At 42.3% G+C, this 144,179-nt stretch overlaps 1 protein-coding gene across 1 annotated transcript; it reads left to right on the top strand.

The window, feature by feature from the left end:
• Positions 1-50,770: 50,770 nt before the first annotated feature.
• LOC126195035 (U-scoloptoxin(16)-Er8a-like) lies at positions 50,771-110,579 on the top strand. Its single transcript, XM_049933478.1, has 3 exons — positions 50,771-50,929; positions 99,068-99,200; positions 110,331-110,579. The coding sequence occupies exons 1-3, from the start codon at positions 50,827-50,829 to the stop codon at positions 110,422-110,424; spliced, it is 330 nt and encodes a 109-aa protein (XP_049789435.1). The 5' UTR covers positions 50,771-50,826; the 3' UTR covers positions 110,425-110,579.
• Positions 110,580-144,179: the final 33,600 nt, after the last annotated feature.

Genomic DNA, 144,179 nt, shown 5'->3' with positions numbered 1-144,179 from the left:
ACCACTCCTGTGTCTGTAAAGAGAATAATATGTCCCGTGCGAATGCACAATTGCACAGATGTGTAAATACTAGTTATAGTAAAAATGTTATCATAAGTAACTTCATGAATTTATATGTACTAGTCTGCAAGCTTACGTCAGTAGTTGCCTTGTAGTATTCACGCCGGCCGGGGTGGCTGAGCGGTTCTAGGCGCTACAGTCTGGAACTGCGCGACCGCTACGGTCGCAGGATCGAATCCTGCCTCGGGCATGGATGTGTCTGATGTCCTTAGGTTAGTTAGGTTTAAGTAGTTCTGAGTTCTAGGGGACTTACGACCTCATAAGTTAAGTCCCGTAGTGCTCAGAGCCATTTAAACCATTTGTAGTATTCCCATAAGGGAAAAATAATGTTTTTACGACAAAAATTTTAATTATTCTGAAAAAGTCATTTACGCAATAAACGTTAGTGTAAAATGCTATCTTAGTATACACAATTTTGTTATATTTTCTTTGTAGATTAGAGAAATTGTTAATGTGTGTATATATACAGATACTGTGTTTATTCAGGTACGAGGGTCAATAAGTCATGAATGTTTCTATGAACCTTACCTATGTAAACGCACATACGTCATGGATGTTTGTTGCGTGTTAGTTAGTGTGTGTGTCTGTATACGCATTCGGTCTGTTTGGAGCATTTTCTTTTTTGTGTATCGTTTTGGGTACGTTTTCCTTATGCTGTTATCTTTGCCGTTTGCTCTCGTGAGCTTTTCTCTTTTGAGGTGAACCGAACATGGGCATCTCTCCCATCATCTGGTAATAATTGTAACAATAATATGAATGAATGAGTATAAATGAACATAAATAACAGTACGCTATCAAATATGGAAATATACTGGTATGTATAGAGTTCGATAATGATCCTATGGTCAGAACAATGTAGAGGATTCCATCTTAACATTTTTTCTGACAGTATATGATCTTTGTTATCATGTTATTACAATATGGAACAATGTGAACATGACCAAGGATCATTTCCTTGTAAAGTGTCAGTTGCGTAGAAGATTGTCTGTTGTGTGGCTTATGAAACACTATCAGTAATCAAGACAACGAAGCATGTCTCACAAGGACTGTGAAAGTCTAGTGGACGCGTGAAAAACTGTGAGTTCTTTTAAGGAAAGTGATGAACAATTATTATAACTGTGATCAGTGAACATATGAATGCTCATAGAGTGTTAATGTTAGTAGCAACGACATGTATGTTAAAAAACTGTTAACAGTAAGAAATTGGTATAAAATTCCAGATCTCAAATAAAGCTGTTACGAGTCATCTTCACATTTAAAATATTATGAGACAGACTATACTGCCAGCCTCGCAACGTCAATCCAATGCAACGCTGGTTCCGTAGCGTCACGCGCAAATGTTTGCATACCGCAGAAAATAAACAAAGCACACGATGGACACTAAACTGAAAAACGGTCCAGCGTCGTATATGTGCACAGCTAATTACAGTAGACAATGAATCACGACATTCTATAACATTAACTGGCCACAAGTGTGCTATCATTTACCAAATTGGTTTACTACGTAATATGCCCCAACAGAATAAATAGTCCTGTTACGGGAAAAGTCACGTATAACACTATTATGCACCGTTTAGTATATAGATATAATATTTGTAACCAATTGTGGTATTTAGATGCAGCTAAAGTTACCCTCTGGGAGGATTTTTACAGATTTAACCGTGAAATTCTTAAAGGATTTTGCTTGTCGGAATTGAAATTAAATTTACGAAAACATACAGAAAGTAACAGATCTAATTTAGAAACTGTTTTAACTACTCAAACTTACTCAAATGAAATAGAAAACGGTCGCCAGCCAAATTAGGCATAGAAGTGTGTAACATCTCCTTTAAAAGAGAAGTAAACAGTTTTAGTGGAAAAACACAATCTATACTTCTTTCATACGAAAGTGCAATGAACCCAATCACAAGCAAAAACAGTGGTAAAATGGATACTAACAGTTATTGTAAAACATGCCTGTTCTCACTAATGCAAATGATTCTGTTACACTCATCAATTTTAAATACTTGGTCAAACTTGAGTAACTTCATCAACACAACAAATGCAAGCCAATACTAACTGGAAATTGGGCATGGGTCTAGAGTTCTTTTGTCAGATATTTTCTACACAGTACAAATTTAAATTAATTTCTCTTGCATAAATATTCACACTTATATTTAAAAGCAAAAAAGTAACTGTATTCATGGATAATGTTATTCATTGTAACTTTATCTTCAGTGAGAATAAAGAGTAAGTGGATGCTCATAAACTGATATTCCACTTTTTAGCACACAATGGGCTCAAAACACAACATAAACTTCAAGAGCAGTGAGGATATTCATTAATCCAGTAACTTCATGTATTTTTAGCAACTTTCAATGGTGGGTCCCCTAATCTTGACTATTATAATAAAGCAAACTACACACACTTTCATGAACAATCTAAAGAGTGCCAACTTAGGAAAACAGTTCACTGTTAATTGACTTACCTTGTGTGCATTTTTAACATGTCAATATGTTCACTAGGTATTACTTTTCAAACCAATCATTAAGAACATTTACTTCAAACTGACCTCAAAATGGTTTGTTATCTGTTTGTTATCATCTCAGTTGTTTACTTTTGAAACCATAGGTTAAGCAGTAATTTTAAGAGATCACAAACTTTAAAATGAAGAAGTTCAGTTACTGGGAGGGTTTCACAAAAGCTACATGTACTTCCTCCCCTGACTTCACCAAAATCCACAATAACTTTAGATAACTTATTTCACTCAATTTTGAACAAATTTAATCAAATATTTGTCTTTCTTTTTTGATAATCATTTCTTGCAATCTGGGCACTTGGAAATGATAGTTCAAAAGGCGAGGATCCTGATAGGTGTTATGATAGGGAAAAAATCAAGGTAGGTACATAAATTTTGGTATGAGGTACCTTGTATTTGCACATTCTAAATGTGCTGATCCATCACTTCACAAATCTATGATTCCTCTTCTCTGTTACAGTGATTGCGCAATATTGGTGGTGAGTATATGATAACAGATGGACTTGCATTTGGAATCGAAATGCTCTGTTATTTCTTCATGGCGACTATCATCCGATTTTACAATACTTTCAAGTCATAGAGCATCATGTTAAATCCATTAACCCACCCAAGGCTTTGGCGTAACAAATCCAGGCACTAAAAGCTTCACTCAGCACCTGCATAATGCGCTTTTCAATCACTAGCTGCCAACTGTACGGTAGCTAGACTCCGACTGATTGTCATGTCCACCTTTTCACTAGCACCAACAGCAATTTGCGCGCGCTAAATAACTTACGTTTTAGAGGGGAAAAACTCCATCTTTCACCATAACATGAACCAAGAGCCCTAAGTGTGGATTGTGGATCAGCGGTTACAAAGTAGCAACATTTTTAAGCAAACATTGCATTTACCCTTACTAACAAATCAATACAAAATGATCCCTTTCTGAATATAACAAAAGCAATTAGTCAGTAAAGAGAAAACATAGTACAACATATCAAAGAACACATATAAAAGAAAATACACTTTATGCAAAGCATAATTAATTAGAAGAGAAAAATTACATAACATCTTACTATGGTGTTACAATTCAAATAAACATGTTAAGATTTAAAACGACGTCCGAAAATAGCCAGTACGAATCCGTGTGAATGAAAGTGAACTTGAAACTAACACTTCTTCCACAGGATGAATTTAATAATTGCATTGTTACGGACAATCCTTTCCGACATTTCACGTACCCACTTCGTAGGAGAGGGAAGTGGAACGAGGGAACCAAGGCCTGCCGCAGTAATACTTCCAGACAGCAACAGATCCAGACTCGGGTGCGGCCGACGGAAGCTGACGCTCCATCCAAGCGGTCGGGGGCATTCCAGCAGCGGTCTCCACCTGCCTTAGATCCAGCGGCTCGACGTGGGGGTGGCTACACGACGTCGTCGGGGAACGGTCATATGAAGTTTTGTTACTTTGAACTACATTAACTTTTCATTTTCGTGTTAAACCCCGCTGAAAGAATCCTTTTACCACTGATACAACTAAACAGAAACATAAATACTTGTGTTCAAAATATTTTCTGTTATAATCATGTCAAGCCTGACACATAAGAGTAGGTAACAGTATTCTCTTGAAGACCCTTTGACGGTTTTGTTTCCGGTTTTCTGGCTCCAGTGGGCCCATAGGGGTGGGGGAATAAGTTAATCTGGGAAGTCTCACAGTTACTGACTCATGTACACAAGCATATCAACACTAATTGTGGCATGTGTTACTCAATGTTATATCTGAAAATTTTCACAATGAGAACAGTGTGTTAATGAAGTGAAAGTGAATAATAAGTAACAGGGATGTGGCGGTATGAAAAAAAATTATGTACAATACCATATACGGGGCCAAATATCTCACGAAATAAGCGTCAAACGAAAAAACTACAAACAACGAAACTTGTCAGCTTGAAGGGGGAAACCAGATGGCGCTATGGTTGGCCCGCTACATGGCGCTGCCATAGGTCAAACAGATATCAACTGCGTTTTTTTTTTTAAATAGGAAACCTCATTTTTATTACATATTCGTGTAGTAGGTAAAGAAATATGAATATTTTAGATGAACCACTTGTTTCGTTTTGTGATAGATGGCGCTGTAATAGTCACAAACATATGGCTCACAGTTTTTGACGAACACTTGGTAACAGGTAAGTTTTTTTAAACTGAAATACAGAACGTAGGTACGTTTGAACATTTTATTTCGGTTGTTCCAATGTGATACATGTACCTTTGTGAACTTATCATTTCTGAGAACGCATGCTGCTACAGCGTGATTACCTGTAAATACCACATTAATGCGATAAATGCTCAAAATGACGTCCGCCAACCTCAATGCATTTGGCAATACGTGTAACGACATTCCTCTCAACAGCGAGTAGTTCCCTTCCGGAATGTTCGCACATGCATTGAGAATGCGCTGGCGCATGTTGTCAGGCGTTGTCGGTGGATCACGATGGCAAATATCCTTCAACTTTCCCCACAGAAAGAAATCCGGGGACGTCAGATCCGGCGAACGTGCGGGCCATGGTATGGTGCTTCGACGACCAATCCACCTGTCATGAAATATGCTATTCAATACCGCTTCAACCGCACGCGAGCTATGTGATGGACATCCATCATACAGTGAAACATCTTGTAGTAACATCGGTAGAACATTACGTAGGAAATCAGCATACATTGCAACACTGAGATTGCCATCGATAAAATGGAGGCCAATTAACCTTCCTCCGCCGGTCGGAGTGGCCGAGCGGTTCTAGGCGCTGCAGTCTGGAACCGCGCGACTGCTACGGCGCAGATTCGAATCCTGCCTCGGGCATGGATGTGTGTGATGTCCTTAGGTTAGTTAGGTTTAACTACTTCTAAGTATCAGAAGTTAAGTCCCATAGTGCTCAGAGCCATCTGAACCATATCCTTCCTCCCATAATGCCGCACCATACATTAACCCGCCAAGGTCGCTGATGTTCCACTTGTCGCAGCCATCGTGGATTTTCCGTTGCCCAGTAGTGCTTATTATGCTGGTTTACGTTACCGCTGTTGGTGAATGACTCTCCGTCGCTAAATAGAACGCGTGCAAAAAATCTGTCTTCGTCCCTTAATTTCTCTTATGCCCAGTGGCAGAACTGTACATGACATTCAAAGTTGTAGCCCGTAATTCCTGGTGCATAGAAATATGGTAGGGTGCAATCGATGTTGATGTAGCATTCTCAACACCGACGTTTCCCGATTCTCACTCAGTTTGTCTGCTACTGATGTGCGGATTTGCCGCGACAGCAGCTAAAACACCTACTTGGGCATCATCATTTGTTGCAGGTCGTGGTTGACGTTTCACATGTGTCTGAACACTCCCTGTTTCCTTAAATAACGTAACTATCCGGCGAACGGTCCGGACACTTGGTTGATGTCGTCCAGGATACCGAGCAGGATACACAGCACACGCCCGTTGGGTATTTTGATCACAACAGCCATACATCAACACAATATCGACCTTTTCCGCAATTGTTAAACGGTCCATTTTAACACGGGTAATATATCACGAAGCAAATACCGTCCGCACTGGGGGAATGTTACGTGATACCACGTACTTATACGTTTGTGACTATTGCAGCGCCATCTATCACAAAGTGAAAAAAGTGGTCCAACTAAAACATTCATATTTCTTTACGTACTACACGAATATGTAATAAAAAATGGGGGTTCCTATTTTAAAAAACGCAGTTGATATCCGTTTGACCTATGGCAGCGCCATCTAGCGGGCCAGCCATAGCGCCATCTGGTTTCCCCCTTCAAGCTAGACGAGTTTCGTTCTTTGTAGTTTCTTCGTTTGATGCTTATTTCGTGAGATATTTGGCCCGGTCACTATCAATGGACCACCCTGTATATTAAATTACTCAGTCCTAAGAATAGTAAAATGCCTAAGTGGGGAGTATTCAGATTTTAATATTTTCAACATTTCGCGCCCATGTCAGCAACTGTATAAATATTAATTTTAAATTAACAACAGTCTCAGTTGCAATGTTCACCTAGATTTACCTAGGTCTCAGTTGGGTTAACACAAACTTCTTCAGAATAAAAGGAATAGGGCGTCTTCTAAAGAACCAGGGGTTCAAGACAATTTTTTCTACGGATAATAGCCTACAGAAGAACCTGATTCACACATTAAAAAAGCTTAAAGATAAATTGTCATTATCCGCAGTTTACAAGATTACATGTGACAATCGCCGAAATTTTACATCGTCCAAACAGGATAGCCTTACTAACAAGATACAGTAAACATATCCCTACTAAAGTTGGAGATGTCACGCGTGGTTCGACATTCGCTGAACACTTAGTGCAAATGGATCATGCACCTAACCCTCCGGATAATACTCAGCTCTTGCACTGCGAAGTGAAGGATACGAGGTTGGATATTTTGGAAGAATTGCGAATTTTTAAACCCTTACTATACGACAAAAATAACCTTCTTAACGACCAGCTGCAGCTGCGAAACAAAAACTTTTTTGAAGGTTTACAACCGTTACTCCATCCGCCATAATTTTAGGGAGTAATCATTATACCCTTGCCAACATGTTTTTAGCAGTCCCGTTTGTTGAACAACTGGGGTTATCTGGTATTTCAAACCCGTAGTTACTTGTCCTCATGGATTCAAGTTCGATTATTGGCCCGAATATTCAAGGTTGGCTTCAAATAGTAAACGCATTGCTCCCTTCACTTTTGACGTCAAAAAAAAAAAAAAAAAAAAAAAAAAAATTAAAATAAAAAAAATTAAATTACAAATGTTAAGACAATCGATATATCTTTGTTCCTTGCAGGATGACGTACACGTCAATTTCGTTAGTCGCACCTGGTTATTCATAAAAAATTTTAAGTTTAGGAGTACATGTTGGTACCAGTGTTAACAAGTACGCATGACACACTACGCGCATGTGCTCTCGAGGCTAGAGCCAGTTTCAGAACAACACCCGTTGCTGCCGTACTGCGGTCGCGAAGTGGGGCGTAGGCTGTTTCCCAGATAAGTTATTGCAATATGACGATGTATTACTATATTAGTCTGAAGTTTTTAGTTTTTGACGTTGTCCATTATGGACAAATCGTAGTTCCTTTTATTCCGAAGAAGGTTGGGTTATCCCAACGGAAACCTAGGTAAATCTAGGTAAACATTGCAACTGAGGCTGTTGTTAATTTAAAATTAATATTCAGATTTTGTCAGAAAGACAGCTTAGAAACTGCTTGCCCAAATTTATATATACTCTTGGCATCTTTGATTTTATATGAGTTTTCTGCGGGGAATAAACTGTCTTTCGTTTTTTAATTCAGAAAACTCGTAAATTGTGAGCCAGTCGCGTCGTGAACTTACTTCTGGTGTCCTTGGCTATATTCATCTTCTTCCGCCATAAGTATTTATCTGTTGACCGTGTCTATAATTGCTATTAGTCGGGCTTCTTCTTCCATTGAGATGATGCGCGGAAGAAAGGAAAAACTTTCGTGGTTTTGCACAAAGTTCGGTGGCAGGAGGAACAAGAATTTTGGTCAGATGAATACAGGGTTATAAATACAAAATCAAATAGGGGTAATGCAGGAGTAGGTTTAATAATGATTAAAGAAATAGGAGTGCGGGTAAGCTACTACAAACAGCATAGTGAACGCATTATTGTGGCCAAGATAGACACGAAGCCCATGCCTACTACAGTAATACAAGTTCATATGCCAACTAGCTCTGCAGATGACGAAGAAATTGATGAAATGTATGATGAGATAAAAGAAATTATTCAGATAGTGAAGGGAGACGAAAATTTAATAGTCATGGGTGACTGGAATTCGATAGTTGGAAAAGGGAGAGAAGGAAACGCAGTAGGTGAATATGGATTGGGGGAAAGAAATGAAAGAGGAAGCCGCCTGGTAGAATTTTGCACAGAGCATAACTTAATCATAGCTAACACTTGGTTCAAGACTCATGAAAGAAGGTTGTATACATGGAAGAACCCTGGAGATACTGACAGGTTTCAGATAGGTTATATAATGGTACGATAGAGATTTAGGAAGCAGATTTTAAATTGTAAGACATTTCCAGGGGCAGATGTGGACTCTCACCACACTCTATTGGTTACGAACTGTCGATTAAAACTGAAGAAACTGCAAAAACGTGGGAGTTTAAGGAGATGGGACCTGGATAAACTGAAAGAACCAGAGGTTGTACAGAGTTTCAGGGAGAGCATAAGGGAACAATTCACAGGAATGGGAGAAAGAAATGCAGTAGAATAAGGATGGGTAGCTTCGAGGGAAGAAGTAGTGAAGGCATCAGAGAATCAAGTAGGTAAAGGACGAGGGCTAATAGAAATCCTTGGGTAACGGAAGAAATATTGAATTTGAGTGATGAAAGGAGAAAATATAAAAATGCAGTAAATGAGATAGGCAAAAAGGAACACAAACGTCTCAAGAATGAGATCGACAGGAAGTGCAAAATGGCTAAGCAGGGATGGCTAGAGGACAAATGTATGGCTGTAGAGGCACATATCAATAGGGGTAAGATAGATACTGCCTACAGGAAAATTAAAGAGACCTTTGGAGAAAAGAGAACCACTTGAATGAATATCAAGAGCTCAGATGGAAACCCAGTCCGAAGCAAAGAAGGGAAAGCAGAAAGGTGGAAGGAGTATATAGAGAGTCTATACAAGGTCTATGTACTTCAGGACAATATTATGGAAAGGAAGAGGATCTAGATGAAGTTGAAATGGGAGATACGATACTGCGTGAAGAGTTTGACAGAGCACTGAAAGACCTGAGTCGAAACAAGGCCCTGGGAAGAGACAAGATTCCATTAGAACTACTGACAGCCTTGGGATAGCCAGTCCTGACAAATATCCTCAGACTTCAAGAAGAATGTAATTCCAATCCTAAAGAAAGCAGGTGTCGATAGATGAGAAGATTACCGAACTATCAGTTTAATAAGCCAGGGCTGCAAAATAAGAACGCGAATTCTATACAGATGAATGGAAAAACTGGTAGAAGCCGACCTCGAGGAAGATCAGTTTGGTTCCGTAGAAATATTGGAACACGTGAGGCAATACTGACCCTACGACGTGTCTTAGAAGATAGATTAAGGAAAGCAAACCTATGTTTCTAGCATTTGTAGACTTAAAGTAAGCTTTTTACAATGTTGACTGGAATACTCTCTTTGAAATTCTGAAGGTGGCAGGGGTAAAATACAGTGAGCGAAAGGCTATTTACAATTGGTACAGAAACCAGATGGCAGTTATAAGAGTCGAGGGGCATGAAAGGGAAGCAGTGGTTGGGAAAGTAGTGAGACAGGGTTATAGTCTCTCCCTGATATTATTCAATCTGTATATTGAACAAGCAGTACAGGTAATAAAAGAAAAATTCGGAGTAGGTATTAAAATCCATGGAGAAGAAATGAAAACTTTAAGGTTCGCCTATGACATTGTATTTGTCACAGACAGAAAAGGACCTGGAAGAGCAGTTGAATCTTGAAAGGATGATATAAGATGAACATCAACAAAAGTAAAACGAGGATGATGGAATGTAGTCGAATTAAGTCGGGTGATGCTGAGGAAATTAGATTAGGAAATGAGACACTTAAAGTAGTGGATGAGTTTTTCTATTTGGCGAGCAAAATAACTAATGATGGTAAAAGTAGAGAGAATGTAAAATGTAGACTGGCAATGACAAGGAAAGCGTTTCTGAAGAAGAGAAATTTGTTAACATCGAGTATAGATTTAAGTGTCAGGAAGTCGTTTCTGAAAGTATTTGTATGGAATGTAGCCATGTACGGAAGTGAAACATGGACGATAAATAGTTTGGACAAGAAGAGAAAAGAAGCTTTCGAAATATGGTGCTACAGAAGAATGCTGAAGATTAGATGGGTAGATCACATAACTAATGAGGAGGTATTGAACAGAATTGGAGAGAAGAGAAATTTGTGGCACAACTTGACTAGAGGAAGGGATCGGTTGGTAGGACATTTCTGAGGCATCAAGGGATCACCGATTTAGTATTGGAGGTCAGCGTGGAGGGTAAAACTCGTAGAGGGAGACCAAGAGATGAATTCACTAAGCAGATTCAGAAGGATGTAGGTTGCACTAGGTACTGGGAGATGAAGAAGCTTGCACAGGATAGAGTAACACGGAGAGGTGCATCAAACCAGTCTCAGGACTGAACACCACAACAACAATTCCTGGTTAACTTCAGAGACGGTCTCGCGATCGTTATCACATTTGTTCACAAAATACACCGTGGAATATGAATACTGTACGGTGACACGGTGTTCTGGGTTTACTTTATCCTACCTCTCCGGTGTGGTAATCAGGCTGATGGAAAATCTTTGGTCCTTCACAAAGAAATGGCAGTTACCATTACCTATGTCTATTTGAGTTTTGTAGGTTCTAAGTGTGTCCATACCTATGAAACAGTTAACTATAAGTTTGTCTACTATTAAAAGATTACACTGCACAGAAAATTGTTCAGTGTTGACGGTGATAAGAGCTTGGTATTCTACTAATTTGGTTTTGCCACCTGTAGCGGTTTGTACTTTGCAGTTGTGCACTGGCAGAACAGGATATTTATTCCGTCTTTTTCATTCAGTTAAAAATGCTTCATACATTAAATTAGTAGTGGACCCTGTCTCAAGTATTAACTGTGTGTCTATACCAAACATTTTCACTCTGATTACTGCTTGCACTTGTTCTTCCAGTGTATTTTTCGCCTATATTAGTTCATATTGGTATAGAACGTCCTTTATGTCTCCTTGTTCATCGAATCGTACGAAACATGTTTGCAAATCTGGTTTGCCCCTATCGCTTATAAGGACCATAGTATGCGGCTCAACTACGACCTATTCGTGTTTTCCTGTGGGGTAGTCTGATCTACTTCGGTGCACGGGACATCTTCTGTCAGTTGTACTGTGTGTTTGTTTCTCCAGTGTGTATCATTTCCAGTTCGCAACACGTTTTCTCGTGTGTTCATATGGCTGTTGTGAAATGTTAACGTATTGTGATTTTGCTGCACAAACGTTGGCTGCGGTACAGCGTGTTGTATGTTATTGTTGTTGTAGCGCGCCGGGCACCGATGCTGCTGACTGTTTTCATTTACACGAGGTACATAATTTTGAGAGGAAGGACTGAAATTAGCTTGTGGATTTTAATCGTTCCTGTTACAAGGGAAGTTTTGTTTAAATCTCTTGTTCCTACCATTTCCATTCCCGTATCTATTACCACGGTTAATGTATCCTTGCGGTTGAGCGTACCAGCTTTCCTATGGGTTCGTGGCTGGCTTTTTTTATTGACCATTCAAGTTATGTTGTTGTGGTGTTTGGCTGTCTGACGCCCTTTTTGTTACTACTTTCTCTTCATATATTAGTTAGATTGAATTTAAAATGGATAGAAAATATTCTGTGTCGCGCTCATGTGTAGTAATTAATTTTTCACGAATGTGTGATAGCGAACGACTTTTTAAAATTTTTAAAACATCCACATGAGAAATGGTTTTCGCCCAATAACGGGTTCTGTTAGATACTTCTCAAAATACCTTCGCAAGCTACCATATTTGCTATTAAAATGTGCGGGGTTAAAAAGCTCTCGCCAAAGTCTCTCCTGTACGACTTCTGACCGCCGGGCGTTGTGGCCGAGCGGTTCTAGGCGCTAAGTCTGGAACCGCGCTACCGCTACGGTCGCAGGTTCGAATCCTGCCTCGGGCATGGATCTGTGTGATGTCCTTAGGTTAGTTAGGTTTAAGTAGTTCTAAGTTCTAGGGGACATGATCTCAGATGTTAAGTCCCATAGTGCTCAGAGCCATTTGAGCTTCTAACCATTATTTGTCAACAAATGCCCGTTCAAATTGTAAATATCTGGTGCAACGCTCAGCTACCTCGGTCACCTACGAAAGTACATCGCCTTGCATGTACCCTACAACAAACCTGATCTTTTGTGCTTCCGTCCAATTTCTAGGAAACACATGTCGAAAATCACTAAAAAAACACAACAGTATTCAACTTCTTACCTTCACTCGCAAATGTTGGAAATTGACGGTGTCTTAATAGACCTTCCTCAGAAAATATAGTGGACAAGCTGTTTACATTTTGTGCTGTGTTTACAGAACTGTCATAATTATTTACACTTCTCGTAGGTACTGGTTCTGGTGTTATGCCACGTAAACTTACACTCTGCGTTCTGTCATTACTACTGGCATTGATTGTAGGGTTCGCAATGATCTGTCTGCATACATTACTTTGGTTTGATGTGGCTGGCACTTTGTTTATGTGTACAACTTGTGTCTCTGAATCACTTCCACCTAAGTAGCTGCGTATCCTGTGCTCTGTAGCTTGCAAATTGGTGTTCACTTTGTCGACAATGTCATTTTCCTTTTCTTGAATAACCCTTTCAACTACATCATTGATTAATTTCCATTCCTTCACTACCTTTACCGCTGCGGTACTGGTTTTGTCTAAAGTACCTGCTCCAACTTGTGAAATTACGTCAGATAAATTTTCATTAATTTTGTCTCTTTCCTTTTTATCACACACTGATTCGATTTCAAGTGATGCTATTTTTAAAGTGAGTTCATCTATTGCTGCTGGTATATTTTCGTAATCCTTGTTCAGTTTGTTTACTACGGTAGAGATGTTCTTTACTGTGGAAGTTAACTGTGTTTGTGTAGCTTCCAGGTTCATGTGTATGTGTGTCTTTCAGCGCTTATATTTGCTGCCCTACTGTATCATTCTGCTCGTTAAGAGTGTCTAATTTCTGTCTTATACCTGAAATGTCATTGGTTACTTTGGAAAGCACATCTTGTTTTAGCTATTTTTCCGTGTCTTTAAATTTTACATTCATCTCCTCGCCAAAATTCTGTGTCAAATCACTGATCTGCTGTGTAACTGTATCCTCAAAATATCTTAAAACTTGTTTCTGCTCTTGCTTTATTTTGTTTATGTCTGTGTTACTAAGGTAAGGTTTGGCGACAAACTGTCAAATTGGTGTTTATATTTTTTATTTCTGCACGCAAACTGCTGTTTGTATTTTGTATGTCTGCACGCAAATTGCTGTATTTGGTGTTCATACTTTCCAGTTTTTGAAGTATTACGGCAAGTGCGTCATTTTGGTTGCTATTTAACGTACTTTGGTCGTCTGTACTGTACTGTACTCTGCAAATCAATATTTGACCTTCGTGTGATGGGTGATGGTGTCGTCAAAAATCATGTTATCTGCGCTTTCTATGTTTTCCTGTGCGAACAGATTGTTGCTCGCGGAGATACGTGATGTAATTTCATCTATTGTCATCAACGTATCATCAAAGTTAGAGCTCTGTGTAAGCTCACTAGCATTTGCCATTTCGGTTATGTTCATCTCTGAACTACGTAATACGACCAATTGTGGAAGACATGGCGCTGGTACTTCTGATGTTCTATCCTGAAATTGTAAGCCATCTTGGCTCACTGCGTTTTTGCCATTGTCAACAATAATGGAAACTGACTTTTGTGCCATTTTGTTTGAATATTACAATTAAAATTTTTGGAAAACAGAAGATTGAAATATATTTTTTTTGTGAATTTAAACATACGATTTACGTGTAGTCAAGCGTTATTTACCTCCTTTGTAACACAAAAAAACTTCAAACTCTTCTCTCGTTACTCATTACGTAAAATTTCTGAAAAATTGGCCACAATGGATTTAGGAAGAGAAATTAAGGAAAGCGATATCTAATTACTAAGCAGGAGGCGCTACCAGCAGTCCTATCTTTGTTGCCATGAAACAGAGTATTTCCTAACTTTTCCGCAAATTCCGGTTTCTTTTTCCTTCCTTTTTGAATTGGTTTTCTTCACAAGAATTTTTGGTTCTGGTTATTTTGCTCTCAGTCGTGATGTTGCACATGAAAATTTAAAAATAATTAATACATGCAAAAAAATCTCATACAATGTCATAAATAATTTTGAATAATTTACACAACTGGTTTCATGGCTTTCTCAATGTCACGTCACCAGGTCGCCAGTATATATATATATATATATATAATTAAACAAATTGCTTGTGTATTCTTGGCATATTCGATTTTTTAAGAGTTTTTTTGCAGGGAATAAATCGTCTTTCGTTTTTAATTCATAAATCTCGTAAATTGTGAGCCAGTCGTGTCGTGAACTTACTTCTGGTGTCCTTGGTTATTTTCATCTTCTTCTGCCGTGAGTATTTATCTCTTGACCGTGTCTATAACAGTTCTTAATCGGGCTTCTTCTTTCGATGCAGGACGCTGACATTGAGATGATGCGCGAAAGAAAGGAAAACTTTCGTGGTTTTGCACAAATAATGATTATTATTCCAACAAGACAAATGGCTGCCACACACATCTTACAAACATACGTCATCTCCACTCGAGAACTAAAGACAGAGTCTCTCTATTAATTGACAAAAAAATTGAATGAGGTTTCCCTCATTTGTTACCGCCTTCCGTCATAGTAAAATACATCTTTTGCTGACGCTTACAGCAGTCACGCTAATTTTTTTTTCAACTGCTTTTCTTACGTACCAACACAAGCTGCTGAAAGAGAGGCCTGTGAAATACACTACTGCCCATTAAAATTGCTACACCACGAAGATGACGTGCTACAGATGCGAAATTTAACCGACAGGAAAAAGATGCTGTGATATTCAAATGATTAGCTTTTCAGAGCATTCACATAACGTTGGCGCCGGTGGCGACACCTACAACGTGCTGATAGGAGGAAAGTTTCCAACCGATTTCTCATACACAACAGTAGTCGACCGGCGTTGCCTAGTGAAACATTCTTGTGATGCCTCGTGTAAGGAGGAGAAATGCGTACCATCCCGTTTCCGACTTTGATAAAGGTCGGATTGTAGCCTATCGCGATTGCAGTTTATCGTATCGCGACATTATTGCTCGCGTTGATCGAGATCCAATGACTGTTAGCACAACATGGAATCGGTAGGTTCAGGCCTCGTATCACTGGCAGTCGAGATGACAGGCATCTTATCCGCATGGCTGTAACCGATCGTGCAGCCACATCTCGATCCCTGAGTCAACAGATGGGGACGTTTGCAAGACAACAACCTTCTGCACGAACAGTTCGACGTCGTTTGCAACAGCATGGACTATCAGCTCGGAGACCATGGCTACGGTTACCCTTGACACTGCACGACAGACAGGAGCGCCTGCGATGGTGTACTCAACGACGAACCTGGGTGCACGAATGGCAAAACGTCGTTTTTTTCCGGTGAATCTAGTTTCTGTTTATAGCATCATGATGGTCGCATCCGTGTTTGGCGACATCGCGGTGAACGCACGTTGGAAGCGTGTATTCGTCATCACCATAATGGCCTACCACCCGGCTTGATGGTATGGGGTGCCATTGGTTACACGTCTCGGTCACCTCTTGTTCGCATTGAAGGCACTTTGAACAGTGGACGTTACATTTCAGATGTGTTACGACTCGTGGCTCTACTCTTCATTCGAGCCCTGCGGAACCCTACATTTCAGCAGGATAATGCACGACCTGTTCGTGCAGATGGTTGTTGTCTTGCAAACGTCCCCATCTGTTGACTCAGGGATCGAGACGTGGCTGCACGATCCGTTACAGCCATGCGGATAAGATGCCTGCTAGTGATACGAGGCCGTTGGGATCGAGCACGGCGTTCCGTATTACCCTCCTGAACCCACCGTTTCCATATTCTGCTAACAGTCATTGGATGTCGACCAACGCAAGCAGCAACGTCGTGATACGATAAACCACAATCGCGATAGGCTACAATCCGACCTTTATCAAAGTTGTAAACGTGATGGTACGCATTTCTCCTCCTTACACGAGGCATCACTACAACGTTTAACCAGGCAACGCTGGTCAACTGCTGCTTGTGTATGAGAAATCGGTTGGAAACTTTCCTCATGTCAGCACGTTGTAGGTGTCGCCACCGGCGCCAACATTGTGTGAATGCTCTGAAAAGCTAATCATTTGCATATCACAGCATCTTCTTCCTGTCGGTTAAATTTCGCGTCTGTAGCACGTCATCTTCGTGGTGTAGCAATTTTAATGGCCAGTAGTGTATCATTGGACAGATAATGGGCTCTGCCCGCAGTAAACTCTTAGTAAGAGATCACACAGAAACTTTGTCCAAAGAGAGGGCTGTGTTATTAGAGAATTATGAGAATAAATGTACTATCGATTTGTTTGCATGTCAAATGTTTAATAGTCAGCAACGGAAAGAGGAAAGCATGGTTCAATGGGGTTCTCAACTGGACACAGCGCAATTCCATTTCAGGGAGACACCAAAACGAGTAATGAAGGACGAGGAAATGGTAGGCAGTAAAATAATACTTGGGAAATTAGGCAGGGGAGTCATTGTTCAAGGATTATACACTCCTGGAAATGGAAAAAAGAACACATTGACACCGGTGTGTCAGACCCACCATACTTGCTCCGGACACTGCGAGAGGGCTGTACAAGCAATGATCACACGCACGGCACAGCGGACACACCAGGAACCGCGGTGTTGGCCGTCGAATGGCGCTAGCTGCGCAGCATTTGTGCACCGCCGCCGTCAGTGTCAGCCAGTTTGCCGTGGCATACGGAGCTCCATCGCAGTCTTTAACACTGGTAGCATGCCGCGACAGCGTGGACGTGAACCGTATGTGCAGTTGACGGACTTTGAGCGAGGGCGTATAGTGGGCATGCGGGAGGCCGGGTGGACGTACCGCCGAATTGCTCAACACGTGGGGCGTGAGGTCTCCACAGTACATCGATGTTGTCGCCAGTGGTCGGCGGAAGGTGCACGTGCCCGTCGACCTGGGACCGGACCGCAGCGACGCACGGATGCACGCCAAGACCGTAGGATCCTACGCAGTGCCGTAGGGGACCGCACCGCCACTTCCCAGCAAATTAGGGACACTGTTGCTCCTGGGGTATCGGCGAGGACCATTCGCAACCGTCTCCATGAAGCTGGGCTACGGTCCCGCACACCGTTAGGCCGTCTTCCGCTCACGCCCCAACATCGTGCAGCCCGCCTCCAGTGGTGTCGCGACAGGCGTGAATGGAGGGACGAATGGAGACGTGTCGTCTTCAGCGATGAGAGTCGCTTCTGCCTTGGTGCCAATGATGGTCGTATGCGTGTTTGGCGCCGTGCAGGTGAGCGCCACAATCAGGACTGCATACGACCGAGGCACACAGGGCCAACACCCGGCATCATGGTGTGGGGAGCGATCTCCTACACTGGCCGTACACCACTGGTGATCGTCGAGGGGACACTGAATAGTGCACGGTACATCCAAACCGTCATCGAACCCATCGTTCTACCATTCCTAGACCGGCAAGGGAACTTGCTGTTCCAACAGGACAATGCACGTCCGCATGTAACCCGTGCCACCCAACGTGCTCTAGAAGGTGTAAGTCAACTACCCTGGCCAGCAAGATCTCCGGATCTGTCCCCCATTGAGCATGTTTGGGACTGGATGAAGCGTCGTCTCACGCGGTCTGCACGTCCAGCACGAACGCTGGTCCAACTGAGGCGCCAGGTGGAAATGGCATGGCAAGCCGTTCCACAGGACTACATCCAGCATCTCTACGATCGTCTCCATGGGAGAATAGCAGCCTGCATTGCTGCGAAAGGTGGATATACACTGTACTAGTGCCGACATTGTGCATGCTCTGTTGCCTGTGTCTATGTGCCTGTGGTTCTGTCAGTGTGATCATGTGATGTATCTGACCCCAGGAATGTGTCAATAACGTTTCCCCTTCCTGGGACAATGAATTCACGGTGTTCTTATTTCAATTTCCAGGAGTGTATGATCAGATAAAGATTGGAATAGTGGCTCAAGGGGGAAAGTTGACTGTGTCAGAGGCCATTGATTTAGCGGCGTCAGAAGAATGTGCAATTCTGTCTGACAAGGAGAAGCACTGGATGGTAGTCATACCCTGGCTAGAACGGAAGGTATCTGCTAAATGTTTCAACTGCAGAAGGACTGGGCATATAGCACGAGACGCTCCCTGTGACACTGTGTCACTGTTTGAAACATTGTTTATTATCTGCTGTAACACGCCCTACACTGACATATATTTTGTTTTTTCTGCCACGACTTCGAGGTCTGTGTCAGGTTCTAAACTGACATTAACACGCTCTGATCCATTGCCTCTCACAGAAAACTAGACATTGCACTGTGTAAATGATGTTGTTGCTGCTGCTACCACAACACACCACAGACACCGGATGATTTCAAATGAAAGGCAGCTACAACATAAGGAAACGGGAAGGGCAAGGCGGCGTTGTGGAGCCTTTCCAAACTGCTGTCTGAAGGTGATTGACAACCTCTATATTTAAACTCATCTGTCACAGTGACGGGATAGCTAATGACTCTGTGTTCCATTTCCATTGATTCCTCATACTGCAGTCATGTACGCAATCACTGTTTCGGTGCTAGCCATTCCCACAAGGTGTCACTCCTCCACCAATTGATGTAACAGTGATACACGCGAGTTGGCTACTGTATTTGACGCTTTCAGGAAAACAGAGAACCATCTGCCTCTAAACTTACACGCATCTGCGTTAAAGGTTGAGGAAGAATGCATGTGGTGATCGGTTTAGATGGAACTGTAACGAGGTACGATTTAATGGCAGATTGATGATGCATTCTAGAGAGGGAGGGAGATGCTGCCGCAGGTCATTTGACCATTTTGTTCTGTTGTTCTGTCAGGATGCATCAGTCGGGTGACATAGTCTGCGTTCGACTCGTATACAACTATATGTTCTTTGTGTTACTCAGAGCACTGTCTACTTGGAATCGTTAACAGCAAACCTCTCGGTTATCAGAGGACTTCCATCTCACGTGTAATGAAACGTGACCATCCAGTTTCTACACATTCCTATACACGAACGACGATTTATGTAACGTACTCCATTCCCCTGTCGCATCTTGGGTATAAAATCGACACTTCAGTTTCATAACTAAGTTGATTCTAAGTTAGCGACAGGTGTTCGTAAGGCACTGCAATCCCCGTGTATACATCCGCTTGACAGATGTCCCGTTTACAGAGTTAGTGGCGGCATGATGTGTAATTTCACATGTCAAACTCCCCTGCTATGCGTTTATCTGTTTCCTTGTAAGAAGTATTCTCTGTTGCTAACAATCATTTTATAAAGGACTCTTGCGAGCATAGTATAATTTCCGAACCGCGATCGGATGTGAACAGTGGAGGCTATACATCTCTGGAAAGCTACATTGTGCATATATCACACAGAATCGATATATTAAGAAAGCATTTTTGTCATTTTAAAGTTTGTTACCATAGTTTATCGTAGAGAAACCTGCAAGAAGTCGGAAACTGAAGCGATCTAACATTATAGCCTGTTCTGAGTGCAGAACGGTGTAGCCTAAGGAGTGCATGTGTTTATGTTCTCTCTTACCAGTACCCTCCTGGTACTGATACCAGTCACTAGAACAATGCTTTAAAATTGATAGCGTAGTTGATTTGCGTAAAACTCTTCGAACTTCATCTGTCTGGAGCTCCATCATGCATAAAAACCACCCGTTTCTTGTTCTTCTTAACCATCTGCTATTACATCACAACACTTTCAAATCTACTACTATAAGGGGTGCTAACTTCCTCGACATGGACGCGTCTGGAGAAATCTTGTGCACTTGGATGGGCGCGGACTCGCCTAGATCCATTCATTCACGTGACATGGAATGTAGCGGTCTACTTCTGGTCAGCCTCAGATTAAATCGGTTATGGTACTGCCGGTTGGGTTGGTCAAAGACAGTGTGAGATGATTTTTCTATCCTGCGAGGATGCCCTGTGACTCCCTTCCACATAGAGACAGATCGTAAATTACGCACTGTGCTCAAGGTGCCAGAAATATGTACGAGGGTTGGAACTTTAATACTTTAATATTTATTTACAACTTACACAAAGCAGACACATGTTTTAAAGTTTTCCTGTCCTTGAGAGTAGTCGCCAGCGTTTTGTATAACCCCTTGCCAGCAATGTGGAAGTCGTAGGACACATTTAGCAGCGCCAGATGTGTTGATACATTGAGTGGAGTGGTCTACTGCCTGACGAATCCCTGTAACAGTTCTGAAACGAATGCCATAAAGTGATTCCTTCAACTCAGGCATCAATCCCCATAAGTCGACCAAATCAGTCGCAAGTTGGTGCCACACGAGACCGGGCATTGTCCTACAAAATGATGGGCGGATCCTGCAGAAAGTATCACCGCTTCTTTCTCTAAGCTGTTTATTTTTGGAACACAGCCTGAAATCCACCACAGTCCCAGGATTTAAGCCCTTGTGATATCAACTTGATTCCTAAGATGAAGGAAGCACTTCTTGGCATTCGTTTCAGAACTGCTACAGAGATTCGGGAAATAGACACGCTCCTCCCGAACTATCAACAGGACTGGCGCTGCTAAAGCTATCCTACGAGTTCCACGTCACTGACAACGGATTATACACAATTCTGGCGACTACTCTGAAGGACAGTAAAACATGGCCACATTTATTTATTTTGTGTAAGTTTTAAATAAACTTTTGCCACTGTTAAAGTTCCAACCCTCGTAGAAGGCTGTCTGCAGTTTAGCGATGATACTGAAATTGGAAAGCATGCTGTCACATCATTGGTTGGTGCTGCAAATGCTGTAAAATAGCTAAAATTGTTCGCACTGTCAACTGTGATGCTTATTATTACAGTACATCGAAGGTGAGTTTTCCATCTCAACCGTCCACTGGTACGCTGTTGGTTATAACATAATGATTAACTGAGTTTGAGATGGAGAAAGAGTTTTGGTAGAGGGGCAGCACCTTCTGGGGATGGCTAGCACCGAAACAGTGATCGCGTACATGACTGCAATATGAGGAATCAATGGAAGTGGAATACAGAGTCATTAGCTATCCCGTCACTGTGACAGATGAGTTGAAATGTAGACGTTGTCAATCACCTCCGGACTGCAGTTTGGAAACGCTCCACAACGCCACTAAACTCTTCCAGTTTCCTTATGTTGTAACTGCCTTTTAATTAAAATCATCCAGTGTGTGTGGTTTGTTATGGCAGCAGCAGCAGCAGCAACAACATGATTTACACCGTGTAGAACCTGACACAGACCTCAAAGTCATGGCAGAAAAAACAAAATATATGGCAGTGTACAAAGTGTTACAGCAAAAAAAAAAAGTTTCAAACAGCGACACAGGGTCACAGGGAGCATCTCTTGGGACTTATAGTTTGTGGGATACGGTCATCCTCCTACAGTACAGGCGATGCAACTTTACACTGGTCTGTGCAATGGATGAATACCTGTATATTTAATCTGATCGTCACATGTGCTTGATGCTGGCACGCAGATAGTGTTTGTTTTTGATATGTGGGAGGAGAGAGATGCGGTAAAAATCTTATTGTGTTCTCTATTGGATGAAGTTAGTGGAGCTTTTATAGTTCGTAATATTTTTCTGTTGGATTATACGATCATAAAATGTTGGGGTGACGCACATGAATGGGCCAAGAGGGACATGGATCTGCTTCGGACTGCAGTACCTGTATGTAGTTTTTGGACGCACCACAATGCAGTAGCAAAATCCATGTCCTTCCCCCAGTTCCCATACTGTATTTTATACTACCTCGTGCTGCAGGAGCAGGCTTCCTTTGGTGCTGACCTTACACATCATACACTGTTGGCGGAGCTACAACAACATGTCCCCATTTTCATCGAATGGTCAAAACACAGTCCTGTCGCACTAATTCAGGTCACAGGTTGCAGAAGGTTGTAGATACAGCTCTCTCCGACTTCTTCTCAGTTCCTACTTAAATTGGAATGATCACATGCACTAAGCTCCAGAAATAGCAGCAGGTGCAACTGCATAGGGACTATCTAAAATTTTTCTGTAGCTGATAGGTTCGAAAAGGGTGACTCGTTTTGAGATATGAGAGTGCCAGAAATATGATTCACTAGTGTCTGTAATCATTAAAAGACTTCTCCATAGAATATGACGCCGGTATATGGTTGAATGGAAAGATTTGATTCCAAATCACAGACATCCTTCCTACCAAAAAGAGTAGCACTAGAGATCTGAAAAGCTAGTGTACATTTCTTACGACCTCAATTAGCACACCATCTATTGTTTGTGATCCTTCTCAATCAACCACCAAACTTCTGACATGGCATCGAGACGGAATTCATTAAAAACGATGGTGAAATATCTAGCAGTGGCATGAAGAAGTTACATATACTGGCTTCATACCACATTCCTTAGCAGAATCGCTTTCTAAGTTCAGTAATGTTATTACGTGGTTGCACCATCGGCGACATATAACTGCAGTGTTGGTCTGATAATATACACTCCAGCAATCACCGTCTATATTCAGTGTTTGTCTGCAAAAACCATTTCATTTAGAGGTAATGCAGTACCTCTATTTATAAAGCCAGTATAGCTTATAACATGGATGCTTGTGAGCAGCTGTAGAACCAAAACCGCTTGTGACAGTAACGTACAATAGTTGGTTGCGATCGTGTTTTTTAATATCTGGCGGTTTGTAAAACGATTACGTTTCTCTTTCTATGACACAATAGTACCACTCGCAAAAAAAACTTATTAGACATGTCCACCCACCGCTGATTTACGGTCAGTATTGTTTCATATCGTTAGCAATCAGTTATTGGCGAAGTATTATACTTAGTAGTAGGGAATGAGTGATAGGTTCGTCTTGAGCATCAGGCTTATAAGGCGTGTTTTTGTGTTCTGGCATGTGCAAAGGAAATGACTAAGTCCAGTCGTAAGGGATTGGACATGGAATAGTGTGATGGCAAAAGGAAAAGTATGTCAAGTCATAAGAATGGTGCAGAAATTCCTATTTCCTGAGCCACAGCGGTCAGTAGGGTGTATTAACGATATTTCACTAATTGTCGAAAGTCCTCCAATTGCGACTGCGATGGTAATATTCAATTGTAAGTAGAGTGATAAAATATATATGTAGCCAGTTTCTGTCTAATGGTGGGTGGCTCTTGGGGGTGGAGGCTTGTGGAGGGAATGATTCTTGTTTCCTGCTAATGGCAGGAGCTGTCTGAATGGAAAGGCCTCTTGGGATGCAGATGCAGGAATGTGTCTGACCTAACCGTCTCGTCCTCTAGAAGGCTGAATAGCGAACTAGTAGTGTGTGTTGGGCAGCCTTTGTGATCGCATGTGTTCTCGGTGGAAATTTGAGAAGATTCGATGTGGACGAGTGTTTGCGCTGTACCATTATTCCCTCCCATGCAAATTGTCCGATTGACTGCTTCTGCACATTTCCCGCCTTTATTTGATTGAGAGTACATCGATTGTGCTGTGCACATCTAGCAGGTGAAAGACGGGTGGAAGAAACGATTACTGGTTTTCTAGTCATGAGAAACACCTTAGTTGAGTTTGTAAATTGTAAGGATGATTTGGAATCTGTTATATCGCTGACATCGGTATTCACGAGTGGAAATATCAGTTTACTCTATTTTTTTCGAGGTTTCACGTAAAGGTCTTTGCAGATGAGATAAGTTTCTAGTTACTCCGTGGTTTACAGCATGCTCCACCTCTCTAAAACTTTCTAATTTCTAGAGAAATAATTTCCAGTCTATATCTTCGGAATTATACTGTGCAAGCGATACTGCTATGCAGGTGATATTACTATGTGCCTGATATCGAGAAGTATCGCGAAAATGGTATGATATTCTGGCAAGCTATGTGAAATTAGCATGTTCTCCTAATCCCAGAGTCTGGAGGTGGTTGTAGAAAGCAAGCAAGCAGGTTAGGACCGAGGGGAACTGATCCTGACTTGTACAACAGTTTGGAGAGTGACTTTGATCCTGAGAGGGCGCTCTGGTTACATATTGGGGGCGATGGCTTGTGAACATTGGCTGCAGTAAATGACTACCTGACCTCATGGTAAATATTTAGTGCTGCAAGGACTATAAACGGTGCATGTGCTTATGCTGTCTGTCTTCAGGGTATATGTACGAGTGTCTGGCGGTCGATAGCTACACTCCTGGAAATGGAAAAAAGAACACATTGACACTGGTGTGTCAGACCCACCATACTTGCTCCGGACACTGCGAGAGGGCTGTACAAGCAATGATCACACGCACGGCACAGCGGACACACCAGGAACCGCGATGTTGGCCGTCGAATGGCGCTAGCTGCGCAGCATTTGTGCACCGCCGCCGTCACTGTCAGCCAGTTTGCCGTGGCATACGGAGCTCCATCGCAGTCTTTAACACTGGTAGCATGCCGCGACAGCGTGGACGTGAACCGTATGTGCAGTTGACGGACTTTGAGCGAGGGCGTATAGTGGGCATGCGGGAGGCCGGGTGGACGTACCGCCGAATTGCTCAACACGTGGGGCGTGAGGTCTCTACAGTACATCGATGTTGTCGCCAGTGGTCGGCGGAAGGTGCACGTGCCCGTCGACCTGGGACCGGACCGCAGCGACGCACGGATGCACGCCAAGACCGTAGGATCCTACGCAGTGCCGTAGGGGACCGCACCGCCACTTCCCAGCAAATTAGGGACACTGTTGCTCCTGGGGTATCGGCGAGGACCATTCGCAACCGTCTCCATGAAGCTGGGCTACGGTCCCGCACACCGTTAGGCCGTCTTCCGCTCACGCCCCAACATCGTGCAGCCCGCCTCCAGTGGTGTCGCGACAGGCGTGAATGGAGGGACGAATGGAGACGTGTCGTCTTCAGCGATGAGAGTCGCTTCTGCCTTGGTGCCAATGATGGTCGTATGCGTGTTTGGCGCCGTGCAGGTGAGTGCCACAATCAGGACTGCATACGACCGAGGCACACAGGGCCAACAACCGGCATCACGGTGTGGGGAGCGATCTCCTACACTGGCCGTACACCACTGGTGATCGTCGAGGGGACACTGAATAGTGCACGGTACATCCAAACCGTCATCGAACCCATCGTTCTACCATTTCTAGACCGGCAAGGGAACTTGCTGTTCCAACAGGACAATGCACGTCCGCATGTATCCCGTGCCACCCAACGTGCTCTAGAAGGTGTAAGTCAACTACCCTGGCCAGCAAGATCACCGGATCTGTCCCCCATTGAGCATGTTTGGGACTGGATGAAGCGTCGTCTCACGCGGTCTGCACGTCCAGCACGAACGCTGGTCCAACTGAGGCGCCAGGTGGAAATGGCATGGCAAGCCGTTCCACAGGACTACATCCAGCATCTCTACGATCGTCTCCATGGGAGAATAGCAGCCTGCATTGCTGCGAAAGGTGGATATACACTGTACTAGTGCCGACATTGTGCATGCTCTGTTGCCTGTGTCTATGTGCCTGTGGTTCTGTCAGTGTGATCATGTGATGTATCTGACCCCAGGAATGTGTCAATAAAGTTTCCCCTTCCTGGGACAATGAATTCACGGTGTTCTTATTTCAATTTCCAGGAGTGTATATGTTGATAGCTATATGCATCATACAAAAGGGGCGATTTTGTATGGCGAAGGATACGAATTGTATGTTTACTACATCAACACGACACCTGGTGATATACTGCCAGGTTGGAGACCGGTTCCACACTGTAATATTCAAGCTTCTGTCCTCAGTGGCAGACCAGTGTAATTAGGCAAGTGTCTTTCCATATTTAACGATCTGTAGATCACTTTTGCAGGGTTTGACTGTCACAATATGGCGATCTGCACAAAATGGTTTTGCTGTTGAAATCTCGTCAGCAGAGAAAGATGGCGGCCACTTCTCCCGCACTGGCAGCAGCTGCAGTTTGGCAGGTAAATTCAGTAAAAGCCGATTAGAATGCGCCGTTCATTCACAAGACATCCTTTTGTGCTGGGACGTAGGAGACACTACATAGTGGTGAGAACGTTTACCATTTCTCAGATGTATGTTGAAAGCGGGACATGATTTCCAGGAAGAGTAGCACAGGATATCACGTTAGCAGCATCATGAAGAATGCATTCGGTTTTATTATGAGGTATTTTCGTAAACAGCCAGAATTTCCAGGCAGTCATGCTGAGACATCACGGAAGCTCCTACAAAAGCGGCCGTTAACTATTTGTGTGGCACTTTACTATCTCTGAGAGGTAGACTTGGCTCTTATTTACATGGCCATGTGACGTCAGTATAACATTGAGAACCTTTCAGATGCACCTGCGATGGTGAGTAGCTAGTCAGACATCACTCGCTTGACACTGGACCACAGGTACAAAAGCTATGTGTCAGCCACAATAAACACGTGTGTGGCTAGGCACATCTCTCATGTCCTGTTAGGAGCACTAATAACAATGCATCCTGTGCTATTGCACCTGCATCCTATTCTATAGGACATCCAGAGGCAGACTTGGCTCTTATTTACGTAGACATGTGACGTCAGTATAACATTGAGAACCTTTTAGCTGTGCTTGCAACGGTGAATTGCTCGGCAGTTGGGTCTTTGCTGGACTGCAGGTACTAATCGCGCCAGCAACAGTAAACATGTCCACGCGGCCGAAGGTATGTCACTGGCTGGGCCGCCATGCTTGCGCCACCCTTGCTTGTGCACGTTGGGGCCTCTGTAAGGAACAATTCGCTGATATGGTTCAAATGGCTCTGAGCACTATGGGACTTAACTTCTAAGGTCATCAGTCCCCTAGAACTTAGAACTACTTAAACCTAACTTACCTAAGGACATCACACACATCCATGCCCGGGCAGGATTCGAACCTGCGACTGTAGCGGCCGCGCGGTTCCAGACTGTAGCGCCTTTAACCGCTTGGCTACCACGGCCGGCACTATTCGCTGATATGTCGCGATTGGCGATAGTTCTAAAGCCGTTTCACGTGCAATCACTGTTTGTGCAATGCACTATTTTCGGCTGTTTAAGCGTTATGAGCGTGTTTGCACAGCCTTTTACATGCATTATTTTGCCAATTAAACGTGCAGTGAACGTGTCTGTTGCATTATTTTTTTAACAGGTCTGTGGACTGTGCAAAGCATTAATTTGACAGTTTATAATCTACTATAGAATTAAACATGTCTGTTGACATTGGAAGAGCTGCGACAACTTTTGGCAAACTCTCTACATGTGTTTGGAAAAACAACAAATTCTCTTTCACCACCAAAATTCTTGTATATCAAACTTGCGTCCTCAGCATCCTTTTGTATGCATCGGAAACATGGACTACCTATGCCAAAAAAGAACGTCGCCTTAATGCTTTCCACATGTGGTGCCTGAGATCCATCCTCAGAGTAACGTGGAAGGACCGAGAGACCAACGAAGCAGTGCTATCTAAAACTAATTGCAACAGCATTTCAGCTATCTTGAAGCTGAGACGACTCCGCTGGCTGGGACACGTCCACCGTATGGATCCTGACAGATTACCACGTGAGGTGATGCTTGGAGAGATCGCTGTAGCCAAGAGACCTGTAGGACGTCCTGTATTGAGGTTCAAGGGCTCCTGTAAACGAGATATGAAGAGCTTTGGAATCGACACAAACAGATGGGGGGCACAGGCTAGCATGAGACCAGAGTGGCATGATGATATATCATCTGGAATATCGAAGCATGATGAAGGCTTGTTAGACAGATTAAGGCAGAAAAAACTACGCAATGCTACCACTGTTACTGCCTCAGCAGCCAGATACACTTGACAATTGTGGAAAGAGATGCCATGCTGCCATTGGCTTGACAAGTCACATGAAAAAATGCAACCCATGAACACACAGACACTGCAATAATCATCTACCAAGATGTCATGGCCAATATATATATATATATATATATATATATATATATATATATATATATATATATAATTAGTGAGCATGTCTGCAGAGCGTTTCACACTCATTATTTTGACAATTTACAACTTTTTTTGTCTGTACATCAGTGTACTGAATTATTTCGGTGATTTACGAGTAGTTTGCAGGTATGCAGGTTATTTATTGTGACCCCAAGCACACCAGGGCAAATGTTTTGTATCAGTGTAAAAATAAACCACATAAAATCTGTCCCTAAATAAATTATTCCAAAATAAATAAAATACACTCCTTCCTCTCTCCAGCAGCTGGACACAGACTTAGTCCTTCCCCCACCATTTTTCTCTCAACCGCCTTGGGTTGACAGTGCCCTCTGGTGGCAGTACTGTGTACTAGGGTCAGCTGGACTCTGGACCTCATGATGAACACACTTGATGGAGATAAAGACTGCCTGAAAATTAAGACTTAAGTCCATCCTATCCAGCAGCCCAGCACAGGCTGAATCCTTTTCCTGCCAATTCCAAGGAAGAGGTGGCAGTCGGATAACTTACATTAGCGGAAGTAGCCCAAGTGAACTATTTTCCCATCATTTTCTTAGGTTAGTGGAGGTAGCCCAAGTGACCATTTTTCTTCCAAAATTTGAACATCTCGCCATTTTCTTGGGGAGGGTAGGAGGGGAGGGATGAGGAGGGTAGGGGTTAGGTTAGTGGAGATAGCCCAATTGAATTATTTTCTCGCCAGAATTTGAACTTCACACCATGATGTTATTGCGACGTTACCACATCTATCGTCGCCATCTTTGGTCTGCCATCTTGAATAAATTTGGCAAAAATCCAGAGTGCGGTGACACCGACCTTGCCCTACTACTTGTAATTACTTCTGGTGAGTTTTGTTGACAGTATCCCTTGCATGATTAGAAAAAAAAAGCTGCAGTTGTTTAAATATTCCATACTGCCTTGTCACCCTCAAAATGTTTAAATAAACAGTATTCCATACAGTGTAGTCTGTTTCCCAATGAATTCTTTGCGCAATTAAATGAACTATATTCCTAACAATGCCTTTCCCATAAACTGTTTAAATAAAGAATATTTCATATATACCTTGTCTAGTGGAAATTTTTAAATAAATATTCCACACACTGCAATTGATATGCCACCTAATTCTTTAAATAAATAAATAAACTATATTCCATACACAGCCTTGTAACCAATAAACTGTTAAAATAAACGATATTCCACATGTTTCCTTGCCTACCAGAAATAGTTGAAACAATGTTCCATGCACTGCAGTCGATTTCCCGCCACATAATTTTCCCTCCAATTTCCAGATGATGGAGGGGCAGAGGGAGTGGTGATGAGTGGGAATGTAGGGCTTAATTAATTGATCAATTTAATTTATTAGTCAATTAGGCTGAGAGAGTGGGAGGAGGCTATTGGAGTAACTCAAGCCTGGAAGTGTTCTTATATTGGCGAGGGGGGGGGGATGTTGGAGGTTTCCAGTGGGTTGGGGAGGAGGAGGGAGGGGGTGAGGGGAGGAGAGGATCCTTGGAAGGTTGGATTAAGAACCGGGGTCACAAAGCTCCTAGCAGAACAACCGGTTAAGGGGAGGGAGGGGACATAAATCAATCAGATGTTAAAATTTAACTAACTTCCATATTAATCTGATGTCAAAAGTGGTGTAGAATCTGCCTTACCATACTACTATCAGCAATGAGCCTAATGAGCAGTAGCACTACATCAGTAGCGTGTGGTATAAGTTGAAAATTTGGGTCTGATGGGAGGCGTGCTAGAGTAGTCTGTGTGGATGTGGTCATCACTGTGTCCAGATGGCATAGAGGTCACGACAACTGCCTAGTAAGCAGGAGACGCAGGCGTGAATCCTGGTCTGGAACAAATTTTTATCTTGCTCCATTGACATAAATCAGTGCATACTGGCAGGTAATGTCTTTAACTTTTTGTGTTTTAATTAAACTTAAGTTGTGATATAATCCTAGTGCCAGCTTGCAAACACCTGCAATAAATCAAGAGAGCAGCAGTGTCTCGAAAATGCATCACGTGAGATGTAATTCGCATCTGGTGTGATGCGAGACTTACAATTTGAAATAATCAAATATTTTTAACCAGTTGTTTCCCTGCATTGGAGAATAGTTGCACAGCGTAAAAGCATGCAAATTCAAAATATGTGGAGTTTTATTTTTTTATGTTACAAATATAATGTTTTCTGAATAACTACATCTGCAACTATTAGAGCTTTGCTTTGTTTACATACAGTACGCTCTTTCAGCAGCGTAGTCGATGACTCAACTTTCAGTTTTCTGCCTTCCTTGAATCAACCCTAGATGTGGACTCGATTCTTTGCTTGGCATGGTAATGCAGCCTCACATAAAGTGTCCACAAGAAAGAATTGCGTCAATGAATCTCACTAATGCATCACAGTGCATGCATGCTAAGCTTCACAAATGAGTGCTATAACACGAGCTCAACGTGTACGCGGGCTATTCAGAAAACAAGTTCCGATCGATCGTGAAATGGAAACCATAGTGAAAAATCAAAAGTGTTTTATTTGTAACAGTTAGCTAGACCTTGCAGCTTCTTCTCTACACAGACGCCACTCTGACTGAGACATTTGTCATATATTACATTTGCTTACCAATACTCCCTTCATAGAAGGTAGCCCTCTGTGCTCTCTGACAATTCTCTGTGGTAATCTGCTGTTTGTGGTCTGTGCCAAAATGTTGCATTAATAGCCAGTGGTTCGTGTGAGCAAAGATGAAAATCAGAGGGCGTCGAGCCTGGGCTTCATGGTGGAGCGTTCTCATAGCTTTTAGAGTCAGTGGCTGAAACTGTCATGAAGAAGAAAATGGATGACAGTTATGTTGTGTGGGCTGCATGAAATCAGGCGAAACTTCTCATAGGCACCCATACTTGGCGGGAGACCCTTTTTCTAAGCATCTTTATGTACTCACTGTGCGCTCAGAACAGAAAAGAGTGACGTGACGCTACTCTTCAACACATTTACAGAAAGCTTAATTGGATTCTCACAGTGATTTCCATCGGACTTTACTTGCCCAAAGGCTCTCATGCATTGCGTTTTTTTTATTTTATTTCTACCATCTGTGACAACCTCTGACACATACTGAATCAGTCACACACGCAAACACCAAACACCCATGATTTGTGTACAGTATTGACAATGGTTGTAAACGTGTTACTTGCATCATTATGTGCACTCATCATTGCCACTCCAAACACCAATTCAAAGTTTGTTGTTTTGAGTCATCAGTCATATGACTGGTTTGATGCAGCTCGCCACAAAGTCCCCTCCTGTGCCAACTGTTCCACCTCAGAGTAGCAATTGCAACCTACACCTCCAACTATTTGTTGAATGTATTCCAATTTCTTTCCTCCACTTCAGTTTTTACCTTCTACAGCTCCCTCATGGAATTATTCACTGATGTCTTACATGTCCTATCATCCTGTCCCTTCTTCTTATCAATATTTACCATGTATACCTTTCCTCGTTTTCAGTATTCGCCTTAAGCACCCCTTCTCAAATGCTTCGATTCTTTTCTGTTCTGGGTTTCCCACAGTCCATGTTTCATCATGCAATGTTATATTGCAGTAAAACAAGGATTATCCGAAACCCACAACAGAAGAAGATTGAAGCATTTGAAATGTGCTGCTACAGAAGAACGTTGAAAATTAGGTGGACTGATATAAGGAATGAGGAGGTTCTCCGTAGGATCGGTGAGATAGGAATACGTGGAAAACACTAACAAGAAGGGATGGGATGGTAGGACACCCCTTCAGACATCAGGGAAGAACTTCCATGGTGCAAGAGGTAGCTGTAGAGGGTAAAATGTATACAGGACAAGAGTGTTTGGAATACATCCAGCAAATAATTGAGGATGAAAGTTGCAAGTGTTACTCTGAGATGAATAGGTTGGCACATGAGAGGAGTCAGAAGACTGAGGACTCAAAAAAAAACGTTCTGTAGTGTGCTTCTAATATCCTCTGTGCTAAGTCCAACATGGGATATTTTTCTGCCTAAGTAGCTGAATTCCATAACTTTGTCCACTTTGTGATCCCCTATTCTCGTATGAAGTTTCTCACTGTTCTCATTTTTACTGCTTCACATTACCTGTATCTGTCTTCGGTTTACTCTCAATCCGTATTCTGTACTCATTAGGCTGTTCATTCTAATCAACAGATTCTGTATTTCTTTTTCGCTATCGTTGAGGATAGCAACGTCATCAGTGAATCTCATCTCGATATCATTTTTCCTTGAAATTTAATCCCACTATTGAACCTTTCTTTTATTTATTGCACAAATTTAGATTGTCAAACGCTTTCTCAGATCGACAGATCTATGGACGTGTTTTGATTTTTCTTCAGGCTTGCTTCCATTATCTTTGTATCATGGGAATTTTGTGGATGATGTATTTCCGCAAATCAAAGGGTATATCGCCAGTCTCGTGCATTATACACACCAAGGTAAATAGTGGTATCTTTGCCACTTCCCCCACTGATTTTACTAGTACCTATGGAATGTTCTCTATGCTTTCTGTCTTGTTTGATCTTAAGTCGTCCAAAGCTCTTTCAAAATCTGTTTCTAATACTTGTTCCCCTATCTCTTCCCTGCTGACTTCTGTTTCTTCTTCCATCACGTCATCAGCAATATCCTCCACCTCATAGAGGCATTCGATGAACTCTTTCTACTTATCCCCTCTCCTCTCTGCATTTAATAGGTGGAATTCCCTTTATGCTCTCAATGCTGACACCCTTCTTTTTAATTTCGCCAGAGGTTTTTTGTCTTTTCTGTATGCTGAGTCAGTCCTTCAGACAATCTTTTTTTTTATTTCTTCACATTTTTCATGCAGTCGTTTCATCTTAGCTACTCTGTGCTTCTTTGTTATTTCATTCCTAACTAACTTTTATTTTCATACTGCTGAATTTCTCTGAACATTTTTAACTTTCTTCTTTCGTCGATCGATTGGAATATTTCTTCTGCTATCCGTGATTTCTTCGCAGTTGTCTTCCTTTTACCTGTGTTTTTTCTTTCCAACTTCTGTGACTGTCATTTTCGGAGATGTCCCTTCCTCTTCAACTGAACTGCTTACTGAGCTATTCATTATTGCTATATCTATAGTCTCAGAGAGCTTCAACGGTATCTGTTCATTCCTTGTTGGTGTGATCTTCAGTCCTAATACTTATTTTTGATGCAGCTCTCCATGCTACTCTATACTGTGCAAAGCTCTACATCTCCAAATAACTGCAACCTACATCCTTTTGAATCTGCTTATGTATTCATCTGTTGGTCTCCGTCTACGATTTCTACCTCCACACTTCCCTCTGATGCTAAATGGGTGATCCCTTGGTGTGTCAGAATGTGTCCAATCGACTGATCGCTTCTTTTAGTCAGGTTCTGCTATAAATTTCTTTTATCTACAATTCTGTTTAGTACTGCCTCCTTAGTTACATGATCTACCCATCTAATCTTCACTATTCTTGTAACACCTCATTTCAAATGCCTCTGTTCTCTTCATGTCTTAACTCTTTATGGTCCATGTATCACTTCCACTCATAGCTACACCCCATGCAGAGACTTCCTAACTATTAAATCTATGTTCGATGTTAACAAGTTTGTCCTGCTCACAAATGTTTTCCTTGTCATTACCAATCTACATTTACCCTCTCTACTTCCGCCATCATCAATTATATTGCTGCCCAAATAGTAAAACACAATTACTACTTTTAGTGTCTCGTTCCTAATCTAATTTCCTCGGCATCACCTGATTTAATTCAGATATATTCCACTATCTTTCTTTTGCTTAGGTTGATCTTCATCTTATAGCCTCCTGTCAGGACACTGCCCATTCCGTTTAACTGCTCTTCCAAGTCCTCTGCCGTCTCTGACGAAATTATAAAGTCATTGAGAAACCTCCAAGTTTTTATTTCGCCTTCCTGAACTTTACTTCCTACTCCAAATGTTCCGTTTCCTAAACTGCTTGCTCAGTGTACATACTGAATAACATCGAGGATAGATTACAACCCTGTCTCACTCTCTTCTCAATCACTGTTTCCCTTTCATACCCCTTGACTCTTCTAACTGCTGTTTGGATTCGGTTCAAGTTGTAAATAACCTTTCGTCCTTGAACTTTACCCCTGTTATCCTCAGTATTTCAAAGAGGGTATTCCAGTCAACATTGTCAAAACCTTTATCTAAGTCTACGAATGAAGTAAACATTGGTTTTCCTTTCTGTAACCTATCTGTGCCTACATTTTTCCGGAAGCCAAATTCATCGTCCCGAGGTCGACTTCTACCACTTTTTCCGTTCTGCAACCGAGACTTAACAAACTGATAGATCGGTAGTATACACAGCTATCAGCTCCTGCTTTCTTTGGAATTGGAATTGTTGTATTCTTCTTGAAGTCCGAGGATTTACCGCCTGTCTCATACATCCTGCACACCAGGTGGAAGAGTTTTGTCATGGCTGGCTCTCCCTAGGCTACTAGTAGTTATGACGGATTCTAGGCTACTCTCGAGTCCTTTTTTCAAATAAAACATCATTATGTGCTCCTATCATTGCCATGAGTTGCCACTCCAAACACCAATTCAACGTTTGTTGTTTTGAGCTATCAGTCATATGTCTGGTTCAATGCAGGTCGTCTCAAATTCCCCTCATGTGCCAACTGTTCCACCTCAGGGTAGCAATTGCAACCTACATCCTCAATTATTTGTTGGGTATATTTTAATCTCCGTTCTCCACTTCAGTTTTACTTAGGACAGGTTTTTCATCTGAGCTCTTGATATTCACGCAGTTGCTCCTCTTTTCTCCAAATATCTCTTTAATTTTCCTGTAAGCAGTAGGTATCCATCTTTCCACTAGTGATATACGCTTCTGAATTCTTATATTTGTCCTCTATCCATTCTTTTTTAGCCATTTAGCTCTGGCTGTCACTCTCGTTTTTTAGACGTTTATATTCCCTTTCGTCTGCCTCATTTAGTATAGATTTATTTTTCCTCCTTTCATCAGTTAAATTCAACACAGCCTATATTTTCTGACGGTTTCTACTAGGCCTTGTCTTTTTGCCTATTTTATCCTCTGCTGCCTTCACTATTTCATTTCTCAAAACTACCCATTCGTCTTCGGCTGTATTCCTTTCTATTGTTCTTGTCAAGCGTTGCCTAATTTTCCCTCAGAAACTCTCAACAACCTATGGTTCTTTCAACTTAACCAAGGCCCATCTCCTTAATTTCCTGTATGTTTGCAATTTCTTCAGTTTTAACCTGTACTTTGTAACCTATATGTTGTATTCAGAGTCCACATTTGCACCTGGAAATGTCTTACAATTTAAATTCTGGTTACAAGATCTCTGTCTTGCCATTATATAATCAGACTGAAACATTCCTGTGTCTCCAGGTCTCTTCCACGTATACAACCTCCTTTCATGATTCTTAAACCAACTGTTACGGAAGATTAAACTATGTTCTGTATAAAATTCTGCCATACAGCTTCCTCTAGCATCCCCTTCCCCAAGTCCATTTTCGCCTATTATCTTTCCTTCTCTTCCCTATTCCTACTGTCGAATTCAAGTTCCCCATCACTATTAAATTTTCGTCTACCTTACTGTCTGAATAAATTCTTTTATCTCTTCACACATTTCTTCACTCTCGCCATTGTCTGCAGAGACAGTCCCCATATAAACTTGTACATCTGTGGTGGGTGTGGATATATTGTCTGTCTTTATCATCATAAAGCGTTCACAATGATGTTCACAGAATTTTCTTATTATTAAATCTGTCTCTGCATTGCCCCTTATCGATTTTCACTTTATAACCCTGTATTCGCCTCACCAGAAGTCCTGTTCCTCTTCTACCGAAATTCATTACTTCGCACTGCATCTGACTTTAACCTATTCATTTCTCTTTTTAAATTTTCTAACCTACCTGCCCAATGAAGAGTTCTAATTTTCCACACACCGATACGTAGAATGCCAATTTTGTTTCTCCTAATGACAACATCCTCCTGAGTAGTTCTTGCCTGGAATAGGAATGGAGGACTCTTTTACCTACAGAGTATTTCACCTAAGAGAATGCCATCATCGTTTAACCGTACAGTAGAGCTGCATACCCTTGGGAAAAATGGCGACTGTAGCTTCCCCTTGCTTATAGGCCGTTCGCAGCACCACCAAAGCAAGCCATTTTGGTTGATATTACAACGTCAGATCAGCCAATCACCCAGCGTCTTTAGCTATGGCTCCTCCTTAAGAACCACACGTTTGTCTGGCCTCTCAACTGACACCTCTCCGTTGTGGCTGTAGCCACGGCACTGCTACCTGTATCACTGAGGCCCACAAGGCTCCCCACCAACTGCTAGGTCTATGTTCATAGAGGGGCTTCATGCCTCAATACTCCCTTATCGCACTTCTTAGTGCATTGATTTTTCGTGAGTAGTCCCTTAAATTTCAGCTTACTCGTCATCATTACTAAATAGCGATCTGAGTCTATATCTGCTCCTCAGTATGCCGGCCGAAGCGGCCGTGCGGTTAAAGGCGCTGCAGTCTGGAACCGCAAGACCGCTACGGTCGCAGGTTCGAATCCTGCCTCGGGCATGGATGTTTGTGATGTCCTTAGGTTAGTTAGGTTTAACTAGTTCTAAGTTCTAGGGTACTAATGACCTCAGCAGTTGAGTCCCATAGTGCTCAGAGCCATTTGAACCATTTTTGCTCCTCAGTACGCTGTACAGTATCGTATCTGATTTTGGAGTCCCTGCCTGATCATGATGTAATCAGCTGGAATCTTCCTCTGTCTCTTGGCCTTTTCGTGGTATACCTCTTTCTCTTGTTATTCTTGAAGAGAGTATTCGCAATTACTAGCTGAAATTTATTGCGTAACTTGCTCATTCCTTTTATCAAACCCATATTCCCTCCCCAACCTTTCTTGTACTCTTTTCCCTACAACCGCACTCCAATCTCCCATGACTGCGGTATTCGGTTTTCATCTCCCTTCACGTACTTCATTACCTGTTAAGTGTCTTCAGGTACCTTCTCTCTCCCTCTTCATCTGCTGCTTGCAATGTCAGCATGTATACCTGCACTGTTGTCGTCAATGTTGGTTTTGCTGTCGACTCTGATGAGAGCAACAATAAGTGAATGTCCACAGTAACTCACTCTCTACCCTTTCTTCCTATTCATATCGAATCCGACTCCCATTATACCATTTTCTACTGCTGTTTATATTACCTTACATTCGTCTCACCTTAAATCCTTGTCGACTTTCATTTTATTTCACTGACCCCTACCACATGTAGAATGAACTTGAGTATTTTTCTTTTCAGATTTTCTCCTTTCCCTACCACGTTCAAAATTCTGACATTCATGTCCCGGTTCTTAGACTGTCACCATTTCCTTGGTCACCTCTCCATTGGCAGTCCCCTCTCAGAGATCAGAATTTCTTGCCAAAGGACAGATCATCATGATACTTGTTCAAATACAGGCCACATATCGTGTGGATGCACATTGTGTATTCGATGCATCTGTTGCATTGCAGCTAAAATGTTCTTGGGGCAGAAACACATAGGCGGAGAGGATCATATTGTGCACACTGTGTCTATAACAAATTATGTCAGTTCTGTTACGTCATTCGAGGTACCTCGTAGATGTGTAAGTACTCCCAATAATTTTATGTATTTTTTTCCACAACAAAAATCCTATAAGCAACTCTGTGAATGGTTGTGCTGGTCTGTACGACAATGCTGTGCCAACAGTAGCCACGAATTACTAACAGTAACAACTGTTCTAAAAAGGGACACTCCGAAGCGGGACGGCATAGGGGAGAAAGGATCAGTCTGTGACTACAACAAATTATATCATTCGAGGCACCAGACAAGTATATAAGTATTACCGCGATAAGTTTTTCGTATTTATCGATGGAAAATTTCTATAAGCATTACGGATTTCTAACCAAAGATAATGTATAGGAACTACCAATCCATGATTTTTCTTTCAAAGCCATCTTTAGGGAGTTACCGATTGTCAAACAAAGATGCTGTGTAGCACTGCACTACAGAGAAATACACACCTTTTTATTCTCTGACAAGTTACGTTAAATAACACCACTTGAGTTCTGTTACATCATTCGAGACACCAAGCAGGTGTTTCACAACATTTATCCACGTTTCCATATTATTTAACATTATTATGATTGTAACAAAAAATGCAGCGATAAACAAGAAGAAACACTGCAAGCCGTCGTTTGCTTTAATCGTAAATATATATCCGAGTGATGTTAAATGTGACTATCTTAAAATAAAGAAAAGTCTTATCTTCTCAATAACCTTCAAATCGTGAGATACACCCTTAATCTTTTGTATGAAATTAGTGAATTTACTCATGGCACTTTTACTGTCTATATCTGCAGTCACTTTCAGAACTCAATAATCAAATTAACCTGTTGAATAAAATTGAACCTTGAACTGATGGTGTACCAATGTATCACCACAATAAAATAAAATCAGTGAATAGCTAAGGGGATATGAATTAGAACAGTGCTGTATTTAAGTTCATTAAAATAATGACAAGTTTCTATTAATCCTTTTATAACTACAACGAGGCGATAAACCCTATAGAAAAAAGGACAAAGACACATCAGAAAATGGATGGTTGGCAAAGCATTTATTAGGTTGGGAGCTATACCGAGAATTAATCCCTTTTACAACGCAATCTGACTTTGTTTAAGCGAATCCACTGTGAGGCCCAATTCCATTCAAATGGAATCAACTACGACCAAGTACACCACAAACTACGGTTCACTGGAGAACACGGAGTGGTGAATCTCATTTAACAACCATACGCCGCTGCAGCAGTAATTTACTCTTCCACTTTGATTCAGGCGACAGCAGAAAAAGGCGTGCCGTGAGCGAGTGGCGACGCGCTACGGCAGCTGTAACTTTCTGACGTGTCCTCGAAAACTCGCAAACTACGCGGACTGGCGATCTGATTACTAGAACGCGGCAAACTTCAGTATCAGAGCCCTGATATCCCTGCAGATTTCAGTGTGAGGTGCACCCGTTCGCTGGTGTGGTTAAACCAATTTGACTCACAGGCACAACGGTGCGTGCTGGAATTGTCAAATGTCAGACGGTCGACTCAAGACGATTACATTCACTCTCGTGACGTCTAACATGTCCGAATGACGTGCAGCTCCACTGTCGGTACAGCTGGAAACTGCCACTGGCTCTTAGCCCACCACAAGTTGCAGACCGCAATTCTCACCCACCAGCAAAAGACCTGAGGTTCTCCACCAGGGGAGGACCGGAAGAAGAAGAAAGGCAAAGAATCACAACCACTTTTCACAAAGCCTCGATACGGGAGCCGAATTAGCAAACACGAAACTGCTTCCACATTATAAAAACCAATCGAACTATCGTCTACACATTGAATCTCCGTTCTTGACTGTTCTGTTGGCCTGGTAGCCAATCCAGACACAGCAAAGTGGTTCTTACGCTGGGGGAGCAAGCTTACACTTTTCATGGCATAAGAGGAGCCCACCAGAGACTCAGAATCTCTCTTGTTTGAAAAAGGAACATTTTAAAATATGGAGGCGTCATTCTCACGGTAAGCATGGCCATCTTTCGGCAAAAAACGTCTACCTAGACGGGACCACAGTCCCTTATTTAAGGAGAGATTTAATCTTTCCAGGCCGACCATTTCGAGTTACTGAAAGAAGACTGTTAAGCTTCCCAGACAGTCGTGTCTGCGAACTATATGTTTTCGCCACTCGCTAAAAGGACCTGGCGACCTCGTCCGTATTGTCCCACGTTCTTACGTGAAAATGCACAGAGTTCTATGACCTGCCCACAGCAGTCCCTCTTAAGTGGCTTCCTCCACCCACTTTTCACCAACTGGCCATCTTCGCAGCAGATTGTCGCCTGGTGCAGGTAAAATGTTTTGCCAACTGGCGCTCCTTCTCTGACCGTAAGTGGGAAGCAAAGAACCCCAAGGCCCAAGGTCCGCCTGCAGGTACAATCGACAGAGCGCCGCTTCCCAGAATCACTCGCACAGCCAGGTCCCTGGCTTCAGCATATATGGCCCGCAATCCATCAGTCTTCCTCTTCTCTGTCGCCTCCCCCATAATTTGTTATAGACAGAACCTGATGCTCTCTCGCCTATGCTGTCCCGCTCCAGAGTGCCCTTTTTTAGAATAGCTATTACCGTTAGTAACTTGTGGCTATTGCTGCCACAATAATGGCGAGGAGCAGACTGGTGCACACACAGTTGCTGCCATAGTGATTATAGAATTTTTAGCATGGAAAATATTACGTAAAATAGTTGTGAATACTTACACATGTACCTGCTACCTCTAATGGCGTAATAGAGCTCAAGTTACGTATTTTGTTATAGACACAGTCTGATCCTCTCCCACATACGCTATTCTGCTCCAGAGTATCCTTTTAGTTGGAATGTAACAGCTATTTCTGCTAGTAAATAGTGGCTTTTGATAAAGTATTGACGAACATATAGACTCTCAACTGCAGTGTTAGCGCATATAGGATGATGCTATGGATAAATATGTAAACTTGTGGGAGTAACTGTCGCAGGTTCGAATCCTGCCTCGGGCACGGATGTGTGTGATGTCCTTAGGTTAGTTAGGTTTAAGTAGTTCTAAGTTCTAGGGGACTGATGACCTCATAAGTTAAGTCCCATAGTGCTCAGAGGCATTTGAACCATTTTTTGTGGGAGTACTTACTTATCTGCCTGGTGGCTCGAATGATGTAGTAAAACTGAAGTGATGTGTAATCTGTATTAACAACAAACAGACACTTCCCGATCCTCTCCCTACTCTCCCTTACTCCACAGTGTCCTTTTTATAACAGTTATTGCTGGTATTAATTCGTTTCTACTGGTTCCACAGCACTGTCGAACAGCGGGACCACTGTCTGATACAAAGACACAATTACAGTAGAGAACGCCTAATAGTGCTGCCTTTGCAGCATTATTTTTTTCTGCCTACACCACTGTGCGTCAGCATTACTGCTCATGACAGGTGTACTGTCATACGAAAGACTATTAATTTTTCAGCCACCTGCCGGCACCACAGTCGCATTACGACAGGTAGTGAAATACTACTTACTGTTTTCAACCACCTGGCTACGACACTGCATGTTTCCGCGAAAGTAAATTGCTGGCAATGCATCTCGTTGCTAGCCCGGCTATATTGCCGATGCTTCACGCTCTGACATCGCGCTGCTGCTGTTCGAAGCAAAACAGCTGAAGTAAACAATTATAATAGCAAACATTACTAATGAGAAACAATGATAATAGCAACAATATGACTAATATATTTGACAAATACTTACTGACTACTGCTGGTGCTCAAAACGTCTTTTTTTTTAGTTTTGCGAATTTATGTGGCTACTGAAGCTGCTGATAATGCTGACGTACGACTGGCGCTATCAGCACTCATCCGGCCACCAGTGTGAAATGCTACTCTCCACGCGAAGTCCCTGGGGTCAGGAAGCCATTGGCCAATACTCAAACACTATTGGACACCGCTCCCCCGCCCCCCGCCCCCCGCCCCCCGCCCCCCCCCAAAAACAAAAACATTATGAATTGATTGAGAGAAGAAAAGACAAAGTGTGCTGTTACGTAAGAGACCAATTAGTAACCAATTATTGAAGTTGTTATCCTATCACAGGTCAAGGGTCAAATCACAAGTCGGATAAAAATTGTCCTGGAACATACACTGTCACTCTAGTGAGGTAGACATTGCTGCAAGAAACTTCGTGGCAGATTAAAACTGTGTGCCGGACCGAGACTCGAACTCGGGACCTTTGCCTTTCGCGGGCAAGTGTTCTACCAACTGAGCTACCCAAGCATGACTCACGGCCGGTCCTCACAGCCTTACTTCTGCCAGTATCTCGTCTCCTACCTTCCAAACTTTACAGAAGCTCTCCTGCTGGTAGAGCACTTGCCCGCGAAAGGCAAAGGTCCCGAGTTCGAGTTCCGGTCCGGCACACAGTTTTAATCTGCCAGGAAGTTTCATATCAGCGCACACTCCGCTGCAGAGTGAAAATCTCATTCATTGCTGCAAGGATGCATGCGTAATTGTGTTGATCCGTTGTGCCTTCCAGAATGACGAGATCACCCAGGGAACGCAATTTTAACATTTCCCAAACCACAACGCTCCCTCCTGCAGCAAGGCCCCTTCCGATCGCTGTTGCAGGGTGTCTGCTTTCTGTCCGACGGAACACAAACCTCATTCATCTGAAAACGCGACCTGCCACCACGCGGTTGGCGTCCAGTTGCGGGTACTGGAAAATTCCAGCCTTTGTCACCGATGAACAGCAGTCAGCATGGGTGTGTGTACCAGACGCTGTAGAAGCCCGTATGTAGCAACTTTCGCTGTACGGTCATTGAGGAGGCACTGTTGGTAGATTCTTGGTTCGTCTGGCATCCTCAACACTTGCACCTCCATTCGTCCGTACGCACTGTAAGGTGGGCGCGTCATTTTCATTTTTGTAAGTTATTGATTTCCACGTCAGAGAGAGAGAGTAAGTCATTGTAAACAGTGATTAGTCTTGTTGCGGCACAGTCTTTGTCTTTGCGCAGTCTGACACATTCGTGGTTGACGTGTGGTAGGAGAAGGACGTATTCAGGAGTGCTCTTTTGATTTGTGATGGTATCCGTTAGATGAAGAAAGTCAGCTAGTTAACTTTGTTCACTTACTCTGAGCTGAAAGAAAGACCACCCCACTTCCCTGAGTCATCCATTCATGTAACAACTGATTAAGCTGTTCTCTGTTAACATTATATTCTTTTTAAATCATTGTTCACTTTGTTAAGCGTAGTATTGTTCAAACCAATGTTATGTCACGAGATCACTTGAAGGTTTACTCTGTGTTTTTGAATACATATCGCATTCTGAAATCGTTGTTTTGGAATATCATTTCATAAATGGTTCAAATGGCTCTGAGCACTATGGGACTTAACTTCTGAGGTCACCAGTAGCCTAGAACTTGGAACTAATTAAACCTAACTAACCTAAGGACGCCACACACATCCATGCCCGAGGCAGGATTCGAACCTGCGACCGTAGCGATCGCTCGGCTCCAGACTGTAGCGCCTAGAACCGCACGGCCACTCCAGCCGGCTATCATTTCATTGGAATAGTTGCTCTCCCCATACCACTGTTTATGATTACGCATTACCACATTGCACCATGTGGTAAGCAACATTTTAAATACTGATTGTAAATTTCATTTAGAAATAGAAATCTAACTTACCCGCTGCCTGTTTGCTGTTTATTTTTGAGATACCTGCAACAGTGTTGTCAAGACCTGAGGAAATGGAAAATTTAGTTTGAGCAACGTAATTGTTTTACTTCAGCTGCACATAATATAAAGGCTAATCAAGTATTCATATCAGGTACATTTCAATTCAGATTACATTCTGTTTAGTCTAAGGTTAGCACACGAGTTGAAGTTGGATAACATTTTGTGGGTACATAGGTTTGGTGATATGTAGACCTTTTATATAGTGGGAGGTAAATTTGGGATAACTTTCGTACAGAAACATATAGTGGGGAACGTAAAAGTAGACTTCCGCGGCCGTTGTCACAGGCAATAAAATTCTTCTGGGTTTAGGCCGCATTGTCAAGTTCAAAATTCCGACGTTTCGGTGTCTACTGCAAGACGCTCTTCTCAGAGTGTATTGCTAAGTGCTATGGAGGAGTGCTGTAATTGGATTTGAGGGTGAGGAGGAAGGGTATTAGGTGTTCTTTTATTGGTCTTTGCATTGCGTGTTGTCATTGGCGGAAACAGCCGTTTTCCATCGGAGTTTCCTTTATTGCTTGCCATTGGTGGAAATCGGCGAGTAGGAAACTGAGCGGCGACTGGAGCGTAGCGTCGATTACTAACTGCCTAGTATCGACTAGGGCGCGTCAGCGGTGGAGGGTACACAGAGTGCTGACGAGCCCTAGTCGATTCTAGGCAGTTAGTAAAGCTGGGTTTACACTAGCAAGTCGCTTGCAGGAGTTATTGCTGCAAGTTATTGCTAGCCGCTTGCAGCTGTGTTTACACAACAGCGCAAGAACTAAGCAAGATTCTTCCGCAAGTTCTTTGGCAAGAAACTTTGCGTCAACAACTTGCTGGACTGTTTACACATGCTTTCAGTACCACTACGAGTGTCAGCCGAAGTGTAAAATGACAAGTAGGCGGGTGAGATATGCTGCAGCTCTTGTAATTGTAATGCAAAACGTGAAAAAGAAAAAGAGAAGTATTTGGGTTAGAGAGTAGATAATGAGACGATCGCAAAATGGTGCCTGTAATAACCTTTTGCAAGAAATTAATATCGAGAGCATGGATACTTTTGAAAACTTTTGCGGAATGCCCTCAAATGATCTGGAGTATTTGTTGATGTTAATAGCGCCCGTCATATCAAAAAGAGACACAAACTTCGGTACTGCTATTTCAGCAAAGGAACGTTTGCTACTCACTCTATGATTTATAGCTACCGGTGAGCTGCGAATAAAATAGGCATTTCATTTATTTATGTGAAACCTACAACCAAAAAAAGTGAATTTTGAAATCTTTTCTTTGTAGGAGACTCATACAAGTCCCTAATGTACCTGTTTCATATTCCCGTCAGCACGATGTCTCTGATCGTACCCGATGTATGTAGAGCCATTTTTAACGTCTTGAAAAGGGAAAATTATTTGAAGGTATGTGAAAACACAACAATGAAATTAAATTTTTATTGAAATAAACTGTATTTTACAGAATGATATGCTTATAAAAATGTTTTTTTTTTCTAATGCTCATAAAATGGAAAGTGACAAGCTAAGTAAATAGAACATGTAATAATTACACATCGTCTTTTTATATACTCCTAAAACAACAAGCGAGTGGATGCAGGTGGCAAAGGGGTTGTGTCTTCAAGTTATGCTACTTTCTATGTACTTCTTTTATAGGTGTGTCGAATATCGACGAGATTTCATTCAATGCGCTCATCTTCTTCACTCTATCCTTAAAGTCTCGGTTATGCACGTTCCGTATTTCGGGGTAGCTCTCCACGGCTTCAATAAAATGTTCTGTATCCTGCTTCATTCATTCCCGTTTCTTCTCCATTTCTGAAATTTGTTTGCATATAATATGTAAGATGGTTGCATAAAATTAAGTCACCACATTAAGTAAAATGTTAAATATGAGTAATATGCAGACGACATACTCACTATAACTTGCGCTTGCTACTTGCAGGAAATAGAAATAAATCCTAAAAGCTGCAAGTTACTTGCAGATACTTCTTGCGTGGTGTTCACACTGGAAGCGGAAAACGTGCAGCAAGTCACTTCCGCAATAAATTGCTACGGTCGCAAGTCGACTTGGCGATATGTTTACACTCGCAAATCGCGCGGAAAGTTCCTCCGCACAAGTAAATTGCTGCAATAACTTGCTAGTGTAAACCGAGCATAATCGACGCTACGGTGCAGTCGCCGTTCAGTTTCCTACTCGCCGATTTCCACCAATGGCAAGCAATAAAGGAAACTCCAATGGAAAACGCCTTTTTCCGCCAATGACAACACGCAATGCAAAGTCCAATAAAAGAACACGTAATACCCTTCCTCCTCACCCTCATATCCAATTACAGCTCTCCTCCGTAGTACTGAGTGATCAAAAAGTTAGTATAAATTTGAAAACTCAATAAATCACGGAATAATTTGACACACATGCTTGGAATGACATGGGGTTTTATTAGAACCAAAAAAATTACAAAAGTTCAAAAAATGTCCGACAGATAGCGCTTCATCTGATCAGAATAGCAATAATTAGCATGCCAAAATAAGACAAAGCAAAGATGATGTTCTTTACAGGAAATGCTCAATATGTCCACCATCATTCCTCAACAACAGCTGTAGTCGAGGAATAATGTATGAACAGCACTGTAAAGCATGTCCTGACTTATGGTGAGGCACTGGCGTGGGATGTTGTCTTTCAGCATCCCTAGAGATGTCGGTCGATCTACATTTACATTTATACTCCGTAAGCCACCCAACGGTATGTGGCGGGGGGCACTTTACGTGCCACTGTCATTATCTCCCTTTCCTGTTCCAGTCGCGTATGGTTCGCGGGAAGAACGACTGCCGGAAAGCCTCCATTCGTGCTCGAATCTCTCTAATTTTACGTTCATGATCTCCTCGGGAGGTATAAATACGGGGAACCAATATATTCGATACCTCATCCAGAAACGCACCCTCTCGTAACCTGGACAGCAAGCTACACCGCGATGCAGAGTGCCTGTCTTACAGAGTCTGCCACTTGAGTTTGCTAAACAACTCCGTACCGCTATCACGATTACCAAATAACCCTGTGACGAAACGCGCCGCTCTTCTTTGGATCTTCTCTATCTCCTCCGTCAACCCGACCTGGTACGGATCCCACACTGATGAGCAATACTCAAGTATAGGTCGAACGAGTGTTTTGTAAGCCACCTCCTTCGTTGACGGACTACTTTTCCTAAGGACTCTCCCAATGAATCTCAACCTGGTACCCGCCTTACCAACAGTTAATTTTATATGATCATTCCACTTCGAATCGTTCCGCACGCACACTCCCAGATATTTTACAGAAGTAACTGTTACCAGTGTTTGTTCCGCTATCATATAATCATACAATAAAGGATCCTTCTTTCTATGTATTCGCAATACGTTACATTTGTCTATGGTAAGGGTCAGTTGCCACTCCCTGCACCAAGTGCCTATCCGCTGCAGATCTTCCTGCATTTCGCTGCAATTTTCTAATGCTGCAACTTCTCTGTATACTACAGCATCATCCGCGAAAAGCCGCACGGAACTTCCGACACTATCTACTAGGTCATTTATATATATTGTGAAAAGCAATGGTCCCATAACACTCCCCTGTGGCACGCCAGAGGTTACTTCAACGTCTGTAGACGTCTCTCCATTGAGAACAACATGCTGTGTTGTGTTTGCTAAAACTCTTCAATCCACTCCAGCTACACAGCTGGTCTGATATTCCGTAGGCTCTTACTTTCTTTATGAGGCGACAGTGCGGAACTGTATCGAAGGCCTTCCGGAAGTCAAGGAAAATGGTATCTATCTGGGAGCATGTATCTAACATTTTCTGAGTCTCGTGAACAAATAAAGCGAGTTGGGTCTCACACGATCGCTGTTTCCGGAATCCATGTTGATTCCTACAGTGTAGATTCTAGGTTTCCAGAAACGACATAATACATGAGCAAAAAAAATGTTCTAAAATTCTACAACAAATCGACGTCAGAGATATAGGTCTATAGTTTTGCGCATCTGCCCGACGACCATTCTTGAAGACTGGGACTACCTGTGCTCTTTTCCAACCATTTGGAAACTTCCGTTCCTCTAGAGACTTGCGGTACACGGCTGCTAGAAGGGGGTAAGTTCTTTCGCGTACTGTGTGTAGAATCGAACTGGTATCCCGTCATGTCCAGTGGACTTTCCCCTATTGAGTGATTTCAGCTGCTTTTCTATTCCTTGGACACTTATTTCGATGTCAGCCATTTTTTCGTTTGTGCGAGGATTTAGAGAAGGAACTGCAGAGCGGTCTTCCTCTGTGAAACAGCTTTGGACACTTGCGACGTAAAGTAACCCCAAAGCCAATAATTGCACGGACTGAGGTCTGGGGACCTGGGAGGCCAAGCATGACGAAAGTGGCGGCTGAGCACACTATCATCACCAAACGATGCGCGCAAGAGACCTTTCACGCGTCTAGCAATATGGGGTGGAGCGTCATCCTGCATAAACATCGTACATTCCAGCAGGTGTTTATCAGCTAGGCTGGGGATGCTGCGATTCTGTAACATATCGGCGTACCTCTCACCCGTCACGGTAGCAGTTCCAAAACCAGAATCACGCATTTCCTCGAAGAAAAAAGGCCCGATAATGGTAGATGTGGTAAATCCAACCCATGCCGTGACTTTCTCGCCGTGCAATGGAGTTTCCACGACAGTTCTAGGATTTTCAGTAGCCCAAATTCTGCAGTTGTGGGCGTTGACAGACCCTCGGAGCGTGAAATGAGCTTCGTCGGTCCACAATACGTTACTCAACCAATCGTCATCTTCCGCCATCTTTTGAAACGCCCACACCGCAAATGCCCTCTACTTCACTAAATCGCCAGGTAAATAGCTCATGATGCCGATGGATTTTGTACGGATAGCATAGGAGGGTACGCCTAAGTGCCAACCAAACAGTAGTGTATGGAATGCCAGTGCGACGTGCGACTGCACGAGCGCTGACTTCCCCGTGCATAGACGAACCCGCTACAGTCTCCATTTCTTCCTGAACTGCCTCAGCAGCATTACGCCTTGTGCTCGGTCGACTACTATGGGGTGTATCGCCTAAACAACCCGTGGCTTCGAACTTCGAAATCATTCTCGCCACAGCTGCATTTGTCAATGGATTTTTACCCGTTCGAATCCACTTCCTATGGCGATAGGATCGTAACGCTGAACTAGCACATTCCCCATACTGATAATACAGCTTCACTAAAAGCGCCTTTTCAGGTAACGTCAACATTCTGCGACTGCTGGCGCATCTGATTCTCTCTCTCATTGCAGCTCCTTGTATACACGATTGTCATGCGCAGTCACAGACGTTTTGGTGTCCAGCGCCATCCGTCGGACATTTTGTGAACTTTGTTCTTTTTTTTTTTCTCATAAAACCCCATGTCATTCCAAGCATGTGTGTCAATTTATACCTCTCTGTCTACATTATTCCGTGGTTTATTAAGTTTTCAAATTTATAGTGACTTTTTGATCACCCGGTATACAGGGTGTTACAAAAAGGTACGGCCAAACTTTCAGGAAACATTCCTCACACACAAAGAAAGAAAATATGTTATGTGAACATGTGTCCGGAAACGCTTCTTTCCATGTTAGAGCTCATTTTATTACTTCTCTTCAAATCACATTGGAAACACACAGCAACAGAACGTACCAGTGTGACTTCAAACACTTTGTTACAGGAAATGTTCAAAATGTCCTCCGTTAGCGAGGATGCATGCATCCACCCTCCGTCGCAAGGAATCCCTGATGCACTGATGCAGGCCTGGAGAATGACGTATTGTATCACAGCCGTCCACAATACGAGCACGGAGAGTCTCTACATTTGGTACCGGGGTTGCGTAGACAAGAGCTTTCAAATGCCCCCATAAATGAAAGTCAAGAGGGTTGAGGTCAGGGGAGCGTGGAGGCCATGGAATTGGTCCGCCTCTACCAATCCATCACTCACCGAATCTGTTGTTGAGAAGGGTACGAACACTTCGATTGAAATGTGCAGGAGCTCCATCGTGCATGAACCACACGTTGTGTCGTACTTGTAAAGGCACATGTTCTAGCAGCACAGGTAGAGTGTCCCGCATGAAATCATGATAACGTGCTCCATTGAGCGTAGGTGGACGAAACTAAAATGAGCTCTAACATGGAAATTAAGCGTTTCCGCACGCATGTCCACATAACATCTTTTCTTTATTTGTGTGTGAGGAATGTTTCCTGAAAGTTTGGCCGTACCTTTTTGTAACACCCTGTATAAGTAACCAAACTAGTGCTCATTCAGCAGTTAGCAGTACACACTGAGGGAGGTGTCTTGCAATAGTCGCCGAAGCGTCGGAATTTTATAGTTCACAATGCGGCCTCAAACCCAGAAGAATTTTACTGACGTAGTGGGGAACTTACAACATCTCCACAGACGCCTTTCTCCCCTGCCATCAGTTACCTCAGCCCTGCCTTTGGGTAACGACATTTCGCTTCGCACAGTCGACTTTAACCACGGCGGCACGCGAACGGTTTACAAACTTATCCGTTTCGGAAGTGCTTCCAGCTTTGGCCAGAAAGCCAATGATGATGCTTTTTTTTTTTTTTTGACGTCAGATAAAGCGCTCCGTTTCCGCATTCTGACAACGACTGCACTACTTTCGGCGTCCCCCCGACACGCTTTATGTACCCTGTACTGCTAGTGCTGCCACCTGATGTCTGTGAGTGGTTACTGCACGCTGAGATCGAACATAGACGGTGATCACATTAATGTGACTATATCGTGTAGTTCGAAGTGATGATATCCAGTTACCTGACCTGTGAAATTTATTCGTAACTCTACGCGATGTCCTGAAAATGTAATACGCTACGGCACACAAGTCGTCTGGTCGTAGATACTGAATACTGCCAGTGTGAAACCGGGCCGGAGTCGCTAGTTCTCGTATATTTTTAACCGCATCAGTTTCCGCTAACTCTCCACTCTGTTCCGAGAAAAATATAAAAAGGAAAAACAACAACAAATGTCGAAGGTGATGGAGTTAACTTGCGGTGTCATCGCATTCCCAGGTACGAGAACTCCTCAAGGCCAGCCACCTTGCGTGAAAAATAAGAAGACGGGAAAGCATCGCCGCCGCTGCTGCTGGTGCGGTGTTAAAAGCGCGCGCCGCTCTGCCCGTTGATCATTATTATCCTGTGAAGCACCGGCTGAGCGATGCGCGCATCCCGGGTCTTGGTTTCAGCGCTGGCGCTGTTGGCGGCGGCTATCGCCGTGTCGGAGGCGGCGCAGTCCATCAAGCTGCTGTCGCCCAGTGCAGGTGAGGCGCCGGCGCTCGTACCGACCACAAACGGATTAACGCTACGAGTAAAACCACAACCTACCCTGCCACTTAATTATGATGTACAGTGCGCTCCATCTACCGGGAGATCAAAAAGTCAGTATAAATTTCAAAACTGAAAAAAATCACGGAATAATGTAGATAGAGAGGTATTGCAACGTAACCTTCCAGTACTGGTGGTGATATACGAGGTGTGGCTAGAAAAAACCCGGACTAGTACTGGTGAAACAATAAAACGAATGCAATAGGGCTGAAAGTCGCGTGGCCTGTCACGTGACTCTCGCTCCGCCCAGTGCTCGAGTTTCATCTGCCTCCTGCACTCAGTCTGCCCGTGGCGTCTGTTTTAAGTAGTTGACGTTTTGTCTGTGCGTCAGAAAATGTTGAGTGTACAGAAAGAACAGCGTGTTAACATCAAATTTTGTTTCAAACTAGAAAAATCTGCAAGTGAAACGTTTGTAATGTTTCAACAAGTGTACGGCGATGATTGTTTATCGCGAACACAAGTGTTTGAGTGGTTTAAACGATTTAAAGATGGCCGCGAAGACACCAGTGATGACTCTCGCACTTGCAGACCATTGTCAGCAAAAACTGATGCAAACATTGAAAAAATCGGTAAACTTGTTCGACAAGATCGCCGTTTAACAATCAGAGCAGTGTCTGAGTTAACAGGAGATGACAAGGAAAGTGTTAGGCAGATTCTTCATGAAAGTTTCAACATGAACAAAGTGTGTTCAAAAATGGTTCCAAAGTGTCTCACAATTGAACAGAACGAACGCCGAAGAATGATTTGTTCTGACATCCTGGAAAACATTGAAAGTGATCCCACCTTCTTACAAAATGTTATTACTTGCGATGAATCATGGTTTTTTACTTACGATCCCGAAACTAAACGCCAATCGATGCATTGGGAAACTCCTGATTCTCCACGACAAAAAAAGCACGAATGTCAAAATCGAAATTCAAGGCAATGATGATTGTTTTTTTTGACATGAAAGGGATTGTGCACATTTATTGGGTACCAGAGGGACAAACAGTGAATCAGCATTACTACATTAGCGTCCTGGCTACCCCACGTGAACGAGTACGGAGATAACGGAACGATTTTTGGAGAAAAAAGTCATGGATCCTTCACCAAGACAATGCCCCAGCTCACAGTGCGTTGTCAGTGAAGACGTTTTTGGCAAAACACAACATTCCCATCTTAGATCATCCACCCTGCTCACCTGATTTGGCCCCATGTGACTTTTTTCTTTTCCCTAAAGTCAAGTCAGCTTTGAAAGGAACTAGATTTGAGACTGTTGAAGCAGTAAAAGAAAAAGCGACGGAAGTAATGTATGGACTTACCGAAAATGATCTGCAGCATTGCTATGAACAGTGGAAAATTCGTATGGAGCGGTGTAGAGACCGAGGAGGAGAGTACATTGAAGGAGATAACATGAAATGGTAAATAATTGTAAATAAATGTTTTTTCCAGCATCAGTCGGGTTTTTTTCTAGCCGCACCTCGTACGTCCACCTAAGTAGGTAGATTACCGTCACTTTGACATGTCCTATCGCTCCTGCAAGCTACCGTCTGTAGTAAACGGTTTCTTAAATTCGTGTGGTCCACGAAATTACTGGCCCGTCCGAGTTATTGCTGGGTATTAATAATTTCCAACGGAAGGTTTTAACGAACCGGTAGAAATTTGAACGCAACGGATAACGCATTTTTTTGAACCACTACAGAAGGCACCTACACAGGGCTTAATAGGCATTATATAGCTTTTATTTGCTTTCATGACCCAGAATTCGACTGTGGTACTGACTGCCGCCTATTCTTTATGATGGAAGGAGTAAATAATCAGTCGAGGGTAGAGATTAATTGATATTTATTCAGTACCGATGGTATTTCAACAACTGGTCGTGTTTCTCTTGCAATGTACATAATCAAAACTGGTCTCTAGTTAACATGGTTCAGTTTCGCCACGTAATTATGGAATGGGACAGAGGAGCGCAGACCTGGCTTCAATGTAATTCTATACAACCGCACAATTATACCTAAACCCTCGGTCATTACATTCAGTTACTATAGATTACTCAGAACAAGTTCCGCAAAGATAATACAAGCAAAACTAGATCAGGGTGGAAGAGTATTTTGCAAATCTTTATCAAATCACTGGGCATTAAAATCCGATACTTTTCCTAGTGGCACGAGTATTTTAGTTAACGCACAACATCGCCAACAAATCAACTCGTTATGGGGGTGCGCAAGAAACATCACTTCAATGCTGTTCAACCCACATGGCCAAGTTTCAGTAGCCAACAGAAACCCAGAAAAATATGGACACACACGATTATTCCTTCCCTATTTTACACTCGCTCACTATCGTATGATTATTCATCGTGTAGCCGGCCGGTGTGGCCGTGCGGTTAAAGGCGCTTCAGTCTGGAACCGCGTGACCGCTACGGTCGCAGGTTCGAATCCTGCCTCGGGCATGGATGTGTGTGATGTCCTTAGGTTAGTTAGGTTTAATTAGTTCTAAGTTCTAGGCGACTGATGACCTCAGAAGTTAAGTCGCATAGTGCTCAGAGCCATTTGAACCATTTTGAACCATTCATCGTGTACAATATATTTTCAGACCGAAACTACAATTTATCAATGCGGCGGTTGCTCCAACCGACCACGTGGCGCGAAAGCAAGTTCACAAAGAAAACATATGGAAAATAAATAAAAACCCCCAAAATATTACTCTAAATGAAAGACCAGATTAAAATACATTGAATGAGTGAATTTCCTTTAAGCACAGAGCAATAACGTGACCGCGAGCTTAAGGCAGATGGTGCGTTGCCTGAACAAGGCACTAACGAAAGGTCTACTGAAATTCGAGTAAATTAAGAAAATCAATTCCCTTATGGGGTTTCAGTGGTAATTTCGCACCTGATTTCAACATCTGGACTTCATTACAGAGCAGATTTCAGACAATCTAATACCTATGTTAACATTACCAAAACGAGAGCTGCGTCTCCATGTCTGTCCAGCACCACGACCCAGGAACAAGTGCTCTTCCAACCGAATTCGCCTAACCGTTCCGCTTACAAACGTGGTGGGGGTCGCGCGCCAACCTGACAGAGCCAATACGCGCGCCTACGTGTCATCTTCGCCCTGACCCGCAAACTTGGACTCTGCTAAAGTTGTTCACGCTTGGGGGGTTGGTACTACCCTACCCCAGAACGACCATTCATGCAGTGTTACAATCTGTGCCTAAAGCTTTCTGCTAGTTCACACACTCACTCATTTATACCGTCCAAGCCACACAAAGGAAAGGAAAATGGGAAACGTGGTACACAACAGAAAAAAATCAATAAATAACAATGTTTAGTCCATTCTCTCCTTTTGGACACCAGCTGAGGTATTACCATCAAGAGAAAAAACTCTTGCTAATAATTTCTGCGTGCTAGAAATTTAATAAAACATTGGAACGGTACAACAAGTTCCGTTTCAGTACAAATTGACACACATGCTTGAAATGACATGGGGTTTTATTAGAACCAAAAAAATGGAAACGTTCAAAAAATGTCCGACAGATGGCGCTTCATCTGATCAGAATAGCAATAATTAGAATAACAAAGTAAGACAAATCGAAAATGGTGTTCTTTACAGGAAATGCTCAATATGTCCATCATCATTACTCAACGATAGCTGTAGTCGAGGAATAAAGTTGTGAAAAGCACTGTAAATCATGTCCGGAGTTAGGGTGAGGAATTGGCGTCGGATGTTGTCTTTCAGCATCCCTAGAGATGTCGGTCGATCACGATACACTTGCGACTTCAGGTAACACCAAAGCCAATAATCGCACAGACTGAGGTCTGGGGACCTGGGAGGCCAAGCATGACGAAAGTGGCGGCTGAGCACAAGACCATCACCAAACGACGCGCGCAAGAGATCTTTCACGCGTCTAGCAATACTTCGTTGTTTTTTTTTTTTTGTTCTAATAAAACCCCATGTCATTCCAAGCATGTGTGTCAATTTTTACCTCTCTATCTACAACATTCTGTGGTTTATTAAGTTTTCAAATTTATACTGACTTTTTGATCACCCGGTAGATCCACACGTACTCTGCAAACATGGCAGAGCATACCATGCATCATTACTAGTCATTTCTTTTAATGTTTCACTTGCAAATGGACGACTGTACAAATTTTTTTCAGTAACACAGTAGTGGAAATCAATGTAACGGCCAGGTTCCTACGCATGTACGAGGGTCACTCCAAAAGAAACCCACACTATTTTTGTAAAAATACAGTTTTCATTCTGCATGTGTGAGAGTTATACAGTGTGTAGATACATGCCTCCCGCTTGTTTCCAAACTTAGTTCAACCTGTTCCCGTGAATGGCATCGTCACAGCATGTCTTCAAGATGGCTGCTACACTTCGTCAGAAGCAACGTGCTGTCATAGAATTTCTGTGCTGTGAAAACGAGACAGTGGAAAACATCCACAAGAGGTTGAAAAACGTGTATGCTGCTGTCGATCGCAGTACAGTTAGTCGGTGAGCAAGCAGGTTACATGATGAAAGTGGGCGCGGCAATATTGAGGATTGTCTTCGCAGCGGCAGGCCCCGTACTGCACACACGCCAGACAATGTGCAGAGAGTTAACGAATTGGTCACTGCTGACAGAGTATCACAGTGAACGAATTGTCATGCTATGTTGGGATAGGGGAAGGAAGTGTTTGCAGAATACTGAAAGTGTTGACGTTAAAAAAAGTTTGTGCCAGGTGGGTTCCCAGGATGTTGACAGTGGCTCACAAAGAAACAAGAAAAACGGTATGCAGCGAACTTTTGGAACAGTACTAGAATGGTGGAGATGAATTTCTTGGAAGAACTGTGACAGGTGATGAAACATGGCTCCATCATTTTTCACCAGCGACGAAGAGGCAATCAGTGGAGTGGCATCATGCAAATTCACCCAAGGAAAAAAAATTCAGAACCACAACTTCTGCTGGAAATGTTATGGCTACGGTGTTTTTCGATTCCGAAGGACTTTTGCTTGTGGACATAATGCCAAGTGGAACCACCATAAATTCTGATGCATATGTGACGACACTGGAGAAACTTCAAGGTCGACTGAGTCGTGTTCGACGACATCGGCAAAAGCAGGACAATGCACGGCCACGTGTCAGTCAAAAATCCATGGAAGCGATCACAAAACTCGGATGGACAACACAGTCCTGACCTGGCTCCATGTGACTATCATCTCTTTGGCAAGCTGAAAGACTCTTCGTGGAACAAGCTTTGAAGATGATGGCTCCCTTGTGGACGCTGCAAAACAGTGGCTCCAACAGGTTGGTCCAGAATTTTTGCGTGCGGGTATACAGGCGCTGGTTCCTAGATGGCGTAAAGCAGTTGAGAGGGATGGAAATTATGTGGAGAAATGAAAGTATTGTTCCTAAAGGATGTATCTACACACTGTAAAACTTTCAAACGAGTAGAATAAAAGATGCATTTAAAAAAAATAGTGAGAATTTCTTTTGGAGTGACCCTCGAAATACACAATGTCTGAAGCATACATGTATCGAATTTATTGTGAAAGTGGTCGCCTGCTTCGCTAGGTGGTAACGTGCTTGCCTACCATGCAGCGGGCCCGGGTTCGATTCCCGGTCGCATTGGAGATTTTCACCACTCGTGGGCTGGGTGTGTTGTGTTGTCATCATCTGCTGCAAGGCGCCCAATATGCCGCCAACTGAAAGACTTGTACTTGGCGGCCAAACCCGAATTGGACCTCCCGGCCAACAATGGTGTACGATCATTTCATTTTTTTTCTTTCATTGTCAAGGTAGTAAATACACGTAAGACATAATCATGACGGAATTACGTAGTTCCTTTCATAAAACGAGTTACAAAATAAGTTGTTTGCATTTCCTGGATGGAAATTGATATAAAGGCACTCACTGTCCTGTTGCGTTATTGCACGGTTCGTAGCAGGAGAGTTCCTGTGAAGTTTGGAAGGTAGGAGACGAGATACTGGCAGAAGTAAAGCTGTGAGGACGAGGTCTCGTGCTTGCGTAGCACAAAGTGTTGAGTGCTGTTGACAAGGGATTTCAAATTAATTCCGTATTTCTGGATTTCCGGAAGGCCTTTGACACTGTACCACACAAGCGGCTTGCGGTGAAATTGCTTATTTTATGGAATATCGTCTCAGTTATTTGACTGGATTCGCGATTTCCTGTCAGAGAGGTCACCTTTCGTAGTAACTGACGGGAAATCATCGAGCAAAACAGATGTGATTTGTGGCGTTACCCAAGGTAGTGGTATAGGCCCTTTGCTGTTCCTTATCTGCATAAACGATTTGGGAAACAATCCGAGTATCCGTCTTAGGTTGTATGCATCTGACGCTGTCGTTTATCGACTAGTAAAGTCATTAGAAGATCGAAACAAATAGCAAAAAGATTTAGAAAAGATATATGTATGGCGCGAAAATTGGCAACTGATCCAAAATAACGAAAAGTGTGAGGTCATCCACATGAATGCTAAGAGGAATCCGCTAAACTTCGGTTACACGATAAATCAGTCTAATCTAAATGCCGTAAATTCAACTAAATACTTAGGAATTACAATTACGAACAACTTAAATTGAAAGGAACACACAGAAAATGTTGTGGGGAAGGCTAACCAAAGACTGCGTGTTATTGGCAGGACACTTAGAAAGTGTAGCAAATCTACACTACGCTTGTCCGTCCTGTTTTAGAATACTGCTGCGCGGTGTGGGATCCTTACCAGATAGGACTGACGGAGTACATCGAAAAAGTTCAAAGAAGGGCAGCACGTTTTGTATTATCGCGAAATAGGGGAGTGAGTGTAACTGAAATTATACAGGATTTGGAATGGACATCAATAAAACAAAGACGTTTTTCTTTGCGGAGTAATATTCTCACGAAATTCCAATCAACAACTTTCTCCTCCAAATGCAAAAATATTTTGTTGACACCGACCTACATAGGGAGAAACGATCATGATAAAATAGGGGAAATCAGAGCTTGTACTGAAAGATATAGGTGTTCGTTCTTTCCGCGCGCTATACGATATTGGAATAACAGAATCGTGAAGGTAGTTCGATGAACCCTCTGCCAGGCACTTAAATGTGATTTGCAGAGAATCCATATGGATGTAGATGTACGAGGGCCGTTCAGAAAGTAACCTCCGGTTGATTTAAAAAAATACACCAAGTTAAATAAAAATATTTTAATATATACATCTTACAACTACATCTTTGCACTATTTTTCTACATAGTCTCCATAGCGATTGAGGCACTTATCGTATCTCTTCACAAGCTTTGAAATTCCTTCTGCATAAAAATCACCCGCTTGTGCCTGGAGCCAGCCTGTGACCGCATCTTTGAGCTCTTCGTCGTCATCAAACCGCTGTGACCCGAGCCATTTCTTCAAATGCATGAAGAGGTGATAATCACTTGGCGCCAGGTCTGGGCTGTAAGGTGGATGGTTGATAACGTCCCACTTGAAGGACTCAAGAAGGGCCGTTGTTCTGCGAGCAGAGTGAGGACGGGCGTTATCGTGCAAAAAAACGATACCGGAAGTCAGCATACCTTACAGCCCAGACCTGGCGCCAAGTGATTATCACCTCTTCATGCATTTGAAGAAATGGCTCGGGTCACAGCGGTTTGATGACGACGAAGAGCTCAAAGATGCGGTCACAGGCTGGCTCCAGGCACAAGCGAGTGATTTTTATGCAGAAGGAATTTCAAAGCTTGTGAAGAGATACGATAAGTGCCTCAATCGCTATGGAGACTATGTAGAAAAATAGTGCAAAGATGTAGTTGTAAGATGTATATATTAAAATACTTTTATTTAACTTGGTGTATTTTTTTAAATCAACCGGAGGTTACTTTCTGAACGGCCCTCGTACTTTGTCCACCCTCTGTTCTTCCTAATTACGTCAAAAATTCTCTTCGATATTGATTTTTGTTAAGGTAGTGAAACTGTCACTTTTCTCATGTCGTTCACTTCAGCTCACATACGGCTTCAGATTGTCTTTTATTGCGACAAACGCGCCTTGCAAGTATTTCACAAAGGTTTGCTACGGGTTTCGTATCCAGGCTACGTGCAAGCTAGTACAAGACATCGATATCTTTACCTTCAAACCACGTTTTTGTTGTACAGAAATCTGCAGAGATCCATTATCTTGTTGAAAAATTAGACTTTCGTCCCTTAGGTGCTTGTACATTCTAATCCATTCTGTCTCGAGAATATCAGTACATATTACAGTTCATTTTAGTGGTAACCCAAGCAATGGGTGATTTACATTTAGTGCAGAATGCTGTCGAAATAATAACACTTCCACTGTTCATTTCTACCTGCTACTCTGCCCACAAATCACGTCAATCATATTTAAATTCATCCTACCTATCTAAATTAAACTTCTTGTCATCACTGAAGATCAGTTTGTCTCATTTTGAAGTCCAGGGCAGACGATTTTCAGCAAACTCCAATCGAACCTGTTTAGTTTTGGTGTTATACTAGATTTCTGCAACGTCTCTTGAATGCAAGTTGTTTTCATCTGACAAAATTTGTCGTACACTTAAGGCAGTTACTGGCAATTGTAAATCAGCAGCAAGTTGAGAAGAATAACGGTTTGTTGCCCTTACTTTGCGCAAAAATAACCGTTTCGATGCTTCAGATAATTTACTACTTTGCACATATTTTCCGTTTTGTCCGTATCGTGGGCCGAATCTAACCAAATTATAAATCACTGTACTTGAACGGTTCAACTTCTCCGCGGTCTGGTGATCAAAGAGTCCCATTGTCTTCCACGCACCGATTTTTGATTTTCCATTACATGATAATTGTTTTGCTTGTGGCTACGTCACAATCGTTGTTTGTGTACACAATTCGCAATGTCACTAAAGGTGTCTATTTCCTATCTGCAGGAAATGCATGTATGCACACACTAACATCGCACGGAGCCGACTGCCTTTATACTAAGTTCCACGTTCTGCCATCTAAATCGTTGAATTCTTCTTGTGTACTGTACTACTGACATCAGTTGCGATACTATCTGACTGCATTAGTCAGTATACTGTATCTCATACTATTGCAAATACACTGCGCGCAACTATTCCAACCGACAATGTTAATTTTTCTGGAAAAATCCATACATTTATACTATTTCCCACTATTGAAACTGTTGCCAATCGCCTTTTTGACGCTACAGTTTTTATTTTCCCATTACGGATTTCGAGTCGCCCACCGACCGATCATCAGATAGTACGCAGTTCTTAGTGATTGTAGCATTGTCAGCGTCGTTGTGTAGCTGCGGCAAGACGGGAAAAAATTGAAACAAATAAGAATTCATTGTGGTGATCTGAAAATATTTTCATTGTTAGGTGGAGCTGTGGCAGTAATTGTAACTCTTTTAATTCATGGGATTAAACCTGCCACACAAAAATATTTGGAAAACATAGTTTATATTTGCTAGTTATGTTAATTACGCGGCGCTGCATAAACTTTGCCATAGGTAACTGATTTATTTAATTCCGGTAATTTCAGGTGAGGGCTGTTTATCTGCCACTTTTTTCAAAAAACTAACAACTGACTAAAACACCTGCCGTTATTTCATGCAGTACAACGCAAGAGTACACACTGCAGATTCGTGTATAACAGTACATTATCTGATCAAATGGATGCTGACACCTGTTAGTGGACATTAATGTAGGGCCTCTGCACCCCTTGGCTTTATGACGGCTTCAACTGTTCTAGAGGCACTTTCAAAGAGATGTCTGAATGTCCATGGAGAAATGAACGGCCATTCTTTCTCAAAAGCAAAATTAGAGAAGGTAAGATGTAGCAAACCGGTTTCGGGAACGAAGTCGACGTTCTAACTTATCCAAAAAGTGTCCTGGGCAGGAATATGTGTAGTTGTGCAGGGCCAGTACATTTCAGGAACGTTACTGTCGAAAAACCATACCCTCACAGGTGCTGCTTTACGGCATGATGCGCTATCACGCCGATTCGAGTACAGTCATTGTCTCCTCTACCATGCGCGTAACACTATCCTGTAAAATGTCTTCATATCCTTCAGCATTTAGCGTTTTGTTAAGCGCAGTTTGGAGACCGCGAAAACTCGCCGTACAGTAAACTACCCCTTCCGTACTTCACTGTTGGCAGTACACATGATGGCAAGTAACGTTTTCCAGGCATTCACTAGACCCAAAAACTTCGATTGGACTGCTACAGGGCCTAGCGTGATTCGCCATTCCAAACCACTTGCTTCCACTCATCCATCGTTCAGTGGCGTTTACTTCAATCGTCGCTCAGTATTGAGTACAAAGATGTGCGGCTTATGAGAAGCTGTTCGAGAACTGTACCCCACTTTTCTTAACTCCCTATGTAGTGTTCCTTTCCATATATTTGACATGAACAATATAAATAACGACAAAAGAACTATACATGCATAATGTTGTGTGAACTTAAATGCCTAATTATAATACGGACAAAGTGACGAAATAACTTTAAAGACAATTTATCGATTCTGATAATAGAAAAAAGACATTGTTCTCCGTGATATAAGATGAAATGTGTAAACTAAAGAACACTATAATCTTTGTCATATTATTAAAGGACGGAAAGACAATGAACGAACTTTGTCGTCTTCTGATGTTTTCTTGTGTCTTAGCTATTGTTTGAGTGCAGAAAGTACGATTGTATTGCGATAGCTTTTGTCTTGCTCTCATTTAATTATTAGAACAGAATTGATGTGTAAAAGAGTTACGAAAATATAATATCCTAATGTGGAGTGCAGAGTAATCATTTAAGGAACCCACGCAACATTTGTTATAACGTAAGAGTTTGTGTAGCATTTTTTGCAGCTACTGCGGAGCTAGCTGCGATCATCTTTGACTTAGAAAGTTGGCCGCCATTACGCGGCGCATTTAAACTTTTTATTTCCACGGGAAATACGACGAAGCCGGAGCAGAAGAACTTAATTAAAAATACTATCAGAATTAATTAGCATCAAATCACAAGATTTATTTTATCATAAAGTGACTATTTTCAGTGATACAATTTATTAAGCGTCGGGTGCCTCTTTGCATAAATTTTATTACGCTAACGCATGTGATATTATTTGTAGGGAACCTGGTGCTCGTTTTCAATCAGAATTTAAAGTTTAATTTGGCAAACTGCAAATATAATATTGCTTATTTGTAATTGTTTCTTACGAGGTTTTATGAAAGACAGCTTTACGAAATTTCAACTTCACGAACTTAATAGAATCCTCATATAACTTATAGCAGAAAGAGACATTACACCTACATACTGTCGTTGTTTTAACTGGACTGCCGTTGACGCTTTGGAACTCACGAGCGATTATTTCCATTGATTGTATCCCGTTTTTACATTCACCTTCAGCCGCGCTCGACAGTCTGTGTCCTTTAATAGGTGAGGTCTGTCTGATCTCGATTTAGCTGCAGTTGTTCCTTCGCATTTCCACTTTACAGTCACATAACCAACCGGGCAGCCTTTACAGTGGTTGAAATGTCCCTAATAGATGTGTTAGCCCGGTGACACACAATGTCTACTCCACGTTCAAAGTCACCGAACTCTCATAAGCGACTTATTCTGCTCTTTCTGATTTTCTACCCTCAACACAATACTCTCCGCCATCTTCTGCACTGACAGGTCCGCCTCTGGTGAACTCTGGTGGCCAGTATGCACTACGTAGGGGTGTCTGGATACATTTGTACAAATAGTGTGTTACGATCTTGTTACCACATGCTATCTCCGAAGAAACCATGAATAATAGAAAAAATAGTCCATCTGATCAATGTATGAAGGAAGTAAAATATTCAGTGAAATTTAGCAATACAGAAATACTGTACAAGTCAATTGGGAATGAAATAAATAAGGAGTACAGGGTAGCTAAGGCAAGCATGAAAAAGGTGAAGAAATCGGAACAGAAATTACTGTCGGAAGGACTGACACAGCATGCGGAACAGTCATAACAACCTTCGGCGAAATTAAAAGCATTGGTGGTAACGTTAACAGTGCAGTGAAAATACCACTATTAAATGCAGAGGAGAGAGCGGACAGATGCACGGGTTACAATGGAAGCCTCCGTGAGGGGAGACCTGTCTGATGACTTGATAGAAAAAGAAACAGAAGTAGATAACGAAGAAAAAATGGTTCAAATGGCTCTGAGCACTATGGGACTCAACATCTGAGGTCATCAGTCACCTAGAACTTAGAACTACTTAAATCTAACTAACCTAAGGACATCACACACAACCATGCCCGAGGTAGCAATCGAACCTGCGACCGTAGCGGTCGCGCGGTTCAGGACTGAAGTGCCTAGAACAGCTCGACCACAGCGGCCGGCGATAGCGAAGAGATAAGGGATATAGTATCACAATCAGAACTTCAAAGGACTTTGAATGACTTAGCGCCAACGGCCCTGCCACAGTGGTAACACCGGTCACCGCCAGATCACCCAAGTTAAGCGCTGTCTGGCTGCGCTAGCACTTGGATAGGTGACCATCGGTCTGCCGAGCGCTGTTGGCAAGCGGGGTGCACTCAGCCCTTGTGAGGCAAACTGAGGAGCTACTTGATTCAGAAGTAGTGGTTCTGGTCTCGTAAGCTGACACGGCCGGGAGAGCGGTGTGCTGACCACATGCGCGTCCGTGTCCGCATCCAGTGACGCCTGTGGTCTGAGGATGACACAGCGGCCGGTCGGTACTGTTCGGCTTTCCAAGGCCTGTTAGGACGGAGTTTAGTTTTAGTTTGGTTTTGAATGACTTAACAATCTATCAGAATTTCTAAAATAATTGAGGTAAGTGGCAACAAAACGATTATTCACGTTCGTGTGTAAAGTCTATGAGTCTCGCTATATACCAACTGACTTTTAGAAGAGTATCATCAACACAATTCCGAAGATGACAAGAGCCGACACGTGCGAAAATTATGGCACAGTCAGTGTAACAGCGCGTGCATGCTAGTTGCAAACAAGAAAAATATACAGAAAAGGAAAAGAAAACTGATCTGTTCGATGACAGCCAGTTTGGCTTTAGGAAAGGTAAAGGCACCAGAGAGTCAGTTCTGATGTTGCAGCTGATAATGGTAGAGGTACATAAGGTAAATTAAGAAACGTACATAGGATTTGTCGACCTGGAAGAAAGCGTTCGACAACATAAAATGGTGTCAGATGTTCTAAGTCTAAGGAAAATAAGGGTAGTCTATAGGGAAGGACTGGTAATATACAACATATACAAGAACTAAGACGAAACAACGAGACTGCAGTATCAACGACGAAGTACTCGGATTAAAACGAGTATAAGACAGGGATGTTGTCTTTCACCACTACTGTTTTCAACTCGTACATCGAAGAAACAGTGACAAAAGTAAAAGAAAGGTTCAAAAGTGGGATTAAAATTCAAGGCGAGAGGGTATCAATGATGAGAGATTCGCTAATGACGTTGCTATCCTTAGTTAAAGGGAAGAAGAATAACAGGATATGCTGGATGGAGTGAACAGTCTGATGAGTACAGAATATGGATTGACAGTAAACTGAAGAAAGACGAAAGTAATAAGAAGTATCGGAAATGAGAACTAAGAGAAACTTAACATCATAATTATGTATGATGCAGTAGACGAAATCGAGGAATTCGTCTACCTAGGCAGCAGAAATGGTTAACCGACCAAGGGGGGATATAAAAAGGAGACTCGCACTGGCAAGAAGGACGTACCTGGCCAAGAGAAGTCTACTAGTATCAAACACAGGCCCTAATTTGAAGAAGGAATTTCTGAGAACGTGCGTTTGGAGCACAGAAATATGGACAATGGGAAAACCGGAACAGAAGAGACGTGAAGCATTTGGGATGTAGTGCTAGACATGAATGCTGAAAATTATGCGGATCTGCAGAGGAAAGAAATGAGGAGATTCTCCGCAGAGTCGACAAGGGAAGGAACTTCTAGGAAACTCTGACAAGAAGAAGGGACAAGATGATAGGACATCCGTTAAAACACTAGGTAGCGACTTCCATGGTATTAGAGGGAGCTGTAGAGAGTAAAAATTGAAGAGGGAGGCAGAGATTGGAATACATGCAACAAACACCGAAGTACCAGGCAAAGGGAGGCAAGTGGGAACCACCCTTCAATGCTCCTCACCATGTCACCGTCTGTCTAGGGGACATGCTTGGCTCTTTTGCTCCCAGCAAGTCCCTCCAGCTATTGTCATACAAATACCCCCCCCCCTCCCCCGTCTGGGTATTTTTTCCCGCCTAATGCCACACATAGCACTAGCATCATACCCGATGCAGCCTGTAATTCTAGTGTTAACTATAATTTGGCGACTACGAAAGAGGATTTCTGAGGGAAGCAGAAGAAGCAAATCTGGCCCCTAGATACACAGCAACCCCCCTGTGAGCAGGTATCGAAACCGCTGTTTCATGCTTCCATGGAAGCAGAAGTCACAAACTGAAGTACAGATCGTTTATGTATTGTTCGTAATCGAAACTGAAATTATCTCATTAACGACATGATCAGCGAATTTATTAATTGCATCAATTACATGCACTTACTAAATGGAAAGGAAACAGTACCATATAGAAGTAATACTATCATTTTTTCCTGGGTGATCCCGACAGCCCGAAACAAGTAGTGCATATAAATATAGGGAGTCCTGGGTATAAATGTACATATTTCTAATGATGACTGAGGTCGGTGTCTTGGACAACATTACATCATTATTTACGCCGTCTGCAGACTAATAATTACAGCTATTACAAGTTTTGTTTTTAGGTTGGATAGTACCTACACGTACGCGTGGCACAGGCAAGCCACTAATGCTTGTTTTCCCATGGACAGAAGGTCATGTATTGAAATGTGGACGTGTGTACGCAGTGCACGTGTAGTTTCGGCAGTGCAGAAAACGTCAGGTCCTGAAGTTTCTGAAGTGTTTGTGTAACGACTTTTCGAGAAAGACCAACCAACACACTGATGTGCGTACATATTAAGGCTTCAAAGTGGTTCAAATGCCTCTGAGCACTATGGGACTTAACTTCTCAGGTTATCAGTCCCCTAGAACTTAGAAATACTTAAACCTAACTAACCTAAGGATATCACACACATCAATGCCCGAGGCAGGATTCGAACCTGCGCCCGTAGCAGTCCCGCGGTTCCAGACTGCAGCGCCTAGAACCGCTCGGCCACCACGGCCGACATATGAAGGCACCACGTATAAAAATATCTGTACTTACACCTGTTACACCTTGTATTTCAACTACAGCCTGATGAGTTATGTCTTTCTTCAGAGGTAAAACTTGCAACACAGTGCATGGAAGACGTTTTCCCTTTTATTGAAGCTGTCATACTTTACATACTGGTAGCTTTGCACAACCATTTCACTTTCAGTCGTGCTTAGGTAGCTCAGACGGTAGAGCACTTGCCCGCGAAAGAAAATGGTCCTAAGTTCGAGTCTCGGTCCGGCACAAAGTTTTAATATGCCAGGAAGTTTCATTTCACTTTTCCCATCATCCACTTGTGTGTGTGTGTGTGTGTGTGTGTGTGTGTGTGTGTGTGTGTGTGTGTGTGTGTGTCTGTGTCTGACTCATCATCACTTACTTCAGATGTGATTGTTTTCAAGATAAATTCATCGACAGCAATATAGTCAACACCAGCCCAGCGTTATTCCTCTGTCTCCTGCACGCTTTTTGCAGTATCCGTCACAATCTTCAGCAGCAACTGATGGAAAAGAAGTGTCTATGAGACTCCGTACATTTGCGGCAGACACGTACCCTGATATGTTGCGCACCCTAACAAGCCCTTTCTTTTTCTCCCATGCTAATTCTGTTACGTTTAGATCGCAATTATAAGGCGACGAGTGTCTTCTTTCAACCAACTACTCCTCAGCATATGATTTGTCAGTTGTCCTATTCTCATAAACTAATACACGAAGTGAAATGATAATTGAATGAACACCCTAGCTGCAAACAGGCGTTGATGTTCTTCATTGGGGACATATTGAAAATGTGTGCCCCGACCGGGACTCGAACCCGGTATCTCCTGCTTACATGGCAGACGCTCTATCCATCTGAGCCACCGAGGGCACTGTGCAACAAAATTAAAGGATCACTCACTTGAATGAACCCTTCGACGTATAGATTTTAAATGTGGCTCAAAGATTCCGAAAATCTTTCTCTGTACGCGTGGTGCCCTACGGCGTCACCCTCGGCCTCGTCGATTCTTCTAATAGTGAGGTGTCGACACATGCAAAGAAAAACCACAGCTCGTAAATTCATGTGAGCTGTAAAGTGGGTTAATGATGTCACATTGGCACCAAATTTTACTACAATTCTGCCCAACGCCACAGTGCATGTGTCACACGATGAGAAAGTTGCCAGAGCTCCTGTTACACACATTTCACCTCTTCTTCTGACGTCTCTGCGATGGAGGTCCGAACAACGACACCCAGCCTTGAATCACGGAGCTTGCTAACGAGTAGAAGAGGAAAAAATTTCAGAGACACCGCCGCTTAGAATCGACATGGATAGGCCTCAGGAGGTGGCATAGATGTCCTCAATGAAACCACCCTTGGCCCTGGGGCGTTGGTTCCCACACATTTCACAGTTTAAAACAACAGTTCGCAGAGTTTTGAGTGACAGGAAGATGTTCTTGACAACTTTTGGCACCGATGAAACCCTAGGGCGTTTCAACCCTTCTCGAAAGACATTGTGAGGCTGCATTCCAATTGCACGTGTTCACAATTTCTGCTCTCGTGTACAGGCTGGAACCACTATAGAGCGTTCAAAACCATTCAACGAAATATTAACGTGATCCGAAGCGGCAAAGGGTACTTAAGCTTTTTCAGCCTTCATATTGTCCGGTTTGCTGTGGTGCAACTACGCGGGAGTCCAAGATGAAGACGTGTGTGAATGAAACGACAGAGGGCCCCTCTAAGACCCCCCCACCCCCACCCAACCCCAGTACAAATGTACCTGTCAGAAACTTTGACACCAGTTTAGCTTCGCGGCTGCTCTAGCGCCTGAAGTTAGGCAAATCCCACCAGGCGGTATCGGTTGCCAAATCCTCAGGCACCAGTCCTGAAACCAGGCCATTTGTTGTCGAAATTCCTGAAGATACATTTCTAACGTGCTCAACAAAGGTGCGTGGGTGTTATCGAACAGGGGGGCGGTGTTAGAGGGAACCTTTGACGTTTTATTCACACACAAACTAATGTTTCACACCCGTGCGATCACGCCACAGGAAGATTGAAAAAGTGCCCTTTGCTGCTTCGGTTCACGATAACATTTCGTTGATTAGTTTTGAACGGTCATTAGTGGTTCCAACCTTTACACGAGAGCAAAAATAGCAATGGGGATGCAGCCTCACAATATCCTTCGACAAAGGTTGAAATGTCAGACGTTGTCAAGAACTTCTTCCTTTCGCTCAACGCACTGCGAACTGTCGTTTTCAGCTACGAAATGTGCTGGAAACAACGCCCCAGGGCAAGTGTGGTTTCATTCACGCCATTTATGCCACACTCTTAGGCCTTTTGGTGTCGATTCTTACCGGCGGTACGTCTGAGACGTAATCTTCTGCCACCCATTAGCAAACCGCATGACTTCTACGCTGGGTGTCGCTGTTCGAACTTCCATCGTACAGACGTTAAAAGAAGGGGTGAAATCTAGGTAAGAGGGGCTGTGACGAGCTGCTCATCGAGTGAGATCCACAGTGTCATTGGGCAGAATTATGGTGAAATTTGGTGCCAATGTGACATCATTAACCCACCTTACAATTCACATAAATTCCGATCTGTGGCCTTTTTTTCACAAGTGTCGACATCTTGCTGTTTGAAGCATTGTCGAACCCGAGGTTGACGTCGCAGGATTCTACGCTTTTCTACTATAACAGTAGAAATGGGAGGCAAATATTGGGTTTCGAAAAAGTGAATCTTTAATTCAGTTGGGCAGTGTACATATTCAGGTCTGCGGTGCCTATCACCGAATTTACAGTTAACACACTGTATACACTTTCAGATATCCCTGCTATTGTTTTAACTTTTCAATAAATAACAGTGTCAAGCACTCTAAAATGAATCTTTATCTCAACGATGATCCCCTCATTCGAGCAGGATTTTTGACCACTGACTCATTTCTTCATAATTTCATTTCTTCATATTTTAGAATGAGATCACTTAGTGACTTAGAACAAAGTTTACGCATAATTTCAAACAGTTAGGAAACATTTTTCTCGGCGACAACGTCCAAAAAATGATGAAAGCAAAGAAGTTTATTGCCTACTACATTTTCGTGGTCTTGCAGAAAACTGCCGTATTATGCGTGACGTTTAAATTTATTACTTTTTTTACTACTACCGCTAATCACGACAAATTTTGCAGATTGTATTCATATGCGCCCCTATATATACTTCAAATACGAAATAAAATAAGCGTGTGGCATCGTTGGCTGTGAGGCCCCATCCGGGGAAGTTCGGCCGCCAAGTGCCAGTCTTATTTCAGTCCACGCCACATAGGGAGACTTGCGCGCTGGTGATGTAATTGAAAGGATGATGAGGACAACACAACACCCAGTCCACGAGCGGAGAAAATCTCCAACCCGGCCGGGAATCGAACCTGGGCCCGGTTTCACGGGAGCGAGCACGTTAGCACCCAGCTAAGCAGGCGGACGCTTACAAACTATATCGTTGTAGGACACATAGTTCAGAAGAAATTACGTCATAAACATTGAGCTGCGTGAAAACGAAACTGCAGGGCAATATTCGCTAGCGATACAGATGAAATATGTGTGAAACCTAGACTATTGGCCATTAAAATTGCTACACCAAGAAAAAAATGCAGATGATAAACGTGTATTCATTGGACAAATATATTATACTAGAACTGACACGTGATTACATTTTCACGCAATTTGGGTGCATAGATCCTGAGAATTCAGTACACAGAACAACCACCTCTAGCCGTAATAACGACCTTGATACGCCTGGCCATTGAGTCAAACAGAGCTTGGATGGCGTGTACAGGTGCAGCTGCCCATGCAGCTTCAACACAATACCACAGTTCATCAGGAGTAGTGACTGGCGTATTGTGACGAGCCAGTTGCTCGGCCACCATTGACCAGACGTTTTCAATTGGTGCGAGATCTGGAGAATGTGCTGGCCAGGGCAGCAGTCGAACATTATCTGTATCCAGAAAGGCCCGTACAGGACCTGCAACATGCGGTCGTGCATTATCCTGCTGAAATGTGGGGTTTCGCAGGGATCGAATGAAGGGTAGAGCCACGGGTCGTAACACATCTGAAATGTAATGTCCACTGTTCAAAGTGCCGTCATTGCGAACAAGAGGTGACCGAGATGTGTAACCTATGGCACCCCATACCATCACACCGGGTGATACGCCAGTATGGCGAGGACGCTTCCAATGTGCGTTCACCGCAATGTCGCCAAACACGAATGCGACCATCATGATGTTGTAAACAGAACCTGGATTCATCCGAAAAAATGATGTTTTGCCATTCGTGCACCCAGGTTCGTCGTTGACTCCACCATCGCATGCGCTCCTGTCTGTGGTGCAGCGTCGAGGGTAACCGCAGCCATGGTCTCTGAGCTGATAGTCCATGCTGCTGCAAACGTCGTCGAACTGTTCGTGCAGATGGTTGTCGTCTTGCAAACGTCCCCATCTGTTGACTCAGGGATCGAGACGTGGCTGCACGATCCGTTACAGCCATGCGGATACGATGCCTGTCATCTCGACTGCTAGTGATACGAGGCCGTTGGGATCCAGCACGGCGTTCCGTATTGCCATCCTGAACCCACCGATTCCATATTCTGCTAACAGTCATTGGATCTCGACCAACGCGAGCAGCAATGTCGCGATACAATAAACCGCAATCGCGATAGGCTACAATCCGACCTTTATCAAAGTCGGAAACGTGATGGTACGCATTTCTCCTCCTTACACGAGGCATCACAACCACGTTTCACCAGGCAACGCCGCTCAACTGCTGTTTGTGTATGAGAAATCGGTTGGAAACTTTCCTCATGTCAGCACGTTGTAGGTGTCGCCACCGGCGCCAACCTTGTGTGAATGCTCTGAAAAGCCAGTCATTTGCATATCACAGCATCTTCTTCCTGTCAGTTAAATTTCGCGTCTGTACCACGTCATCTTCGTGGTGTAGCAATTTTAATGGCGAGTAGTGTATATGACGCGTGTGTATGCGGGGGAAGGCATGTGAAAAAAGTCGTTCTAAGCCCGTGTATCGATTTGAACCAAACTTGCTACACATATTGCCTACCATCCAGAAAGAAATACTGTAGATGTAACTACCATCTACCTCTTATTGTACTGGGGGTGTTGACATGGTGAGAGAGAAAGGTGGGGAGGGAGGAAGAGATGTGAAGAAAGAGGGGGGAGGACACTGACACAGATGTGAAGTGGGTGGAGAAATGAACAGAGAAAGGGAAGAGGAGCCGATTGGCAGATAGAGAAGGGGGAGAAATAGATTGACAGAGGAACGAAAGAGGAGGACATGGATAGAGAGAGGAGGAGGAGGAGCAAACAGAGAGAGAGAGGGAGCAGGAGATGGTTAGAGAGATGGAGAGGAGAAAATGGATACAGAAAAGGCATAGTAGATGACCAGAAAGAGAGGACTTGAGGAGACAGTTGGAGAAAGGGGAGAGGAGATGTACGGAGAGAGGAGAGAGAAGGAGTGAGGAGGGTGTGGGGCGGGACTCAGTGGGAGGAGAAGGAAATCGGCAGAGGGGAAGCAGCAGACGGACATAGCAGGTAGGAGGAATAGATGGAAATTGGAGGAGATGAACAGAAAGAGGGGGGAGGAGATGAACAGAATGATGGGGGAAGAGATAGACTGAGAGGTGGGAAGAGGAAATAGGCAGAGAAATAGATGAGGAGATGGAGAGAGAGGGAAAGGAGAAGGAGGTGACAGAAGGAGAGGAGATGGACAGAGAGAGAGGTCAGCAGGTGATGGAGGCAGGGAGGACGAGATGGGGCAGGAAGAGCTGGAGTCAGAGGAAAGCAGGAGATCTACAGAGGGATATGGACAGAGAGAGTGGATAGGAACATAAGGACAGAGACATGGTGAGTAGGAGATGGACAGAGATGGGAAAGGAGACGCGCTAATAAAAATGGAATGAATACATACCTAGTCAATGCTGGGTACTCAGCTAGTATGATTCTAGAATCAGACACTAGACTGAAATACCGTGCAGAACACGTCGCTTGTTCCTAGGTACACTATCCTCTAGGGACAACACTCTTCCATACTGAAAATTGACTCGCATAAGGATGAAATTTTAATTAATAGACATCTCAGACATGGAAATGCTGCAACATTAGTTTAGTAACGTTCGGTCGAGGTGTCCATGGTGCGATATTACTCATTACAGTCATTGTAGAACGGCTACTTGCTTTAACACCAATGAACAAAGATTACAGCACTATGAATAAATCCTGCAAACACTGTATAATTTGCACCACAAACGTTTATTGATAAATGCTTTTGTTCGAATGTCTCAGAATTCGAGTTGAGCAATTCAGGGAGAAAGTGCGAGTCTTCTAATGTAGTTACTACTGAATGTGATTCTCTTTCTAGGCGATTTATCTCTCAAATCATTCCAATCAAACGACGCAAATACACGTAATTCCTGCAGCTACCGTGAGCTGAAGGAAGCCTACGAGCCACGACACGGAATGGAATTTTCTTCTGTGATGACTTTGCCGTCGACGGGAGGTTAAACCTCAGTCTTCGTTTCTCGAAGAGCTGTTTGTCACGTGGCGAGATATTGGTTATTAGACTCACAAAGTTCGTTTTATCTTTAGAGTAAGATGGCGTGTACATATGTGTTGACAATGAGATGTTGTAATGCTTATTACCGGGAGCTACGATTTATTACTCACGGACTCACCTATGCTCTCCACAAGCCATCCGCTCACTGGCGCCAACCTTCGATACAGCTGACCTTCGCTATTATTAGAGGCTGATCGCAGCAGCATTGCACGGTTAAACCCAACCTCTGAGAAATTCCAGCTACACACTCCTCGGCTACTTGTTAAAGTCACTAAGAAAACAGCATGAAAAATACTACCATGATGCTTCAGAGACACTCTCTTCGCCTTATTGCTGAAGTCACTAACATAACAATGTGAAACACTTTAATGCCTCTTAGTTCGTAAATATTTAAAGAACGTAGTGATTTACCGCGAAGAGCTGCTCATAAAACGTATTTAATGAACAAGCAGTCTCGGTCCACAGACCATTATCAGACTCATAAAAAGTTTGCAACATCATACCAGGCGATATAAAAGTAGTGGAGAATTCATCCATTTTATTGTTTGACGCCATTTATTCCTTCTACGATGCAAATGTTTTATGAATTTGATGCCGTTTCGTGGACCTAAACCAGCTTTTCAATAAAGAAACTTTATCAGCAGCTCTTGCCGGTAAACAGTTTCGTTCTTCAAAGAACGAAACGTACTCTTGTGTCCAACATTCTTTTCCCATAGACACAGGACATCCACAATTTTCCGTAACAGTTTTGTGAATGCCAGCTCCAGTTGCACCAAAAAAATTTATACAGTCGGTTATTGCCGCTTATGCAATTTTTGCTTGTTCGCATCAGACGACAAAAGCCAGAAAAGAAATATCTCTTCTTCTTCTTCTTCTTCTTCTTCTTCTTCTTCTTGCGTTACGGCTTCTGTAGGACCACGGGCAGCCCCTTCGTGGACTGCATTTTCCTCTTCTTCATCCAGAATCTCTTCATTCTTTCTCTTCTTCTCTCCTGCTCTTTTTCCGAGATCTTCAGTGTCCGTTTCCCCTATCGGCTCCACTGGTGACACTCTAATCTTTTCCTGTATTCTTCTCTGTCACTGATCTCATGCATATTGGTCGGTGTATATTTGTTCCTACAATTTTCCTTTCCTTCGACCTTGTTCCCCAATTCCAGCCAGTCCTTCCGAAGTTCAAAAACACCCTTGGTTCCTGTCTTTCCCCTTGTCCACCCTATTGTTTCCCACACTCTCTTCGTCATTCTGTCCTTACTCATCCTAAATACATGTTCAGCAAACCTTGCCCTTTTGAATCTGATTTCCTCGGATACTGTTCTCATGTTCCGGTACAATTCTTCCCTAGGTCTTCACATCGACCTCTCTCCACCTCTTTTGGGACCTAGTATTTTTCTCAGTATTTTTCTCTCTTCTTTCTCTAGTTGTTCTGCCCCATTTCTTCCCAGTGTCATCGTCTCAGCAGCATATAATACTGCATTCCTCGCCGTTGCCTTGTAGTGGCTTATCTTTGCCTCTGTGGATATATTCTTTTTATTCTATATCTCCCTCGTCATGCAGAAGGCTGACCTCATCTTCTTTATCCTCTGTTATTTTCGAAAAGAAATATCCTAAAGAAATGTACTTTCAGTTATTTGTGGCATAATTAGCAATAATGTAGCGTGACATCTCGTCTTCGCTGATACTCCTCCCTTGAACGTGCTTTTTGATATGGGTCATGTACAATTTTAACATGTAACGTCTATGTTTAGACATCGAAGCAATTCAGAGGCGTACTGCTAGATTTGTTACCGGTAGGTTCGAACAACAGGTAAGTGTTACGGAGATGCTTCGGAAACTCAAATGGGAATCCCCGAAGGGAAGGCGACGTTCTTTTAGAGAAACACTGTTGAGAACATTTAGAGAACCGGCATTTCAAGCTGACTGCCGAATGCTTCTACTGCTTCCAACATGCATTGCAAGTAAAGACCACGAAGATAAGTCCGCCCCCGGTAGCTGAGTGATTTGCGCGGTGGACTGCCACTTGAAGGGCCCCGGGTTCGATTCTCGGCTGGGACAGGAGAGTTTCTCCGTTCAGGGACTGGGTGTTGTGTTGTCCCCATCATCATTTCATCCCCATCTCCGACGCACAAGTCGCCCAATGTGGCGTCGCATGCAATAAGTACCTGCTCTCAGCGCCCGAACTTCCCCGAATGCCGTCTTTTTCTCGCTCTATTTGCGAGTGGAATAAAAAAAGGAAATGACTAGTAGTGGTACATGGTATCCTCCGCCACGCACAATATGGTGACATTCGGAGTAGCTATGTAGATGTAGATGTAGATATGTTACTTTCAAACACTGTCCTATTTATACAGGGTGAACCGGAACTCCACTGTCAAAATTTCGAACGTTGTTCAGGGATATTTTTCGAGTATCTCAGTAAAAGGGACTGCGGTCTCCGGTGGCTGGTTACGAAGTAATGATTTATTTATAATTTTTTCGGTTTATTACCTCAGTTATCTTTATTTATGGGAAAATATCTTCACAACAGTGAAAAAGTCTGTAATACGATAGCACAAGACAAAGAGTAATGCAACAACAGTCCAACAAATGCAAAAATAGGATGGTGGAGTTATGACCGAGGGGAGAACGTTTTGACGGTACGTCACATAAATATAGACATTTTTATCGGTTGTAAACAGGGAACAATATTGTTAAGGGTGAACCAAAAATTATTTCTATTTTATGTATTTGTATTTTATGAACATAATTAGTATAAAAGATACAGTTAATGTTCTTGAGACAACTGATATGCAGCGATAATTTAAAAGTAGCATCTTTATTTAAAACATGTCTATGAAAATAAAAAAGGATCGTAAAGAGACGCGATTGTACGACCGAGGAGGAAGGACGTACTTTATGGTACTCACACTGTTTTGTTTCGCGATACGGAAGGCAGTCATTGAGCGGCTACACATATTTTATGTAAGTTATTCTGTATTCTGCTAAAATAGACTAATTATTGTTATCACAAAATGAATTTATTTGTAACAGTTGTCACCTCAAATGGTCACAGCGGCTAATTATTTTTAATAAGCATTTTTTTCAGTACTTTGCGCTATGGGAAGCTCATCTTCCGATGCAGCCTCTGGTCGGCCATTACGCCTCGAAGTACGAATTTATTTTTCAAAGTGTTAGCAGTAACTGTAATTGCGAGAGATTTCGTTGTAAGAACCTTTTTAAATTGCAACAGATAATTAATTTACATTAAAGTTCATTTTTTAAACTATACAGATTCCATGAGTTCAGTAAGTTTCATCTTGGCCGCTCCACGGCAACAATCGACATTCTCTCGAGCCTTGCTTTGCAATCAATAAATAGAAATTAACAAAATGACGTTCAGTTCAGTTACGGCAACTATATTTTAGTCATCACGTCCAAAATCTAAAGTTGGTACATGAATAACAGCGGCCCTTCAGGAACCCGTTTCATATTGAAATGTCCCCTTTGAACAATTTATACAAGACTGTGCTTAAACTGACACACAATATTTTGTTAGCGCAACGCAATCTGACTTTCAATAATCCCTACAAAAGAATGGGCCCTGACTAACAATAAACTATACCTTTCACAAATCACTTACCTCACAAAAATCTTCGCTACTCAAGCTACTGCAATACAACAAGCGCCACTGCTGACAGCTAAATAAAAGATTCAAAGTACTGAAGGCACTAACTACTGATAGGCATAGTTAGCAAATGAAAGATTTTGATAGAGAACAACCAATGTATTTACCTCAATAGTCATAATATATATAGCAGTTCATGACAAATTTCAAAACTCCGCCATCTCTCTCCCCACATCCACCACTGCTGGAAGCTCACCTCCAACTGCGCAACGCTACGTGCTGTTCACAGCCAGCTGCCTAACACTACAATGGCGAGTATTACAACAATGCAAAGCAGCCACAGACTGCACACAGCACAGCCAGTGATTTTCATACAGAGGTGGCGCTACCAATAAAAAGACCTAAACAGCCTACTTACATAGCCCCTATGCTCCCCACAAAAAATTTTACAAATTGTTTTGGGTAGTGGCCAATAATGATTTGATAAAATTTTCCATAGTTACAATAACAAAGAAATCAAATGCACACACTTATTGATACAATGTTGGTCAAAAGCTCAAATTTTCTCACAGTCCATAAAGACAGTCCTGAACGTTCATCACGGTAAAATAGTAGTGTTTTTCTCAAAGTCTGAGCAGTAGAAGAAAATGCACACAAAAGTAGTGGATTTCCATGCAGTGTTGAAGAAGTAGCGTTGTCCTTCCAACGGAAAGACAGTGCTGACTCTTGACATGCTGACAGGTAATGGGCCACAACAGAGCAAACCCACAGCGGAGTCAGTCGAAGTTTTGAAGAGTATTGGTGGGTAGGTCATCACAGAGCAGACCCACTGTAGTCCTTGTAGAGATGGCCAGCAGCCATCTGTTGTGACTGTGCAGGTGCACAATCACCATTGAAGAGTCTTGCGGCTAATATAGCAAGTCCATAACCACCACTTGTGCACTCACAAAGTTTTTGGAATTGTCCCTTGCTGAATTATTAACACACGTGCAAACACTAACAGTCCCTACTTCTCACATATTGTCCATATACTATGACCAACAGAAACGTGTGCAGTGAAATGTAACTTACAAGTTAATAATATGATGAACTGGTATCAATTACAATTTTATAACATACGAATACAATAACAAAGGTACAAAATACACCAGTAAAGAACATAACAATACAAATAACATTTGCGGTAATAGGGGCTTTACAAAAGAATAGAAATAAACATATACATCAGTGTTACAGGAATTATGACATAAGTAAATAAATAAAATAATGAGAATAGTTCTTGAAACATTAATTTCACACATGATCATTAAAACAAAACAGAATAAATAATGTCTAAACATCTTTACGAAGAAAATAACATAGTATTTGAAAAATTCTACAACATAAATCTTATTAGCTAAACACATAAAGACAGGAAAAACACAAATATACAAGAGTACCCAAACACATACCAGAATAACACAGGGGGAAAGGACAGGGTTTGTTTTACTGCAGTATTTTGCAAACAAAACTTTCTTTACTTCTTGGAGATCTCCCTTCATTCATCATTATTCCCAAAAAGTCCTATTTATACCTGCTTTCTGTATTCTATTCATATTTCTTTCAAAATAATTATTTCTCAGTGCACAATACCCATTTTGGCCCAAATCTTTTTCATATAACTTCTCAATGCATTCTTTCCTTATTCTCCATAGTCAGTTTCTTATATAGTCTACCCCTCTTAAGCTAACTTAAATCTACTGAGCTCAGATGCTAAACTAAGGGACGAGGCAATGCAGCAGCACAAAACAATTAACGCAAACAGCAATGAAAAAAATGCAGATTTGCGAAGCAAGCAGCATTATACGTAGAAATTAGCAAAGCAATTGCAATATTACAACTAATATAAGGCAATGTGCAGCAAACAAGAAAAATAAATCAGTAGTAAACTGGCTTAGAAGAGTAACACAAATTAAAATTCAGTAGCACTATGCCTGGCAAACAGCAGAAGCAAAGGTAATAAATTATATCTAAACATGACAAAGCTCAAGCAGAAAAATATTACAGTAAAGACAACAATGCAGACAAGGGAAATGTATATTCACATCTTAATGTCTATGAAATTAAAGTGGTGCACCACAAAAACTTGTTCTATGAAATAAATTACCAAGTATTGTAAAGAAAATTATGTATGCAGTTCCTGTGAAGGGAAATGTCTTTTTGTGCTCCCTCATTTTTTTGGAAATATATCACAAAACTACTATTTACTGGATCTGTAGACAGAAAATATTTATATTAGTACATCTATAAAATTTTATTTTAACCAATGCTGCAGTGCAGCTAGAAACTAGATATTAAACAAAATAGGCAAAGCAAGGCGTGAAACGTCATTCACTAGCCATATGGCATTTCATAGTGCAGTAAACAATCTTTCAACTAGAAAGACAATAGATGTGAAATGTTTCTCATCATTTCATTTCAGTAAATATCATAAATTAAGAGCTCCACACTGTAATCATATGTTTTCAAGTTCGACCCTGTCGTTTTTGCGATGCTTTCTACAAAGGAACGTCAATAGCGAGGATAATGGCATCCCTTTTTTTTTCTACTTGTGCCGCTGAAAGGCACACGCTAACGGCTTCTTTCCAGGCGACTGTCGCCCAGCTGGGTGCCCATGACGCATTACGTGCAGGTGGTCACTTAACTTTCTTACCGAAATATTTACGACACCAGTTTCCGCTACAGTGACAGTCTCATATAAAAAATTTCACAGGCCGAGAATTTGCGTTGCAAATGTGTAGATACAAAATCTTATGAATATATCAGTGTCCAAAAAAAAATTCGCTGGCATTGTGATACATTCACACATTTACACACATTTCATACCTCTTAAAGTACGATTCTTGGTTTCCAACATCCTTTTTCACAAGTCAGAGTCCCTAACCACTATTCATTACTCCTTACCTTATTACACATATACATATTCGTCGACACTTCTTCAATACTTCATCATAATAAATACATAGCATAATCAAATTCCTCATATAGCATCAGCTTATTGATCACAGACATACCTCAGCAGCATAATACACATCGTCGTCGTAAAAATAACATCATAACACCTTAGTCAACTCTCAAAATCGTCGTAGCTTTCTGCAATAATTTCAAATCCTAAAAAAGTATTCTCTGCTCATTTCAATAATGTCATCTACCTCAAACGTACTTTAAAATCATGCTCCCTTACCAAATACATCATTCAAAGCTCTCATAGTATCACAATGGTTCCGAAAAAATATGAACAGTTCACAAAGTACAGACAAAATACAATTTCATAAGTGTGAAGTTACCCAACTGTGAAATTGCGTAAACATGTGTCACTGATGTAGTAAAAAAAATGTTTATCTCTCAGTTAAATGATCAGATAGCTGTGTAATTTGTGTGTTACAGAAATATGGTACCGATGTGTAAAGTTGTATAAGCAAATACCATATTAGCTAGGGCTCCTTGTGCTTGCCAAACACATGGTACACAAAATAGGCGTGTACCCCCCTGAGGATTAATGTAATTATACCCTCAGGTGTTACAGATTACAGCAATGGAATGAAATCTATCACGGAAAACTTTCTTTGTAATTCAAAAATTTTTTTAAAAATAAATGCTTTAAGTACAAAATCAATCACTGAAATGCATGTCCTGTAGCGCTAAACTGTGCGGCTTGTTGTAAGATAATCTCTGTGGAAGTGTCGTAGTTATCGTCCTCCGAAAGCTAAGGTCCGCAAAAGTCAATGTACTTACCTCATGATAAACAAAAGTGAAATGCTTTGCGTATAGATATCTTAGTTATTACGCTTATTACCGTGGTGAAGAAAGTGATTTTCATACAGAGGTGGCGCTACCAATAAAAAAACCTAAACAGCCTACTTACAGTATTCACTTATGCACGTAAGTAAAAGTGATAAGAAAAGATAATATCCCTGAGAGAAAGAATCATGCTCTAACAAAAGAAAAATTCACCTTATATATATATATATATATATATATATATATATATATATATATATATATATATATATATACTCCTGGAAATGGAAAAAAGAACACATTGACACCGGTGTGTCAGACCCACCATACTTGCTCCGGACACTGCGAGAGGGCTGTACAAGCAATGATCACACGCACGGCACAGCGGACACACCAGGAACCGCGGTGTTGGCCGTCGAATGGCGCTAGCTGCGCAGCATTTGTGCACCGCCGCCGTCAGTGTCAGCCAGTTTGCCGTGGCATACGGAGATCCATCGCAGTCTTTAACACTGGTAGCATGCCGCGACAGCGTGGACGTGAACCGTATGTGCAGTTGACGGACTTTGAGCGAGGGCGTATAGTGGGCATGCGGGAGGCCGGGTGGACGTACCGCCGAATTGCTCAACACGTGGGGCGTGAGGTCTCCACAGTACATCGATGTTGTCGCCAGTGGTCGGCGGAAGGTGCACGTGCCCGTCGACCTGGGACCGGACCGCAGCAACGCACGGATGCACGCCAAGACCGTAAGATCCTACGCAGTGCCGTAGGGGACCGCACCGCCACTTCCCAGCAAATTAGGGACACTGTTGCTCCTGGGGTATCGGCGAGGACCATTCGCAACCGTCTCCATGAAGCTGGGCTACGGTCCCGCACACCGTTAGGTCGTCTTCCGCTCACGCCCCAACATCGTGCAGCCCGCCTCCAGTGGTGTCGCGACAGGCGTGAATGGAGGGACGAATGGAGACGTGTCATCTTCAGCGATGAGAGTCGCTTCTGCCTTGGTGCCAATGATGGTCGTATGCGTGTTTGGCGCCGTGCAGGTGAGCGCCACAATCAGGACTGCATACGACCGAGGCACACAGGGCCAACACCCGGCATCATGGTGTGGGGAGCGATCACCTACACTGGCCGTACACCACTGGTGATCGTCGAGGGGACACTGAATAGTGCACGGTACATCCAAACCGTCATCGAACCCATCGTTCTACCATTCCTAGACCGGCAAGGGAACTTGATGTTCCAACAGGACAATGCACGTCCGCATGTATCCCGTGCCACCCAACGTGCTCTAGAAGGTGTAAGTCAACTACCCTGGCCAGCAAGATCTCCGGATCTGTCCCCCATTGAGCATGTTTGGGACTGGATGAAGCGTCGTCTCACGCGGTCTGCACGTCCAGCACGAACGCTGGTCCAACTGAGGCGCCAGGTGGAAATGGCATGGCAAGCCGTTCCACAGGACTACATCCAGCATCTCTACGATCGTCTCCATGGGAGAATAGCAGCCTGCATTGCTGCGAAAGGTGGATATACACTGTACTAGTGCCGACATTGTGCATGCTCTGTTGCCTGTGTCTATGTGCCTGTGGTTCTGTTAGTGTGATCATGTGATGTATCTGACCCCAGGAATGTGTCAATAAAGTTTCCCCTTCCTGGGACAATGAATTCACGGTGTTCTTATTTCAATTTCCAGGAGAGTATATATAATTTTTTTATAGATATAACGAAACAAATGGCAACCTAACAACGTCTCGTTTTGTCGCTCTTCCATTGCATTCAATGAGCCCACTCACGAGATGCATTTTGGCAAACTCGTCATCAGTAAACCTATCCGTACTGCTAAATACCGCTCTTAACGAACAACTAACTCAGAACCTAGCAGTACTAAACGCAGTCTAGAGGCTGTAAAGCACGCTTCACTATTGTCAATAAGTGCCGTGAGTGAACGGAATATGTTTTACCAAACGGGACACACCGTATGTACCGCCGATATTTGCAGTGTTATACAGGTATTTTCAGTGCATTACAGACACAAATATAAATGAGGATAAGAAATGAACCAAGGTCCTTACGAATAAGCATTGGAGGCCCAACGGTACCGACCGACCGCCGTGTCCTCCTCAGCCCACAGGCGTCACTGGGTGCGGATAAGGAGTGGCATGTTTTCGTGACGGGAGCAGCTACTTCCCACTCAAGTAGCTACTCAACTGACCTCACAAGGGCTGAGTGCACCGCGCTTGCCAATAGCGCTTGGCAGTCCGAACGGTTACCCATCCAAGTGCTTGCCAAGCCTGACATCGCTTAACTACGGCGATTTTGCGGGAACCAGAGTTACCACTGCGGCAAGGCCGCTGGAATAATAAATGAAGTACAATTACTCTGTAACGAGCCAGCCAAGAGCACGGGTTTCGTATACCAAGATATTAGGAAAATATCCCTCAACAACCACCAAAATTTTATCAGTGTGGTTCGGGTTCACTCTCTATTGTATTGCTATAAAGTCATGTGATTTTAAATTGTAGTTCCTAAGATTTATCTGTACATAACATTTGTTTAGTCCGACTTCTCTGGCCTCTGCTGTCTCCCTCTGCAATTACCTTTAGTCGTTATTAGCATAATAGCTTCTCCTGCTACACTAAGCGCGTTTTCAGCACTTCAACTGACAAAAGCGCTCCCGTTGTCTAAGTTTTATGATTTTGTCAACACACATTTTACTTATAACTAATTGTACATATATTTTACTTGTGATCAATTGCTATGTAACATTATTCAAAATAGCTGCTGCTGTCTTGTTTTGAGATACTTTTCTGTCTTTTATAGTCAGTTTTGAAATCTTGAGGATGACCTAAGGGCCGGATCCGATCTTGTAAAATTTTATTTTTCAACTAGAGCCGCCATTTGATAAGAAGAGAATGAAACACATTTCTTGTAAGGATAATTTGCTGACGTAGTTAGAGCTAACCTGGCAGCTACACTCCTGGAAATGGAAAAAAGAACACATTGACACCGGTGTGTCAGACCCACCATACTTGCTCCGGACACTGCGAGAGGGCTGTACAAGCAATGATCACACGCACGGCTCAGCGGACACACCAGGAACCGCGGTGTTGGCCGTCGAATGGCGCTAGCTGCGCAGCATTTGTGCACCGCCGCCGTCAGTGTCAGCCAGTTTGCCGTGGCATACGGAGCTCCATCGCAGTCTTTAACACTGGTAGCATGCCGCGACAGCGTGGACGTGAACCGTATGTGCAGTTGACGGACTTTGAGCGAGGGCGTATAGTGGGCATGCGGGAGGCCGGGTGGACGTACCGCCGAATTGCTCAACACGTGGGGCGTGAGGTCTCCACAGTACATCGATGTTGTCGCCAGTGGTCGGCGGAAGGTGCACGTGCCCGTCGACCTGGGACCGGACCGCAGCGACGCACGGATGCACGCCAAGACCGTAGGATCCTACGCAGTGCCGTAGGGGACCGCACCGCCACTTCCCAGCAAATTAGGGACACTGTTGCTCCTGGGGTATCGGCGAGGACCATTCGCAACCGTCTCCATGAAGCTGGGCTACGGTCCCGCACACCGTTAGGCCGTCTTCCGCTCACGCCCCAACATCGTGCAGCCCGCCTCCAGTGGTGTCGCGACAGGCGTGAATGGAGGGACGAATGGAGACGTGTCGTCTTCAGCGATGAGAGTCGCTTCTGCCTTGGTGCCAATGATGGTCGTATGCGTGTTTGGCGCCGTGCAGGTGAGCGCCACAATCAGGACTGCATACGACCGAGGCACACAGGGCCAACACCCGGCATCATGGTGTGGGGAGCGATCTCCTACACTGGCCGTACACCACTGGTGATCGTCGAGGGGACACTGAATAGTGCACGGTACATCCAAACCGTCATCGAACCCATCGTTCTACCATTCCTAGACCGGCAAGGGAACTTGATGTTCCAACAGGACAATGCACGTCCGCATGTATCCCGTGCCACCCAACGTGCTCTAGAAGGTGTAAGTCAACTACCCTGGCCAGCAAGATCTCCGGATCTGTCCCCCATTGAGCATGTTTGGGACTGGATGAAGCGTCGTCTCACGCGGTCTGCACGTCCAGCACGAACGCTGGTCCAACTGAGGCGCCAGGTGGAAATGGCATGGCAAGCCGTTCCACAGGACTACATCCAGCATCTCTACGATCGTCTCCATGGGAGAATAGCAGCCTGCATTGCTGCGAAAGGTGGATATACACTGTACTAGTGCCGACATTGTGCATGCTCTGTTGCCTGTGTCTATGTGCCTGTGGTTCTGTCAGTGTGATCATGTGATGTATCTGACCCCAGGAATGTGTCAATAAAGTTTCCCCTTCCTGGGACAATGAATTCACGGTGTTCTTATTTCAATTTCCAGGAGTGTATATTTCACAGTACGGGAAGTATTGTTCCATTCATTCCAGCAGACAGCACTCACGATTTCTGTCTGTATATGTCCCAGTTTTCCACAGATGCGGCTAGCAGAACCTGAAGTGAGGACATTCTTTCCGTAAGAACACTTCTCACTCGTTGCCTGATATGAAGGCTTCACTCTACGCAGTGTCAGCAACCACTGTGATTTTGTGCTGACATTAAGAAGACGCTGAGGACACTGAGGCCACAGCAATGAAAGAGACAAGAGAATCGCCTTCCTGACACATGCTGGCGCAGCCTCTGAAAGAGCCTCTAAACAGTATAGGAACCGCACCCATCTTCTGACCAGTTGCAAATATACAGGGTGTTGCAAAAAGGTACGGCCAAGCTTTCAGGAAACATTCCTCACACACAAAGAAAGAAAATATGTTATGTGGACATGTGTCCGGAAACGCTTACTTTCCATGTTAGACCTCATTTTATTACTTCTCTTCAAATCACATTAATCATGGAATGGAAACACGCAGCAATAGAACGTACCAGCGTGACTTCAAACACTTTGTTACAGGAAATGTTCAAAATGTCCTCCGTTAGCGAGGATACATGCATCCACCCTCCGTCACACGGAATCCCTGAAGCGCTGATGCAGCCCTGGAGAATGGCGTATTGTATCACAGCCGTCCACAATACGAGCACGAAGAGTCTCTACATTTGGTACCGGGGTTGCGTAGACAAGAGCTTTCAAATGCACCCATAAACGAAAGTCAAGAGGGTTGAGGTCAGGAGAGCGTGGAGGCCATGGAATTGGTCTGCCTCTACCAATCCATCGGTCACCGAATCTGTTGTTGAGAAGCCTACGAACACTTCGACTGAAATGTGCAGGAGCTCCATCGTGCATGAACGACACGTTGTGTCGTACTTGTAAAGGCACATGTTCTTGCAGCACAGGTAGAGTATCCCGTATGAAATCATGATAACGTGCTCCATTGAGCGTAGGTGGAAGAAACTAAAATGAGCTCTAACATGGAAATTAAGCGTTTCCGGACACATGTCCACATAACATCTTTTCTTTATTTGTGTGTGAGGAATGTTATCTGAAAGTTTGGCCGTAGCTTTTTGTAACACCCTGTAGAAAATGATTTTGGCATTATTGTCGGCCGGGGTGACACAGCGGTTCTAGGCGCTACAGTCTGGAGCCGTGAGACTGCTACGGTTGCAGGTTCGAATCCTGCCTCGGGCGCTGATGTGTGTGGTGTCCTTAGGTTATTTAGGTTTAAGTAGTTCTGTTCTAGGGAACTGATGACCTCAGAAGTTAAGTCCCATAGTGCTCAGAGCCATTTGAACCATTTTTTGGCATTCTGAAAAATAATATAGAGCTTCGGATAACTAGCTCTATCGCATTCCTTGCTAATGCATCAAGCCTTACGTCGGCTTGATAAAGCGCAGTTTGCACTGAATGTAAAAGTAACGTAATACTCGGCCTAGTACGTAATTCGTCATCGGCTGAGGACAGCTCAATGTAGGAGCACTCATTATATGTCGATGAGACCTCTGTTACGTGTCCTAGGATTCATTTCTTGGCTAGTGTTATTAAGGAGGCAACTGAATTACGTGTGATACCAAATCTTGTGAACTGTGACAGGGGTTTCACCCTCAGTGTAGCTTGGCAACCATCGTTCGAAGAAATAAGACGGAAGCGACGACAACTTGCTGCATTTCGGCGTCCAAATTGGATGGTATCACAAACATCTAAAGGATGTGCCTTCGTAGGCTTTCGCGGCGTCATAAGTCTTGAAAGTCTCTTCGGGTTTGCTGCCGGATCCTAAAATAAACCCTATTCAATATTTCGGCGATCAACTCTTCGCCAACTTCATGAGAAGGCTGCTGCTGCTGCTGCAGCTGAGTCCTGCTGAGAACTGATGACAAGGCTTTTTCTTTTCTTTATTGCATTTCAATTCCCCATCGGGGCGGGCTGGCAGCAGCATATGCGTTGTTCTTCAGCCGAAAGACATAGAACATACATAGAAGACATTGAAAAATAACATAAAGAAAAAATATGGTGTACATAGATATAAAAAGAGAGGGGAACTTTGTGGAAGACAACAGACAAAAAGAGCGTGAGTGTAAAATGGAGATAAAAACCGTAAATAAGTAGAACACACAAAAAATACACACTGTGACAATTAAAAGAACACAACGCGAAGTATCACCGGAGCGTAGAAGTATTGACGGACGGCGTAGCACATAACAATCGTTGACAATAACACTACGTACAAGTCCAGCGCACAATTAAAATCACAGCTCTCGGCGCACAGGAGAACAGCACCAAACACAACACTGAAGTAGCACACTGATGACGGTGAGCAAAACACAGGATCTGGGAGGGGCGTGAAAATGAGGGGAGAAGGGAGGGAGGGGGGTAGAGGGTAGAGGGGGAGGGAGGCTGGCGAGGGCGCGTCGAAGAGGGCTGGGGAGGGAAGGACGTGTGACGGACACAGTATGCCAAGGCTGCAAATCGACGTCCTATATAGGCAGTTACTACCTGCCTTCCGCATGGAACACGCCTATCTCACCACTGACTACTAGTGTTAGACACATACGGTTGCTGTAAATAAGTATGGGCCTGAAGATGATGTTGTAACAACATCGAAACTAGTATCCAATAAAACCAAAACCTTAATACAGCTGGAGGAATTGTCTCATTTTTTAACATATATTACACAAGCTGACGTCCCAAGTCGTCCGTTTCAATTTTGGATATACGAAGATCCTATATAGGCCTCCGTACCGTGCACGGCGCATGCGCCCCCCAACCACAGTTGCTGTCCTCCAAGACTGGGCAAGTGGCGCCGGGTAGTACAGAGTTCCACGTCCTGTTAAAAGGAAACCCATTGTCTCAATTAATCAAGTTATCTGCCAACCTAATTTCAATTGTCTTTTTATGAACACTGTACCAAAAACCGGAAGTATTCGCAACAATCACAGTTTCGTCAAATTTCATCCCGTATCCCTCGTTTAAACAAGAGTCATCTAAAGGCATTACCGTGAAAGCCATTAGTTATTATGAACGCATAAGTACCTCCAGCATATTTCCTTCAAAAATGGATGATAGCTAAAGTTATTGTAGTCCAAAATCAGGTTAAGACTTGAAGCAGTGTTTCAGTTATCGTGCGATTAGCCTTCTAAACTCAAGAAAGATTACTTTAAAAAGAATACATGTCATGTTATCGGAAAACGCTACTATCCGTGCAAAACTGTTCGTATTTAATAGAAAACTGTCACAGAAATATAAGTTCGTCGCCTTAGAGAACAGATAACCATCAATTTCAATTAATCAAGAAATGCTGCGGCTCTTTTCCCAAACTGGGAAAGAGTATACGATAAAGTGTAGCGCACTCTGGAAACATCTGAAGACTGCAAAGACAGAGTAAGTTACCACATCATAGAACAGAAAGCCGGCCTCTGTGGCCGAGCGGTTCTAGGCGCTTCAGCCCGGAACCGCGCTGCTGCTACGGTCGCAGGTTCTAATCCTACCTCGGGCATGGATGTGTGTGATTTCCTTAGGTTAGTTATGTTTCAGTAGTTCTAAGTCTAGGGGACTAATGACCTCAGATGTTAAGTCCCATCATGCTTCGAGCCATTTGAACCATTTATGTTGTGTCTTGTTTACAGCATAGACACAATGAGGTAGCTAGGTGCACGCTAAACTAACGCAGACGGGCTTGAAGTTCTGGAACATGAGACTTATTAATGAATAAGAAGAAAAGTACGTAGCTGGAATAATATACTTATCTTTATTCTCTTGTTGGAATACATCTCTCTTGAATATTAGGAAGCTATAAGCACTGATACAAATGGCGCCTTGCTAGGTAGTAGCTATGGACAAGCTGAAGGCTATTCAATCTGTCTCTCGGCAAATGAGAGGAAAGCTTCGTACGTCTGGTCGCAAGCTATGTCGTCCGTACAACTGGGGCGAGGTCTAGTCCGTGTCTCGTGACCTGCCATGTGGTGGCGCTAGGTTGCGATTACACAGTGGCGACACGCGGGTCCGACATGTACTACAGGACCGCGGCCGATTTAAGTTACCACCTAGCAAGTGTGGTGTCTAGCGGTGACACCACAATTTAGAACAGAAAAACAGAACTAAATTAAATGCAGACATAACCACAGCGCTATATTGCTCAAAAAAGGAAAAAGAATGTCCGCAGCTAAAACAAAATCTCCGAATATTAGACACAAACACCCATGGTCATCATCTGTTAATACTTAGGTAGCATATCAGACGAACAACTGTTTCTGTGTACAAAAGGCCAGTACACGTTCCTTAGCCTAGATCTTAAAACGAGAACATAGCTTCGTCTCTACAAAATGACAAAAGTACCTATCATGTTATATGGGTGTACAGTGTATGGAATCACATTAAAAACCCCAACTGAGCCAATTACAACAGATCCAAAACATCGAACTGTGACGGATTTTGAGAGCCTATCCCTGGGAGCCTATCCCTGGGAGCCTATCCCTGGGAGCCTATAGCAGAAGTACGTCAAGTTGTAGGTATATTGCACTGGTTATACAAATCAGAACCGTCACCGCAAACTTTTATCATAAGTTTAGATTTTAATTAGAGATAATACTAGTACTGAATCATTAATGCCGCCAAGCACAAAAACGAAACAGTGGTTCAAATTGCCAGCAAAAGTGGTAAAGCAGGGTCATGAACAGGAAAACAAGAACCACATACCAAGAATCCTGCAAGACACTCTGCTTTCTCTCCACAGTTGGATTCATACCCATACGTACTACACAGTCCGGTCGCATTAATGTGACAATCTGTAAAATGCCTGAATAACAACCTCTTGCTACGCGGACGTGCTGGAAAAGAGTCAGTGAGGTTCTGGAAGGTTCCGACAGGACTATGGAGACATACAGACACTATTGCCATGGGCAGCTGCGCTAGGTTTCTCTTTCGAGGCGCAAACAGCCCGACCCATGGCGCAAACAGCCCGACCGTGGTGGTCCCATGGATTCTCAACTCGGTTTAAATTCGGGGAGTTTGTTGACTAGGGGAGTACGCGAAACTCATTCTGATCGCTGGTGCTTTTCTAATAACACACGTACACTGCGAGCAGTATGACAAACGCTGCGCTGGTAGGTGCCATCGTGCCGAGGGAAAAGGCTCTGAGCACTATGGGACTTAACATCTGTGGTCATCAGTCCCCTAGAACTTAGAACTACTTAATCCTAACTAACCTAAAGACATCACACACATCCATGCCCGAGGAAGGATTCAAACCTGCGACCGTAGCAGTCGCGCGGTTCCGGACTGCGCGCCTAGAACCGCTAGACCACCGCGGCCGGCCCCGAGGGAAAAAGACACTATATGTAGGAGTGGACATGGTCCCCAAAGATAGATGCATACACTACTGGCCATTAAAAGTGCTACACCACGAAGATGACGTGCTACAGACGAGAAATTTAACTGACAGGAAGAAGATGCTGTGATATGCAAATGATTAGCTTTTCAGAGCATTCACACAAGGTTGGCGCTGGTGGCGACACCTACAACATGCTGACACGAGGAAAGTTTCCGACCGATTTCTCATACACAAACAGCAGTTGACCGGCGTTGCCTCGTGAAACGTTTTTGTGATGCCTCGTGTAAGGAGGAGAAATGCGTACCATCACGTTTCAGACTTTGATATAGGTCGGGTTGTAACCTGTCGCGATTGCGGTTTATCGTATCGCGACATTGCTGCTCGCGTTGGTCGAGATCCAATGACTGTTAGCAGAATATGGAATCGATGGGTTCAGGAGGGTAATACGGAACGCCGTGCTGGATCCCAACGGCCTCGTATCACTAACGGTCGAGATGACAGGCATCTTATCCTCATGGCTGCAACGGATCGTGCAGCCACGTCTCGATCCCTGAGTCAACAGATGGGGACGTTTGCAAGACAAAAACCATCAGCACGAACAGTTCGACGACGTTTGCAGCAGCATGGAGTATCAGCTCGGAGACCATGGCTGCGGTTACCCTTGACGCTGCATCACAGACAGGAGCGCCTGCGATGGTGTACTCAACGACGAACCTGGGTGCACGAATGGCAAAACGTCATTTTTTCAGATGAATCCAGGTTCTGTTTACAGCATTATGATGGTCGCATCCGTGTTTGGCGACATCGCGGTGAAAGCACATTGGAAGCGTCCTCGCCATACTGGCGTATCACCCGGCGTGCCCGGGGTGCCATTGGTTACACGTCTCGGTCACCTCTTGTTCGCATTGACGGCACTTTGAACAGTGGACGTTACGTTTCAAACGTGTTACGACCCGTGGTTCTACCCTTCATTCGATCCCTGCGAAACCCTACATTTCAGCAGGAAAATGCACGACCGCATGTTGCAGGTCCTGTACGGGCCTTTCTGGATACAGAAAATGTTCGACTTTTGCCCTGGCCAACATATTCTTCAGATCTCTCACCATTTGAAAACTTCTGGTCAATGGTGGCCGAGCAACTGGCTTGTCACAATGCGCCAGTCACTACTCTTGATGAACGGTGGTATCGTGTTGAAGCTGCATGGGCAGCTATACCTGTACACGCCATCCGAGCTCCGTTTGACTCAATGCCCAGGCGTATCAAGGCCGTTATTACGGCCAGAGGTGGTTGTTCTGGGTACTGATTTCTCAGGATCTATGCACCCATTTTGCGTGAAAATGTAATCACATGTCAGTTCTAGTATAATATATTTGTCCAATGAATACTCATTTATTATCTGCATTTCTTTTTGGTGTAGAAATTTTAATGGCCATTAGTATACTTCTGTTGATCCATTCTGTCTTCCAGAACGACGAAATCACCCAGGGAATGCCACGAAAACATCCCCCATACCACGACGCTCCCTCCTCGGGCCTAGACACTTACGACGATTGTTGCAGTGTCATATACGCCAAGGGACATACGTCGGGTGCGCACAAAATGTGATTCATTTGAAAAGGCCACCTGTCGCTACTCAGTGGACATGCATTTGCGGTATTGGCGTGCAAATTCCAGTCTTTGTCGCCCATGAACAGCGGTCAGCGTAGGTGCACGAAAGCAGACGCCTGCTGTGGAGGCCTATATGCAGGAACGTTTACTGAATGGGCGTTGAAGAGTCAATACTGGTAGCCCCTTGGTTCATCGGGGCGGTCAGAGACTCAACAGTTATGCATCTTTAAACATGGTAAAGAGCAACAATCAGTCGTCATTTCCGTTCTAGCCGCGCGGGATTAGCCGAGCGGTCTTGGGCGCTGCAGTCATGGACTCTGCGGCTGGTCCCGGCGGCGGTTCGAGTCCTCCCTCGGACATGGTTGTGTGTGTTTGTCCTTAGGATAATTTACGTTAAGTGGTGTGTAAGCTTAGGGACTGATGACCTTAGCACTTAAGTCCCATAAGATTTCACACACATTTGAACATTTTTTTCCGTTCTAGCTTTATTAGAGCAGATCTAGATTTTGGCTAGTAACTAGCCATTATCAATGCATTATCTCGGAGTTGTTATACATGCCCTAATACGTCTACACCTACTCAGGCTATTGTCACAGTTCATTAAAAACTCGAGCCTTCAATAATGTGTGGTAAGAGCATAAACAACAGGTGTAGCTGTATTAAGGCATGTATAACAAATGTTGCACTGATAAACGCTAGTTACTAGCTGTAATCTGTATCTGCTCTAATAAAGCTAAAACGGACACGACGACTAATTTTTTGAAAGTTATATCACAATCGTCGAGCTCATTCCATTTCCCTAATGAAAGGCAGTTTGATGAGTTTCGCATCTATTTCACTGTACACATCTCCTCAACCATCATTCACCCCTGTCATCTATGGCTGTGGTGCGCCATAGTGGCCTCAGCACCGCTTTTGGATGGGGCCATTTTGCCACGTTTAATGTTACATATCACGTACTATCGAAATGTTCGTAGATATACAGAAAGTAAATACGCTGCGTTGAACTAACTATTCTAGTGTTTTAATAGACTCTAGGATTTTTTTTGTTTCAGTGGAAGTCGCTGGATTATTGTTCCTTTTTGACATTGTTAGTATTTACTGATAAAACGCAACACAAGGACTTGATAGTTACGTTGACCAATCTCGACAACTGACGTTATTATGCCGCGTTTGGCACCAAAATTTTCTGTACGTATTACGAACGTAGCTTCCAGATCCTTCTAGAACAGGATGTAGTTCAAATGACTTATTTTGAACGTTTTAATTGAAATTATTTTTCAGATATAAATTACATAATGTTTTCTGGGACTAATTATTAATATATAGATTTATGCTTTTAATAATTAATAATGAAAGTTCCAGATCTTAACAATATAAAAAATTTCATCTTCCTGTCTTTGTATCATTATCGATTGAATTATCAATGGTAAAATTAATGTATAAAAATTAAAAATTAAAACAGAGATATTGCTCGTATGAAAATTAAAGCGTAATAGCATTAGTTTCACTGTAAAGTTGTTTTTGACTCACGTAAGTTAACAACTGTAGTTACTAATTTTCAAGGTACAAGATCGATGTCGCTAAATGGATCGATATGAAAAATAAAATTATGTTATTAGAAAAAAAGGGTTTTGGTGATCAAATACACAGATCAAAAAGTTTTGCATCACCCCGGTTCCCAGAACTCCTGAAGATAGAAGTTGACTGTGGATATTATATCACAGACACAGTCCCCTTGGCTGTTCAGAGATGTCAGTAAACCCGCCCAGTCCGCAGCTCGTGGTCGTACGGTAGCGTTCTCGCTTCCCGCGCCCGGGTTCCCGAGTTCGATTCCCGGCGGGGTCAGGGACTTTCTCTGCCTCGTGATGACTGGGTGTTGTGTGCTGTCCTTAGGTTAGTTATGTTTAAGTAGTTCTCAGTTCTAGGGGACTGATGACCATAGATGTTAAGTCCCATAGTGCTCAGAGCCATTTTGAACCAAACCCACCCAGAGATGTAAACAACCATGTATGAGCTGTGCCTATTACACGGAGGAGGTCCGACAGCCGATCAGTTCCAGTCATTCCACCAGGAAGGAGGTACAAAGCTCGTGTTTTCTGTAGTTCAACCATGCCTAGATAGTCAATACCGCGGATCGGTCGCGTCCGCATTGTTACTTTGTGCCAGGACGGTCGTCTCGGAGTGAACCAAAGTGATGTTCGGACATGGAGGAGATACAGAGAGACAGGAACTGTCGATGATATCCCTCGCTCAGGCCGCCCAACCATACTACTGCAGTGGATGACCGCTACCTACGGATTATGGCTCGGACGAGCCCTGACAGCAACGCCACCACGTTGAATAATGCTTTTCCCGCAGCCACAGGACGTCGTGTTACGACTCAAACTGTGCGGAATACGCTGCATTATGCGCAACTTCACTCTCGACATCCATGGTGAGGTCCATCTTTGCAACCACGACACCATGCAGCGCGGTACAAATGTGTTCAAATGTGTGTGAAATCTTATGGGACTTAACTGCTAAGGCCATCAGTCCCAAAGCTTAAACGCTACTTAACCTAAATTATCCTAAGGACAAACACACACACCCATGCCCGAGGGAGGACTCGAACCTCTGCCGGGACCAGCCGCACAGACCATGACTGCAGCGCCCTAGACAGCTCGGCTAATCCCGCGCGGCTGCGCTGTACAGATGGGCCGAACGACATTCCGAATGGACCGCTCAGGTTTAGCATCACGTTCTCTTCACCGATGAGTGTTGCTTATGCCTTCAACCAGACAATCATCGGAGACGTGTTTAGGGGCAATCCTGTCAGACTGAACGCCTTAGACACACTGACCAACGAGTGTAGCAATGAGGAGGTTCTCTGCTGTTTTGGGGTGGCGTTATGTTGGGACGACGTACGCCGCTGATGGTCATGGAAGGCGCCGTAACGGCTGTGCGATACGTGAATGCCATCCTCTGACCGATAGTGTAACCATATCGGCAGCATATTAGAGAGGCATTCGTCTTCATGGACTACAATTCACACCCCCATCGTGCACATCTTGTGAATGACTTCCTTCAAGATAACGACAGCGCTCGACTAGAGTGACCAGCATGTTCTCCAGACATGAAACCTATCGAACATGCCTGGGATCGATTGACAAGGGCTGTTTATGGACGACGTGACCCATCAACCACTGTGAGGGATCTACGCCGAGTTTCCGTTGAGGAGTGGGACAATCTGGACTAACAATGCCTTGATGAACTTGTGTATAGTATGTCACGACGAATACAGGCATGCATCAACGCAAGAGGACCTGCTACTGGGTTTTAGAGGTACCATTGTGTACAGAAATCTGGACCACCACTTTTGAAGGTCTCGATGTATGGTGGTACAACATGCAGTGTGTGGTTTTCATGAGCAACAAAAAGGGTGGAAATGATGTTTATGTTGATCTCTATTCCAATTTTCTGTACTTGTTCCGGAACTATCGGAACCGAGGTGATGCAAAACTTTACTTGATGTGTATATATGAAATCTTCAGATGTAGAATGTATAATTTAAATATAAAAATTAACTCAAGTCAGGCCGAAATGTATACGGAATCTAACATTTAACTGAAGTACGAAAGTTCTGAGAAGGCAAGTTTCATTACACATACAAGGTATATTTGAACCACGGCGGCATGAAAACAGTTTACAAACTTAGCCGTTTCGAAAATATTACCACATTGACCTGAAAGTTAATGATAATGTCGTTTTTGGATGCCAGATAAATCGCTCCATTTCCGTATGACGACAACGGCTACATTATCCCCCCCTCCCCCCCCCCTTTCCATGGCTTACGTCGAATGTAAGCGGTGGTCTCATTAGCATGACTGGACCGTGTATAAAAATATATGTGTGTGTGTATGTATGTTACACAACTCCTCCTAAACTACTGGATCGGTTTCAGAAAACTTGGTACACGTATCACTTATTGTATGGAAAGAACCACTGTGGCGCTAAGAAGTACCTAACTCTCAAAAGGGTAGTTGAGAAAGGAGCGCACCTCACGACGCGAAAACAGAGTATATCCAAACAGTATTTTCGAATAAGAGCACTTAGTGACTTCTAACCAAATTTACATATAAGTTAAAACCTTTAAGAGACGTTTTCTCTCTGACGCCGTCTCAATACCTTTTTTTATGCCTAAAACAGACGCATTAGGCAAGACCTTTCATTAGTTCTTTATTATAAATTCGATTTGCAACACACTTTGCTGACAGTATTCACATAGGCCACTAAATTAACTTGCGAACTGTATCATTGTACGACACATAGTTCAGGAGCTGTGTGAAAATGGAACTGCGGGGTGAAAGACGTCTACAAATGCCGGATGATCAAAAAGTCAGTATAAATTTGAAAACTTTATAAACCACGGAATAATGTATATAGAGAGGTAAAAATTGGTACACATGCTTGGAATGACATGGGGTTTTATTAGAACAAAAAAAAGTTCACAAAATGTCCGACAGATGGCGCTGAAGAGTAAAACGTCAGTGACTGCGCATGACAATCGTGTATAAAAGGAGCTGTAATGAGAGAGAGAATCAGATGCGCAAGCAGTCGCAGCATGTTGACGCTACCTGAAAAGGCGCTTTTAGTTAAGCTGTATTATCAGAATGAAAAATGTGCTAGTTCAACGTTATGGTCCTATCGCCATAGGAAGGGGATTCGAACGGGTAAAGGTCCGTTGATAAATGCAGCTGTGGCGAGAATGATTTCGAAGTTCGAAGCCACGGGTTGTTTAGACGATAGACCCCGTAGTGGCCGACCGAGCACAAGGCGTAATGCTGCTGAGACAGTTCAGGAAAAAATGGAGACTGTAGCGGGTTTGTCTATGCAGTCGCACGTCGCACCGGCTTCCCATACACTGCTGTTTGCTTGGCACTGAGGCGTACCCTCCGATGCTATCCGTACAAAATCCATCGGCATCATGAACTGTTACCTGGCAATTAAGTGAAGCGGAGGGCATTTCCGGTGTGGGCGTTTCAAAAGATGGCGGAAGATGACGATTTGTAGAGTAACGTGTTGTCTACCGACGAAGCACATTTCACGCTCCGAGGGTCTGTCAGCGCCCACAACTGCAGAATTTGGGCTACCGTAAATCATAGAACTGTCATGGAAACTCCAATGCACGACGAAAAAGTCACGGCATGGGTTGGATTTACCACATCAACCGTTATCGGACCTTTTTTCTTGGAGGAAATGCGTGATTCTGGTTTTGTAACTGCTACCGTGACGGGTGAGAGGTACGCCGATATGTTACAGAATCACACCATCACCAGCCTGGCTGATAAACACCTGCTGGAACGTACGATGTTTATGCAGGATGGCGCTCCATCCCATATTGCTAGACGCGTCGTTTGGTGATGATCGTGTGCTCAGCAGCCACTTTCGTCTTGCTTGGCCTCCCAGGTCCACAGACCTCAGTCCGTGCGATTATTGGCTTTGGGGTTAGCTGAAGTCGCAAGTGTATCGTGATCGACCGACATCTCTAGAGATGCTGAAAGACAACATCCGACGCCAATGCCTCACCACAACTCCGGACGTGCTTTACAGTGCTGTTCACAACATTATTCTTCGATTACAGCTATTGTTGAGGAATGATGGTGGACATACTGAGCATTTCGTGTAAAGAACATCATCTTTGCTTTGTCTTACTTTGGTATGCTAATTATTGCTATTCTGATCAGATGAAGCGCCATCTGTCGGACATTTTTTGAAATTTTGTATTTTTTTGGCTCTAATAAAACCCCATGTCATTCCAAGCATGTGTATCAATTTGTACTTCTCTATCTACATTATTCCGTGATTTATTCAGTTTTCAAATTTATACTGACTTTTTGATCACGCGGTATGTGTGAAATATGTTAAATATACGTGATGTCTGAGTATGCGGGGGTAAAAAGCTCCACCTAGACCCTTAGATCGATTTCAACCAAACTTAATACACATGTTACTATCTGGCAATAAATACCGTCGGTGTAAGAACCAGGAAACTTCTGTTCAGGTGGGGGGACAATGGGGAGAGAGGAGAGGGCAGATAGAGGAGGGAGCAGCACGTGGACGAGAGTTGTGGGTGGAGGAGGTGGTTAGAGGGGGGGGGGGGGAAGAGGAGAAGATCGACTAATTGAAGCGTACAATAAATACTTATCCGAACAACGCAGGGAACTCAGCAAGTTTTTTAAGAAATAAAAACCTAGCCTAACATCAACATCATCAAAACGTGCAAACCGTTCGAACAGCAATAACTGAGAAAGCGCGATAGAGAGCGAGAGAGACAGGGAGAGAGAGAGAGTTGTTTAACATGCAGAAATTTCAACTACATACAAAAAAAGTCAGGCCACTAACGTTGGCCTCCAAACTTGGCGATCTTTTTAGGCCTTTAATTTGAAATTCAATTTTACAAGAATTGTTCTCCAGCAAAGCAAAGTACAATATTTCAATTAGGAATGCTGATAACAAATAAATTTATGTTCATGAAGATAATAATCAAAGTTATTAAATGCAACGGCACTTTCTCTACAATTAACTTTTACTCATTGATAAAAATTATAGAATACAGATAACGAAGAAAACGCCAGTAAGGGCCAACATCTTAGCGATGATGCGATGATGTGTTGAACCTGGGCCTCACGTTTGGTGACAGTGGGCGCTACTTAAGGTCCCAGAGAATTATGTAGTACAATTCTGTCGTATCTCGACGCCATTGCATACGTTCCTTGCCATATTGGACCAAAGTGTGGCGTAGGTTTTAGCAGCTGCCAGTCTGCCCACATGTGGGCAATAAAAGGCGCCAGCCAGAAGACAGAAGGAGATTATATGCTTTCCAAAACATAGCAGACGTGTTGCGAATACAAACAGAAAGAACTCCAAATGTTATAATGTTGCTTCTGTCCTCTTTATTTGAACAGAAACAGTAGTTACAAGTACGGTACTGGTTGAAAGTTCGTCGCACAACACAAACTTGTGGATGGCTGTTATGTCAGTAATCAACACTACGAAATACAGCAATTCCGCGAATAAAATCCAAGTTCGTCGTACTGCTAAGAGAAATCTAGCCAGTCGAACACCAATCATAGTCCAAACCCGCAGCGTAGGTTGTCAGCAAGAGGGAAGCCGGTGCACATGTCATATGAATAAGATGTTGGTTTTCTGTCACTGTGTGGCCAATTTTATCCCGCTCCGTAGACCACGGTCATGTCGTGACATGGCGAAGGAGACGCGTCTCCGGGTCACTGTCATGTGTTCGCTGGCTGCTGCACAACACATTTATGTGCCCATAATTATTTTGTGTCATCTGAAGACGAAACTTTAAGCTTAGAAAGCGGTCGTGGAATAAATTTAAAAAATTACTCGCTACTGAAGCGGATTTTTATTCTATAAACAGACTGATTGTCATTGTCCGCTACCTGTAACGTAGGGCGTACACTTCGCTCTGATGCACCAACAATATGAATATCTCGTAGTTACCTGACACCTTTTAAGCGGTGTAATTTACTATTTGTAAGTAGCTTCTTTCGTGCTTTGTAGACCATCCGGGGAAGTGCTACGACCCAGAGAATCAACTGGTGCTCGCCCCTGGTGAAAGCGCTCCCGCCAAAGAAGACTGCGTGCGCATCTCGTGTGGGACCACCGACACTGGCTTCCAGCTGCTCTTCAGCTCGTGAGTACTAATGTGCATGTTGTAGTGGTTAATTACTCACTCAATTTCATGTTACGTAGATTGTTTAGATTTCTAAATGCATTGCACGATTGTGACATGAAAACTCTCTTTAAAATTCTGAGGCGTTCAGGGACAAATACAGGGAGCGAAACGTCATCCACGACTTGTACAGCAACCAGACTGCATTTGTAAGAATCGAAGGATATGAAAGGGAGATAGTAACTGAGAGGAAGTTAGTCATTGTTACAGCCTATCTCCCATGCAATTCAGTCTGTACATAGAGGTCGAGTCGTTGTAGCCTGTCTCCCTTGAAATTTAGTCTGTGCATAGAGCTCTTATACCCATGTATATAAAAGAATGCGAAAGAAATTTGAGGCTCTGTTAGATGACGGTCAGTTTGAGTTTAGGAGAGGTAAAGGCACTAGAATGGGAGTTCTGACGTTGAGTTTCATTCTGGAAGCAAGACGGAAAAAAAATCAAGATACATTCTTCCGATTTGTCGGCCTGGAAAAAAAGCGTTCAACAGTGTAAAATGGTGCAAAATTTTGAAATTATGAGAGAAATTGGAGTAAGCTATAGGGAAAGACGGGCAATATAAAATATATAGAAGAACCAAGAGTGAACAATAAGACTGGGAGACATGAGTGGAGTGCTCAGCTTTAAAAAAAAATTTTTATACAGAGATATAATGTTTCGCCCCTACTGTTTAATCTATACATATGAGCAGTGAGTGAGAAAATGAAAAGTTCATGCGTGCGATTAAAGTTCAGTGTGAAAGAATATCAATCATAAGATTCGCTATGACACTGATATTGTCAGTGAAGGTAAAGAAGAGTTACAGGAGCTGTCGAATGGAATGAACAGTCTAATGAGTACAGAATATCGACTGAGAGTAAATCGAAGAAAGACGAAAGTAACAGACAGACGAAAATAATGAGGAATAGCAGAAACGAGAACACAGACAAATTTGAAATCCGAATTTGAGATCATGAAATAGACGAAGTTGAGGAATTCTGCTTCCTTGGAAGCAATAAACCCGCGGCCGGCGAAGCAACGAGGACACAAAAAAGCAGACGAATTCAGTCGTAGAGGGCACTCTTGGCCAAAAAAAGTTCACTAGTTTCAAACTTAGGTCTTCATTTGAAGACGAACTTTCCGAGGATGTACTTTAGAGAAAAAAAAATAGTTCAAACGGCTCTAAGCACTATCTGAGGTCATCAGTCTCCTAGACTTAGAACTACTTAAACCTAACTAACCTAAGGACATCACACACATCCATGCCCGAGGCAGGATTCGAACCTGCGACAGTAGTTGTCACGTAGTTCCATACTGAAGCGCCTAGAGCTGCTCCGCCACAGCAGCCGGCTTGTATTTTAGAGCAATACGTTATATAGCAGTGAACCACGGACTGTAGAAAACCGGAACAGGAGAGTTGGGAGAGTTTGGTACGTGATGCACGTAAGAATGTTGGACTGATAAGGTAAGAAGTGAGGAGGTTTCCCGCAGAATCGGCGAAGAAACAAGCATATGGAAAATACTGACATGAAGGAGGAATAGGATGATAGCATTTGTCATGACATTAGCGAATAACTTCCATGTTACTGGAGGGAGCTGCAGAAGAAAGAGGTCGGAGCACATCCAGCAAATAAATTGAAGGCGTAGGTTGCAAGTGCTACTCTGAGATGAAGAAAATGGTTCAGGAGAGAAATTCGTAGCCTACAGCATCAACCCGTCAGAGGACTGATGACTCAAAAAAGAGAAAGGAAACAACGCAATAAGTAATAAAGGAAATAAAAATGGAAAGAAAATTGGAGTTCAACATGACACTGTAAGTCCGTCGGAGACAGAAAAAGATTTATAATATCAATGAACATCACTGTTAGTAATTTGTAAAGATGTTGTGTGATAAGCATCAACAGAAATAGAACAAAAATAGCGAACTGCAGTTGACGTACGCCAGTTGATGTCGGGAGAATTTGAATCTTGGTCATTTAAACTACAACACCATGAAGGCGACAAACATCAAACCTGAATATACAGATGATTTGCATTTCATTGATAAGGTTGTAGGTGTTACCACTGGATATACAATACAGTCACTTCTGGTAAGTATAGCCAATAACTTGGATGGTAGCTACTACGTTTCTGAAATATTAAGCCCAGTAGCTATGTCTTGCCTTTGAGACCTCTGTGACATCGTGGTTCAATGAAATAATACCAGACCGCATGTTGTCCATATTGTCGTAGGCTAGGATAGTGTATGTACTTTTATATGGATATCAATGCTTACATTTGGCCTCCCGAAGGTAATTCCTAATCAACATTTCTTTTAATTTACCTTTTCTGTCCACTAAAGTTCTTTCCCACAAACACATCAAATGTTAGGTATATGAAGTAGGAACAGTGAGTGACAGATCCTTTCTGCCTTACAGATCAACATATTGTATAACTTATCTTGTTTCTTAACAAAGCTCTAACCTTCCAAACAATTTGTTGAATGCAGAGGAGCGTTCCCATATATATTATGTAGTGGATTATTTTAGAAATTTTGTCATATTTTTTATTAGAAATAGGAAGTGAATGTTCAGGGGTTGAATTTCAAGTGCAATTACAACAGATGGAGTAGAGCTGCTTGCTAAACTGTAGCAAAACATAGTAAGTGTCACTGAATTACGTGGTAAGTCCTGTTGTCACAAAACTGTTTATCCAGTTCCGCCCACATGCAGATGACCAAGGGGGTTCCTAGCAACGCCAATTTTTAATACGAAGTTCAAGTACTTTTTCTAACTTAGTGTTTCAGTAGTTGAACATAAAGTAATATTCGATGGCCAAGTAAAAAAAAAAATTAACCTGGAACAACGTACGATTTTGGGTCTCTTAAAATATTGGTGTACCACAGTTGGAAACATGTCACGTCATTGGAATAAACCCACAATCTGTTGAAGAAAATTTATAGAGATGAGGTCATCAGTGTGAGTAAGCGCACAAGGTTTATTACCCATTTAAAATGCAAAACAAGAGTTTTGACATCACAGTTACAAGAGGCTGAGTATTATGTGAACAATGTGTGAAGGTACCTGATGGTTACTGCGGAGTAGTTGCTCTTCAAAACAGCCTCCCATACGAGCAGACCAGTTGTCTCTTTACCTGTGGTTACTCCTACTTGAGGCACTTGGTCTATGTTCGGATCTGTTTCAAAAGAATAGCTCGACGTAGTCATAGAGTTGAGCTGCGCACGTCTGCTTTCATGCCCCGCAGAAAATTCGCCGCAAATAATAAACTGTAGCTGTGATTCTGCAGTCAAACAATCTATGCATTGGATAGAATTGAAAGTTTATGAAATATACAGAAATGCAAAATAAAAGTTAAATGAATAACTTAATAACAAAGGTTCTGTTATGAAGTCTGTAATTGATTATGTTGAACAATGTTTATTCTAGAAAGGACATCTCAAATAAAAGGGGTCCGCAGCTCGTGGTCGTGCGGTAGCGTTCTCGCTTCCCACGCCCGGGTTCCCGGGTTCGGTTCCCGGCGGGGTCAGGGATTTTCTCTGCCTCGTGATGACTGGTGTTGTGTGCTGTCCTTAGGTTAGTTAGGTTTAAGTAGTTCTAAGTTCTAGGGGACTGATGAGCATAGATGTTAAGTCCCATAGTGCTCAGAGCCATTTGAACCATCAAATAAAAGGGAAGTGGTCCTACGATATATAGTTGAAATGCAGAGAGGAAATACCCAGTAAAGCTGCGTTGATAGCAATAAGAGTATGGTAGCGTAATGCCCAAAGCAAATAGTAATGAAAGACTCGCTAAAACAAAGTCCATTTCGTTATCACAACATACGAAATAGTCATCAGCTCAAAACAGTTCAAAGTTCAGGATTCACAAATTGACACACGCAAAGCAAAGAATAGTTACTCATACTCTGTCTATGGTCGGTTTCGTGATACGAGCAGAAGTTAGTCGGGAGCACATTCAGATTACCCGAAATATAAGGTCTCTTCACAAATATTATAGCGGCCGCGCACCACCCAGAATCAAACACCTCCTTGATCTAATCAGGCACGTTACCGCAGGCAGGTCTGTCCTCTTCAAAACCTCGACATAAATTATCCAGAATCTCTTAACTTGACTTCTTCATTCGAGAAGACCCGGTCTCCAATCGACCCCCGTCGTGTTCCGCTACTATCTGATTTGCCACTGGCTGAAGGCCATCTCCACCAAAAATACATCGTTCTTCAGTTCTACAGACACGATTTATACATCTACAAGGATACTCCGCAAATTACATTCAATTGAATGGCAGACGGTTTATCGAACTACCGTCACAATTCTCTGTTATTCCAATCTCGTACAGCGAACTCTGATTTCCCTTAATTTATCATGGTGATCGATTCTCCCTATGCAGGTTACATTTTCTGAGTGTTCTGCCAATAAAATGCAGTCATAGGTAAGTCTTTCCCACAACATTTTCTATGTGTTCCTTTCAATTTAAGTTCGTAATTGTCATTCCTAGGTATTTAGTTGAATTTACGACCTTTATATGTGACTGATTTATCGTGTAACCGAAGTTTAACGGATTCCTTGTAGCATTCATGTGGATGACCTCACGCTTTTCGTTATTTAGGATCAAAAAATGGTTCAAATGGCTCTGAGCACTATAGGACTTAACATCTGAGGTCATCAGTCCCCTAGAACTTAGAACTACTTAAACCTAACTAACCTAAGGAAATCACACACATCCATGCCCGAGGCAGGATTCCAACCGTAGCGGTCGCGCGGATCCAGAAGGAAGCGCCTAGAACAGCTCGGCCACGCGGGCGGCTATTTGAAGTCAATTGCAAATTTTCACACCATAAAGAAATCTTTTCTAACTCGTTTTGCAATTTGCTTTGATCTTCTGATGACTTTACTAGTCCATAAACGACAGCGTCATCTGCGAACAACCTAAGACGGCTGCTCAGTTTGTCTCCCAAATCTTTTATACAGAAAAGGAACAGCAAATGGCCTATAACACAACCTTGGGGTACGCCAGAAGTCACTTTTGATTCAAGCTGACCACTTCCCGGACTAAACTGACGCATGACGGCAACATTTAAATTAAGGACTTTCATAAACATTCTGTCACACTCAGATAATTTATAGTAATTATAAATCAAGTTTTCTCCATTAATAAATAAGCCACTATTCTTGTAAAAATGTGCTCACGATAAATGACAACAGATTGTCCTTCTGTACTGTTAGGCGTGCTTGACACAAATGCCTTTTGGTTCTCTGTTCAATTGTGGTGTCGACTTGCACACGGGACAGGCCATTTTTAAATTAGCACAGTTCTTCTAATATTAACTGCAATCAAGATTTAAGTGAAGTTACTGGCAAAATAGTACACACATTTCATTAAATAAATTCGCAAGTATGACAAAATGTGAGGTATTCATGCTGTCTCATTTGCTGCGCAAATGTGGAGGGTACAATGTTCTGACAAACATTTGCGTAACAAAAAACTTATAAAAGACGTCATAAGTCAATATACAAAATAGATCCAGGTGAGTGGCTTTTAGGGATGATAGCTGTCGTCCAATGATATCATCTGAGACATCGTTTGTTGTTATTGCATGAAGCGATTAAAATTGTTAATTCGGAAGTTCATTGTGAAAATGTTTATTCGCTGTGAAACGTTAGCTTCTGTAGTTTTAGAGATATTGAAATATTGTTGTGTCATTGGATGTGCCTCATTTTTTCTGAGATCGAAGATATGTTCAGATTTTCACTAATATTTGACTGTGAGTTGTTATAGATTCTCAAAGAGCTGTAAGAGGAAATCATTCAATTTGTCTCAGCCCACCATTGCTGTGAGATTAGCCGGTCCCCCTAAGCGATCGTTGCGTTGTCGAAACGGGATTTTCCTCATTTCCGAAGAAGCCTTTGTGCCCACCACGCCTGTGCTCGCCAGCAATGGCCACTGCCTCTCGACCAGCTGCGGCACTTCGAGATCAAAAATGGTTCAAATGGCTCTGAGCACTATGGGACTTAACATCTGAGGTCATCAGTCCACTAGAACTTAGAACTACTGAAACCTAACTAGCCTAAGGACAGCACACACATCCATGCCCGAGGCAGGATTCGAACCTGCGACCGTAGCCGTGGCGTGGTTCCAGACTGAAGCGCCTAGAACCGCTCGGCCACACCGGCCGGCCACTTTGAGATCTTGGGGCTGTCCACCGGCGCTCAGGCGTACAAGCAAATTCATCTCTTACCAGTACTGGGCTGTTGTTTAGCGCGCCTAATTTACGGTTAACTTCACAAAAGGAGAAAGGAAGGAAAGGAATCAGCAGTGGTCTTGTTAAACAAATTGCTACAATATTTGCCAGAAATGTCTTAGGGAAAACGTAAATGAAATATCACTTGGAGTTATTATACCGTTTCTCATATTGTGCACTCCATGCTTGGGAGACCTAAGATCTCAATAGGATCTTGCTAACCTGGTATCACTATTACCACGCTGTTGTTCAGTTTAGTTCATAAGAATAAAAAATAACAGTGTTAAATGCAAAAAAAGTTAAGGCATTCGTGGCCGCTTTTTAAGAATCTGCCTGCTAGCTTCTGTCTCGGATTCTTCGGCCGACGTTGGTCTGATGATTTTTCCCACGTTTCGCCAGCATGAGTGGCTGGCATTTTCAAGCCCCTGTGGATTTGCTAGTCTCCCATCGGGCGCCTCCCCGGGTGGCGGATAGGGAAACGCTCACCAGATATGGTGGGTACTGGGGAAATAAAATACCCAGGGCGGACCAAAACTAGCAAGCCTCCGCCCCTATAACAAGGGAAGGGGGTTGACGGCAGGAAGGGCATACAAGAGAGCAGACTAAGGTGGTACGGACACTTACAGAGAAAAGGGGAAGAGTATATCGGAAACAGAGTTGAAGATATAAAAATTGAAGGAGCGAGAAGGAGAGGAAGACCGAAGATGAGGTGGAAAGTTAAGATATCCGGGACCTAAGGGGGAAAGGATGGAAGAAGGAAGAAGCAATCGATAGAGTACTATGGAGGAGAAGGATCCAGAAGAGCAACGTCGACCCTACGTGACGTGGGACAAGGCAACGATAAAGAAGAAGAAGAAGAAGTGGCTTGCATTTTCAAAGTTTCGCTCTCCATTGCTGGTGGTTGACAGGAGCCGAGCTCGAGGCCGCAAACCATACGTACATGGCACGCCAATGTCCAAGGGCTTCTCAGCGGTCATTTCCGGTGCGGTTATAATGCTATCTGCGACGTCGGCCGAAGAATCCGAGGCAAAAGCCAGCAGGCAGTTTGTCAACAAGTGGCCATGAAAGCCTTAACAATTTTGTATTACGCCTCTACGGGGAAGAAATTTGCAGATTGTACCGACGCCTTGACCAATGACGGAAGAAGGAAGCGCGATTGATGTCCTCTCTCGCCTTTCTGTCGCGATGCCGGGAGGAAGGTGCTACACCGAAGTTCTTGAAACGTAAGCGCTTATTCACTACCGATCAAGCACATCGTATCTACGACAGAATGGAAAGAGCTTTTCTCCGTGAGCGAATTAATACAACACGGAGAGACTGGGCAAGAACGGATGAGGACATTTTCTATCAACTATGCAGCAGAATGCATCGAGACGACTGGGACAAAGTCGACAGTATCACCCACAGGAGCATGCAGAACGAACTCGAGCGTTGCACTGAGCAGCAGAAGAAAAAGTTTGCAAGATGCCGGCAGCAGACTGACAAGGCGATTCCCAACATATCAAGCACAGTGGTCAACCTCACTGAACGACAACTGACCGAAGAGGAAGTGTCCGTCCTTCAAGAAGGAGGTAATTTCGCTATCATCCCGAGAACTGTACCTATCAAGGACATCATTGCTAAAACCGAAACGGCCATTCGGGGCCTTCCTTGTGAAAGAGCAGAGGAAATATGCACTGGAACAGCCAGAATACTGGGTTGAGCAAAACCACCAGCTTGCAACCGGCAGAAAGAAGAGGTACAAGCTATCAAGAACCTTAACGCCGACAAGAGTGCATGGTACTGCCTGCCGATAAGGGAAATTCGACCGTCGTAATGAAGACCGAAGATTATGAGCAGAAGATCCCTGACCTATTAGATCCGACGACGTACCGAAAACTAAGCTCAAATCCTACGCAGCGTGTTATACGGAATACGAATCGGTTAATCAAGGCGTCTTCTCTGCCTGGCGGACATACAGAGGAACCTGCACAACACAGAAGCCCAACCGCCTCGGCTGTATGTATTACCTATGAATCCATAAGAATAATGCTCCGCTAAGATCGATTGTTGGCGCTCCCGGCTCACCGACGTATAAACTGTCAGAACACTTGGCCTCTCTGTTCCAGCAGTAGGTGGGGAAGACTGGCGCATATATAAATGACTCAGGACATTTCATTGAGAAGCTGAAGGAATTCAAACTTGCACCAAATGACATGCTGGTCAGGTTTGGTGTTGTTTCTTTGTTTACGAAAGTGCCGCTCAGTGACTCTCTGGAGCTGATCGGTTCATTTTCTTTCGCGCAAGATACCGCAAAGCTCTTTCATGCATGTCTCACCATGAGGTATTTCACCTGGAATATCAACTTCGGCAAACACCCAGAAGACGCCGCAATGGGTAGTCATCTTAGTCAAGTGGTGGCCAACTTCCTCGTGCAACATTTCGAAACACAGGCACTGGATGTGGTACCTTGTAAATCTAAGATGTGGTACAGATACTTCGATGATACCTTCGTCGTGTGGAGCCATGGTGAAGAACAGCTCGTTGACTTCCTAAGATATTTGAATAGCCTCCATGCCAACATAAAATTTACCATGAAAGTTGAAAAGGGCAAAAAACTGCCATTTCTAGATGTGCTGGTCACAAGGGATGGTGAAAACCTGAGACACGGCGTGCGCCGAAAACCGACACACACAGACAGATACCTCCACAAACTTTCAAATCACCAACCGAGCCAGAATACGTTCGTAACGTGAGCAAGACAAATATGTGAGCCACTGCACTTCAGGCGCAACACTTGGAAAGCGTTTTGAGGAGCAATGGGTATTGCAAAAGTTATATTAGAAGTACAGCAGAGCCAAACACTCGGTGAAGTGACAAATCAGAATAAGGAGGACAGAATCGGCCGTATATTGCGCAAACACGGCGTATACCATGCACATGTGGAAAAATTTATGTCGGTATGAGTGGACGATCGATCAACACCAGGATTACAAAACATAAGTGACACTGCAGGTTGGGTCAGGCGGAGAAATCGGCTATGGCAGTACACGCGCTGTGTGAGACGGACTACGCAGTAAAATCGGCCGAAACGGAAGTTCTGACTGTAGAGAAGAGCGAATACACCCGTTGTTCAGAGAAGCTATAGAAATACATAAACACGAGAACAGCTTCAACGACAAAGAAGAAAGTCTCAAGGTACACGGACCCTGGCTTACTGTGGTGTAGCGAACGACCGTCGCAGATAGCAAGGGGAGAACCGCACCGGAAATTACTGCGGAGAAGCCCTTGGACGTTGGCGCGCCAGGTACATATAGTTTACGGCCGGGAGCTCTGTTCCAGTCCACCTCCAGCGATGGAGGGTGAAACTTTGACAATGCCATCCCCTCGTGCTGGCGAAACGTCAGAAAAATCATGTGACGAACGTCCGCCGAAGAACCCGAGGCAGAAGCCAGCAGGCAGTTTGTCAGTGGTATACGTCTTACTGCAAATATCCGTCAACTGTCTTGAAACTAAGCTAAACTAAAGAAAAAAAAATATATCCTGTTGGCATTTCAATGATGCTACCAAACCCTTCAATTGCGAACATCATAAGAGTCTAGTATGGAAACTAAAATGGTACAGCTTTGAAGACGTTTCCCTTGCATTGATGGGGTTATAGCTTCAGAACAGAAACAGGTTCCAGAAGAAAAACTTATTCGGAAAGACGATACTCTGAAATGGTTTCCTCACAGAGTATGATGCTTGGCGCACTCCTGTTCTTGACCTACATTCTAGTGAATTGTTTCCCAAAGATAGTGGATGACTTTTCGAGACCAGTGACATTGGCTGATGACACAAGTACATTGATATGGAGCGTAAAACACATCCGTAAGTCACCCCAAGGAGAATAATGGATAAAGCTTCCAGTTCTGGTATTGTGCTTGTGCATTTCATAGTTCGTGCTAAATCCACTCAGTATTTAGTATAAATACCATTAGGGGTAAATGTGTTGCCACTCAAGTATGAGAATCACTAGGTCCTTAAAGATACTTTCAAGGTGTTCAGCTATCACTAAATATGCCAGGAATTCTGTTTGCAACTCCACACAGTGAGAAATATTTGCAAGTGCAAAACCGGCAGAACTGAGCTTTTTGGGTAACACATGTATTCATGCTCTGGTGCTACCTCAGTTTATTATCTGGTTAGATTTGTAAAAACGTGACACACGTTTTGATTGACTGCAATCTAATCAGACATGGTGGGTTTCTTTTTGTATATTACCGTTTTTTATCTTTGTAGTCATTGTCAGATTAGAACAAATTTTTGTTTAGTTTCTCTTGTTACTAAAGGTTTTGAAATAGTTGGTTTTACGTTGCTGGTTATTCCGTTTTTAATTGAAAGTACCGCACATATGGACATGGCACGTTTTACACAACGTTTTTGATGTAACTTTGTTAATTTATATATAGTCAACGCTTATCTGACGGTCATTTCTAGTCTCATAAATAGATCCTACGACATATACGATGTAGGGTTTTTCAGTGCGCTGTATGCTGACATTTATTTTTTAATGAGTGGTACGTTAACTCTTATTTACTTCCTCACTTTCAAAATTGTCATAAGTTCCGTGTTTTGTCTGTAAAATTAAACTTAAGGCAGTTTTCTGTTCTTAGCTTGTTCTCAGAGCTGAAAGTGCTTGCCCAGTCAACTGATACTTGTCATCACACGTTATTGTTTTGTAATGTACGTGATCTAGACAATTAAAAATATTTTCTTTTAATTTTTTTAATTTTAAGACATCACCACTGCCATTTCTAGCTCCAGTTGCTGGTCTACAGCATTCACTGCTTTATATATTTTATGTGGTTAAATCATGGTTATTATATTCTCTTTCAAAATTTTTTATTTTGTTGCAGATGTGGTAGTATAGGTGTTCCGGCTGGATGTGTATTGGACACACCGAATCCCAACTTGCCATACCCACGGTGCTGCCCAGAGTTAAAATGTTGATGGCAGCAACTGATATCTCACATTACTCCCATTGTGGACGTTACAGCCATGTGCATTTGTAGTAAATAATACTTTTAGAATACCAAAATTTCTTATGTAACTTTTTTACTATCTGTTGTGTACTAAGAATTTAAATAAAGCTGGATTTTCATTTCCATGAGTGTATAGCAATCACTAAACTTACAGCATTCTTTGAATGAAGGAAAAAAGTGACATAAATCACTTAATTACATTCTTTACTTACTGAAATAAAAATGTAATTGCTCTCTTAAGACACAGTTTAGAGTTGGGTAGCATGTAATACTTATGCTTATTTGATTGGTCTGTTCGCTCACATCAGTAATTTACGACATATCAAATAGACAAACTTTCTAAATTATTTGTTTAATACATGTTAATGTTATTGTTATACAGTTGGGCAAGTCATTCACAGTACCAAAACAAAATGAAGATATAGTAAAGAGGTGATAGCAACATTTTAACCATTGTCATGCTCCACCAACTAAATCATTTTATTTCGTTTACAGCTGTGTTGAAGAACCAAGGCTTAGGAAGTCAAAATACAGAAGATCCCAATCTATATTATAAAACATAACAAAATATTTCCTTATGTCTTACTCCAGTGAATACTTTCTACGTACTATTTTATGCAACAAGTTAAAAATGGAAGAAATTGAAGTCATTCATTTCCCTGTATTATTGCACAACGATTGTCTTCCAAGTCATAACGCTTTCAGCTCGTTTGATGCTGTGACATTTTGGGCATACCTGTATACCAATCACCTCATCTATTCATAAACAGAATCACATGTTCCATTACCTTGGTAGAAAAAAACTCAAACAACTTAATACACTTGGATATCATAGCTTGTCCAACCTCCTGACATACAAAGCCATTTCTGTTTTGGAAGGATCCTCTTACATACGTCAAATATTTGAGTTTTTATAGCTGCAGTGTAAGGATATAGATGGAATGAAGAACATCACTTTTCTCAGAATGTGTAATATTAGAGCAGCTGTTAATGGTATACTTTCGCGACGCATCTATTGCATTTACAGTTTCAGGTCTTAGACCAGACTGGAACATTATGTCAGTGTGAACTGGCAGGAGACACAGATCTGTTTATTATGCATGCAGTGAGCTATACACGAACGTGTTTGCAGCAGGACTGAGCATGACTGCCTTCCATCTTCACAGACAGCCTCAACATCAGAGATCTATAGTAAAAATTAGATAGCGGAAACAATTATGTGGTACCTGAAGATGCTGAATCTTGTTAAAATTGATTCTCCAATATTAAGTTTAAAAGGAAAGATACTTTCTGTTCATAGTCACAGCGCAATCTCTGACTGTAATGAGATTGTAACTAACACAATCAGATTATTAAATCAGTACTCATTATTCCCAACTTTTACTGCAAAACTCTAAAGATTGATGTAACAAATGTGTTTCCTCTTCAGCACTTACTGTACCAGAGTTTACAATATATATATATATATATATATATATATATATATATATATATATATATATATATATATATATATATTATTGGATCATTTAAGAAATTTGTAGTGTATGCATGTTTTTCAGGTATACATAGAGACTAAAGGTATTTATGGTATCTCATTCTATGCTTATAAATGTAAGAGGTTTAATGCAATATTTACTGCAGTTCTATCAAGGATGGTTAACTACTGTTTTCTGGTGGTCAGCTTAAAATTACAGTTTTTTAACCCCCATGAAAATCCAAGGCTAGGCTGAAAAATTTAGAGTATCGTCAGCAGCGCTGGTTTAAGGCACAAGCGACAAAAGTTGAGAGTGGCGCCAGAGGCTTACATACAGGACATACAACATTTAGTAGTGGCTGTGAGGTGCGCCAAGTTGACACAGGCGCCAAGACAGTCCATGTGCAAGTCATGTAAAACAGTGCGTATCACAGCAGCGAAAATTTACGTGGGTGAAATTGCGTGAGGGAAAAGAGGGAGAGCGGTGGGTAGGGGGAGGGAGTGAGACGCCTAATGATAAGGTACTTGTGTGGAAAAATGGTCTCGAACAGGCCCCGATCATCACTACCAGATATTCTGCTTATAGTGTGATAGAGTTCACCAACTACTTAATGCAAATAATATTTAATGTACTTACTCTAACTAGCTTCGCTTGCTAAGAGAAGATGGCAGTAACAAAAGAGTAATAGGTCTGTGCTGTACCATGGCGTTTGGTATGAATTTTAACAAGTATTTTCTCCGCCAGTTTGATGTTTTGTATTGTCCTCACATAGTTGTTGAGCATAATGCCAACTATAAGAGATTTACTGCTATGTAACTGTCTGCTGGAGCGTAAAGTAGATGACTTGAAAAAACATGAGGAACGTGGTTCTACAGAGAAAAAGGAAACATTAATCGTATTTTTAGATGTACAAGGGTGTTAGTCCCCCCCATGAACCATGGACCTTGCCGTTGGTGGGGAGGCTTGCGTGCCTCATCGATACAGATAGCCGTACCGTAGGTACAACCACAACGGAGGGGTATCTGTTGAGAGGCCAGACAAACGTGTGGTTCCTGAAGAGGGGCAGCAGCCTTTTCAGTAGTTGCAAGGGCAACAGTCTGGATGATTGACTGATCTGGCCTTGTAACAATAACCAAAACGGCCTTGCTGTGCTGGTACTGCGAACGGCTGAAAGCAAGGGGAAACTACGGCCGTAATTTTTCCCGAGGGCATGCAGCTTTACTGTATGATTAAATGATGATGGCGTCCTCTTGGGTAAAATATTCCGGAGGTAAAATAGTCCCCCATTCGGATCTCCGGGCGGGGACTACTCAAGAGGATGTCATTATCAGGAGAAAGAAAACTGGCGTTCTACGGATCGGAGCGTGGAATGTCAGGTCCCTTAATCGGGCAGGTAGGTTAGAAAATTTGAAAAGGGAAATGGATAGGTTAAAGTTAGATATAGTGGGAATTAGTGAAGTTCGGTGGCAGGAGGAACAAGACTTCTGGTCAGGTGACTACAGGGTTATAAACACAAAGTCAAATAGGGGTAATGCAGGAGTAGGTTTAATAATGAATAGGAAAATAGGAACGCGGGTAACCTACTACAAACAGCTTAGTGAACGCATTATTGTGGCCAAGATAGATACGAAGCCCACACCTACTACAGTAGTACAAGTTTATATGCCAACTAGCTCTGCAGATGACGAAGAAATTGAAGAAATGTATGATGAAATAAAAGAAATTATTCAGATTGTGAAGGGAGACGAAAATTTAATAGTTATGGGTGACTGGAATTCGAGTGTAGGAAAAGGGAGAGAAGGAAACGTAGTAGGTGAATATGGATTGGGGCTAAGAAATGAAAGAGGAAGCCGCCTGGTAGAATTTTGCACAGAGCACAATTTAATCATAGCTAACACTTGGTTTAAGAATCATGATAGAAGGTTGTATACATGGAAGAACCCTGGAGATACTAAAAGGTATCAGATAGATTATATAATGGTAAGACAGAGATTTAGGAACCAGGTTTTAAATTGTAAGACATTTCCAGGGGCAGATGTGGACTCTGACCACAATCTATTGGTTATGACCTGTAGATTAAAACTGAAGAAACTGCAAAAAGGTGGGAATTTAAGGAGGTGGGACCTGGATAAACTGAAAGAACCAGAGGTTGTACAGAGTTTCAGGGAGAGCATAAGGGAACAATTGACAGGAATGGGGGAAAGAAATACAGTAGAAGAAGAATGGGTAGCTTTGAGGGATGAAGTAGTGAAGGCAGCAGAGGATCAAGTAGGTAAAAAGACGAGGGCTAGTAGAAATCCTTGGGTAACAGAAGAAATATTGAATTTAATTGATGAAAGGAGAAAATATAAAAATGCAGTAAATGAAGCAGGCAAAAAGGAATACAAACGTCTCAAAAATGAGATCGACAGGAAATTCAAAATGGCTAAGCAGGGATGGCTAGAGGACAAATGTAAGGATGTAGAGGCTTATCTTACTAGGGGTAAGATAGATACTGCCTACAGGAAAATTAAAGAGACCTTTGGAGATAAGAGAACCACTTGTATGAACATCAAGAGCTCAGATGGAAACCCAGTTCTAAGCAAAGAAGGGAAAGCAGAAAGGTGAAAGGAGTATATAGAGGGTCTATACAAGGGCAATGTACTTGAGGACAATATTATGGAAATGGAAGAGGATGTAGATGAAGATGAAATGGGAGATACGATTCTGCGTGAAGAGTTTGACAGAGCACTGAAAGACCTGAGTCGAAACAAGGCCCCGGGAGTAGACAACATTCCATTGGAACTACTGACGGCCTTGGGAGAGCCAGTCCTGACAAAACTCTACCATCTGGTGAGCAAGATGTATGAAACAGGCGAAATACCCTCAGACTTCAAGAAGAATATAATAATTCCAATCCCAAAGAAAGCAGGTGTTGACAGATGTGAGAATTACCGAACAATCAGTTTAATAAGCCACAGCTGCAAAATACTAACACGAATTCTTTACAGACGAATGGAAAAATTAGTAGAAGCCGACCTCGGGGAAGATCAGTTTGGATTCCGTAGAAATACTGGGACACGTGAGGCAATACTGACCTTACGACTTATCTTAGAAGAAAGATTAAGGAAAGGCAAACCTACGTTTCTAGCATTTGTAGACTTAGAGAAAGCTTTTGACAATGTTGACTGGAATACTCTCTTTCAAATTCTGAAGGTGGCAGGGGTAAAATACAGGGAGCGAAAGGCTATTTACAATTTGTACAGAAACCAGATGGCAGTTATAAGAGTCGAGGGACATGAAAGGGAAGCACTGGTTGGGAAGGGAGTAAGACAGGGTTGTAGCCTCTCCCCGATGTTATTCAATCTGTATATTGAGCAAGCAGTAAAGGAAACAAAAGAAAAATTCGGAGTAGGTATTAAAATCCATGGAGAAGAAATAAAAACTTTGAGGTTCGCCGATGACATTGTAATTCTGTCAGAGACAGCAAAGGACTTGGAAGAGCAGTTGAATGGAATGGATGGTGTCTTGAAGGGAGGATATAAGATGAACATCAACAAAAGCAAAACGAGGATAATGGAATGTAGTCGAATTAAGTCGGGTGATGTTGAGGGTATTAGATTAGGAAATGAGACACTTAAAGTAGTAAAGGAGTTTTGCTATTTGGGGAGCAAAATAACTGATGATGGTCGAAGTAGAGAGGATATAAAATGTAGACTGGAATGGCAAGGAAAGCGTTTCTGAAGAAGAGAAATTTGTTAACATCGAGTATAGATTTAAGTGTCAGGAAGTCTTTTCTGAAAGTATTTGTATGGAGTGTAGCCATGTATGGAAGTGAAACATGGACGATAAATAGTTTGGACAAGAAGAGAATAGAAGCTTTCGAAATGTGGTGCTACAGAAGAATGCTGAAGATTAGATGGGTAGATTACATAACTAATGAGGAGGTACTGAACAGGATTGGGGAGAAGAGGAGTTTGTGGCACAACTTGACCAGAAGAAGGGATCGGTTGGTAGGACATGTTCGGAGGCATCAAGGGATCACCAGTTTAGTATTGGAGGGCAGCGTGGAGGGTAAAAATCGTAGGGGGAGACCAAGAGATGAATACACTAAGCAGATTCAGAAGGATGTAGGTTGCAGTAGGTACTGGGAGATGAAGAAGCTTGCACAGGATAGAGTAGCATGGAGAGCTGCATCAAACCAGTCTCAGGACTGAAGACCACAACAACAACAACAAGGGTGTTAGTTGTTTAAGGCTGATGCATCATCATTCATCATTACGTGTATGGGTTAGTCAGGGACAACCGTAAGCTTTAAATCTATTTTTATAATTATGTCAGTGTCACCACAGCATAGAGTACATTTTATTGTCGTTACAACTAAGGACATCCAGATTGTGTTCCATCAGCTCATAAAATCAGTATGTTGGAGTGCTACTTTGAAGAAATCGAGCTACGGAAAATACACTGCCGGAAACAAATTAGCACACCGGAAAAGACGACGTCGATTTTGATCCGATGACAGCATATGCCACTTGGAGACTAGTAGATGTAGTGATAGTAGTTTTATTGCTGTCCGCCAACCGACAGCTTAGTGGCATAGCTTACAGAGCGCCATCTGCGTCTACTCTTTAAAAGGGAAAGCTCGCAGCTAGAAGGCTCGGTGTGGTGCAAACGTTTGAAGCAAGTAGACGACCATGTAATAGAGACGCACTCGTGCTTCCTACAGCTAACAGAGAGAGTGTGAAAGGGATCAAATTGTGGCCTTCCGAGTGGCGGTACTTTCCTTTCAGAGAACTGCCACCAAGTTGAACGTGCTGCGTCAGCTGTGCAGTGGTCACGTGAACATCCTCACACCCGTACACAAAGTTCTGGACATCCACACAGTACGGACGCCCGCCAGAATCTTCGCATTGTAAGGACATCCGTGGCATATCATATAGCTACCACAGCACAGATAAGAAGGCTTGTGGCGCAGACGTGTCAACACGAACTGTTTAGAACAGGTTATTAGCATTGAGACTACTATAAAATGACTTTTATCTTTGTTGTTGTTGTGGTCTTCAGTCCAGAGACTGGTTTGATGCAGCTCTCCATGCTACTCTATCCTGTGCAAGCTTCTTCATCTCCCAGTACCTACTGCAACCTACATCCTTCTGAATCTGCTTAGTGTATTGATCTCTTGGTCTCCCTCTACGATTTTTACCCTACACGCTGCCCTCCAATGCTAAATTTGTGATCCCTTGATGCCTCAAAACATGTCCTACCAACCGATCCCTTCTTCTAGTCAAGTTGTGCCACAAACTTCTCTTCTCCCCAATCCTATTCAATACCTCCTCATTAGTTACGTGATCTACCCACCTTATCTTCAGCATTCTTCTGTAGCACCACATTTCGAAAGCTTCTATTCTCTTCTTGTCCAAACTGGTTATCGTCCATGTTTCACTTCCATACATGGCTACACTCCATACAAATACTTTCAGAAACGACTTCCTGACACTTAAATCTATACTCGATGTTAACAAATTTCTCTTCTTCAGAAACGATTTCCTTGCCATTGCCAGTCTACATTTTATATCCTCTCTACTTCGACCATCATCAGTTATTTTACTCCCTAAATAGCAAAACTCCTTTACTACTTTAAGTGTCTCATTTCCTAATCTAATCCCCTCAGCATCACCCGATTTAATTTGACTACATTCCATTATCCTCGTTTTGCTTTTGTTGATGTTCATATTATATCCTCCTTTCAAGGCACTGTCCATTCCGTTCAACTGCTCTTCCAAGTCCTTCGCTGTCTCTGACAGAATTACAATGTAATCGGCGAACCTCAAAGTTTTTACTTCTTCTCCATGAATTTTAATACCCACTCCGAATTTCTCTTTTGTTTCCTTTACTGCTTGCTCAATATACAGATTGAATAACATCGGGGAGAGGCTACAACCCTGTCTTACTCCCTTCCCAACCACTGCTTCCCTTTCATGCCCCTCGACTCTTATAACTGCCATCTGGTTTCTGTACAAATTGTAAATAGCCTTTCGCTCCCTGTATTTACTTTTTACTTTATTTTACTTTACTTTACTTTACTTTTTACTGTATACTTTTATCTTAATAATATGAATATTTATATATGTGTTTGGAGAGAGAGAGAGAGAGATTGATTTTTGATTGCGATTTTTACTTTTAAGTCGTAACTGGTACCTGATTTTTGGTTGCTGCCTCCTTGAATGATCAGCTTCTGCACCAGTTGGTGACGTATTACAGTTTGGAGGAAGTTATTGTTCTTTAAGGTTTAAAATACAACTCAGTTAGCTACTTGGCCGTATTGCGGATAACTTTGAGCACAAGTTTTCGTAGCTTTTCATACCTAAGGAACCACTGTTGTAAGTAAATAAGATCAAACAGCAATCTGCTTTTCGTGAGAAAAGGAGATTGCTTGGCACACAAACTTCTTTCAAACTACACGTCCTGCTACATCAAAAATGCTCAGTGGAGTTCGACATCATACTATTGTACAAGAACATAATCCAATTACTGTAATTAAGAAATTATGAGAGGTTGTCACTTATTGAATGAAAACTATAGAGAAGGCATTCCTTTTCCTGTATTTTAGTGAACTGTGTACACTTACAATTCTGTCGATTGATAGACGGCGACGACAATGAATTTCACTTCCTTTACCAAAAACAAGATATTTCTATTCTTCACTTCCAGAAAGTTTGTATACATAAATGTTTGGCAACTCTTACACATACTTTACTCGGTTTTATTACTAAAATATCAATATTCATTAAATGTAACAATACGTTCTGAGCGACGGCCTAGCAACACGTCCTCTTTCCACAAGATACAGATTGACAGTTCACTTTTTTTAAATAAATCTATTGTCTTTTTTTTTTTTTTTAGAGTCCATGCTCAAAGGTTTTTCCCGAGGGCATGCAGCTTTACTGTATGATTAAATGATGATGGCGTCCTCTTTGGTAGAATATTCCGGAGGTAAAATAGTCCCCCATTCGGATCTCCGGGAGGGGAATACTCAAGAGGACGTCGTTATCAGGAGAAAGAAAACTAACGTTCTACGGATCGGAGCGTGCAATGTCAGATCCCTCAAGCGGGCAGGTAGGTTAGAAAATTTAAAAAGGGAAATGGATAGGTTAAAGTTAGATATAGTGGGAATTAGTGAAGTTCGGTGGCAGGAGGAATAAGACTTTTGGTCAGGTGAATAAAGGGTCATAAATACAAAATCAAATAGGGGTAATGCAGGAGTAGCTTCAATAATGAATAGGAAAATAGGAGTGCGGGTAAGCTACGACAAACAGCATAGTGAACGCATTATTGTGGCCAAGATAGACACAAAGCCCATGCCTACCACAGTAGTACACGTTTATATGCCAACTAGCTCTGCAGATGATGAAGAAATTGATGAAATGTATGATGAGATAAAAGAAATTATTTAGGTAGTGAAGGGAGACGAAAATTTAATAGTCTTGGGTGACTAGAATTTGACAGTAGGAAAAGGACGAGAAGGAAACGTTGTAGGAGAATATGGATTGGGGCTGAGAAATGAAGGAGGAAGCCGCCTGGTAGAATTTTGCACAGAGCATAACTTAATCATAGCTAACACTTGGTTCAAGATTCATGAAAGGAGGTTGTATGCATGGAAGAACGCTGGAGATACTAGAAGGTTTCAGATAGATAATATAATGGTAAGACAGAGATTTAGGAACCAGGTTTTAAATTGTAAGACATTTCCAGGGGCAGATGTGGACTCTGACCACAATCTATTGGTTAAGAACTGTAGATTAAAACTGAAGAAACTACAAAAAGGTGGGAATTTGAGGAGATGGGACCTGGATAAACTGAAAGAACCAGAGGTTGTACAGAGTTTCAGAGAGAGCATAAGGGAACAATTGACAGGAATGGGGGAAAGAAATACAGTAGAAGAAGAATGGGTAGCTTTGACGGATGAAATAGTGAAGGATCAAGTAGGTGAAAAGACGAGGGCTAGTAGAAATCCATGGGTAACAGAAGAGATACTAAATTTAATTGCTGAAAGGAGAAAATACAAAAATGCAGTAAATGAAGCAGGCAAAAAGGAATATAAACGTCTCAAAAATGAGATCGAAAGGAAGGACAAAATGGCTAAGCAGGGATAGCTAGAGAACAAATGTAAGGATGTAGAGGCTTATCTCACTAGGGGTAAGATAGATACTGCCTACAGGAAAATTAAAGAGACCTTTGGAGAGAAGAGAACCACTTGTATGAATATCAAGAGCTCAGATGGCAACCCAATTCTAAGCAAAGAAGGGAAGGCAGAAAGGTGGAAGGAGTATATAGAGGGTTTATACAAGGGCGATGTACTTGAGGACAATATTATGGAAATGGAAGAGGATGTAGATGTAGATGAAATGGGAGATAAGATACTGCGTGAAGACTTTGACAGAGCACTGAAAAGACCTGAGTCGAAACAAGGCCCCGGGAGTAGACAACATTCCATTAGAACTACTGACAGCCTTGGGAGAGCCAGCCCTAACAAAACTCTACCATCTGGTGAGCAAGATGTATGAGACAGGCGAATTCCCTCAGACTTCAAGAAGAATATAATAATTCCAATCCCAAAGAAAGCAGGTGTGACAGATGTGAAAATTACCGAACTATCGGTTTAATAAGTCATGGCTGCGAAATACTAACGCGAATTCTTTACAGACGAATGGAAATCTGGGAGAACCTGACATCGGGGAAGATCAGTTTGCATTCCGTAGAAATGCTGGATCACGTGAGGCAATACTGACCCCACGACTTATCTTAGAAGATAGATTAAGGATTCAAATGGTTCAAATGGCTCTGAGCACTATGGGACTCAACTGCTGAGGTTATTAGTCCCCTAGAACTTAGAACTAGTTAAACCTAACTAACCTAAGGACATCACAAACATCCATGCCCGAGGCAGGATTCGAACCTGCGACCGTAGCGGTCTTGCGGTTCCAGACTGCAGCGCCTTTAACCGCACGGCCACTTCGGCCGTCTAGATTAAGGAAAGGCAAACCTACGTTTCTAGCATTTGTAGACTTAGAGAAAGCTTTTGACAATGTTGACTGGAATACTCTCTTTCAAATTCTAAAGGTGGCAGGGGTAAAATACAGGGAGCGAAAGGCTATTTACAATTTGTGCAGAAAGCAGATGGCAGTTATAAGAGTCGAGGGGCATGAAAGGGAAACAGTGGTTCGGAAGGGAGTGAGACAGGATTGTAGCCTCTCCCCGATGTTATTCAATCTGTATATCGAGCAAGCAGTAAGGGAAACAAGAGAAAAGATCGGAGTAGGTATTAAAATCCATGGAGAAGAAATGAAAACTTTAAGGTTCGCCGATGATATTGTAGTTCTGTCAGAGATAGCAAATGACTTGGAAGAACAGTTGAACGGAATGGATAGTGTCTTGAAAGGAGTATATAAGATGATCATCAACAAAAGCAAAACGAGGATAATGGAATGTAGTCAAATTAAATCGGGTGATGCTGAGGGGATTAGATTAGGAAATGAGACACTTAAAGTAGTAAAGGAGTTTTGCTATTTGGGGAGCAAAATAACTGATGATGGCCGAAGTAGATAGGATATAAAATGTAGACTGGAATGGCAAGGAAAGCGTTTCTGAAGAAGAGAAATTTGTTAACATCGAGTATTGATTTAAGTGTCACGTAGTCGTTTCTGAATGTATTTGTATGGAGTGTAGCCATGTACGGAAGTGAAACATGGACGATAAATAGTTTGGACAAGAAGAGAACAGAAGCTTTCGAAATGTGGTGCTACAGAAGAATGCTGAAGATTATATAGGTAGATCACATAACTAATGAGGAGGTATTGAACAGAATTGGCGAGAAGAGGATTTTGTGGCACAACTTGACTAGAAGAAGGGATCGGTTGGTAGTACATATTCTGAGGCATCAAGGGATCACCAATTTAGTATTGGAGGGCAGCGTGGAGCGCAGAAATCGTAGAGGGAGACCAAGAGATGAATACACTAAGCAGATTCAGAAGGATGTAGGCTGCAGTAGGTACTGGGAGATGAAGAAGCTTGCACAGTATAGAGTAGCATGGAGAGGTGCATCAAACCAGTCTCAGGACTGAAGACCACAACAACAACAACTCAAAGATTCACAACTACTATCGTTGCAGGGATTGTGCGCTAAATAGTTTGTTGCTATCCAGCTGCACTTCATTTAACTTCAAGTACTTTTTGAATCAAATTTACATTTACGGTATTTACATACGTTACTGAGCTTCTCAGAATAAAATCAGACACAAATTAGTTTTAAAAAAAGCTGTGAGGCACACATAACATTACACTATGAGCACGCACACCTCGTGCCCGCCTCCCACTCACACCACAGAACTGACGTGCATAGCTCGACGGGTGCTGTCAGACGACCACTTGGAAAACGGAACGGCACGTCGTGGTCTTCAGTTATGAAAGCAGATTCTGCCTGCAAGCATGTGGGGTGTTTGCGCGTGCGAAGTATGTAAGCGTGTGGGTGCTATTCTGTCATTCTGCGCAACGGATTAATCTGAGATGAACCCTTTACTCTGTGGCTCCTGCAAGATGCAATTTCCACCCCCACACTACTACAGAAGTCAGACAGACGCTCCTAACGTTCTAAAGAGAAATGCCTGAAAAACTTTTAGCAATAAATATCTTCTGGTGTCGTCCGTTGTAAGGAAATGACACAAAAATTTACAAAATTACTTACGTAACGAGTGGGATACTTGGGTACCAGAGTAGTGCTAGTTAGTGTAAGAAAAACATGAAATTAAATAAAATTATTATTTATTTTGCAAAAATTCTGAGAAATCACGATGGCACTTTTAGTCTTGAACTGAACAAGTTATTTCCGGGTTCTTTTCGGAATGTGAAGTTACCTCTCAAGGATAGCATTCGCTAATGAAATTTCTATACGAAGTTTAAGATTGTTATTGACTTGGCAGAATGGCTGAAAGCCGTGCCTACTCAACTTGAATAATTATCCGTTAGAATGCTGCTAGGTACGGTCGAGGTTGTCGCGTGTGAAATGCAGTGAAGTGTATTGTTGTGGAGGAAATATGGGGCTCGCAAGAGCTGTAGTGCACAATACCATAAGCTGGAATGACTGCTGTCTGCGCCGCTCGCTGCTGACATATAAGATAACTCTCATTCTATCTGGATTGACCTTTGCCAACAAACTCTCCCTACACCTTGATGAAGTCAAGGACTCCTATTCGCCCCTACTCAAACTATTGGCGTGGTACACCAGTCAGATGACCAGTCAACCGCGAAGCCACTAAAAAATTCGCTCGCAGGATTTTAACTATAACTCTGTCCGTTTACACCGCACAATAAGTGTAATCGCAAGGACTCAATCAAGAGTCGCACTCCGATTTGCTCTGGACAGAGGTGCTCTCCCAGTGAAGTACTGAGGAGAGACTTGTTCCTCGCTATTTGAGTACATGTATGTGTGCACACGCTCTCATTATGTGTTCTCGCACCAAGAGCAACAATGGAACGGCCCCTCTCCACACCAGATGTGAAGGGGTAAACCTTCGGTCTCTTCCATTACTCTTTCAGCTCAAGGCGTCAGGAATACCGTCTGCCAATCATCGTTGCTCTTCTAAAATGGGAGAATGACGTTTCGTTTAAGGTGACCAATCCGGAAATCTGTAGTATCGGCGTTTGGCGTTTGCTGTCTCCCTGTGAAAACCTCTGAAACTGTGTGCCTTGTTTGCAAAGAATGCGTAGGCTGGGCGCTCCCACACAATGTAGCGGAATTTACTTTTAAGCTGAACACGGGGTCGTTCTTCCTTTCACTCTGGCAAATACTGTCTGCTCCACGGGCGGCAGAGGTTGACTCGTCCTCTGAAGGGACCGGCCTCCCGGCGTGTGGTCTGCCTTTCTCGAACTAAAAGCTCCTGTGACCGTCGTGTCTGGAATGTAAGTGTGTACGCCAGCCTCGAGTATTTCAACCACAGTGCGCTTACTTCTTATTTGCACATCGTTTACATGAATTCATACAACATTGACTTTATCTTACTGAGTTTGGGTTCGAATTAAGCGTCTTGATGTCCAGAATATGATTGTGAGGGCGGAATATGTAAGCAATGAAGGTCAGGGGACCACAACGTCTTACAAGGAGACATGATGAGCGCCGTCTTACGGACTGCATTCGTCCAAGACATACTGGCCCCACCCCAGGAGTTATGATCTGGGGTACAGTAAGCTACAATTCTCTTTCACCTTTGGTGTTTCTGGATGGGATGCTGACCTCCAGTGGGTTCAACCAGAATGTTCTTAGACCAGTTCCTTCTCCATTCTTGAAACAGGAAGGTGGTGTGTTGTTCCAACAGGATAAAGCTCGCCTACACACCGCCCGTGAAGCTCAACGTGCTCTGCAAGACGTGCAGCAATGTCCCTGGCCAGCACTATCTCCGCACTTGTCTCCAATCGAGCGCGTGTGTGGGACATGATGGGACGAGAAGTGACTCTTGCAACTCGTCAACCAACAACTCCCATAGAACTACGTGGGCAGGTCGAGCAGGCGTAATGTAATGTATCCCAGGATAATATTAGTCAACCGTACGATTGATTGGATTCCAGAGTGCGTGTCTGCATTACCGCCATGCAGGCTACACCATGTGGTATTGCAGCATGGGTCGATACTTTGAACCACAGAACCGTCTGTGGTACAAGCCGTGGCTGGCTCATACTATACATTAGATTAAACCTTTGTTGCTTTTCTGTGATTAGTCTCCCGCAGTTATCGCGATTGTTCTGTTATCCCTCTTTCCGCGGGTGGCAGTAGCGGTGTGTATCGATATTCGCACCTTGGACTACCTTTAGCCTGGCGCTTATACACTCCTGGAAATGGAAAAAAGAACACATTGACACCGGTGTGTCAGACCCACCATACTTGCTCCGGACACTGCGAGAGGGCTGTACAAGCAATGATCACACACACGGCACAGCGGACACACCAGGAACCGCGGTGTTGGCCGTCGAATGGCGCTAGCTGCACAGCATTTGTGCACCGCCGCCGTCAGTGTCAGCCAGTTTGCCGTGGCATACGGAGCTCCATCGCAGTCTTTAACACTGGTAGCATGCCGCGACAGCGTGGACGTGAACCGTATGTGCAGTTGACGGACTTTGAGCGAGGGCGTATAGTGGGCATGCGGGAGGCCGGGTGGACGTACCGCCGAATTGCTCAACACGTGGGGCGTGAGGTCTCCACAGTACATCGATGTTGTCGCCAGTGGTCGGCGGAAGGTGCACGTGCCCGTCGACCTGAGACCGGACCGCAGCGACGCACGGATGCACGCCAAGACCGTAGGATCCTACGCAGTGCCGTAGGGGACCGCACCGCCACTTCCCAGCAAATTAGGGACACTGTTGCTCCTGGGGTATCGGCGAGGACCATTCGCAACCGTCCCCATGAAGCTGGGCTACGGTCCCGCACACCGTTAGGCCGTCTTTCGCTCACGCCCCAACATCGTGCAGCCCGCCTCCAGTGGTGTCGCGACAGGCGTGAATGGAGGGACGAATGAGACGTGTCGTCTTCAGCGATGAGAGTCGCTTCTGCCTTGGTGCCAATGATGGTCGTATGCGTGTTTGGCGCCGTGCAGGTGAGCGCCACAACCAGGACTGCATACGACCGAGGCACACAGGGCCAACACCCGGCATCATGGTGTGGGGAGCGATCTCCTACACTGGCCGTACACCACTGGTGATCGTCGAGGGGACACTGAATAGTGCACGGTACATCCAAACCGTCATCGAACCCATCGTTCTACCATTCCTAGACCGGCAAGGGAACTTGCTGCTCCAACAGGACAATGGACGTCCGTATGTATCCCGTGCCACCCAACGTGCTCTAGAAGGTGTAAGTCAACTACCCTGGCCAGCAAGATCTCCGGATCTGTCCCCCATTGAGCATGTTTGGGACTGGATGAAGCGTCGTCTCACGCGGTCTGCAGGTCCAGCACGAACGCTGGTCCAACTGAGGCGCCAGGTGGAAATGGCATGGCACGCCGTTCCACAGGACTACATCCAGCATCTCTACGATCGTCTCCATGGGAGAATAGCAGCCTGCATTGCTGCGAAAGGTGGATATACACTGTACTAGTGCCGACATTGTGCATGCTCTGTTGCCTGTGTCTATGTGCCTGTGGTTCTGTCAGTGTGATCATGTGATGTATCTGACCCCAGGAATGTGTCAATAAAGTTTCCCCTTCCTGGGACAATGAATTCACGGTGTTCTTATTTCAATTTCCAGGAGTGTAGCTTCCAGCTGGGCTGTGTGCAGGCAGTTGGTCGGTTGGGGTGAAGCAGCGAGGAAATCTCCGCGGCAGGTAGTTTGGACGGGCCCGCTGGCAGCCTCTACGCAGTGTCGGAGTGTGTGTTGCTGTTGCCATTGCTACGAGGCTCGTGGCTCACCGACCCTGGACGCTGGAACAAACACGTGAAGGTTTAACAGCTGCGTTACTTAAAATCGAATCGAAATGTCTAAAAATTTGTAGAGATGTAAAAACACAAATTTGTGAGTATTTTCAGCCTATTTTTTTCGCGACATGAAAACGCAATACAGAATCGTAAAGCAACCATAAAAGAACTGCAGATCACTGTTCGCGAAAATCACGACACTTTGCAGGCTAAAACTGACTCAGTTGCATCTACCGATACGGTCGCGCAAGTTGTAAAAGCTCAGGAGAACTTAAAGGACACAGTAGATACTCTAAACTTGGTTTAGAAAAACACATGGATGAAATCAGCATATTATCGGAAAAAGTAGCCGAACTTTCGGACCAGTTAACAAATTTATCTACTAAGGTAAAGGATGATTTGAATGATACAAGACCGGTTGCCTTCACTGACACACAGGAGTACAAGGAAATTATGAAATTTAAACAAAGCAACAGAAAAGATAAATGCAGGAAGTACAAGATCAGATGCACATGTGACACAAGAATTAAATATTTCTGAGGTTACTCGCGCTCCGACACGGGAAGTAGGATTTAGAAATACGGAAAAGTCACAAAGCAATAACGCAGGATATTTCGGAGATTCTGAAAGGGGTGGGCAAGGTGCAGCGAGCCTTTAAATGGAACCGCCGACACGAAGTAAGAATGACCGATTTGCGACTCACTTACATGATGGCTTTGACTATAAGCTCTTCATCACAACGCGCAGATTTAAAACATTCAAGAATTCTAGTAATGACATTCATCCGCATGTTTGTCTTCATCAGTATTCTCATTTTTTCCTCCTAATTGGTCATTAGAGGACAGATTAGAATTCATGTGTGGTTATTTAGAGAATGAACCAGCTGTAAGAATGCGTTCGGTTATTCGTAACTGTGACAATGATGAAGATTTTTATCATGCCTTGCTTTCTGCAAATTGGTCTCAGGCTACTCAAGATCGAGTAAAACTCAGCATTATAATGATGAAGTATTTCGAACACACAGAATTTTCCAGCCCTATAAAATATTTTGAAGATATATTGCCCAAGAATCAGTATTTGTCAAACGCGTACAGCCCCTCGGAACTATTCGCATTTGCTTCATGAAGTTGCCTGAACATTTAAGGCATATTATTTTGGCAGGACGTTGTGAATATGACATCGAAGCTTCAGGGACTTTAGCAAGAATTGGAAATTGACACTGACAATCGCATGATGCGAAAACGGGAAAACAAAAATTACAGGTCACATCAGCCACAGTTCAGTGACAACGGACAAGACAAGGCTATTCTTATAACGCAAATCGCGATTAAAACAGACACCACTCGTATGACAACCATTGGCAAAATAATAGTTACAGAGAAATATCACATTTCCATGGCGTTGACTACGACAGAGATACGGGAACCAGAACAATTATTATCAACGGAGACAAAATGACTTCAGACGCAACAGCCCATCTCGTAATTACGATTCTGGGAGAGATTCTCCACCACGTGATCGACAAGAAAGAAATTTCAGAAATTACCGACACAACGACAGACGCTATAGTCATGACAACAGACCTGAATTTAATCAGAAATGGCGCGATTCAAATAGGGCAGGAGTCTCTCGACAAGCTTATATTGTAGAAATTAGACCTCCAAATCCCAGTAACGACGAGCGACAACAAAGAGATAATATACCATGACTCACACCACAAGCAGCCACAAAACGTACCTATGAAACTGACGACGTAGCAGGCATGAATATCAATTAATACAGTAATTTCACGAGTTCACTTTTATAGGGAACAGACGACAAAGTCTCATTGTGTGTACATTTTTTCTTGTTAGTTGCACGATTATGTAACGACTATAAGGTTTACATTCTTGGAAGATATACTGCTAATGTGGTTTTATTGCAACATTTTGGTTTACCTGAAAAGACATTTTTATTTAAAGTACTTTCTGAGAGGTCACAGATGATAGAGTATTTGGTTTGTTTGATAGCTACACGATTATAGTACGGCATTACTTAGTAGTGTCACAATCTTCATTGCTGATTTCGCGCTGTATCTGTTTTATGTCTGCACAGTTTTTCTACGTTCTTCTGGAAAGTAAAACATGTTTTGGTAATGACTTTTGTGGCACAGGTACAATGAGACAGGTATTTTTCATAACACAACAATACGTTACAGTATAGTACTTTCAAGGTCACGGCAATGAACGTAATACCCATGACATTTATATGCATAGTGCTTTACTTTTGTGTATGACAAAGGTACGTACAGTGATTTTTTGAGAACTTTGCTTATGAACGACGATAACTACGACACTTGGTACATTTTTACCGTCAGCCAATGACAGAAATAATCTTTCAGCAAGAACATAGTTTAGCGCTACAGGACACGCATTTGAGTGATTAATATTTGTACCTGGAACATTTTTAAAAATATTTTTGAATTACAGTGGTAGAGAGAAGGTTTATGGCAGTACATCTGATTCCACAGTCTTAATCTGTGACATCGCATTATCCCTCATGGGAGTACGCCTACTTTGTGTACCATGCATGTGGAAACCATAAGGAGCCCTAGCTAATATAGTATTTGCTTATACAGTTGTATACATCGGTACCATAATTCTCTACCACAGAATTACACAGCTATCTGGTCATTTAACTGAGAGAAATAAACTTTTTACTGCATCATTGACACATATTTACGTAATTACACAGTTCGATTACTTTGCATTTATGAAATTGTAATTTGTCTGTACTTTGTGAACAGTTCATATATTTTTGGAACCATTGTGATACTGTGAGAGCTTTGAGAGATGTATTTTGTATGGAATCATGATTGTTGAAGTACATTTAAAGTAGACGACGCTATTGAAACCAGCAGAGAATTTTTTAGGGGTTTTGAGATTATTGAAGGAAGCTACGATGATTTTGAGATTTGATTCATCTGTTATGATGATGTTGAGATATGTTTATGATCAATAAGGCGATGCCATATGAGGAATGTGATTATGCTACATGTTTATTATGATGAAGTATTGAAGCAGTATCAACGTATATGTGTATGAATAATGAGTAGGGGTTAGTGACTCTGGTTTGTGGAAAAGGATGTTGGAAACCAAGAATTGTACTTTAAGAGTAATGAAATGTGAGTATAAATGTGAACAAGAGTACCACAAAGCGGAAGGAAATTTTTGGACACTGTTATTCATGAGAATTTGTTTCTACACACTTCTCCCATAATTTTTCAACCTGTCAAATTTTTTATTTGTATGAAACTGTCATTGTAGCTGACACTGTTGTTGTAAATACGTAACCTTGACATAATGCTCTGCTGCACCCAGCTGCAAGATGGCCACCTGGAAAAACCCATTGTTGTGTTGCCTTTCAAATTTAATGGTGTTGCTTAAGCCGCTTGTAAGCTAATGTCACTCCCACAAGCGATCGCACAGCTGTAGAAAAGAGAGGCCTTTGACCTATCTATTGATATTTCTTTGCAGAACACACCACAAACATGACACATTCTTACTTGGAAACATATGATTACACTTTGGAGCTTGTACTTTGTGCTATTTACTGAAATGCTTATGAAGTGATGAGAAATATTCTTACGTCTACACACCTGATTATTGAGTCGTGGTAAAAATTGCTGTTTTGAAGAGCGCGCCGCAGCGCGTAGTGTGAAGCATTCGCCCTCCGTTTCTGGCGGTGGCGCCGCTGTGCCAATCGCAGCTTTGGTGTCTCCCTCTGGTGGCAAAGGGGAAAGGTTGCCTGTCCACGTGCATTTAAGGGGACTAAGAACTCGCCAGTCCGTCAGTCAGTTAGTCTGAGTAAGGAGTCAGTCGGGGTCAGTTTCTCGTCCCCAGCTTGCTAGTCTGTCTCTCGTCCGCATTGGTTAGGCAGTTAGTGTCTGTCTGTCTGTCTGCCGGTCTGCCATACGTTAATAGCTGCCTCTGTCATGTTTGTCGGATTCAGTGTTAACGAATTTATTGCTTGAAGTGTAACAGCAGAATTGCTGAAATACAGGGTTATTACAAATGATTGAAGCGATTTCACAGCTCTACAATAACTTTATTATTTGAGATATTTTCACAATGCTTTGCACACACATACAAAAACTCAAAAAGTTTTTTTAGGCATTCACAATTGTTCGATATGTGCCCCTTTAGTGATTCGGCAGACATCAAACCGATAATCAAGTTCCTCCCACACTCGGCGCAGCATGTCCCCATCAATGAGTTCGAAAGCATCGTTGATGCGAGCTCGCAGTTCTGGCACGTTTCTTGGTAGAGGAGGTTTAAACACTGAATCTTTCAGATAACCCCACAGAAAGAGGCCATGACGCGATTGCTGATCATGATCTCCACGACGACCGATCCATCGGTTTTCCAATCTCCTGTTTAAGAAATGCCGAACATCATGATGGAAGTGCGGTGGAGCACCATCCTGTTGAAAGATGAAGTCGGCGCTGTCAGTCTCCAGTTGTGGCATGAGCCAATTTTCCAGCATGTCCAGATACGCGTGTCCTGTAACGTTTTTTTCGCAGAAGAAAAAGGGGCCGTAAACTTTAAACCGTGAGATTGCACAAAACACGTTAACTTTTGGTGAATTGCAAATTTGCTGCACGAATGCGTGAGGATTCTCTACCGCCCAGATTCGCACATTGTGTCTGTTCACTTCACCATTAAGAAAACAATGTTGCTTCATCGCTGAAAACAAGTTTCGCACTGAACGCATCCTCTTCCATGAGCTGCTGCAACCGCGCCGAAAATTCAAAGCGTTTGACTTTGTCATCGGGTGTCAGGGCTTGTAGCAATTGTAAACGGTAAGGCTTCTGCTTTAGCCTTTTCCGTAAGATTTTCCAAACCGTCGGCTGTGGTACGTTGAAACGCGTACGTTTCATAGGCAGCGATGGCGAGCCACAGAATCTCTGACCAGAGAGCATGTAGTCAGTGCAGTTGCGAGGCAGCAGTTGCGAGCTAGTAGTTGCGAGTAGCGCGTCGGAGATGACGCAGTCGCGGTCTAGATGCGAGAGAGTTTAGTTGTGTGTGAGGAGTCGGCGGGCGTCGACATCGCACTCTGGTCATGATTCAGGACGAGGTATATTTTTATTAAATAACGTATTCAAGCAGCATTGCGCTCATCAGATAATCTAATGTATATTTATTGTAATTAACTTTCAAGAATCGCCCCAATAATAATTTTGATTTCAAAGCAATTTAAAAAAAAAAAATCATTTGATTCCTTTGCATTTCCTTAAAGAAAATTTTCAGTTAAATTAAAAAAAAATTATTATTGCGATGCATTTCCTCCAAGCCGTAGCCAACAAAAAGAGAAGAAATTTGACATGCAGTTATACTAAGGTAAGAAATTAATTCTGATTTTTGCACAGGGCCAAAGACCGACATTTCGGTTTAATTGAGTTTTGATTATCACTGTACTTTCATTGTCATGGGATTATCTTTCATTATTTTATGGGACCTTATACTTGGGTCAGATTGCTAGTTTTCATTTAATTGTCTTTGTCATTAAATTTCTCTGGGGAGCTTACACTTAGCTTTGGCTCCATTTCTAATAAATATTGTCTCTTTGAAATTTTCCGTGGGGAGGTTACACTTGGCGACACCCAGTTCAGGATCGTATTTCGTTAAGAATCTTTTGAAAAACAGTCAGATATCTGCTCTTATTTGCTTAGATATAATTAGAATTTGGCGCAACGCTTTTACTAATTTTGTAACTTTCTTTCCTCAGATCATCGGCAATTCGTTGCTCTGTTGTATTTGTGTGTTGTTTTTGCATTGTGCTCATTTGTTTTTGAATAATTGTGACTATTGTGAAAATGCCGCGAAAAACTATGAATAGTGTATCGCGAGGTATTATGAATGAATGTACTGAAAGTGCGACGGATTTATTTAATTCCGAAATAATGTCTGACAGTGTACATCCGACTGACAAACCTTTTTGTGAATCTCAGAATAACCAAATGGTTACGGAAAATGAGACAATTCCAGATCCAGCATTAATGAACACAGAGAACAGAAATGCTAATTTTCTATCGGATCCAATTATGGCATTTTTGCAACAAAATTTCAGACAACTTAGTGAACAGGTCAGACAACAGAATGAAAAACAAGACAATCTTAGTGAAGATTTCAGACAACTTAGAGAACAGAACAAACAAGATAACGAAAATCTTAAACAACAGAACAAACAGTTTAATGAAAAATTAGACAACAATTCCAGGCAGTTAAATGAAAAATTAGACAGCAATTCCAGGGAACTTAGTGAACAAATTAGAGCCGTTGCCGCGCAGTGTCATGACACTAAGGTACAGTTACGCGTGGAAATTGAGGCTTGTTCAAAGAAAAATAGCGAAGAAATTAGATCTGTTGCTCAAGAATTAAGGGAAATGCAAACAGCTGCAACAGAAACACTTAGAGACGAAATTAGCGGAGTCGCTAAACAATGCTCTGAAAAAGCTACACAATTACGCGACGAGTTTAAAGCAATGACAGCAGAACTTTCGCGCACAATGGATGAAAAGATTGACGCGAAATTCGAACAACAGAACACTCAAATTAACGAACGTCTTACTCTTCACATACAAAACGGTGATACGCGTTTCCGTAAATTTATTCAGGATCAAAATAAAGTCAAACGTCAAGTCATGGAAACAATCACTGTTCAGAGACAAGAAGACAAACGTAAAATGTTCGCGAAAGCAAAAACATACGTAGACAACAATATTTCCACAGTGTCCGACGAAATTAATACCATCAAACAGTCGAACACAGAATTACGTGACGAAATTTCTGATCTTAAATCGAAAACAGACACATACACAACAGTTTTTCAAACAGTGACCGATAGACTCGAACAATTAGAACTAACACAGGATTCCGATGTAATTCAAGCTGACGTTAAAAAGCTGAACGAAACTACACGTAAATTGCAAAAACAGATTAATGCCACTGACACTAAAACAGATGATCAGGTAAAAATACTGACTGAAAAATGTGATGAACTGGCCAGTCGTATTGACGTCATCGAAAGTACTAATGACAATAAATCAGACGATACTTCACCGGTTTCATTTAACCAAATACCTGAATTTCAAAATTTACAGCAGACAATTAATGAGATTGATTCGTCTAATAACACCTTGCATAGAAAATTGTCAAGTTTACAGCAAGAGGTAGCAGAGATAAAAATTATTTCGGTTAATAACACATCACAGCAGACGCCACTTTTCGAACATTTGTCAGACTCGCGCAGCGCGCATAATTTGAGTAATCTACAGAGAGTACGGGACTTAGATTCCGAACAACCACAGTTCAATAGATTCTCTTACAATCCTGAACCTGTTCCATCACACAGAGACGATAATTTCGACTACAAACATTTTCTGTCAGTAAGAAAATTTAAAGTGTTTAAGAATGACAGAACACAGATTCACCCACTGGATTGGATCCAACAATTTAGCTTTGCTTTTCCACCGACTTGGCCTGTAACGCACAAACTGGAATTTATTTGCAGTTTTTTGGAAGGCGAACCGGCAACTCGTATGAGGCCGATAGCGAGACAATGTTATTCAGTAGAAGAGTTTCATAATGCGTTTCTGTCAGCGTACTGGTCGAAGACGACACAGCGCGGAATTAAAGATCAATTAATTAGTTTGCCAAATTATGAGAACTCAAATTTTCCGAGTGTAACGCAGTTTTTTGAGCACATGGTCCAACAAAACCAGTACCTAAGTGAACCGTACAGTGAATCTGCACTTACACAATTATGTATCTCTAAATTACCGCGGTCATTAAGAGTGTCACTTTTAACAGGTCAACAAAAAGAAAATATTTCGGCATTCAGGGATCTGTTGCAGCTTTTAGAAGTGCAGCAATCTGATTATTCCTTTGTAAACAAAAATTTTTCGTATAACAACCAAGGCCAACAAACGTACAGCAATTATGATCAGAAACGTAATTTCAATAGGAGAGGTAACAGGCGCTTTAGGACCGACAACCACCAAAACTTTAATAACAGACAAGATTCTGATTATCAATATCGTCAAAATTTTCAGCAACAGGAACCACCTTTTAGTAACAATCGACGTTTTCCACCACAACAGCACGAAAGTCAACCGGTTAGCGTACGTAACCAACAATGTAATGCACAAGGTCAACCAAGCTTTAATGTTTCGCCACGTGCACGTATAGTCCCAGATCCAACAAACAGTAACGCACGGCAGCAAGGAAATAACTACGTACAGAGAAGACAGTATTTCAATTCCTATCGCAATGCACCGTATAGGCATGACTATTACGACAGACGTAAAAATAATGACGACAATTTTCAGCGTACATCTAACAACAGTCGGTCATACCAACAGCAAAATTATCCACAAGAACCTATTCTCATGAATGAACCCGACAGTAGGTATCATCCAGAGCGTAACACGTCTGGAAGAAGTAATAGAACTGTTCAAATTGTAGAAATGCCACAACATCCTGCTGATAATAATAACACGTCAGATAGAATCTGACTAGATACTGTACAGGACGCGTCTTCCAATAACACAAGCACTACCTTTGACACGCAGAATGTTGTTCACGAAAATGTTATTACTTTCGACGACATCCGAGACACTCTTTTACAGGAAAAACCAGTTGTTCAGAAAACAATTTCACATCCTGTCATCGAAATTAAAATTGGTTCATCGAAATTTTCAGCAGTAATCGATTCCGGATCACCTATGTCAGTTATAAATGAGGAGACTTTTAATGAGTGCAACAAAGAGAATACTTATCCCACATTACCATTAGGCAAAACGAAAGTAAAAGGAGCAGTATCGAGTAAAGGAGTAGACGTTAAATTACAGACACATTTATCATTTTGTATTGGAGGTCATACTTTTCACTCAAATTTTTGGATTGTTCCCTTATTGACAACAGACGTAATTTTAGGTACTAATTTTCTCGTACAACACGACGCAGTGGTCGATTTTCAAAATTCTTATTTAATGTTGAAGGATGGAAATGTGCAATTGGCTTTAGAATTTCAGCACTCATTATCTGCGGAAGAACAAACAATTAATTGTACACAGGTCATTTCCGTGTTACGTAACATAGACTGTAATCCCACATTGTTCACTGATACGTACGTACACAACGATAATACTCCAGACGAAACTGACTACGACGTAATGCAAATGATTTCTGACAAAGTTAAACAAAGCAGTGCAAATACAGACGACGAACGAATGCAACTACACAAAATTCTTTTACAGCAAGCTCCAGTTTTCGACAACATTCCCGGTACTATGTCCGGATTTATGTATGAATTTCAAGTCAAACAGCACGACACATTTAAAGCAAACCATTATCCCATTCCGTATATACATAGAGAACAGGTTAAAAAAGAATTACAGAACCAGCAGTCAGTCCATACATAAACCCGCTACATATTGTTAAGAAAAAGATGGCTCACTTCGCCTTATACTTGATTCACGTCATATCAATGACATAATTATTAATGAAACAGATCGACCACAGACATTAGAAGAATTACTACAGAAATTTCACGGTACAGCTATTTATTCCACATTAGATTTGAAATCGGGATTTTGGCAAATTCAACTTCATCCGAATTGCAGAAAGTACACAGCTTTTCTCTGTTTTGGTGACTGTTATCAATTTTGTAAATTACCGTTCGGCTTAACTATTTCCTCTGCAGCTTTTATTCGCGGTTTGAACACAATAATTCCGACAGAACTTAAAGACAGAATTACGACGTACGTAGATGACATTCTTATCGCAGAAGCTAACTGGTCTGAACACAATATGATTCTTGAACGACTGTTACAAACTTTTCGTACACAAGGACTCACAGTTAACCTCAGTAAATCGCACTTTGGCAAAACTTCTATAAAATTTCTTGGACACGTAATTGCAGCAGAAGGCATTGCGCCTGATCCAGAAAAACTTCAAGCTCTACGTGATATTACTGTTCCTATGACGAAGAAACAATTACGCAGTTTTTTGGGCTTAATTAACTTTTTTCGTAAATTTATTCATCACTCTGCTTTAGATACACCTAGATTATGCCAATTAACAGGTAAAAACACTATTTGGTCATGGGATAAGCAGGCACATTCTGAATTCGTGAACCTGAAACGTGCTTTGTTGAATGCTCCACTTTTATCGCACCCAGATCTTACTAAAAATTTTTCCATTGGCACCGACAGTTCCAACACAGCTTTAGGCGTACATATTTTCCAGGAGATTGAAGAAGATGGCTCTACAGTAATCAAAAACATCGCATTTGCAAGTCGCATTTTGTCACCTGCTGAAAGAAATTATTCTGTTACAGAACTGGAAACATTATGTGTTGTATGGGCTTTTACGAGATTTCGACACTTTCTTTATGGCAGACACACGACCGTTTACACAGACCACAGAGCTATACAATTTTTACTTTCGGCTAAATTTACTCATGACAGATTAAGCAGATGGAAACTTTATTTACAGGAATTTAATTTTACAATAGTTCACATTCCCGGCACACAAAATGTTATAGCAGACGCACTATCGCGTTCTCTCAGCAACAATCAGCAAGACGCAGCAACCAACTTCTGCAAAGCAAATTTCAGTGTCATGTACATTCAGCAAGTTGCATTTGAAAATTTTATTTCATCGTCATTACTGGACATAGCACAAGAGCAAAATAAAGACAACGTGTGGAAAGAAATTAAACACCTTTGGCAAGATAAAAATAATGTCACGATTAGGAACCACTACACTGTACGCAATGACATTCTGTTTCGCCGCTCTCATCCAGACAGCAACAATTGGTTATTATGCATTCCTGACGAACTAGTTAACAAATTAATCTGGTACACGCATTTAAGCTACGCACATTACGGAGCAAGAAAATGTTTTCTTATATTGAGACAGAACTGTTATTTTACAAACATGGAAAAACGTATACGACGAGTTTTAGCGTCATGTAAAATTTGCCAGAAAGCTAAGTCAGACACAGCTTCACATATTCCTCCATTATATCCCATTGTACCTGTTAAATTAAGACATATGGCCGCAGTAGACATTTTTGGTCCAATTCCGTGAACTAATAGAGGTTTTTGCTACATTTTTGTCGCTGTTGAACTCACTTCAAAATTTGTTACTTTCACTCCGTTACGCAAAGCTACTGCTAAAACCGTTTCGAAAGCATTTGTAAAACATTTTCTATTTCATGTAGGGCATGTGATGAGAGTAATTTCCGATAATGGATCACAATTTCGTTCTGCTATATGGACACGCATGTTACGAGCTAGAAACATTTCTCCGATCTATATATCCAAGTACCATGCTTCTTCGAACCCTTGTGAACGATTAATGAAAGAAATTGGTAAACTGTGTAGAATATACTGCCACAAAAGACATATTGATTGGGACACACACATATTCTCATTCCAAGATGTAATTAATTCCATTCCAAATGAATCCACTATGCTATCTCCGTCTGTTATACTGAAAAACGTTGAACCACCAAACAAAATTAAAGAATTAGTGACATTTCCTACATCTCGTCGATTACGACACCACGAAATAATTGACATTGCGCTGAACAACATCAAACGTGCCGCAGAGCGCCGGAGAAGACAGCAAAAACAGGTTTGTACGTGCCGAGACTTTCACATTGGACAGAAGATATTAGTACGAACACACTATTTATCCAATAAAATAAAAGGTAAGTGCAGTAAATTTGAGCTTCTATACGCAGGTCCATATCGGATTCGCAGCATTCCTCACCCCAATGTTGTACACGTCGAAACTCTGAGAACCAGAAAATCGAAAGGAAACCACCACTTATCCAACATAAAACCCTTTATTGAGTGAACATACTTTACGATTTATCACGCTGTAATGCTATTTGGTAATTTTTATGAACATTCCTGCAATTATATTCACATGACTAATTATTGATGATTATCGTATTTTTTCTTGGCAAGTGCCCGGCAAGATAAGGTTAGCAGGTCGCTTTTCTTGTCGTTACACATCAGACCGTGCACATTTTTCATTTTTTTTGTGTTTATGATTGTTTTCCTGTTGTTTGTGTACATTAAGAAATAGTTAAGATATAACACACACCAGTTGACTTTGACATTTTTTGCCCTGTGATATCTCAACATCGTGACTGTTTTACATTTTCTTTTTTCTGCTGCATTGTGATATTCTCTGTACATTTTTGCCTTTGAACACTGTCTATGCTTTTGACATGTTACGTTTTCTGTCATGTTATGCTGTATGCTTAATTGTGTCACCATTAACCAGTCATTATTTAGTGGGTATATGATTTAAATGCAAGAGATTAATCTTTGTTCATCAATTTCAGAAAGAAATGATGCGTAAAGGAAATAAATTAAACAGAAATGGGAATTTCAACTACGGAGTAGATGAAAGAAGATACAAAAACCTTATGAGGAAGAGTAAATGGATCAGAATTAACAAGCATTAACTAGAATATACTATACACATCGTAGAATAGCAGTCTTAACTAATTTTTTCTTTCAGAATACAAGGCGATTGATGCAAGCTGTCAGACAGAACTACACATTTTAGTTTTAAGTGATGAAATATGCTAGAGATAAGGATTAGTTGTATAATGAATAATGAAGTGATTTTTACAGATGATAATGAATGCTGATGAAGAGTAATGATGAAGAATATACTACTATGAATAATGAAGTTTTTCTTTACAGGTGATGATAATAATGAAGTTAAGATAATATGGATAATGAAGTTTTTCTTTACAGATGAGGATGATGTTGAAGTTTATGTATTTATGCTATGTAGTTATTTAAGTATTTGTTGCAGTTTGCTTTGACAGCAGGGGTTATATTGCATAGTAGGAAGACTGAAGATTTTGGAAAGGACAGCTATGGAACACAGTTTTTATACACATTTCACTACCTGTTAATTCGAAGTTCACTACTTTTCAGCATAGTCTGCGTTTCTTCTTTCAACTCAATAATCCATTTTTGTATTTTTTCCAGGAGAAGCCTTTCATGATACTTGCTAAACTTGTTACTTATTAAGCCTATACTAGTACTTGCCTTTTATTTTTTACCCATTTGTGTCTATAATTTACAAATGTGATCACATATACTGCCTTGTGTCACAACCTTGCTACAGCTGACTGATGACGAATGACGTTACACATTTTTCATTTACAGGAACAACTCAGAAGCAATTTTTTTTCTTTTTTCTTCTTGCTTTCCCTTATAATTACCCAAAGCAATGCATTGCTAGCACAAAAAAAATGTATTACCAGTGCCAAATAATGATACCAGTTTCAGAAAATTCTGAATAATACTGATCAGCTCTGAATAGTATGTCACTTCAGTAATGACTTCTTAATGATACAAAAAAAAAATTTAATAATGCTTTGTAACTGGCTAATAATTGCCACTGTTTATTGTAATGAGACTACTTATAATGCCCATGATTATTAATGCTATGATTATAATTAATTGATTTTTAATAATGACTTCTTAATGATCTGAATAATACTGAATGATGAACAATGTTTTATACTATTCGATACTTGCTGGCCACTGAGTGCCAATAATTAATGTAATTAAATGAATTATGACTTTTCATGTTTTGGTAACTGGCCACTGAGTGCCAATAATTAATATAACTAAATGAATTATGACCTTTCATGTTTTTGGTAACTGGCCACTGAGTGCCAATAATTAATGTAACTAAATTAGCTCCTGTTTTCAATGATGACTTTTCATGTTTTTGGTAACTGGCCAATGAGTGCCAACAATTAATGTAACTATATAAATTATGTTATTAATTATGCCATTAATTAGCTCCTGTTTTCAATGATGACTTTTCATGTTTTTGGTAACTGGCCAATGAGTGCCAATAATTTATATAATGCAATTTATTATGTTAATGCTAGGCCAATAATTGACTCTCCTTTTCAATGAAGACTTCTGATGAACATTATTCTGTCATACTAAATATGGTTTGTAACTGGCCAAAGGCTGCTGCTGTTTATTGTAATACGACTACCCATGATGGCAATAATTTAATTTTATGAACATTATTCTGTAATACTAAATACATGGTACAGAAATGTTCAATAACTAGGCTATGAATGCCGCAAACTACTAATGTAACTACTAATCAAGACTTGTCTGTTACTTAATGTCCTTCACCTTCTGACCTAACTACCTGGAATTACTGTAATATCCATTTGTCTTGTCCATCCTCATGATCATGGAGCACTATATTTGATTTTTGCACTAATTCTACGTTGGTGTTACCTTGTAAGAGCGTGGTGTTGACACAACATGCTGTCCACCACCGTGAGCGATGGAGACGTTATTAGCGATGGAGACGTTATTATGGTACCACTGTTTGGTGTACCTGATGTACTGCCTAAATGATAACATGGAAGATTACTACGACATTTCAGTGTCTTGGTTACGCTGATAAATACTTCTGGGAAAAGAACTTCAAATTGTGTCACTTGGTGTTGTACTTTGTGGAAAGATATGGACTTTCAGTGCAGCCACGTGCAATCTAAAGTGCTACAACCATGATGCAATCCTTCCCTTTCCTATCCTAATAGTGAAAATCATTTTTTTTTTTTGCCAACATCATTTATGTTCATGGCCTATACATTTTTTTTTCGATTTGTTGAACTCCAGTGCAAGTACACTTATGTCACTTGTCGACATGATCTTTTGCCATTATGTTTATTTGTTGTGTAAATGCTAAAGACATTTTTTCGATTTGTTCTGAAGTGCAGTATATGTGCACTCTTGTCATCTATATTGTATATACTTTTTGTGATTTGATGATTTTTTGCCATTACATTTATTTATTGTGAAAACGTGAAGAATTTTCAGTGCATGTGCACTTATGTCGAGTGTTAATATGTTTTGTGCTGAACGTCAGTAAGTGTGCACTTTTGACATTTATCAATATGATCTGTATATACTTTTTTCTGATTTACTAATATGTTTTGTACTTATATTTTGTCTTTGTCTGAAATGTTTTGTACTCGGTGCATGTGCACCACATTTAACTCATGTACTACATCTGAATATTTTGTAAATTGTAAAAGTTAATTAATTAAAGAAAAAATTTTGCCACGCTTGGCAAGTCCAAATGACTCACCATCGCTGCCAAATTTTTGCCCCCCCCCCCCCAGTGGAGGGTTATGAAACGCGTACGTTTCATAGGCAGCGATGGCGAGCCACAGAATCTCTGACCAGAGAGCATGTAGTCAGTGCAGTTGCGAGGCAGCAGTTGCGAGCTAGTAGTTGCGAGTAGCGCGTCGGAGATGACGCAGTCGCGGTCTAGATGCGAGAGAGTTTAGTTGTGTGTGAGGAGTCGGCGGGCGTCGACATCGCACTCTGGTCATGATTCAGGACGAGGTATATTTTTATTAAATAACGTATTCAAGCAGCATTGCGCTCATCAGATAATCTAATGTATATTTATTGTAATTAACTTTCAAGAATCGCCCCAATAATAATTTTGATTTCAAAGCAATTTTTAAAAAAAATCATTTGATTCCCTTGCATTTCCTTAAAGAAAATTTTCAGTTAAATTCAAAAAAAAATTATTATTACAATCCATTTCCTCCAAGCCGTGGCCAACAAAAAGAGCAGAAATTTGACATGCAGTTATACTAAGATAAGAAATTAATTCTGATTTTTGCACAGGGCCAAAGACCGACATTTCGGTTTAATTGAGTTTTGATTATCACTGTACTTTCATTGTCATGGGATTATCTTTCATTATTTTATGGGACCTTATACTTGGGTCAGATTGCTAGTTTTCATTTAATTGTCTTTGTCATTAAATTTCTCTGGGGAGCTTACACTTAGCTTTGGCTCCATTTCTAATAAATATTGTCTCTTTGAAATTTTCCGTGGGGAGGTTACAACGTTTAGCTGCCTGCTTGCTTTATTCGTCGACTTTCGCGGGCTATGCGTGAAACTTGCCCGCACGCGTTCAACCGTTTCTTCGCTCACTGCAGGCCGACCCGTTGATTTCCCCTTACAGAGGCATCCAGACGCTTTAAACTGCGCATACCATCGCCGAATGGAGTTAGCAGTTGGTGGATCTTCGTTGCACTTCGTCCTGAAGTGTCGTTGCACTGTTATGACTGACTGATGTGAGTGCATTTCAAGCACAACATACGCTTTCTCGGCTCCTGTCGCCATTTTGTCTCACTGCGCTCTCGAGCGCTCTGGCGAAAGAAACCTGAAGTGCGGCTTCAGCCGAACAAAACTTTATGAGTTTTTCTACGTATCTGTAGTGTGTCGTGACCATATGTCAATGAATGGAGCTACAGTGAATTTATGAAATCGCTTCAATCATTTGTAATAGCCCTGTATATTTTTATCTTGCCTATCATCTTGAGAGGCGGTATGTGTGTAATGTAAAGCATGTTTGAATATATTTTATGTAAGACTTCATTTCATGGGTTTTTATTTAAAAGGTTATTTCAGTATATAAAGTTCCACCCTTCCACCGTAAGAGTTTTTTTTTAAATCTAGTTGCACCTTCGGTGGCAAGTTAATTTTTTTAACGTTAGTGTTCTGTACCGTTTCTACCCTCCTACGGGGTGCAGAGTTTATGTGCTTGTGTGAGTTGTTAAAATTTTTAGTTTAAAGTAATCTGGTGTGTTGCAGATTAACACCAGTGTAGTCTTTCAGAGGTGGTTGTGAGTGGTCGTGACTACAGCCGTGTCAAAAGGGAGCGGCAAGGTTCTCAGCCCGAAAGCTCATACTGTCAAAATTTGTTCTTTCTGCCTCTGAATAAATTGTAACTTGATATTTAGAGGGTGCTTTCTGATTATAATTATAAATCTGTTTAAAAAAAGGGCTTTTAGGAATAAAATTTCCATTTGTTGAAAGAAATTTAAGTTGTTTTCATCAGTTACCCACTGGTAACTACTTCCACGCTCACATAGTGTGATTAAATGTGTTAATGTTCTTGATGGATCGCTAGTAAATAAAGTAAATTATTAAGAAAAGGCTTTGAAAATAAATTCACGGTTCAATTATGACAAGTGTCTTTATACGAGTGTTGAGAGAATTTTTACTGACTTGTGAAATGCCATATGGCTGGTGAATGGTGTTTTTATGCTTCACTTTATACATATTTGCTTATTTTATTTAATAACTAGTTTCTAGGTGCCCTACAGGTTTAGTTTTATAAAATAAAATTTAATACATATGCTAATGTAAACACTTTCTGTCAACAGATCCATTAAATAATAATTTTATGATACACATCCCTAGAAAAAGAGCACTTGGAAAGGAAAGAACAGTAAGAAGGAGAAGAGACTAGTAACAGGAATTGCATACATAATTTTCTTTTCAAGGACTTGGTAATCTTTTGGTAGAATTAGTTGTTGTGGTGCACCACTCTAGTGTTATGATATGACATAGACATTAAGATGCGAATAGATGTTTCCCTTATCTGCATTGCTGTCTTTACTGTAATATTTTTTCTGCTTGTGCTTTCTCATGTTTCATGCAAGTTACTGCATTTGCTGCTGCTGTTTTTCAGGCATTGTCCTACTGAATTTTACATTTTTTTTTTGTCATCAGTCTACTGACTGGTTTGATGCGGCCCGCCACGAATTCCTTTCCTGTGCTAACCTCTTCATCTCAGAGTAGCACTTGCAACCTACGTCCTCAATTATTTGCTTGACGTATTCCAATCTCTGTCTTCCTCTACAGTTTTTGCCCTCTACA

The sequence above is a fragment of the Schistocerca nitens genome, chromosome 7, assembly GCF_023898315.1.
Source record: "Schistocerca nitens isolate TAMUIC-IGC-003100 chromosome 7, iqSchNite1.1, whole genome shotgun sequence".
NCBI classification, from domain to species: domain Eukaryota; kingdom Metazoa; phylum Arthropoda; class Insecta; order Orthoptera; family Acrididae; genus Schistocerca; species Schistocerca nitens.
This window is presented reverse-complemented; position numbering and strand designations above follow the sequence as displayed.

What these genes read in the sequence shown, in the direction of transcription:
- LOC126195035 (XM_049933478.1), top strand. Translation starts at nt 50,827, where the DNA reads ATGCGCGCATCCCGGGTCTTGGTTTCAGCGCTGGCGCTGTTGGCGGCG. An exon ending in GCTGCTGTCGCCCAGTGCAG is followed by an intron (nt 50,930 to 99,067) that starts GTGAGGCGCCGG and finishes CGTGCTTTGTAG; the next exon opens with ACCATCCGGGGAAGTGCTAC. An exon ending in TTCCAGCTGCTCTTCAGCTC is followed by an intron (nt 99,201 to 110,330) that starts GTGAGTACTAAT and finishes ATTTTGTTGCAG; the next exon opens with ATGTGGTAGTATAGGTGTTC.